This window comes from Carassius gibelio, chromosome B9, assembly GCF_023724105.1.
Source record: "Carassius gibelio isolate Cgi1373 ecotype wild population from Czech Republic chromosome B9, carGib1.2-hapl.c, whole genome shotgun sequence".
NCBI classification, from domain to species: domain Eukaryota; kingdom Metazoa; phylum Chordata; class Actinopteri; order Cypriniformes; family Cyprinidae; genus Carassius; species Carassius gibelio.
In genome coordinates, this window is record NC_068404.1 from 22,978,552 (window position 1) to 23,086,456 (window position 107,905).

At 36.3% G+C, this 107,905-nt stretch overlaps 4 protein-coding genes across 6 annotated transcripts in view; 1 reads left to right on the forward strand and 3 right to left on the reverse strand.

Moving 5' to 3' along the window:
* The window catches only part of LOC127965461 (von Willebrand factor C domain-containing protein 2-like), a 24,283-nt gene extending 19,892 nt beyond the window's left edge, over positions 1–4,391 (forward strand). Inside the window, exon 4 of the mRNA XM_052566273.1 lies at positions 3,774–4,391. Coding sequence (XP_052422233.1) covers positions 3,774–3,925 — 152 coding nt within the window. The 3' untranslated portion in view covers positions 3,926–4,391. The remainder of the gene's footprint in view (positions 1–3,773) is intronic.
* Positions 4,392–11,942: 7,551 nt separating this feature from the next.
* bard1 (BRCA1 associated RING domain 1) lies at positions 11,943–37,196 on the reverse strand. Of its 3 annotated transcripts, none has more exons than XM_052566458.1 (10): positions 37,129–37,196; positions 34,274–34,337; positions 31,397–32,421; positions 30,113–30,193; positions 28,613–28,785; positions 22,705–22,831; positions 22,409–22,541; positions 21,022–21,117; positions 14,454–14,551; positions 11,943–12,354 (listed from the first exon to the last, which is right to left on the reverse strand). In XM_052566458.1, the coding sequence occupies exons 3-10, from the start codon at positions 32,417–32,419 to the stop codon at positions 12,019–12,021; spliced, it is 2,067 nt and encodes a 688-aa protein (XP_052422418.1). In that variant the 5' UTR covers positions 32,420–32,421; positions 34,274–34,337; positions 37,129–37,196; the 3' UTR covers positions 11,943–12,018. The 3 variants fall into 3 exon arrangements, with proteins under 3 accessions (XP_052422418.1, XP_052422419.1, XP_052422420.1); XM_052566459.1 differs by lacking the exon at positions 37,129–37,196 and adding an exon at positions 32,922–33,019; XM_052566460.1 differs by lacking the exon at positions 34,274–34,337 and having other exon boundaries at positions 37,129–37,183.
* Positions 37,197–38,733: 1,537 nt separating this feature from the next.
* On the reverse strand, positions 38,734–79,034 carry LOC127965521 (glucosylceramide transporter ABCA12). Its single transcript, XM_052566350.1, has 51 exons — positions 78,971–79,034; positions 78,651–78,772; positions 77,840–77,970; positions 77,580–77,722; positions 76,205–76,372; positions 75,848–76,068; positions 72,519–74,900; positions 72,103–72,206; positions 70,783–70,889; positions 70,364–70,572; positions 69,812–69,888; positions 69,535–69,665; positions 69,050–69,217; positions 68,452–68,616; positions 68,077–68,272; positions 67,793–67,932; positions 67,088–67,207; positions 66,883–66,973; positions 66,068–66,247; positions 65,498–65,786; positions 64,405–64,519; positions 63,991–64,320; positions 62,993–63,062; positions 62,767–62,901; positions 62,489–62,644; positions 61,355–61,538; positions 61,022–61,240; positions 60,146–60,342; positions 59,562–59,719; positions 58,629–58,865; positions 57,555–57,702; positions 57,116–57,362; positions 56,248–56,337; positions 55,446–55,545; positions 54,460–54,587; positions 53,663–53,750; positions 53,105–53,210; positions 51,869–51,923; positions 48,988–49,165; positions 48,535–48,650; positions 47,481–47,640; positions 47,085–47,338; positions 46,756–46,960; positions 45,543–45,652; positions 45,248–45,398; positions 41,926–42,060; positions 41,461–41,564; positions 40,759–40,851; positions 40,481–40,586; positions 40,010–40,147; positions 38,734–39,646 (listed from the first exon to the last, which is right to left on the reverse strand). The coding sequence occupies exons 1-51, from the start codon at positions 79,025–79,027 to the stop codon at positions 39,545–39,547; spliced, it is 9,816 nt and encodes a 3,271-aa protein (XP_052422310.1). The 5' UTR covers positions 79,028–79,034; the 3' UTR covers positions 38,734–39,544.
* Positions 79,035–79,125: 91 nt separating this feature from the next.
* LOC127964495 (uncharacterized) lies at positions 79,126–101,285 on the reverse strand. The gene is made up of 23 exons (XM_052564712.1): positions 101,205–101,285; positions 100,538–100,631; positions 96,657–96,825; positions 93,868–93,992; positions 93,706–93,773; positions 92,865–93,038; positions 92,543–92,736; positions 92,051–92,169; positions 90,983–91,086; positions 90,476–90,607; positions 89,163–89,332; positions 88,426–88,556; positions 88,204–88,334; positions 87,950–88,114; positions 87,638–87,834; positions 87,320–87,450; positions 86,686–86,800; positions 84,310–86,499; positions 83,500–84,174; positions 82,663–83,337; positions 81,858–82,532; positions 81,031–81,705; positions 79,126–79,258 (listed from the first exon to the last, which is right to left on the reverse strand). Exons 1-23 carry the CDS (start codon positions 101,271–101,273, stop codon positions 79,126–79,128), a joined length of 7,311 nt encoding a protein of 2,436 aa, XP_052420672.1. The 5' UTR covers positions 101,274–101,285.
* Positions 101,286–107,905: the final 6,620 nt, after the last annotated feature.

A 107,905-nucleotide genomic window follows, 5' to 3' on the forward strand; every position in this document is an offset into this window, starting at 1 on the left:
CACATCAAACCAGAAGTACTTTTCAAGGACTTGCTTGTCCTCAAGAATGGCCTTTCACATACTCTATGCTGAAATGTTACTTCTGTAAATGTTGATTTTTAATGGGCCAGGTATGGTGGATACACTTCTTCAGAGCTGATGGTTAACTTATTCAGATCTTGTTCTCAAATAATCATAGTGCAACTACATTTGCAAAAAGGAAAAAAAAAATCTGTCTAGCGTATTTATGTAGACGAAATTTCTGTTTACAAAGAAATGCTTAACTGTGGCACTTTGAGATCCTCCAGGCTCCACAGAAAAGATATTTTGAAGTAGTGCTTCTTTCAAATCAAGCTTAAAATGTCCATACAGTGTGAGGGGCTTAAACAACCCATTTCCAAAGGATTCAATATGAAATATGGTCTCTTGCAGATCATTATTGATGACCAAGATCACAGTCATTATAGTAATCTTTTCTAATAAGACCTGATTGATCAGTGGCTGGTGTCCATATTTTATATTATTTAACAAAGGCATCACACAATCTATGATAGTAAATGTATAGCTAAACATAAAGAACTTAAATTAATAAGACAACCATAGAAGATCTAATACGACAAACAGGACCTTGCCTTGCCACAACCAATTTGCTAATGAACGGTTGCTAATGTTCCAAAAACATTATTTCTTAATTTTTTTTTGAATGTTCAAAACATCAATTATTTCTTTCTTTGTATCATTCCATGAGGACATTCTGAGGATATTATGATTCAAATAACTTTAAACAAAGGTTCTATTAACATTACTGAAAGAACATTTGTTCATAACATAACAAGGAAAACCTTGCTAGAGCATTTTGAGAATGTTCCCTGTTAGCCAGGTTACTAGCTTCCTGCAAAGCACTGTATATGTTAATAAAAAAACTTGCAATGCTAATGAAATATGTAATCTGGTACAATCTGAATCAGCTCTTATTAAGTTTGATAAGTGTCAAATAAGATTACTGATGTGGGCAATTAAAAACATTATATAATATTTAACAGATCATCAGAACCAAAACACTGCCCAGAGTCAGCCCTTATGAATTAATAATTCACCATAATTTGCAACTTGGAGATCAGCAAAGCAAGTGAATAAACACAGTACCTTGTATCTTGTTAAACAAAATCTAGCTTAAATCTCCAATCTGATCCCACCTACAAAAAATCTTGATGTAAAAATAAATAAATAAATGAAAGTCTGAACTGTGGTAATCATACGCCTACGTTTTTCACTGCAGGTATTCTGTTAAACCCCTTTTATTAGAGTAAATCCACAATAATCTTATTTATCACACTAGTACAATTATCTCTAAAGAACTCTGTATGCCCACAAGGTGTTGGGTTCAAGGTTTATGCTGATATGTAATTTGTTCATAAGATATGTATCTACTGTGTGAAAACATCTCATCCCAAAACTGAGACTAATAAGTACAACCATTGTAGCCTGAACGTACAGGCACAAGTTAATATTAATATTTAATGGAACTTAAACTGGACAATGCTAGACTAAACTACATTGATTGATGATGCTCTACACATACTTTGACTCTTGTTATAGATTTTATTTTATAGTAATCATTGATTGCAGCTTCTGTCCTCCTTGAGGTCACCAGAGGTCAAGTGCTATAACACAGACTGTAGGCTATAAAGACAAAGAAATGTACCACTCACAGAAATATAAATATTAGAAATTGCATTGTGCAGTTTAGTAGAAACAGAAGTCAAGCCTTTAAGAAATGCAAGGATGTGTTTTATTAATGTATAACTTAAGTTTTGTTAACATTTTATTTTAATGTCCATGTTACATGTACATTACTTATTTTAGTAATAACAAATTATACATGATAATATGCAACTCTAATCCAATAGTAAGTAGGGTTAACTGGGACATTTTTTCCTAGTCATCTCAATGGCAGGTGTCAAAATATACCTAAATTCCCCCTACATAATATGTTATTACTCCGTTATTAAATGTAACAAGGGCATGTTAAATAAAATGCAACCCTGTTTTTTTTGTAGATATATAATTTTATTCTGTAAAATAAAATACAAATTTGATGGCTTCATGTCAATTCCTTGCAAGGTATGTACATCAAATAATCATTAGAAACATTCAGACAATGGTGGCTGTGCTCAGCTTTTAATTTTATGGTTAAAAACTAAAAGCATTACTGCGTAAACTCATCACAGGAATTAATTCTACATATAGAGTCAGCCTATTCCACTTTTCATTTGCTATCGTTAAGAAATGATCATTGCTAATCTACATGGGTAAATATGGACATAAACGCACAGATATTTGCGAAGCAATTATACCAACCGCTTCGGGTTTAATCCACAGCAGGCCACTAATATCTGCTCATCGGGGGAAGGAAGTTAGGAATTGCATAAAAATTTAAGTGTTCGTGTAAATGATGATCATACTTGGTCAGTCACAGCATTATGTGGTCAAATATTGTTTAATGACTGCTAAACTGTATATTTGACCATCCCACCAAACCAGACCAAACAAAATCAGCTAAAGATGCAATTTTGCTAGATAGAGCACTTGATAGGGCACATTCCAAGGGTCATTAAGTCCATGGAACAGAATCATAATGGATAAAGATGCATATTTAAAATTTAATTGCTTTTACACAATTTTAGCACCCTGTCTTTAAAAAAATAAAATTAAAAATTATATATATATATATACACACACACACACACATTTATTTCCGGATTCTTTGATGAAACAAAAGGTCAAAGAAAAGGCATTTTGATCAATTTAATGCAGTCTTGCTAAATGTATCCTTTTCTTTAAAGAAAGAAAAAAAAATCTTACTAGACCTCACATTTCTGAATGGTTTCTGACTACAACTTGGCCTTAACATGCTTTGAATGAAAGAGTTGACCTTAAACCCTTAACTGTCACTCTCATTTCTGAACATAGATGTGAAAGTGCACTATCCAAACTTGAATTTTTATAATTCATGACCCAACACATTTTGTAACCATTTAAAGTACCATTTCCATGGAAATGCAATGTTTAAAATGGCTTTCAAAGGATGAATTTTGACATTTTAAGTTTTCAATTGATATGTAATTTCTTATGATTTCTAAAGCGTGATAGGGAAAAAGGCAACTAAGAAGACTCCCCGTGAAAAAGGTTAGAACTCCTGTTATGATGTAGATATTTTTTTTTAGGTGCACTCTTGCTATAACTCACAGAGTATAACTTTTCCTACATCATTTTTTAACAAAAAAATGGTAAAATTACTATTTAGAAGTCTTAGACCTTTCCAACAATATATAGTTTGTCATGATTAAATTAACTATATATGAGTGATTGATTGATTGATAAAAGTGATTCATTGGTTTATACCATGTAATACGTTTTTATGCACAGCTCATGGTCTACAGTGCTTGAAGGCCACAATAGAAGAGAATGAATGGAGCATGCTCAGATCACATATAGAGCCAGCGTGACTGTTCAGCAGCCCCTGCAGCCTGTGGCGCATTAGAATGCAAAGCATCCCAGTGAGAGGATGGGTGTGTGATGGGGAGAATTAGAGAGGAAGGAAAAGAGAGGAGCAAAAGAGCTTTAGTGTTACAAAAACAAGTCCACCGGTGCATGGCTGTGAAAAACATCCACGTCTGTTCTGTCTTCACAACTCCCGTGAGTCACTCCGGCATTCCCCCCCAAAAGAGGCTCCTGCGAGCTCTCGCTCATTCCTGCTTCCTTAAAATCTCCTCCTTTTCCCCATGTGACAGGTCCAAATTGCTTCGCTGGCACGACGATCATCCCAGCTGGCATTGAAGTGAAGGTGGACGACTGCACCATCTGTCGATGCCACAGCGGAGACTGGTGGAAGCCTGCGCAGTGCTTGCGCCGGGAGTGTCTCAACGGTCAGCCGTCATCATAGAAGCCCTCTGGAGCTGAAGGGAGGGACACTATGCGATGTGCAACACGGTTGGCGGCGGAGGGACGGCCCACCTTGTGACAACGAGGGACTGATTGGCAGGAGAACAATTCCTCTGGCAAACTGAGATGGCTGGACATGCTGAGATACATGGGGACATACTGTACACGCAGATATACACACACACACACGCACACACACATAAAAGTCCTTGGCAGAGTCATAATAAGTGTCTTTCACTGAGGACACATTTTTCTCTTGTGATTAGTTCATACTAGGGTGAACCTCATGAAAACTTTTCACTCCAAAATCAAGAGAATGAAATTAAAAATGATCCTTTTGCATAAATTCATTAGAATCTTTATCACATTTATTTTTTTTTTATAAAAATTTGTCAAAATTAGCATTTTAAATTTGCCTGAAAATTGTTTTATTTATTTTTGTAACTCCACATTATTCACAGGCTTCTTATCTTATTAGATTCTAGACTAATGAAGTGCAATATTTTTGCAGTATTAAATTTATATAGGAATATTAAATTATCAAATTATTAAAATATCAAATAATACAAATCATTAAAATAAACAAATGATATACTGAAAAAACAATAATTAAAAAAAAATCATCCAAAAGTACAACAAATACTACCGTAATATATAAATACTTTCCAACAAAAATATTTTACAATTTAATTTTGAAATGATTAGAAAATTAGAAATGATACTTTGCATAAAATAAAGTCTGTTTTCAGAATCACTGTACATTTTTTGCAATTCGCATTTAACATTTCTTTCAAAATAGTTTTTTTCTCATTATATTCTTACAAATTAAATACTATATTTTTATTGTATTAAATTAATATAAAATTATACTATTATTAAAATATTAAATTAATATGTTCAACTATTAAAATAAACAAATTATATATTTGTAAAAAAAAAATCATTATAACGTACAACAAATCCTATCAGAATAGACAAATACATTTTTAACTTTACATTAATGAGAGTTACATTAATCTTAAATTAATGATAATGAAGTATTTAGCTTTTTTTTAATGATAATTTAAGAGTGAATATGCTTAAGTGTCAAAATATCTTCAGTTTCATTGGGCAAAATACAATTTCTTATTTTCCATTTGATTTTGACATCTAGATGTTCTTGAAAGGTTTCATGAGATTCGCCACTAGTTTTATAAGTTGCTAATGCTGCTTAAACACAGTGTTTGTATATTTCACATGATTATGAGTGCTCAATGAGAACATTTAAAATACCACCTCAATCCTCTGAAGATAAAGTTGATCATTTTTGTCTGCGCTTACAGTGAGATATTTTAGCATAGCACACATTACATTACATAAACAAAACCACACCTCCACTAGTCCTGTACAAGCCCCTGTGTTCCCACTTTTATTAAGTAAGAGTTATATTTAGTTTTAGTATTACTAGGGGGTATGAACTTATTCATTAAGAAACATGATTAATGACAAGTTCGAATTGAATTATTTAATTAGCGGAACAAGAAGGAATAAGGTAGATCTACACCACGTAATTGGAAAATGGCCCAAGAGAAACACAGCTGAGAAATGAAGATTATTCAGTGTTTGTTCTGGGAAATTATTTCATTGCATCACTCATATAAGAAAACTCATATAAGAATGGATCTAGTATTTGAGGTGGCAAGCACTTTCCATGAATAGGGTACAGTACAAAAAAAAAAAATCATTTAGCAAGGATGCATTAGATTGATTCAATTTCAAATGAACACTATTCTTTAAATTTTCTACTCACAGAATCCTGAAAAAACTCTGATTTCCACAAAAATATTTAGTATCATAACTGTTTTTAATATTGCTAATAATACATATTTCTTGAGCACCAAGTCAGCCTATTATAATGTTTTCTGAAGCACATGTGACACAGAAAACTAGAGTATAATGGTTGTGGAAAATGTAGCCTTGCCATCACAAGAATAAATTAAATGTATATATATATATATATATATATATATATATATATATATAAAATGAATAATATTTTATCAGAAACAATATTAACGTTTTTTTATTAATTAAATGCAGCATTGGTCAGCATTTACTAGTAAATTTGGAGTGAACATTTTCTCAAAGAAATGTCAAGTAACACATTCAATTAAACATGAAATTTATAAGTTGAAAGACTGAAAAAATCTCTTATAAAATGTTCTTCAATAATCGTTGCTATATATTTACAACTTCAAAACACATTTTATAATGATCCCAAATGGCATAAATGCTAAATTTCATAGAAAATAAATAAATAAAAAAACAAACCACCCATCAATATTTGATCTGACCTCCTTTTATAGTATTGTTCTATATAGGCTGTATACTGTACCCTATTCGTGGAAAGTGTCACAGAACATTAAACCAGTGCATCCTATAAATCGCTACCGTACTGCAGAGTTTTCTGTTTGTAATAGCCTTGTTTTTCTCTCCCAAGCCCAAACAAACACGCTTTCCTCAAGTCTAGCAGCTTGAACTTGTTATCTAAGCAATTAGCTAGCCCACAGCAGCCTACTTTAATTTTCCTTAATCAGGCAATAGGCAGTGATAAATGATCCGCCTCTGCCCTCTGTGTACTGCCCGGCAGACACACAACCCGGCATGCAGACGGCTAAAACAAAGGAAGGAATCTGCATACAGTCTGGCGCTTCAAAGCGACATTCAAAACCACTTCTTTTGATCTTCAGCGCCTCTGTAACCTCGGCTCACGGCAATTTTGCTCGCAGCTTAGAAGGAAGATGTTGATCAACTGCACTTTGAGAAGCACTTAGACCAGTAAGAACCTCTAAACAGACTCTGAGCCGCTTTTAGCCCACATTTGCTGAAGATTTTCCGGTATCGCAACAATATCTGTATAGAGACCTATTACAGCACAACATTAGTAATGACCATCGTTCAGGTTTAAGTCATGCAGAGCTTATGTATCCTCTTTAAAACAGGCACCCAATTGCCTGATTTCCTGATTTATTTATTTTTTCAATGATGAATACCAGTCATTAATTCAATGGGAACTTTACCAAGCACCTGCGATTTATCATAGGTATTTTTTTCCTATCCAACAGCATTCATTCCCTTTAACCTTTTGGACTCGGTTTCTAAGCATTGATGGATGAGCTACTTAATAACAGATCTGCAGATTTGGTAATGAGATGACAATGAATGCAACAGCGTGACCCGCAAAGAAGGTGCTAGAATATATATTTCTAGATCTACACATTTGCTCACTGCCTTTACTTCATCTTCAGGGTCTCTTGTATCTCTATAGCTCGATGTAGAAGCTAAGGCTTGTCCAGTAAGTCAACAAATCATTAGATCTCGATTGAAATAATGATCTGGAAAAGTCCATAAATGAGATATAGCAGAAGACAAACGATTATTAAATTCTCCCTAGAGTCTTATTCACACTGGACATTTATAATAGCTCTGATCATATATATAAAAAAAATAAATTAAAAAAAAACAGATGTTGCCTAGCATTGTCTAACACAGTGTGATACTGAAGGAAGAGAGCATGCGGATGAGTACACAAGCAGGCGATCTTTTTGTTTCCATGGCTTCCTCTTTTTGTCCTAAGCCTGCCCATCCCAATGGGTTCGTTTCTGAACTAATCTCTCCTCTACTATAGATCTAAAATGATGCATATGTAGCACTGGAACATGAGATTCAAAGCCCTGCGAGAAATGCATTTATTTAATTACTATTCAAACTTAGTTTGATGATTTATGGCTGTAAAAACAAAACAACAAAATCACATTAGCAGGTAAATCTCACAAAAATATGTCCAATCACATTTCTACCTAAAAATTTAGGTAAATTTAATCAAAATTTTGAGATCAGTTCGTTTTTTATTTATTTATTTATTTATTTTTTGCATTGTTGCATTTTTTTTTATTTTTTTTTATTTTGGCAATTATCTTGATTTTGGAGTGAAATATGACCTATACATGCTCTTTTCACAACTCACAAGTATTCAAAGTCTCAGCCTATACAAAATGTGTCCTGGAATTGTTGTATGGGATAAACTGTTTGTTTTCATATAATAACCATAAATGTTCATTAAACTGGACAGCTGTTTATTGTTTTGGCAGCATATTGCACATCACTGGACATCATGAGAGATATCAGTGAATCGGTCATTTATTGATTATTTATTGACTGAATTCAGCCATGGCACTTAAAACTCCCATCTGTCCTCATACTATTCTCTTTTGACAATCACATGGAATTCACAATGGCCAGGCCTGATGACGTGGAATACATCTCATTTGTACTTTTTCGACAGTGTCCCGAGTCATAACAAGCTACAGTACGTCCACTGAGGAAAGTACCGACTTCATCAGTGAAGAACTTGTTTTGCATCATGCTTCTAAAAAGACCTGATTCTTTGTGCACATGGCCTTCAATGTCTGTCAATGTCTCCGCCATTCACTGTCAGTTTTGTAAAAGTGAACCATTGCTCTTTTTTTTGAGACACTGACTAACTGTAGCTGGAAGCTGTGAAGATTGTTCTTTTTCTAAACAAAACTGTTATATGAACTTGTGCCTGAAAACAAACAAACTGCATCCATAATGGAAGAGGAAAAAAATACTGTTAAACAATCAGCTTTTCTTACTGACGGGCACTGAGGGTCCTTACACTTAAAGAGACAGTTCACCCAACAAAAAAAAAAAGACAATTCTGGCATCATTTACTCAGCCTCATATTGTTGCACAGCCAAGTGACTTGTTTCTATAGACATAAATGGAGAAGTATTGAAGAATTGTATTCGTTCTGAAATTGTGAATTTCCATGCAATTACAATGAATGAGGAACTGGAGCTGTCAAGCTTCAAAAGGAACCCAACATATAATAAAACTGAGTCATGATTCCTGCATTACATTCCAAGTCTTTTGAAGCCATAAAATAACTAGTGAGAAACAGACCAAAATTTATACAAGAGGTTTTATGAGAGACGTAGACGTCCAATTCATGAATAAACAATTATTTTATGCTGGATCATTTAATTGACTTTTAATTAGTTGGTCACATTACCGAAATCTTTCTGAATGATTCATTCACAAATAAGACGGATATTTAGTTCAGCTCAGTCTCGATTCAGTTGCAGCAGGAAATCTCACTGAAAGAAAAGACAAGTTAACAAAAACAGAGGAAACTCCAAAAGTCCTACAGGTTTGACACAACATTAGGGTGAGTAAATGACAGATGACAGAATTTTCTTTTTTCTGTGAACTATTCAATTAAAACAAATTTTACTCACTGATATGTATCATTTAACAGTGCTATTATTTAAAATGAGAATTATTATTATTATCATTATAGTATGTGTATTTCATTTTTATGGGACTGTACAAAGCCCAGGTGCCCTTCCTAATGTATAAACCTGTAAATATCTCAAAGCGTTTAATGTGTATTCTGAATTCAGAGTTAGAAAGAGGATTAAAAATGTGTATTATTTATTAAGACAAAACTATTTTGTTAAATAGACTGAAAAAAATGTGTTATTCAGTAAAAAAGAAAGCCAGTGTGTGTATTATTTTTTATTTACATTCCTATCTTTTGTAAGCAAATCCAACCAGCTCATCTCCAGCCAGATGCACAGGGCATCTGATACTGCAGACATGAGCAGTTCCTGCTGACACATGCTGACAGAGCAGTATTTTAGAACCAGCCATTCATTTCCAGTGTGGAAAAATCACATTCCCTCTATCACATGGAGAGCCAAGCACATGTTCACTTTATTCTGCGATTGCTAAGAAAACAGTCACCACAGAGGTCGGAGAGCAGGAAAGAGAGGAACTCAGACCATTACTGTAACTCCAGCACAGGTTTACTCATCCATCATTGTCTAGGAGAGGATTAAAGTGCTGACTCAACAGGAGGAAGTGACCCAAACAAATCCTAGAGCTCCTTTAAAGCGACTGAAGAAGAGAGACTTTCATCATAAGTAGCAGAAACAGTACGTAGAAGTGAATTGCTTCCAGACCTACAAACCGACATACTCCAACATCCAAGGAAAGCACTGCTTAGATGTTTAGAGTTACAATCATTAACACCAGAAAAAAAAAAGAAAAGAAAAAAAGCTGTGCCCACAAGATTATATATAATTAAGGGAAAAATTTAATTAAGGCAAGGGTCGTACCTGATGCTACTATACACAGAGGATGTTGACTTCATAAAGTGCACTAGGTAGCAAATATGAAATTAAGTATCGTTTACAAAAAAAGGTGCTGTGACTAGAATAAATGCAAATGCACCTAATATTAAAATTCTACAAATCTAGTTTTGTTTAAATAAAAAAATTCAAAAATAATAAAAAAAAACGGTAAAACCAACTGTTTAAATGTTACAACTAATTTTAGGAAAAATGTATATTTTTTATTTTGTTTAATGGACATTATTTTTGAGTCTTGGGACTAAAAATTACATTAAACAGTTAAATTATAAGTGTTTTTTAAATGTTACATTTAAGGCAGAGTGAGGGCAAAGGTAATCTAATCTAAATAGCTAAAATATACTCTACTTATAAATAAATCAATATATAAATAAATATATAAAAAAAAATTTTTTAAGGATTTTTAAAAATTGGTTACGTGATGTGGTGTTTATATATCCCTAGCATCATTTGTCAGAGGATTTCTAAGCTGGTAAACAGTTGGTAATTTTTACCATGATATGCAAGATAAACAGGCAAGTCTTGTCTGAATAGGTCTCGAGACATTGCATTTTTAAAAACTGGAATTCATTTTAGAATCATTCGGTTCATGTAGGGAATAAAGTTTGTTTGGCAGCAGAGCTTTCCAAACATTCAAAAGAAAAGATAATTCTTCAGTACTTCTGAGATTTACAGTGTTATTTTTCATCAGTCTCTCTTGAGTAGTGGGTAGATTCTACTGTAGGTAAGAATCAGAAATATACTGTATCTACAGCCTTTTCCCTTAATATAAATTCTGGCGAAAAGATGATCTTGGATGAATAAAAAATTATCTTCACGTATACTATTTAACAAAAGCAACATACGAACTGCAAAAAACAATACATAATGAGAGTCATTGCCCTCAGGATTGTATCTGTCTGCACACATTGTTCAGCAAAAGTGCATTTGAAAGCTCTTAACTCTTAGTACAGAGATGATAAAGTTTGCAAAGTCAGGTGTTAAGACTTGGGTGCATGTTTCCCTCTACCCACAGGACCCTCAATTCCCTCTAATTAATCACCCCACCAAACCCCGTCCACACCACTAATTGCCTCCCTCCACGTCCCTGCAGGACGAGGGCGAAGCAATTTAATGCGGCTCACAGCAATCAATAGCAATTAGGAGCATCCCTGACTAATCCCATTGAAAGCCGCATCTTGGGAGATGGCCAAAGACGACCAGAAATCTTTAATTTTTTTAACCCTTGCAGAAACAACGAGCAAAGTAAACAAAAACAACTGCTTGTTTGAAAGGGCCGCCGTTTGAGAATTAATTGCTCTTATTTCCTTCATTCATCTCTTTGGGTATTTTTTATACCCATCTAATCTAAATGCCACCTCATCATCTGTAGCCAGAATCCCATTATCCTGTCCTAGACTTTATGAATACCATTTGGGTTTTAAAACAAAAGCGGTATAAGCAATTAGCATAGCATTTAAATATCTGATGAAGATGTAAGTTTTGTCTGGGGGAATATAAAACAAATTCCCACAAGATCTCTGAATGGTCTGCACACGAGTTGCGAAGCTGCTCAAAATAGGTCATGTATTCTAACAATGGGAAATGTTTTCATAATTTTCTAGCTTTCAGATGGCATAATTTGGCCCAGAAAGCGAGAACAAGCACAATAGACTCTAAACAGTGTGCAAATACTTTCTCCTGAGACTTGCCATGTGACTTGAATCTTCAGGGGACAGTCAGACCCTTTATTTCACCTCACATAAAGCTTGATGAAAAAAAGCAATTATGATGGCTCTATGTTCCGATGAGGACAAAAACTCATTTATCTAATGCAGGAAAAAAAAGGTTTTATTTGATGTTATGAAGCTGAAACATAATAATACACAAATAAGATGGTTTAGTGCTCCGGCACTGGCAGGAGTTGAAAGGCAGCTATGCAGTCCAGGAACCAAGTGGTTGGAGCCGACCAGACTTTACCTACCCGGACCTTCTGGGGTTTGTAGGAGCTCTGTGGATCATATAAAATATACTGGGTGCAGAGAACCTGGTCTGAACCAGGCTGGGCATGGTAGGCTGCTGTGCCAAGGGTTTGGGTGACGTCACTGTCAGGTTTGGGCTGGCGATTCAGAAGCTGTCCACCTCCTTCTTTCACTAACTGAATGAGTTCATGTTTTAGTGGCTTGCAGAAGGACCCCAGCATGTAGAAGAAACAGCCATCAAAGAGGGGAGGGAGCTAAAGATGTATGAGAAAATAAGAGAGATTCAGTACACAAAGCATCAAAGTACCTGAATGTATCAGTTATGGCATCCTATAATGGCCTGCTTTGTGATTATTGCCAGTTTGTTGAGTCTTTGCTATGTTGAAATTGGAAGTGACTGAAAATTATTGGGAAAAGAGGGAGAAAGCCGACAGGCCAGATTTGAACCCACAATTCCCACAAGAGCACTAAAACTCAATGTATCTGAATTGTGCTAACTGCTCAGGTCACAGTTAGGACAGTTAACTCTTTTTGATCTAAACATTTCCATCACTTTTCCAGTTCTTCATGATTACTTTATCAGGATTTTTTTAAACTTTTAGAGAGAAGCTATATCTATCTGATGAAATGATGAGCTACTGGGCACAAAAATATACTTTACTGTAATATTTTACTTATTTATATGACATTTCCAGGGAATTCCACTGAAATAATTATTCCAGGTTTTCCATGAATGCAGAAACGATTTAAATAGAGCCTCTCACAAATAAAAAAGTAACTATCAACCTGCCACAAAGAGATAAGAGATAAAAAAACGAGGTAAGATATGGTTCAATGGAAGTCTGAGTCACTTGTGTGGCATCTACGAAAGCAGCTGCAGGACATTTGGGGTTAAATTAACAGGCTTTTGCTCTGGTCTAGTTTGGATGGGTTTGTGACAGTACCAGCTCAGGGGAGCCGGAATATGCCCAAAGCAAAGACATGGGTCACTGGCGCACTCACTTGTGTGGAGGTCAACATGCTAGACTCTGGCCATTAAAGGACCCAGCTGCAATATCAAACAAATAAATGCAGAATTCAACTATGAAATGCGTCCTTTGCATTTTAATGCTATTTCAGAGGTAACCAGTGCACCATTTATAAGGCTCATGTTATCTTTGATAAATTTCAGCACAATATGTAATGCATATTGTGGAATGAGGCTAAAACAAATCCATACTTTTCAGTTCAACTCTCTGCATGTTTATGCACTGTTAACACAATTTAGATAAAAAAATGCTTCAGTTAAAAGTATTTTCAAATAATGAAAGCATGGTTTTAATTTATTTTTATTTTTTCACTAAAAAGCAATCAATAATAACACTAACCTATATAACAATATGCATCAACATAGACATGTAGGTTAAGCTTTATTTTAAGTTGTCCTTGTTACAGTGTAATTATACATTTAAGTACTGTGTAATATTAATTAACCATATGTACTTACTATATGATAAGGGTTAGGATTAAGGTTTGGTTTAGTGTTACTTTTAATGCCATTATGCATAATTTATTGTTATTATAATAGTAAGTACATGTAACGTGTAACAAGGGCACCTTAAACAATTCAACAATGATAAAAATAAGAAATGTTTCTTTAGCACCAAATCAGCATATCAGAATGATTTATTAAGGATCATGTGACACTGAAGACTGGAGTAATGGCAGCTGAAAATGTGTGTCTGATATATTTTTTGAATGAGAATGCAAATGACTCACCTAATCAGAGTTTTGAATTAATTCAATGAATCAGACCGTTTGAACTGAATCACAGAGCTGAATCACAAACAAACATATCATCTTGACGTTCACAATGTTGCTTAATTTTATACTGTTAAAACATTACCTAATCCTACCACGCATGCTAACCCTGCTGTTTTCACGTTAAAGAGCTGCAGTGGGGCTGCTATTAGACTGTGTCGCAAGGCTTCTTAGCAATCAGAGCAGAACACCAAGCTTGGCTTCGTCCCTGCAGAGCATTTGAGTCGTACACCATGGCCTAAGGAGATCACCACTGCCCTATATTGTCTCACAATGCACAGTCCTCTCATAAAATCACAAGTGTGCTCCCGCTCTTTGAATTCTCTGTCCTCAGGGAAGTGTGTGACTTTCGAATCAAGCCACAATCCATAGCACAGTCAGTAATAAAAGCCAAGCCAGCCTGAGGAGAGCAGATCAACATGGCAGATTGACAATGAGAGACCATTAAAGAGCAAGACCAGGAGAGGGTTTCACTCAGCCATTATTCCTCCTCTCTGGAGAGGAAAATGTGTCGATAACTGTTAGACCCTCCACATGTCGGCCTGTCACTCACCAGGCTGCCTCTGTTCACTCGGGCACGCAGGGGTCCGTCACCTGCCTCGTTCCCGCTCTCTCTGACCCAGCTGCCTGCCTGAAGGCTACAACTCACCCCTGGAAGAAAGATTAAGAGTAAGAAAACTAGGCATAACAGCCTTACCAGCTGTTTATCAGCATTTTAAACCTGTAAAGCCTGATATATGACAAAAAGTTTGTGTGTGTATTTTTTTTTAATAGGTTTTTTTTTATCATATTTGATAGATCTGGGTTTTATGGCCCATAATTTGACAGTCAGAATATTTCAGAATATTGAACTAACTTCCCAAAATACTGAGTCCCCTGTTGGTTACAGTGTTTACTTTCTTTTTAATATATATTTATTAAACATTTATTTATTTGTGAAAAATAAGGTCGTCTAAAGTATAAGCATGTTTCTTTGACACATTTATTTTTGAATCCATTGTCAAATTATAAAAAATTTCTTAAATATTAATAATAATAAAAAAAAATGTATAAACTGCTTTACATTGGCTATCAGCCCCCTGCTTTCCAAGATATCGGCATTGGCTGTCAAAAAACATTTATTGGATGATATATGATATCCCTTTTCAGTTGGTTATTCTCGACATCATAACAGTGTACCGGTGAATTGTGATATCGCTTTGATAGACCAATCTACTTCGAGTGTAAAATAAACAAGCCAATGCACATTGACATGCAATTATTGCATCCAGCTGCAGCTGATCAGAGCGTGAGTATAAGGTGGCAGCAGGTGCAATGCAACCAGCTTTTTTACTGGCGAAAGATGCAATAGAGCCGATCCCTCCAGCCAATATGGGGTTGGGGTTTTACAGCCCTTCCGTCATTGTACCCGGTGGGTTATGGCCAATCTTGGATCTGCAAGTTTTGAACTAAATATTCATCTTGAAAAAAAGTTTAACAATTACAAAAGGTATTGCATTTTTTTTTTATTTGTCCAAATGAAGTTCTAAAATCAAAAAATTAAGTTTTGATATATTTACAGTAGGACATTTACTAAATATATCCATGGCACATGAGCTTTTCTTAACGTTCTAACGATTTTTGGCATGAAAGGAAATTTTACCCATACAATGTACATACAACTATTGCTACAAATATTCCCCCGGCAACTTAAGACTGGTTTTGTTGACCAGGGTAACAAATGAACACCCTCACCCTCATTGCTTTGGAATATAAAAGGAAATAATTTTAAGAATATATTTCTACTTAGAGATATTGTCTAGATAAGACTCAAAATATCACTTTGGATAAAAGTGTCTGCTAAATTTATAAATGTAAATGTAAAATATAGCAGCTGATATATTTATAATAATTTTAATAGTATACCATAGTATTAGCAAGTAGAACTGCTACAAAAAAACAGCATACAGGATTTGGAACAAAAAAAACGGCATGAAAATAATGCCAATTTAAATTTTTCGGGGGATTTATTCTTTTAAGTGTAAAATAAATCTGCAGTTTTAAGGAAAATCAGTACAACAGCAGTGATGCAACGCACACTTAAATTCTGCAAGTCTTATACTTATATTTTACAACTTTCACTAGGGAAAAGTATCAGAGCTGGACAAGATTTTCAGGGCACAGAGATGCACAGCTGGAGGGGACTGAAGATCTCTCTCAAGTCTCAACAAGGGTGAAAACAATCTTGTTGTTCACTTCTGTCAGGTAAAATTCTACACAAAAGGTCTTCAGCGCAATATACTACAAGTGATCTCAAGGCTGTCTAAAAAAACAGCGGCTGCTTCACACACACACACACACACACACACACACACACACACACATATATAAAATCTTCCATCACAAACCTTCTTCGCCCGCTCAACTTGTTTACAACTATTTGATATCGTTCTGCTCGGTTTGTCCTAGTTGTACGTCTGGCTGAAATAGCCCTTTCTTGACTGAAGAGCTCTGGAAGAGCAGGCTGCTATTGTCTGTTGTTCCAATGAGAATGATGACAGAAAAAGGACAAGGGGAATAAATGGGCACCTTGTAGAGTGTCTAAAAATACATATGATGCAAGTTTAAGAGAAGAGTAAAAATCCTAGCTTGATCTCTTGTTGCCAACTGACAGACTGTCTTTTGTGCCTTTACATGGAGCAATTTGACATTTGCTTTTATTTTAATACTATTTCCAAATGTACTTGTAAACAAAGATAAACTGTATATACTGTATATAAATGACAAAATAAAATATATTTTCATGTAAATTTGCAATATGCAATAAATCTAAAATAATTTTTCTTCTCAAAATGCAATAAATCCATTGAATCAAAATGAAAGTTATTTTTCATATTGAAACTGATGAATGTTTACAACATAGTAAGTTGATCCGCATATGTCAGCATCTGAACTTGGTCAATACTAACCTTATATACAGGCACTGGACTAAAAATACACTCATCAGTCATCGCTTCCAAAATTAATTAGACGGGTCATCTGGTTAACGCTATAAATTAATTACAGCGATAAAATAACATTTCATCATGAACAACATCACGTTAGACCACAGAAATTCCAAAATGGCATTTCCCTTGCATTCATCTTCCAAAAGTGCATTCATCTTTGCCATGTTACATTCATTTAGTTGAATAGTGCTATGTGTTTTATTAACAAAAAAATAAATGGTATTAATAAAAACACTAACACTGACAAGCTACTCAATATTGCGTTCATAATCTAATGTGATTTATCTAATGAATATAGCGTAGCTTGTCGGTGATCTAAGGCTCCGTGTATTAAATACATCCTAATAATTTCCATCTGAAAGCACTTGATAGAGATTTACCAGTACTATTAAATCACAGAACCGGCTTTACTGACGAGATGTGCCAGACAATCACATGCAGTTTAGGGGTGCTCCGATCACGATCAGCCGATCGCTATGCGCATCTAGTCAGTAAAGCGGGTTCTCTAATCAGCGGTAAATTCCATCAGGTGCATGATTTCACATAGAGCAGCTGTTACTACACAGAGCCATTGTTAACTGAGAACCCGCTTTACTGACTAGATGCGCATAAACGATCTGCCGATCGTGATCGGAGCACCCCTACAATTTATTGTGCAGCCCTTGTTTGTTGATCACAAAGTACAAAGTAGAGAAAAACTAGGATGCTGGGTGTATTCAAAGCACAGTCATAACTGTTGCAATGTGAATGGTTGAGCCGATATATCGCATTCGGCAAAAAAAGACAGACTAGCGTTTTTCGAGGTTTGGAAAAAAAAAGGGAGAAAACATGACCTAATTACTCTGTGAATATCGCATTTTGTGTAAAATTAAAAATTGACTTTTCAATACCGACCAGATACAATACGATTTTGGTGGAAACTATTTTTTTTTAATGCCGTTTATCATGTATATATATATATATATATATATATATATATACACACACACACGCAACATATTGTTAATTATTAGACAGTTACAAACAAGATCAAACTATAATTAAAGGTCCCGTTTTTTTTTATGCTTTTTTGAAGCTTTGATTGTTTACAGTGTGCAATATAACATGTGTTCATGTTTCGTGTGTAAAAAAAAACAACAACAATTCACCTATCTGTATACAGTTTTTTTTTTGTCAATTTTTTTTTTTAATTGCTACCAGAGTTTGTAACAATTACAAAAAATCAAGCATTTGCTTTACTTTGTTTTTCAACCATTATCTTGACTTATTTTACTTCAGACTATCCAAATATTGTTTATTAAATTATTTTCACAAATAATTTTATTATACAATAATACTAATAGTATAAATTAATTATAATACCAAGTGTGAATAGGCCTGGAATCAAAATCAGTTTGTAGGAGTAACCAAACATTTCTGTCCACCTCCTTCATTATAAAGGAAAAACCCAATTTAGATTAAAGTTTTGCATTCTGTTGAGGCAGTGTGATGCTGAGCCATTAGCAGGTTGAGCATTCCTGCATTCAGAGTGTCACTGTGTAGCGCTATCTTTATATCCAGCCAAGCTAACAGAACACAGACACCACATACAGTATAGGAGCACATTCAGACACACGCACAGTCCTCCACAGTAATCATGATCTGTAATTGCACTTCCTCTGCCTCTTTAATTACAGTGTTCATTTCCCGGGACCCTGCGAGGGCGGTGGCTGTGAGGATGCTACATCCCAGGGTTAATCCGGCTCTCTCTCTGGAATATAGGGCCAGGTTGTTAGCCGACCAGCAAAGATCCATTAGCATATTAGCTAATTAGATTCACGATGATGGGAGCGGACAACGAAGCTCAGCGTGAGTGTATGTGTGTGTGTGGTAGCTGTGGATCGGTTGCGCTGGCAGCTCACACACTCACAGGCACTGAACCGTGATACACTTAGCCATGGAGACCCATACAGAAGAACAGAAAGCTGAGGCACAGCATCAACGGCTCATAAAGTGTGGCGTAGACAGATTGCTAAACTGAACCATTTGAGACATTTTTTTACCGCTGCACGATTTGGCCCAAAATCATGTTGCGATTAATCTGAAAAAACACAACTGCAATTTGAACAGTGACATAATTATAAAGAGTTTTACAATATATGACTGCTGCAAAAACTAAAAGAACAAAAAGCATGCTATAATAATTTAAGGCAGATGTAAACCACACTTTAAAGTGTTTTTTGGGAATGATGTCATTTTTTTGTCACACTCATTTTGATATACAGTCAAGTAGACTTGTGCCGGTATTCGGTAATGCGATATATTGTGGTGATTAATATGCACGATATTGTTATCGTGGGCACTTCTAAATACCATGAATAAATATGCATTACAAATTATTCAGAATTTGGAATGCATTTTAGGAATAGTATTCCCATCAGCTGCTTAAAATGCACGACATCGCTGTATGCTGCTTGAAAGAGCGCATGCGCTCTGATGTAAACAAGCACGCATGAGAAGCACATGGAGGAACACGTGAGAGACGCAGATGGCGCTAAATGCAGCCCTTACCCTGTAAACAGAGGGTAAGTTAATGCATTAACTAAGGTTAACTAATGAGGCCTTATTGTAAGGTGATACGTATTGGTCTTTATAGTTCTTTTGCACTTTAATGTGTAAAACATTAAACTTTTATATATTTTTCTGTATTGCTTTGTTTTAAATGTTTAGTTATTTTTGTTATAAGAAAAAAAAGTTATTTAACATGTTATACTGTATTATGACCACTTTTTTAAAACCAAAATTCAATACCGTGATAATACCGTATACCGTCATAAGCATTATCAATTAACCGCAACAGGAAAATTTGATACCGGCATATCCCTACAGTCAAGTTAAAAATACTGTATTATTATTAAAATTATTTATTAAATGAAAATTCAGTGCTACAAAACTGACCAAATAAGCTTATTTCTGGAATATATTACAATATTTTATTATTTTTATTCTAAATATTATTATTTTCATCAGTATTATATTAAATCATATTAATTCATATGTATAATTATTATATGAATAATCATCATAAAAACATTAGCAATTTGTAATTATAAAATAAACTCAAAATTAAAATATTATTTATTAATAATAATAACAAATCAAATTAAGGATAATTATATACCACTAATGATGAATATACTGTATACACTACTAATTATAAATACTGCCACTAATATTAATAATAATAATAGTGTAATTAGATGTGCATGATAACTAGAGGTGATTAAAAAATTATTTGAATTACCTAAATATTACATTTTAGTGAATATGGAGCACCGGAAACACCCTACTGATTTAAATCTGCATCCAGCATCTTGATTTAATGTTACATGCAGTTAAACATTTGAAATATCCAGCATGTAACATTGCTACTGCAAGACTTTTTGAAGAACACTTTTTTTTTTTTTTTAACTGATAAATGATTTAGTAAAACTGCCCTCCAAAAGGTGTTGTCTGCCGTAGGCTGGATATTAAAGATGGATAACAAATATGTTAACAATAACCAATATCAAAATAGATAGCTTGGAGAACAAACACCAGAACAACAAGGATTCCTTCAGGCTGCATTCGTGCACTTCTGATGTTGCTTGCTACTGCACTGACAGAAATGAACTCAGCACAGAAGGCAGACTTAAAAGAGCTAGAGACTTTCTTGAATTGGAGCTAAATGAATGGGCAGCACAGTCGGAGCCTACTGATTTACACTATGAAGCCGAAGCTGTGAAAAATCACACATATGGAAATACACAGCACTAAATAACTCACAGAACAAGGACCACATGCCAAGTTCATAACTGCGATCAAATGGAATAGAAAAAATAATTACCGTTTTCAAGTATATGAAAACCCACAGAGTCAAACAATAGTATTAATATTTCTCATAGGCTTACAGGTATTTTATATTGGTTTGCTCAACAGAAATAGCCATTACTCAAGAATAACACAGAGCAAATATTGCCTACCTTTGCACATACAGGTAACTGGTGTTTTTTAGACTATATTTCTATCATCCAGAAACCTCAGCATACAAAACAGATGTAAACTTATCTAAGCATAAACAAATGCAACAATTTAAAACTTTGACTCATTGCTTACAGCTGAAAGTGAGGATCCAGCAGCCGTTGAGGACACCCCGTAGTGTGGTCAGGGAAAAGGGCATGATGGGAGCATCTGGTACAACCACATGGGTGACTGGACAGACATTTAATCAAAGGGGGAAGCAGTTAATTACAATAAACAAACAAATAAATGAATAGTAATATAGCATAATATAGCAATGTATTCATATCTATTGAAAAATGTTAATATTTTCAGATTTTTTTTTTTGCTTTTATCATTTTTGGAAATGTTATATTATACTGATATTTTATTTCCACTTTATTTCATTTACTAACAACAATATTCTATTAGTTTTAGTTAACCATAACATTGCTAACAATGAATGTCAGAAAAACAAAGACGCAATATATAGAGGCTCCTAATACAGAAGTAGTATGCCACACTTCACCAATCCCTTGAGATTATTTACATTGAAAAAATCCAAAAGCTCTTCACTTTGTTGTGTGACAAACACACAACCTACATTCTTTGTGAAAAGTGTATTTTACCCTTGTTCAGCTATGTGCAGCGTATGAGACACTGCTTAAATTACTTTAATTCTACTCCGTTTCAACTTTGATTGCTTAGAAGATGAGACACTGCTCACTGTTTGTCTGTTGGTGTGATTTCTGAAGGAGTCAAAAGCTCTCTGCGAGAGCTACATTTGTCACTGAAAGTGCTGGTTTCATAATGTATGATTTCATAATATCCCTCTTGTGCTTCAGCTGAATGCCTCGTAATGCTCTTCTATGTGATAGAAGAAAGGCAAAGAAAGAAGAGACACTTCATTTCACTGCTCTGAAAATGTCTCATTGTTTTCTTGAGCTGTTTTGAGGCATCCACGTGGTGTTGAAATAATCTTATCCTCAGCAAAAAGTCATTATATGCCACATATTTCATAACAATATGAATTATATGAGTATGTGTATGAAAATTGGAAAAATAAAATCAAATAAAATCACATCAGCTTTCCTACTGTACACCTTTTCTAATATAAATACTCATAAATAAGCATATTCCACAATTGATTGGTTTAAAAAAAAATGATATTAGACTTCGCCGTATGTCAAATGTTAGAATAATAATATACACTGTATTTCCGACTTATTACATTGATTTAAAAGCATGGCACATTGCCCATTTTACAAGATATCCATTTTATTTATTTTTACTGCTTTAAGTATTTTGTTTGCAACTTTTTAAATTCTGTTCTTTACAAAAAAACAGGTTTCTTCAAAAATAGTAAATGACAAAAAGAAATGTTTCTTGAGCAGTAAAATCAGCATATTAGAATGATCCCAAACTCTTGAAGAGTGGTTCATACCTCAATACTATGATACACCGCCCATACATTTCTTTACACAAGAACTCAAAGGAGCTATACCTGCTCTAGAAAAGGAATGCACTTGTTTCCCTCCAAGAAGTTGAGCTGCTTTGGTGAGCTGCTTCTGCTGAGTCTGCGTCAGCTGACTGCCAATCACAACCACTGGACCTGTCTCTCGCACACAGCCTCCAGCCTGCGAGAATACAAATAAACTGTACCACACACTTCATTTGCATTCATGTTCTTGACAGATGAGGTCTCAAATCGACTTGAAATGATGTACAAAATACCAGCAATTTTTATCTGTTTGTTTTGAGTGTGTTTGTTTGTCTGTGATGCAGGTTCGGGTCATGTACCTTACTGAGGCTGGCGGTGGGGCTCAGGGTGGTTGTTATGTGATGTGGTGCCTCTGGGGCCATTCTTAGGACCTCCTGCATTTCTGGAGTCAGCGCATAATCTACCGGCCGCAGGCCAAAGATATTCCTGAAATCATGGTTATATGCATAGTTTATGCAAAATGCTCTTTATTGAAAACAAAAACATTTTCAAGGACATATTTGATAAACTGTGAATCCTCTAGATGTGTTCTGTTAAGCCTGCTAATGCCTGACTCAAAGAAAAGTTCAAACCAACTTAAACCTCACAGAAAGGTGTGGCCTTTATTTCTGCATCGCTATGAAGTTTAAAAGAATATAAGATGTCCCTTTTGTCTTTTTAGGGTTCAGAGGCATGCTAACAAGTCTTGTTTCAAACAATCATAGAGAATGGGAGTTTTGTGGCAGAGGGTAAAAAAAGATATAAATCTCAATGTAATATTGTGTAATTTAAAAAAAAGAGAGAGAGATATTACAGCTTCTTTTGATGGAATGTTTTTCAAAGGGAACTTCATATAATTTTTTGTCTTGTATATATATTTATAATAGAAAGTTTTTTATTAACAAAAGCTTCATTTTTAGTATTGTATCATATATTATATTATAATTAGTATTTATTATATCATAATTAGTATTTTGTTATGTATTTCCTAAGTATTTCATATGAGAATATTTGCTTGCAGACTGCTGTAGCTGACAAAAGTCCATATATTTGTTTAATATAATACATCCATATTTCTGTGGAAATCAATAAGATTTTGCCAGCTACAGCAGTAACACAGGACATTTCTCCTCATTATTGTATCGTATAGTATATATGAGTCCTATTTTTTGCAACCATAAAGGTATCTCAGTAAAAATTAAAATGCTAATTTAAAAAAAGAAAGAAAGTGAATACTTTATCTGGCAAGGATGCCATTCCACTGTTCAAAAGTGACATTAAATACATTAAAAACGTATTTCAATATAATAAATATAATAAATATAATATTTCAAATAAGTACCGGTTCTTTGAATGTTATATTCATATAAGAATCCTGAAAAAAATCAATCCCCACAAAAATTAAGCAGCACAACTGTTTGAAACTTTAGCAATAATAATAATTGCCCAGTGCCACATCGTTTAATTAGCAAATGCATTTGTGCTCATTTTTGCGCCCATGGGCGTGCTGGTCTAAAAAAGAGGTGTATTCAGGCCCATTGCTGTTGCATTGCTATTTTAAGGAGCTAAAAAATAGAGTGTGCCATAGATCAACTCAAACCTAGTCTAAAGTCTGGTGCAATGTTTTTTCTTTGTTATTTAAAGAGCGTGTTAGTATAGGCGGGTCCGCAACGCGCGTACATGCTGCTTATTAAACACAGGTTTAAAGAATGGCAATGCATAAGAATTTTTTGTAGGCTAATTAAATATAAAAATGCCTACATGTCATAATGGATAGTCATGTCATGTATCAGAATAAGGCTATCTATTTGCTCGGACAAGAGCAGCTCCGTTTCATCCCAGAGGCGCGTTTTGTCTTTGCGCTTGCCAATTCCGCAGTGTAAATAGCAAATCTTTTCGCTTTACACTTTGCGTTTAGATCATTAAAATAGGGCCCAAAGTCTCAGCTTTCAACTTTTTTTACTGAAACAATAAATACCATTTTGTGGCTCTTTAATGTGTCTTTACAGATCGCTGTAGTGCCTCAGTTCCAGTGGCAGTTAGTTATTGCACCAGATAAACATGAATGAACAACAGAATGTATCTTGTTTCAACTGCGGAAATATGTCAATACACACCATTTTTCAAGTTTACATTCACCGACATTGATCTCTCCTGTCTGGTTTGTTTGTCGAACAAAATGGCAGATATGGCATTATGGATGGTCAGATCGCCTGACAATCAAATGCCTGGTTAAGGGTCAATTGCATGTCCAAACTGATATAAAATCGCAATTGTGTTACAAATCTTGCAGTCAATTTCTGAACAAAAAGTCAGCTAACAATTCAGATTTTTCCTTACAATACCGAGTTTCTCTCACAACTCTGACTTTATAACTCACAATTGCATTTTATGACGTTAAAACTAGGAGACTTGCAATTGGGAGTTTATTTCATGCAGTTCTGACTTTTTGACTTAACTTAGAATTATGCATTTATATCAAACAAATTTAAGGAAAAAGTCAGAATTGGAAGATGTAAACTTGAAAAAAAAAAATCTAAATTGTGATATAAGTAATTATTAACTTTCATTATTTATTTTTTATTCAGTTGCAAAAACAAGCTTCCATTCGTTTGGGAAAAAGGACCTAAAAATAGCAGATTATGACCTCGTTTACACAGTGTAACTCACTTTGTATGCAAAACTATCAGATGAGCAATAGGTTAAGGCGTAGGACAAACCCAAAGAGGATCTGTTTGGCAAGCAGTATGTGACGGCCACTCGTCAGGTCATTCGTCCCTGTTGGCTGGTAGGGAGAAGAGAGGTGGAAATTAAATAAAGTGGAGAGGGATGTATGTTGAGGTTAAGCTTCAGCACAGATAACACCTGGGGGGCAATTAAGAGGTCCACTGGTCCATAAAATTTCATTTGGATTCATGAGCCACCCCCACCCCCAAACAAGCCCAAAGTCTCTTCACACTCCCATAGGATGTAAATGATTTTGTTTTGGTGCGGCGCACAGCTTCTAATCTCAAAAAGTGAAAATCCAATAATGCCAAAGTGTCTCATACGCAGACGCCACATACATGCGCGTGTGTGTTACCCATACTGATAAAGGGTAGGTGTGCATTCATCACCTCCAGCAAAATAAGACACTCCATGCGGTTAAAGAGTTATATTAGTAAGCTAAAACCTCTCAGCAACTACATTCATCTCGCAGTTGACAAATCAGACACAGATGCCAGCGGTAAAAGGGACCAATGAATCACAGATCGATGGAGATGTGAAAATTAGTCCTCAGAGGTGCTCCAGCTGTTCCTGTCCACATTACTGAAGCAATCAAGAATGGTGCCGCTAAGCACTAGAGCTAACCAGATCTCATCGATTGGATGAAAGCAGTGCGCTCCCTTGCTCAGATCACACCAACAAAACAAATCGAGCTTATGCAGGCCGAATCCATTTAAATTTTCCTACTAGTACACAGCTGTTCTGTTCTGAAGCCTAGTAAGCTGCCTTACTAGGTGTTGTGGCATCTTAATTATGCTGCCTCCTAGGACACTTTCTTCAGAGAGAAAGCAATGTCAGAATGCAAAGCAACAAGCTGAAAAAAGGCAAGATTAGTGGTTGCCAATATGGGTTTTTCAATGGGCTACTGCAGATACTGACGTTCAGCCAAGCAGGCATTACGGTTTCGAAATGGCCAAATTAGTGATTAGTGACGTGACATTCAGCCAAGAACTGTATGGTGACCCATACTCAGAATTTGTGCTCTGCATTTAACCCATCAAAAGTGCACACACACAGAGCAGTGAACACACACACACACACACACACACACTGTGAACACACACCCAGAGCAGTGGGCATCCATTTATGCTGCGGCACCCGGGGAGCAGTTGGGGGTTCAGTGCCTTGCTCAAGTGCATCCAAGTCATGGTATTGCCAGCCCGAGGCTTGAACCCACAACTCTAGGGTTAGGAGTCAAACTCTCTAACCACTAGGCCACGACTTCCCTGGCCCCGACTTCCCCAAATACTGGCCTGATCTACATATAAGCAAAATACCCTACCAATGAAAACTTTGGGGTCAATAAGGTTTTTTTTTAAATACAATTATTCAACAAGGATGCATTCAATTGATCAAAAATGACAGTAAAGATTATGGTTTCTAATAAATGTCGTTCATTTGAAAAAATTATCATGGTTTCGACAAAAATATTAAGCTTAACAAATGCTTTACAAAATAATAATAATAAGAAACATTTCTTGAGCATCAGGATGATTTCTGAAGGGCCATGTGACACTGAAGACTGGAGTAATGATGCTTAAAATTCAGCTTTGCCATCACAAGAATTATAGTTTTTCAGAATATATTAAAATAGAAAATAGATATTTTAAATTGTTATAATTTTTGACAATATTATGGTTTTTACTTAAATAAACAAAACCTTGGTGAGCATAAGAAACTTAACATCAGAAACTTAAAAACGAGCTCATACTTTTGAACGCTAGTAAATCAACATTTATTTTAAGAGCATATGATACTTCTTTCATTGTTGTTTTCAAACAACAATATTCATTCATTCATTCATTTATTGTAAAATTTGGAACCATTTAATATTAAAGTAATATATTATACTGTAATAGTATTTCAAAATATTCATTTGTTACTTTTTTATCAATTAATGTAATTTCTTTCATAATCTTTCTCAAAATATATTTATATTCTACATTTCAGACAATTCAGTAAATTATATTAAATAGTAATGATATTTCACAGTACTACTGCTTTTTACTATATTTTTGATCAAATGAATGCAGCCTTTGTGAGCACAAGACTCTAAAAACATTGAATATTTTACTGTCCCAAACTTTTGCATGCTAGTGAATAAACATTTCATTAAAAAAATAATAATAATTAAATATAAAAAAGTGCTGTTTGTGATGTGTATCTGTCCATGTAGAGCATTCCAAATCAGTCACTTATGAGGTTCTGTGACAGTTAGGATGCTGCTCATGTAGCTCACTAGAGCTGCCGGCTCTGTCTCGCTTGTAGTCGCTACCCTCACTGTCCCTCAAGAAGCGGCTTTTCAGATCTGAAAAGCATTAAAGATTACTGCTTGTACAGCAGGAATGTGCCAGTCAATTCATACAACACATTACAGCGAAGGCTGCCCACAGCAGATCCCCCTATAGCTCCACTGCTCCGATTCCAGACCACAAGGAGTGAAAGTGATTGATAATGTCTGACAGGAGTGGATTGCTTCTGTGCAGTGCCTCTATGACAGAGCTGATGCTTCACTTCACCATTGAGTAACGAAGCATAAATCTGCTGATGCTTTATGTGCTCCCAATGTATAGCACAGCACTAGTCAATCAATGTACAAAGGGCAGACAGACAAAAAGAGACGCAGAGACGCATGCAGAGAACTCTCAGGATGAGCATTCGCACATTTGGGTTCACTGCCAATCTTGTGGAAATAGATTTTAGGATAAAGAGCGTGTGGGAGGAAGCGAAGCAGAAGTTCCCAAACATCTCGACACCAGGTATACACCATGGCGCAGTTACAAGTTACAAAATGTGCACATTTAAAATTAACGAATAAAACACCATCACATAACTGGGCTGAGAAGTATATACTGTATGACGGTATACCATTCAACAAGAGAAATGTGTCAACCTGGAGAGATTTTGCAACATCTTTTTTTTTTTGTAGTGTTGAGGTGCAGTCACAAGCCTATATGTTGATTAATGAATATTAATTCATGACAAATTCTATTTTTTGGTTGGTGTTCATAAAATTAAGACCTTTTTACTTTACCTTTACTAGTTAAAAAAAATTTGTGAGTGTGTGTGTTTTTAAGATGTAAAAAAATGTATTAATACGTGTATTCAGCAAGGATATATATATATATATATATATATATATATATATATATATATATATACACACTGAATTTTTTATATGTGTATATATATTAAATTGTAATAATCAGTTTTACTGTTTTTACTGAATTTTTTATCAAATAAATGCTGCCTTGGTTAGCATAAGCAACTTTTTTCAAAAACATTAAAAAAAAAATCTAAACTTAAAATCTGTAGTAGTAGTCTGTAGGTAATGTTACAGATATGCTGTACCATCTGGCTTGATTGGGTTTATTTTCACACAATGTTGTTTAAAGCAATATAAATCTGATCTCCAACCAAACTTCAGGTGATTGGTGAGAGAGTGTAAGGTCAAGTACTCACAGGACACTTTGAGACGCGCCTCGTTCAACCAAAAGCTTGACCGTAGCTATTTGACCGTTCCTCACGGCGTCGTGCAGCGGAGAGTCGTTCTGATAACCCGGGGTGTTCAACAGCGCCCCCTGCTGGAGCAGTTCCTCCACCACTCCCAGGTGACCCAGATTACAAGCCTCATGCTGCAAAAACACAAACACAAATACAATCCATGATTGCCTTAGTAGCAGATAAAACAATGTTCTGTCATATCATAAAGGATTATAAGAGCAAAAGCATTATAATAGTAGTTTGGACCTAATAATTCCCCAGCATCAGCAGCTCAACTAAGGCCTTTAAGCTAGACCTGTGGAATTTATGACTGAGGGGAAATGCAGTTCTATATTCACAGAGATTTTTCTTTAAGAAACTAAGAACATGTTGTGGTTCATTATTATTCAGTTGTGAAAGGTTTTTCTTAGAAGATTTATGATTCAGCTGTTAAGAATCCCCATTCCTAATTCTCAATAGCATACTGTAATGTGAAATAAATAATGATACATTATTGAAACCGTCAGGTACATTTATAACATACAATTTCAAGCATAAGGAACCTGAACTAAGGTCACACTTGTAGGGGTCACTTAATATTTCTCAGTGTATGTTTTCTTATTAAAAGTACATTTTTGCAGCGGTACAGACCGTAGAGTCTTGGCTTAAAAAAAAAGCAAAAACACAGTACCAATACTGTTCAGGAAGGAAAAACACACTGACCTTTCATCTATATGGGGTAAGATGTCACTAAGCACACAGATCAAGCTTTCAGCATATATTGTGGTGTTCACCCAACAGTTTGAAAAAAAATGTGATCGTTTTCATTTTGATGATAGTTTAGAGGACAGAATTGCAAATATATACTTATGGTAATTAAATTAAACATAATAAAATATTACAAAAATCAAAAAATAAAATAAAATCTTATATATTTTGACTCAAAAACCTATAGTTCTGAGATATACAGTATCTTGTGCTCCATAATAATAGTGCTTGTTCTGAATATATTTTATGCTGATTTATTTTATACCTTTCTTTGGAATTTTGTCACTTATAAAATACTGCACTGACAGTAAATGTACAAGCTTATTCATGTGGCAAAAGATGCAAACTTTTGCACTACTAGTGTTCATATTTCATTTTACCATTTCCGGGTGCAAAGAGCTACATTGATCTTACACTTCATCAGCTAAATGGAAAACAAGACAGAGGATTTCAATAAATAAAAATGTACACGATAAAACATCTGAAAAACAACCACAAACACAGAAGGGTAATGGTAAAATCTATAATAACCATTCAGACAGTTCAACAGCTGAACGTACAGAATGCAGTTAGGAGAACATACATTACTATTACTGTACATACAAGGAAAAGCTTTCCGACCATTTTCAGCCCAGACAACCTCGAACAAGAGACAAGGCTTTTATGTGTAAAAGATTTATGTTGGATTGTGTGTGAATTGTCTTCTCTCACCAGTGGTGTCCAGCCTGCATTGTCCTTCAGGTTGGGGTCGGCTCCCTGAGCCAGGAGCTTACGGACCTCCTCCACATCACCCTGTACAGAAGACCAGGGTCAAAAGGTCTGTGGTAGCAGATATTGATCAACCAGACTCAAACACTGACCTAGCATCAATCATTTAGTGGTCACAGTGACTCGCTGCTGGAATATTAACGAACAACAGTCTCAGATACAAGCAAACCAGTACAGTAAAAAAAAATAATAATAATTGCTGTTTAGTGACATGTGGTCACAAGGCCAAGGAGGGACAAAAAATACAATGCAGCTATATAATGTGCATAGTTAAAACAGCAATACAAGAGCTTATAGACTTTCCGGAATATGTCACGTTTTTTTTTCCTTTTGGGTTTCAGTTCTTATATCTCCACCCATTCAACTTTTGCACAGTTTGTGCTTGTTAAGAATGCTAAATTTATTAATTTAGCACATTTCGGTAATTCAGTTTTGCTTTAAAAGTGGTCTATAATGAATGGCACTAGAATTTAGGTTTATTTTTTCATGTATACATTAAATTTTAAGGATTTCTGTGAAGTAAGCGAAACTAAAATATGTTGTAGTGTTTACAAAATTTGTTAAATATTATTTTACATAAACTTATTTATTTTACATTATTATTCTTTGTTGTAATACATTTTTTTACAATGATGTGACTTATTTTAGTTTTTTTTACTCTCAGCAATGTAATTGACCCAGTCGACTTTTTTTCCAGAAAATACGGTAAAATATGGATACACCGGTAATTATACTCTAATACCTGAGACAATAATTATTTTTTTAAGTCATGGACAAAAAGTGATACATAACAGGTATTAGAAATTATTGTAAAGAAAAAAAAAATTACTAAATTCAAACATTTAAAATGCTAATTAATCAATTGGTAAATTTAGGCAACATTATTACAATTTTCATTATGTAAAATGTATATTTATTTAGAAATGTGCTAATATTATATTTAACAGTTTTAGCACATTTTTATTTTAAGTGAGCATTAGATTACAGAAAAACAGCATAAACAAAGCATGCACAAAATATTAAATATTAGCCAATACAGACTGCCAGGTTAAAAAAAAATTTTTACCAATATGGAGCCAATATATATTGTGTATTCCTACTTTATTTATCTACTTTAAAATGGAGAATGAAACATCTTCCATGTGTTAACGTCTAAGGCTGTTTTGAAACAATTTTAGCACAAATGTATGTTATTTTGCCAACATGCAGATAAAAGTGACCACAAACCTTTATGGCAGCTAGATGCAGTGGTGTTTCTCCATTGCGGTTCCTCTTCATGTAAGCAGGATTTGCCCGTTTGTGTCTCACACTTGAAGACTTCTTCCTGAGGTCAGGGGTAGCTTGTGTGACTGGGTTCCTGTTTTGCTTCTCATTAGACTGTCTGGATGTTCGCAGACTCTGAGAGCAGTCTTCAGTTGAAGCAGCTCTTTCTCGTAATGATCTCTTCTTCAATCCTGAAGTTGTTCTGGGTTGTTTTGGCATTCTCTGTGGATCATCACTGTCCCGATCCTCTCTGTTTCTCTTACACACTCTGGCAAGGGAAGGCTGAAGAGGCCCTGGAGTGTTTTCATTGGATTCTTGTGGGATATCAGTGACTGACTCTACCTGTTGATCGTAACATGGTGAACTCAAAGCTGCAGAGCTTTGCTTCTCAATGCCTTCAACTTCCAAATTGTTCGGAATGCTTTTTTGAGGACTGGGAATTTGATTCTGTTCTTGATGGACAGCCATATGAGATTCCTCAGGCTGGCTGTGAGGAAAATGAAAAGAAACTTTCTTACTATATCTCCGGTTGTCATCTCCAGAGCTCACTTTCTCATCCTCTTCATTCTTGTTGTCTATAGAACCCTCTTTCTCTTTTTCAAAGGCCCACTGCTGATTGATAGCCTCCAGCTTTAGCCTCTTACATTCTTGCATAGTCTGAGTCCATGTTTTTGGCCTTTGACCAACACGGGTTTGTTTGCAAGCTTGGCTGATCCTTCTTTTCTTTATTTTCTTATTTACCTTTCCCCGTGGAGGGGAGGATGACCCAGACTCCTGGGAGGAAGAGGTGAAGTTGAAGACGGACAGGTCTTTGAAAGAAGGTGACATACCGGCATTCTTTTCCTGGACTTCATTTGATTTGTTTGAGTCAACAGGTTTCTCAATGCAACAGCGTACTTTACGACTCTTTGGGCTGAACCATATTTTGATGTTCTTCTTATTCTTAGGAGTAAAGCTCTCATCCGACTTTATTGTATCAGTGACCATGCCTAAACAAAGAGAATCACATTTGACCATCAAAAAAAAAGAAGTCATCTCAGAAAGCAAGACATAAAAGGACATAATAACTTAAAAACATCTCTTCAAAAAAATGTAAACGATTTATTTAAGTAGAATATATATAAACACATATAGGTTACTTAATGTATACTGTAAAACAATATTCTAGTTATATTATATTGCATATACTTTTATAAACATGGCATTACCGAATTCATTACTATTATTTTACATTACATAAACTTGGAAAATATTGTATTTACACTACGAGTTTAAGATAAAGATATTAATTGATATTAGATTGATACAGATTTAATTTTCTGAGATTTTTGATAAAACATTTTTTTCAAAAATGTATGGAACAACTAAAAAGCAAATTGGATGTTTTATTTTGAGCTTAAAAAAAATAGATTTTTCCCTTGCATCATCTCAGACATCCTTATTTATCATTGCTTTTTTTTGTAAAAAAAATTTAAATAAAAAAAAGCACCTTTAAAAGGACAGTAAGCTTTGACATCATTTTAAAGAGGTCATCGGATGGCCATTTTCCACAAGTTGATATGATCCTTTAGGGTCTCAATGAAAATTCTGTAACATAGTTTGATAAAAAAAATTCTCAATGGTAGTGTAAAAAAAAATATTTTACTATGTCATAAACAGTTATTTTCAGAGCAAGCCGTTTTGTAGCATTTTCCTTTAAATGTTAATGAGCTCTGCTGACCCCACCCCTCTCTTCCGAGCTAGTCTCAGAGAGACTGTTTACTTTAGCCGTATTCATGTGAAACTTGCTAATTAGCACATTATTAGGAATTGTGATTTAGGAGCTTAGGAGACATTCTTCTCTACATCTGGTCTGGCGTCAAAACAATGGCGGACTGATGACAGCTCACTCAGGGTGGGTCTAAGGTAAGACTACAGTCCAGTCTGTGCTGAAACACTACTGTCAATCAAACTATCGTGGGAGGCGCCTATCCGTGTGACATCACAAAGACATGCATCTGAGATCGGCTCGATTTGAGAAATGGGTAAAGATTTTAGTAGATTAAAAAAAAAAAAAAAAAAAAAAAATACTGGATCGATTTTTATCATTATAGGGTGGTTGTGTACACACACTGCCAACAAACATTTCAGTTCAAACAGCTTGTTAAATAGCATATAGCATCCGATGACCCCTGTAAGTAGTGGCTAAATGTCCCCTGCTGACATTAACCTTGTAATAATGACAGAGCCAAAGCAGAGTCTGGTGTGCAAATTGTTATGAGCACATTTATTCGGTGGTTTTATCTGCTTCTCCTGCCTAGCTGTCTTTGATGCTACAGCAGCTCTAGCATGAGTGAACCAGTGTGACCTCTCCACCAACTCAATCTCCTGTGCAGCGTTAAACGCCCTGACCCCTGGAGCACAGACCTGTCTGTCAGGCAGCACATCTCTCTGCCATCGGCAACAGCACCCCGAGCTCCGCTAAAGCTACTATGGAAAATTACATTGCATAATTATACTCATTATCGTCTCAAAGTTCAGTTGAGGATTTTGTGTTGAAAAATAGCATTCAGTTACATTAAGGAACGTAATAATATACATGTATTAAAGTTATAATCAGGGTCCATGCCAAAGGGGACATTCAATGGCCATGCCCCCCCAAAAATGAGTTACTGTGCCTCCTCCCCTCCCCTGAACATAAGCAAAATTTCAAAGTGAAAGTGAAAACAGAGTGCCATTGAAAGCAATTGCACACACTTTCAGCATGATTTCGGCAGCTGCAGGCCCACCCTAGAAATATAAATGTGCCAAATTTATGCTATAATTGGTACTTTATGTCATGATGCAAAAGACTTGTCTTACTTGAGGACTCTGAGGGGTTCAGGAGGGACTCCAGTTTGCACCAGCATGGGTTCCTGAACAAGATCTATGGGACAGACCACACACATACCATGTGTTTATAGCAACCCAGCTTCATCAAACTCTCTGTACATATAATTCCACTTCAAATGCTTTTTCGCTTTCCTCTTCAGCAGAGAGATGGATACTGATTTTATTTGAATGTTAACAGGCCACAGCTCTACATTTTATTATTATTCTAACTGAATTAACTGAAACAATGTAAAAATTTGATGTGAAAAATAAACATTTAACTAACATAGTTCGAAATGACATTTTGTTAAATGGAATGTAATATTTAATTTTTTTATTATGTAAATAATTTTGCCATTAAAAAGTAAAAAAATTGGTATCAGCAGGTCACACTTACAAAAAAATCAGAATTGGCCAAGAAAATTGCAATTGGTGCATCTCCAATATATATAGCGTGTATATATATATATATATATATATATATATATATATATATATATACACATACACACATGTCGGATTTGCTTGTCACTGTTGCACATAGAGGATCATTTGAAGAAAAGTAACTAAAATAAAGCAATATATATATTTAATCGCATTAGTTAATTTGACATATTCATGTCATAATCCAGAAAACGCTGCAATTTATAAATAAGATACGGATTAAGATAAGCATTATGCGAATCAACAAAATCAATGGGACTAAGATTTCTAATTTACCTTACTTGCAAAGTATATGTTCAAGACACACCGGCTCTCTCTTTCAGAAACGGGCTTGACTTACCCTACTTTCTCAGGTTTGACAATCCTCCCATTCTTAAACAGAAAACCCAGAGTTTCCCTCATTACAGGGTTAACATACTCAGAGTTTTCACTTAACCTCCTTTCTGAAACGGGCCCCAGTCCTAGTGTATAATTTGGATTATGTTTTGAGTCATATTTATGCAGATATTTATGTCATATTTATGCTCTCACTCCTGAAGCCAACAAGGAAGTGACATCGACTGGCCGCTTGAAGCTGGCTGCACAAGGGAGTCAGTCCCATAAACTCCCCATGTTTAAATGCCAAACTTTACAGCAGGAAAAACGTTTACAGCCTGGGTCAAAAAATGATTTTGGTCTATATAGCTAATTTTGCCCTTCATGACAATTTCTGAATTAATGTTCAGCAACTAGCTGCCTGCTTTTTGCCCATTTTCGATTGTCCGGGAGAGTTGCGCGGTGATGCACTGCCAAGATGGTGACGGCCCACTCTGCACACTTTAAGCTTTAAAAACACTCTTCAGGAGTCTACAGGTGAAGTTGCGGATACTATGTCCATGTTTTTTTACAGTCTATGATATAGACACTATATGGTTTTTAAAAGTGATACTTTTTTTAACCAAGGTACCCTATGAATGATCAAAATTAAAGTGCAACAATAATAAATGTGCAAAATATAACCGTTTGAAATCATTACTTTGTAAGTCAACCTGTATTTGTAAAGAAAAGACATATTTTGAACAACCAATAGTGCAAAACCGCATGATCATTCTTTAAAAAAAAAAAAAAAAAAATCCTTTAATGTATTATTTTATTACTATAAATTATCTCGGTGCAGTTGAAAAAGGTTGTGCTACTTAATGAAGTTTAGAAACTGCAACACAAAATCTTTCTTTTAAGTACTGAGCACACTCGCATTTGTGAAGTCGAATTGTGGTTTCAAAAGGGCTGTGAAGAAAAATCTTTCCCAAATGCTCATCAGTCCATTGTTCATTTGAGAGATAAAGGCTATCCCATGTACCACCTCCTTGAAAGAAGAAAGCAAACTGTATTTAACCAGGACGGATAGTGAAGTGGACAGCCCAGATGCACAACACTGCAGAAGACAAGAACTTCAGAGTCTCTAGCTTGAGAAGCTGACTCTTTACTGATGCTCAGCTGGCAGCTTCAATGAACAGCACACACCAAACACCAGTTTCATCTGCAACACTGAAGAGAAGACTCTGAGGCGCTGGCCTTTTAAGAAGAGTTTCAAAGATAAAACCACATCTGAAGCTGGCAAATAAGAAGAAAATGGTAAAATGGGGAAAATAACTTAAAAACTGGATGGTGACTGATTAGAAAAGATAATTATGGGAAGGTGAATGCGACTGCTAAGGTTGCCAGCTTTTCAAAACAAAACCCGCCCAATTGCTCCTCAAACTATTTTTAAAATCGCGTTGCGGGTGTAAAATACACGTTTTTTTGGCGGTGCTCGCCTGGTAAAATATCGCATAAATATTCTCCTTAAATTCAAGTTTTTACTACCCGCCGACATGAAAAACAAGTTAACAGTGTTTAAGTATCCTAATTCCGCGGGATAATGGCAAACCTGGCAACACTGTCGGATTTGCTCTCACTGTTGCAAAGAGGATACTTTAAAGAAAAGTAACTAACATAAAGCAATATATAGAATATACAGAGGTTAACTCGCATTACAGTTCACTTGACATATTCATGTCAAAATCCAGAAAACGCTTTTATATTATAAATAAGATACGTATTCAGATAAGCATTATGCGAATCAATGGGACTAACATTTCTAATTTACTTTACTTGCAAAGTATATGTTTACGGCACACATGCTCTCTCATAATGGATGAATTGCAAATTTAAAGCAAAATGACTTGGACTGGGCGTGTTCAGAAGTCAGAACTAGGATATCTGAACTGCTTTCATTATGAAACTAAAGCATAGCTGCCATAGAACATAGCAAAAAAAGCCATCTCTAGTCCTGGTTCGTGTCACAGGGTTTGACCGTGTGATAGAATTATCTTTCTTGATCCATAATAACAAAGCAAGCGAGCGATCATCACAGTACAGACCTGTTTTGAAGTTCACGCCAAGAATGCGGGAAGTGAAGGGGAGGAGCTTAGCCAACGTTCACTCTGATTGGTCAACTGGGGATTTGAAGTGCAACGCTTCACTTTTATTTACACAAATATAGAAGTTCAATATAAAGCATCCGAAACGTTTTAAAATAAAAACTTATATGATATATTTGATCCTATATGTACTGTATGTCAATACATAGTTTAAGATAAAATATTAGATTATCCATCAACTTTTAGATGGAAATCTTATAGATACAGTCGGCATCTAGTCATAGCTGGGGGCGTGGGGGAAAACAGTGTGTGTATCTGAATGGAAAAATGCACATATTGAGCACTCATTCCCAGAGACACGTAGCACAATTGTAGTCTCTTTTAACTTTAATATTCATATACACTAGTCCATATCGATATTTGAATCATTTTACAGCCCTAATATAGATGTATTCATTCAAAAATAGCCAAATCCCGTGACGTTCTGCTTTATACAACAAGTTCTTTTTTTTGACTGGATTCCGCGATTCAATCGGTTCGCAAACACAGACGGGGTGAATTTATGAATGAAAGTGTAAAAGTTCTGACACAAAACTAAGTTGTTACGTGTCCACACGCTTTTTTTTAAGTGGGTTTATGTTCGACACTAGGCTAACGTTACATAGTTTTGCTTCATGTAGAATGATAAGGCTAATTATATATGAATTCCACTTTCTGAAACAACCTTACACAGTTTTGATAACGTTAATAATGAACACGATGTTCACATATCCTGCCTGTGATGAAATGCCGACTGCACACACACACATGCTTAGTCTTGGGATTCCACAACTTCCCTTGATCATCTTGTAACGTTAATCCTTTCCGGCTCTGTATGTTTATTAGGAAGGTTGTAGAACTTAAATTCATAGTTTGTTAGTTTATTGGAGGTACAGAAAACGACACAGCGACTCTTCGGCGTGATTGTCCCGTTTATTTCAATTGTCGCCAATGTTTTCCCCCACGGGCTAAATTCACATCACGTGACGGGGCGTTCCCGGGGGCGTTCCCAGACCAACCGTCTGTATCTATTAGCTTGTTTTTCTTTTATCACAATATTGCAATGAAGTGAATATACTGTATGGGTTATTACATAGTTGCTTAATTTTTATTTACTACAATTAAAAAAATAATTGTTAACAAATAAAATAAAAATATTTTATTAAAATATGATATGTCTAGATAATTTTCAGTGTGTGTGATTGATTTATTTTACAGTTGTACAATAGTGATTTGAATCATTTCCATTTTAATTTACTTATTGTATAATTCAAGTACAGTTTCTAACCCTTTACCACTTTCAGTGCAGAAATTTGTCAAATTTGATTTTAAAATACGTCTGTAACATGTAGTGGAGATATTTAGCTTTAAAATGCTACTATGAGGGGTTAAAAATTTGGATGGATGGATGGATAGAGAAAAGACAGAACATGCCTGAAATGCAGTCTGGACATTGGATAGTTCATCATTTCCACAGTGCAAAATTTTCTATGCAAAAAAAAAAAAGATTTGCACACCTCAACTTGTGACATAAAAAACCAATTGCAGTACATTCAATAAGACAAACGCTTAACAACTGCATGTGAAAAATAGCATTAATGTAAAAATAAGCTTGGTACATTTTTAAAAGAGGAACCGTGCCTTGAAGCAGACAGAGGAAAGGGCCGATGAAATATTTAGTACATTCTTGAACAAGAGATGTGCCTTCCGAGAAAATATTAATGAGAGTGAAGATGTGCAGACATTGAAGAATCATTTATTTCTTGGAGCCAAAAAGGTCTTTGTGATTTATATCAACCCCAGACAAGAGCTGCAAGAGTGCTATTCACTCTAAATACATATTTAATTCTGTATTAAGGAACACATTGCTGGTTGTTTGTGTCAGTAATTCATGTTTTGATTAATGTATATGGAAGAGCTAATAAAATTTCAAACAATTTAGTTAATAAATGACTTGATTTTCTTTGATAAGCAGCAGAGTTGTTTGATGACAAACGAAAGACTAATGTATTGCACTGAACTATGTAAACTAATATAGACTTTCTGCATATTAACCCTTTTAAGGTGATACAAATAGCATCAAACTTCCATATGAAGTTCCTCCAAAGTTGAGCAAAATTTGAACCCATGTTTGGAAGAGCAGAAAGAGTTAATTAACACATAATCATTCATATAAATCCACAATAATTATCCGTAAGGTATTTGGCGACTTCATTATTCTATAAAAAAATATTTGTTTTTTGTCTTTCATTGAAATAATCACAACACCAACATATGATATAGCCTATAAAATATTTCCTATGTATTAAATTAACATCTTTTTTTTTTCTTTTCTTTTCTTTAGGTTATTTTAATGCTATAATGTCCAAGTATTCCATTAGTCCAACGCATTGTACGAGTCTAGACTGTCAGTGTCCATTCCTTGAGTGACTTCCTGTTCGTCTGTGTCCGTCTTCCCCATGGCAAAGTTAATGAAAACCTAAAGAGACAAGTCAAGACAATTGTTTAGTCACTACATCACCACCTGTGTCTCTTTTCATTTCTTTCCATTTCCACCTTTGTTTCCTGGCCACTAAACATTCAAGAGCTACTCTCTTGTTTACTCCTTAATTTGTATTTTGGTCTGTTGCCCACATGTTGACTTCAAAATGTAAACAATATAACCTAGTGTAAGGACTACTTTTATATGTCTGTTAAAGCTTGACAAATCACTGTGAACTGTAGTTGTATGGAAAAAAAGCTGTGTGAAAATTCTTCCAACAAACAGATCTACCTTTGCGTTCCACAGAACAACAGCATGAGGGTAAATAAATAATAACCAAAAACATTGTATGCATCTCACCTCATCCAGAGTGGTCTGGCTGACTGAGAAGTGTTTGATTTGCAGTACAGCCTTGTTGGACTCCAACAGACCAAAGATTGAACCCACACCACCAGGAGCAACAGGCACATGGTACTCCACCATATTTGAGTGATGATCCTTTATGAACAGAACATGGACAGTGTTAACTTTTAAAATACACTTTGAATGGTCACAACAGCCAATTTGTGTCATTTTCTTCCCCCTTGGGGCTCGTAATAATGTAAGTATCCCAAAAACAGGCATAATTCAATTTTTATGACCATTTCCACACCCTGACCCATGAACCTGCTGTTTTAATTTTGCTGCTGTGCCTTCTAAGACTAAGCAAACATCCTATTTCTATTTGAATTGAGATACGGCATATTGCCGTCAAGTCAATCTACCAAACTTTTCAATCACTTGAACTTTTCAATAAGTTTTAACTCCATTATGAAGTACTCTGTTTCTCACCTTCAGGCACATGCTGGGGAAATTCTGCTGCATGAAGTTACTGATCATATCTACATCGCAGGAGGCTCCAGCTAAGTGCATCTTCACCGTGAATCCTTTACCAAACCTGTCAGAATAACAGAGATTATTTTATCACCAGGGACAAAATTATGAAGTGTCTGCAGGAGATATCAGGCTCTAGAGCAACAATAAGAGTGGAAAACAAAAGGAGACGTGAGAGAACCATGGGAAATAATTGGTAGGAGGAAACACAGGATTCAGAAAGATAAACCACTGACCTGTTTTTGATGTGCTGTAAGGAACCGAGACATCTGAACTGTCCTTTTACCATTATAGCCAGACGGGTGCAAAGGGCCTCACACTCCTCCATGCTGTAGGACACAAATACATATTGTTGAAACTCTCCATTTATCTCTCTCCAAACCCATAAAAAAACTGTAGGAATTTAGATTTAAACATCATCATGTGAGGTTTGTTAGGGTAGGACAATATTTGGCTGAGATACTGTACAACTATTTGAAAACCTGGAATACACATACATATTTTAGAAAATCACCTTTAAAGTTGTCCAAATGAAGTTCTTAGCAATGCATATTACCAAAAAATAAGTTTTTATGTATTTATGGTAGTAATAGTTATAAATAATGTTTAATCTTCATACAGTTTAAATAGAAATGCATTTGAATAGATTTTGAAATATTTCTCTTCAATCTAAAATCTAATAGAGGGTTGCATAGTACAATGACAGTATAAAGGACAATTGCTGTCAATTATTTTTCTCAGTGCAAATAGGTCTTTATACAGAACATGAAATTATTTAGATGCCTTTATAAATTTACAAATTGTACCTCATATATGGATGTTCTTGGCATCAAAAAAGCTTCAAAACAACTGTTGACTCAATTTTGCCTTAATGTGTCATTACTACCAGCTGTTTGTTTGAAGGCACTGATGCAGTGTGAGTCAAGAGCGTTCATTACCTGTGTGATGTTAGGACAACAGCACATTTGCCCATCACTTGCTCAGAGATGATCTTCCAAAGGTGACGTTTGGAACGTGGGTCCATTCCAGAGCTGGGTTCATCCTGAGAGGTTAGACGAGACATGTTCAGTAAGAAACATGTGGGATGTTTCTCTGCGCTTACAGAACAAAAGACAAAGCCTAATGCCAAACCCACACATTCTCCAGGTAAATGCAATCGTGCAGTGCACAGAGCCAAAATTTTAAGTCAGAATAACTAATATGCTCTAAGACTTTGGCCAAACAGCACACCAACGCATTTCAGAGGTGTTTGTAACAAGTGTGCAACATTTTACCCATTCAAACCCCTCTGAGCAAACACTCAAGACAGCATGCAATACAGTGATTTATAGTGTAGCTGTATGATTTACTAAACAGCAACTAGTCTCAGCTTGGATAATGGATAATGTGCATTTTTTGCTCACCAGGAGAAGGATCTGAGGGTTTCCGATCAGGGCCAAGGCTGTCGACAGCTTCCGGCGTGTTCCACAACTGTAGCTCTCACTTGTGTTGTGTCTATGGTAATTCAACTCCAACTTTTTCAACAGATAGTTCACAACCTAGAGAGAACAGACCGAATGGTAATGAGAAAACAGATATTTTGATCTTTACATTTTCTAATTAGTATTATTATTATTATTATTATAAACAAGAATAGCAAACCAAATCACTGTAAATTGCTATTTTTATTCACAAAATCACATTTACATTCACCCCCCAAATGAAGCTGCCTTATTTTAAAGCGCATTCCACGAACTTATAGTTCGGTCATAATTTCCCTACAATTTATTTTTGATTTACAAAGCAATAATTGTCCCCAAAAAGGCTTAACAAGTTGTTCTAACACATTAACTGTGTGGTCTTAACATCATAATGAGTCACTTTGAATAATGTTTTGATTAAATGCCTGTTGACATTTGACCCCACGCAGAGCATGTCATGGTTTCTGCATTCATTTAACTAATTGGATTCATACATCAAAGGATCCAAGTAGACATTCAATGAATTTAAATAGCTTCTCATAAACCTACAAGAAACCATAAAGAACTCTCAGTTTAACAGGGGTTATATGCACCCACAGATCATCTTTTGGGTCGGCATTGTACTGCACGCTTCCCTCGGGACATCAAAATTTACCAGCCGTTTCCTCTAAATCCTCTAATCCAAGTTAATGGGCCAAACCGCAAAAGCCATTTCAAAGTTTCAGCAGCTTTTACACAAAGCCTTGGTAGCCAAAAGATGACTGATGGTATTCATAGATTGTTAAGTCAATTCCTTCCCTGCCCTTTTTATACAAGGGTAACATCATCATTACAAGCTGCTGGTTTTACTTCATTTTCGGCAAAGTTGCACTTTATATTAACTTTACTTTTAATATACAGACAGCCAGACATGGGTATTTCGCTATAATTTACTCATCCTTATGTAATTTCAAACCTGTGTGACTTTCGTTCTATTAACACAATCCAAAAGGATAAATTTTGTAGTATGTTCAAGCAGCTCTCTTACAATGAAAGAGGATTGTGTCTAGAGATTGTCAAGCTCCAGAAGGGGGAAAAAACAACACAAAAGTAGTCAAATATGACTTATATTATATTATAATATTCTTAAAGACTTCTGAATCCAAATTGTAGCTTTTTGTGAGAAAAAGAACAAATTACTCCATGACATTCTTTCCCTTTGTCACCATCCACTTTCACTGTATGAACAGCATGAGGTGGAGTAAACATTACTAATGTAATCAAATACTGTAGGCGGCAAGCTTCATAGAAAGCATCTTAATTGATAAACTTTTATCTACAAAGAGACACCGTTTTCACAATTTCTGTGAATGACTCACCTTTGAGGAGGTTCTAAGACTGTAAAAGAATATATACATTATTTGAGATTCTTTTTCTGCAGGCTAACCAAGTACCAGCAGAGACAACCCTGAATTGTGTTTGAGCCATGTGCTCATAACCTCATAAATGTGTCTGATCATAATGGAGCTGATATATTCAGTTCAAACAGAAGGCTTCTTGATCGAAATATTGCACGGATGCAATACAGAAAAATTAGTGATTTATCTTCTTAACAGTTCTCCTATGTATCTTCAGTGATTTAGCTGTGGAGAACAGCACAGCCGGTTCTGCATTACAAAAATGGATGTCTCTGACTCTAAAATTTGATTTAGAAGCTCATTTATTCCACACATTTACCTATTTATTGAACGTTGGTGTCTTTTCTCATATTGACATTGCTGCTGCTTTGTAAAAGCAATCAAACTATGATTCACTGTTACACATAGCATAAAACTGAACACATTCAAAAAATGTTTCGTTTAATCAGAAACACTATTCCAGCTTGAAATTAATATTCATAATCAGTTGCTAATATGACATTGCAACTCGCATATTCCCTCAGGTTTCAATCTTAAGGAAAACTGATAAAGAGTTCACATCTGCAGCCAAAGGCAAGTTTTACAGAAGTGCTTTTGACCAATAATCCTGAGAGAATGCAAGATTAATTAGCTTCCTCACTAATCAATATGGAGGAGAGCCAACAATTTCCTGTCAAATGCAATATTCAGATTATAGTAAACTAAGATCTATTCCTATCTTACTGGGAAGTCCAGCAGGGATTTCCGAGCTGGTCGAAGAATAACCAATGATGTTAGTTTCAGGTTTATAAAAGACTGGCCTGCAACAGCAGCATCTCAAACTAAATATATGCTGGTCTTTTCAAACTGTTAAAACCGATTTCCTGACATTTGTACGTGTGTGGAAAGACGTTTTCAGGCTAGAGTACCACTTGACGAAAAACAGATGCAAAATCTCTCTTAGAGTGTTCAAATATATCAGTGGATTGTGACATGATTTAACAGATAGCTGTCTGTTTCACCTCATCTCTTGCCTCTCATTTCAAATCATCAAACTCTATTAGCAGCATACATTTAATGTAGTTGCACATAACAAGGGATGTCAAAAGTACTAGAATTTCCAAATCAAGTTGATGTCAAAATTTAATATTCTCTGTCTCTCTGTATTATCGTAAAAGTACTGACTCAATAAGTTCTTAGCAAGTGCTTCCTAACTGACAGTTGACTGCTTTTAAACTTGTGCATGTATGACTTCTACTTTAGATTTAATTTGCTTATATATACACATAGCATACTATGTTAAAAATATTCTATAATACAGTGATACTTAAAAAATTACTGCGATATCAGTTTTTTTATTTCAATATATTTTAAAATGTAATTTATTTGTCACAAAACTGAATTTTTAGCATCCAATTAGTTAATAATTGTCACATGATCCTTCAGAAGTCATTCTAACATGCTGATTTAGTGCTCAGGAAACATTATTATTATTATCATCAATGTTTAATATTAATATTTGTTGTGGAAATCATGATAGATTTTTCATGATTTGCTGATAAATAGAGAGTTCAAAAGAAAAGCATTTATTTGCTATAGAAATCTTTTGTAACACTATAAATGCACTGACCACATTTGATCAGTTTAATTGTATTCTTGCTAAATAAAAGTATTAATTTATTTAAAAAAAGATTATTTACTGTCCCCAAACCTCTGAGCTCTTAAAACTGGCACTTTGACTAGTATCAAATAGTGAAATATAAGTACATTTTTGACATCCATACACAGAGGTACCATCACAACGGAAAACATGCACTTTTGTAGGTCACTTTGATAAGAAACTGGCCTTGGCCAGAATGAAACAGACACTGATATAGCTGTGACCTTACCCGGTCAGTCTCCCTCTTGGAGATGCCCCTGATGCGGGCGTAAAAATAGAGATGTTCTTCTCCAGTCAGGAGGTCATCCAGTGCGTCCACCTGGGGGCAGTAACCAATGTTTATGCCCTCTCTCCTGCAGTCTATGATGTCAACCATTCTCCTAAGGACACAGGCCAGGGAGATTTATGAACATGCAATGAAACCAAACACAAATGTCTAGTAAAAGAGTCTGAGTGCATTAGAAAAAGATGGTGTGCGACAGTAAAAGTAACCAATCAAGTTTTTAAAGGGGGGAAAAAGGTACCCGTCAATGTCACGAATCTTGGCCGAGCCGTCAGTAGGGCTAATGTCTCCTGTCAGCATCTTGAAGGTAGTGGTCTTTCCTGCACCATTGACTCCCAGCAATCCAAAGCACTAAGGAAGATATTGACCTTCCATTCATTTACATTGAATGTTTTGCTGTCATCGATTATTCTTAAGAGCTTAATAAATCTTCTATGAAAAACCATTCGGAACTGAAATATAATGAAGCACAGCATACGCCAAGTTCCTTAAACAAGACTTTCTGGGAATATAGCTGAATTTCCCCTCTGTGACCACATCAACATGCACAATTTCAGATAATTCATTTATTATGGTTCAATACTTATTTATTTGGCCATTTCATTTAATGTTTGAAATTACCGAAAGTACTTTCTTAGTATGCATTTATTTCATATTATAAATCCTAATATTAGTATGGAACACCAACTTTTCACAATCCAGTCAATTCTCATTGCACAAAATCAGATATCAGTTTATGTTAAAAATCGGAAACACTACAGAGAAAAAGTTTGGAGTTAAACAAGTCTCTTATGCTCACCAAGGATGTATTTATTTGATCAAAAATACAGTACAAAGAATACTATTACAAAGTTAAAGTCTAAATGTTTAATATTTTGATATATTTTAAAATGCAATTTATTCCTGTGATGGCAATGCAGTTTTCAACAGCCATAACTCCAGTCTTCAGTGTCACATGATCAATTGGTGCCCAGTTATTTATTTTTTTTGTACTTAATGTTCAGTTATTAATAATGTTACTTATAAAAACTGTTTTTGCTGCTTAATATTTTTGTGGAAACCATGATAAATTTTTTTCAGGATTTGTTGATGAATAAAAAGTTCAAAAGAACAGCATTTATTTTAAATAGAAATCTTTTATAACATTATAAATGTCATTACTGTCACTTTTAAACAATTTAATGCATCCCTGCTGAATAAAAGTACTAATTTATTTCCTTGCTTACCCCAAATTTTTGAAAGGTAATATATAGTTTCCTCCAAAATACTAAACAGACTTATTCTCAACAAGCAATAAAAAATTTGAACTAATAAACTTTTGACTGGTAGTGTGTACTTCATATTAAGAAAGTAAAATGGGTTGCGAATGGCAATGTATGTTTATTATAATACTTGAATTTTCTTGTGCATATAAATGCTCTCATTATAAATATTAATATGAAAATAGCACAGACCTCTCCAGCTGGGATGCCGACAGACAGCTTCTTCACCGCCTGGACCCTCTTGTTTAGGTTTTGATACACCTTAGTCAGATGCTTAACCTGCAGAATATCTGCATGTGCATCGCCACGGTCCATACGCAGACGTTCAGCCACCACATCTTCATCTTCATTGGGGCTATAGTTCTGAACAACGTTCTTCTTCCAGCAGAATAACCATCTACAACAATATACACAAATGCATAACTAATGTAAAAATTGTATACTGCACTACAAAGTCAAATTTCAAAAAGTAGTTCTGTGCCAGCCAGTTTGAATCCATATTGCCAGAGCCTAAGGTATACCTGACTTTGCGAATGAGCGTCTTGTTAAGTAGCAGGCGAAGTGTGAAGCAGATGAAGCCCTGCAGGAACATGGAGATGTACATCCAGCCCAGAACATCCATGCTGAACGGGTTCTTGTAGGCATCCACTCCGAAAGCACTCAGGATCTGCACCTGCATGTCAACCCTTGCCAACTCCATCAAACCATTGCCAAAGCTGAACTGAGGGAAGACTAGGAATATGTTGCTCATGGTATGGTACACATCCAGGATGCTCTGAAATGGACAATGAAAGCAAGTTAGAGAATGAAGAACGATGAGCAAAGCTTGCCTGGTAAAAAAATATATATACTACAATACAGAAAATTGTACAGTTAAATTTTTTATACATTTGGGGGTGAAATGACTCTACTCTCACCTGGTCATTCTGGTTGAGCTGACCCAGGAAGTAAATAATGGATGTGGAGATGATGGTGTTGACACTGATGAAGAGATTGATGCAAACATAACCGATAAAGGCCATTTCTGTATCCTTGAAAACCGCAGACAGAAGATACATCCAAGGGAAGGTGGAGAAGCTGGAAAGAAACCATGAAATCAATGTGGTAAGTGGCAAGCTTCAAAGACTCATCTAAAGAGAAGAATTACAACATGGAGGAAGACAAAAGAGCCATAGAAAGACTTCTACTATGAGCTTAGCAAAGAAAGGGAGACTATATTCCACAGTTGAGCTAAGAGGCCGGAAGATAAATGAGTTCATCTATTTCCTCTTCGTGAAGCATTCTCTCTCCTCTTCAGCACCACAGAATGATCTGCTTTTTTATTCATTACTCTTGGTGATTGGGGTGGCGGGGTCAAGGAAGAGGATGTGTTTAAACCAAGGGGTACTGTGTGTGTGTGTGTGTGTGTATGTGCACGTTCCCTGGCCTGTGTGAGTGTATTGTTAGTGTTAGCAAGTCCACACCGCTCAGCTAAACAAAAGCAATTAAGCAGGTTGAAGGGAAAGTGGTGGGATCGCTGTGATGTGTGGTTATTTATGGGCCGGGTGCCGTTGAGCTCACAGGCGGATGAATGCGGGCCAGACTGCTGACTTCACACAATGAAGGGCCTCACAAGCAGCCAATGGAGCTCTGAAGCCTAAAGACTGACTGTGAGTGGCCTCAATGCTCTCCACAATGCAATTAAATGGGTGACAGAGAGTGTGTGAAATCGCTTGTTCAGAGCCCAGGCCTTGCAGGAAAGCTTCGGGCAGCTCTCCTCTTTCTAGCAGAGAGCCCGGTGTTTACCTGAAGGATGACGCATTAACTAAAACTTCCTCTTTTGCCAAGGCTGCAACGTGTAGCATTTGCTGAATAATACATTCATGAAGCTCTAGTGCCTTGAGGACCTGTCAGCTCTGAGACGTTCTAATGAGACGTCTGTCTTATGACAGGAAAATCTCTGGTGGTAAAGGGACTCTAATGTATGCTGACCCAAATAGCACCAGTAGAAGTGTGACCGCGCCGAGGTTCTGCCTGTCTGTGAATGCTGAGAGCTGGAACGCTGCTATCATCGCCACCGAGAGGAGCACGGGAACCATATAAAGAGCCTGCAATGACAACACAAAGACCTTGTAAATACAAACAGTCTTATGCATTATGCAATTTTGTTATTTTACATCCATGCATTTGGCAGATGCTTTTATCCAAAGCAACTTGCATTGCATTCAAGGTATTAGTTCTTTTTCAAATCCATGGCGCTGATAAGATATACTGTTTCTGATATTACTAATATTAAATTAATTATGTAATGGTTATTGTTAGTCCAATTGAACCTGTATTTCATGTAGTCTAGCTTATCATTTCTTTTTCATGGGTTTTTGGATTTTTTACAGATCTATGCAATGGATCTCAAAGGCTGAAATCTATCAGTTAATCCTGAAGTACCATATCATAGAAGAAGTTGATGATCCAGTAGAAAGGTTCGCTGATGCCAGAGATCTGTTGGAGTCTTTTGGAGCCCGTGTGATGTTCCTGAACCTCATAGATGACAAAGCTGGCCGTCATGATGGAGTAGCCAGTGAGCACACAGAGAGCAACCAGGATGCTGACCAAACCGCTCACCCTTGAGGAGAAAAAAAAGAAAGATCTCAATCTTAAAGACATGGACTTGTGAGTTGAGAGCCTCTGACTTTGTGTATCCATTTGTATGTACTAGAAAATGTATTATTTATACATTCTGTATAGTTTGTTAAATTTTAAATATACCTACATTTGTTGAAAGTAGTCTTTTATGCTCACAAATTTATTTGACAAAAAATACAATGGAAACAGCAATATTGTGAATTATTATCATTATTATTATGAACTCTTCTCTGTTTCTATATATATATATATATATATATATATATATATATATATATATATATATATATATATAAATAGGTACATATCTGTAAACTTTATATAGATATTCTGTGGCATTTAGAGACAACTTTAATGCATGTCATGCTGCCTTAACCTTACAATACAAACTGCACTTCATATTTCCTACAGTCTCTCACATGAGCTTAACAGTGTTCTTCAGTCAAGCTCGGTGCATTTATCACGGCATCACACACAGTGAGGAGAAAAGATGAAAGCCGTAAGAATTAAGATCTCTCTATCAGTTGGAATTGTGTAAGACAGAGTCAGAGACGATCAAGAGTTCGGTCTCAGCAGGACACTTCTCCTTCTACCAGACACCAGCTGAGCTTTTGCCTTTAATGCTGCCCCTCTGCATCCCATCTCTGCTCTCAACAACTGTGCCTCCAAAAAAAATTCTGAGAATGGAGGACAAATAAGAACGAACTGATCTCAGGGAAAGACAGAAGACCTATACCACAGAGAGTTGAGTCTGAACGAAAAAGCGAAGATCACTTTATATTCAGATGAGAAGGACTCAGTTGGTTGATCAATGAAGAAACTAATTAGATTGTACTGGTTCTCTACAGCTTTAGACTTTTCTAGACTAGTGTTCCTCAGCTGGTGGCTTATTTAATTACATTCAGTCTCACTTAGAGAAAACTTTTCCAGGCAGTTGGTGGTGCAATAAAAATGACAAACCTCATGATAAAATAGCACTAAACTATGGTTAAAACACTTCAGATCATTTTGATTTTACCTAAGATAACAACATATGTATAATTCAAAATTATAGCTACCACCAAATAATCAGATTTCATCTGCTATGAGACAAGGTTAGCAATCACTCATTAAAATATGTAACTGAAACATAATCTTTAAGATTTTGAAGTTGATTCAATAGAGTGCTACAGGGATGACGCAATTTTGTAGAAAGGTTCCCTTGAAAAAAAACCAATTGGCTTCCAAAAGGGTAATACCTTTTGGATTAGTGCAGAAAATAAGCTCTGTGACCAACAAAAGTTTAGGATTCTTACACAGTTGGATAATTAGTATCATCTTCACAAATGAACAAAACTAAACTAAACACAATTGGTAGAAGTAAACGGTTACATGTCTTCACTATCACAAGCACAAAATTTTCAACACATCTTTATTTAAAATCTACAAGTTGGGAGAAGGTTTGAGAGTTTGCAAGAGCATGAGTAAAAATACAAGAAGCCAGTAAAAATAGACAAAAGTAGACAAAAGTAGACGGAAATTGTTCCTTTCTGCATGAGGATGAATAATGTCCCAAACAATCTCTGGTTAGCCACTTGTTAGCAACTGTCTTTTTGAAGACATGTATAAGCTTAAAAAATCATGAGTGGGGTTTTACTGATGTATACTGTACATCAGGGATAGGCAACTCCGGTCCTGGAGGGCCACTATCCTGCAGAGTTTAGCTCCAACCCTACACACCTGGACAAGCCTTTCAGTGTTTTCAGGATTACTAGATAGATACAGGAAGGTGAGTTTTTATGAGGGCTGAAGCTAAACTCTGCAGGATAGTGGCCCTCCAGGACCGGAGTTGCCTATCCCTGCTGTACATGTTGTAGAATAAAACATGAAAATATTTTGAGCTTGAGTTAACTTCAGACCTTATTTCAGCCATTTAACCCTGGAAATCTCAAACTGCGAACTCGATTCTGGGCTTCAGGATTCCTTCCTGCAGTACCATATTTATACTTCAAACAGCTGCCTGAGGCTGTTACCAATATGGCCACCAAGTGCTTGACTTGCCTTAAAGGGACTTTGCTTTTGATAGAAGTGTCTGGTATACAAATGCATTACTTTCTATTCTTCCAGCTACTCACAGAGGCTTTTCTGAGTAGCCAATCTATTCTTCTTCCTTTTCCTGCCTTCTCTGCATGTTGTCTTCCCTCTCAAGAAATCTCTTTCTCTGGCCTAAGTAGCAGGCGACAAGCCAGACTCATCCCAGCTGCGAGAATAAGACAATTGCGCTCATTTTACAGAGCGTGTCTTTTAAATTTAGGCACGGTTGAAATTGCTCACAGTGTTCAAAATACAAGCATGTTTGGGTGGCGACACTGAATCAATTAACCTCTGAACCACCTTCAGAGTAAACACACATTATATTGGGTTAGTAATCAATAAGCCAAGCTCAAGAAAAAAATCAAAGAGGAGTAAATACAGGAGTCAAATTACATTAGTTCAAGTGCTCCAACAGAATGCTTGTATATCTCATCTAAAGCCCATCATTTGGCTGATTGCTTTCCTTTCCCCACCACTGGGTCTGTGATTTTGTACCGGCCCCACTAATACACTCAGTCTGTATTTGGTCCAACACCAAAGTACTTTATCTGTTTTATCTGCCAGACAGAAGGACGTGCAAACATGCATGGATATGTGTGTGTACGCTTACATGACATCCTCGTCTTGCACTTGGCCAGGGTAAGGGTGGCTGGATATGGAGATGGCTGTAAAGAGAGATTTTAGCACATGAGTAAATATACATTTGCCCGGTAAACACGTGACCAGCGGTCTGCTCCTCCCATGAACCTTTTCTGAATTTATGCTCTGTTTTTCCCTGAATGACTTCACCGGCTACATTTGAATAAATGAATCCCCCCTTTCCATTACTGACTGGTGGGATAGCATTAATCTTGCCTGGAGGCGGACAGTGAATCTCAGCCACTGGGCCAGTCTGGCAGTGTTGAAATAAGACCAGCTCTATTCCTTCATTTTCAGTTCTCAGCACCTCTAATTAGAATTCAGACCGCTCTGCCTCATGGTGGGAGACAGAAAATACACACTGCCCTCTTTCTAAGGGTAGTGGAATTACATGATTGTCAGTCACAGAAGCAAGGATTATATTTAAAAGTAGTGCAAAAAACCATATTTTAAATAAACCTAGTAATTATTGATATGTGAATACAAGAAGAACCTAGCTGTGTTCTTTGCAGTCAGTTAGAAGGTCTCCTCCTGTCTAAGTGAGCGCTTTCGCTCAGAATAAGCTGCTGAGTGGATTAGACCTTACACAGTGAGTCAAAACTTTAGATATACAAGTCTAAGGGCACATTAACTCAAGTTAACCTAACACATTTAATCTGTAACACAACGTGGAAAATATTAGATATACAATATCCTACCATTCAAAAGTTTGGGGTTGGATATTTTTTTAAAGATATTTTAAAATGTTTTTGAAAGTCTTTTATGCACACCAATGCTGTATTTATTTGATCAACAATAAAGTAACAAACAGTAATATTTAGAAATAGTATTACAAATTAAAATATATTTTTAAATGTAATTTATTCCTGTAAAGGGAAAGCTGAATTTTTAGAAGCCATTACTCCAGTCTTCAGTCACATCATGATCCTCAGAAATCATTCCAAGATGCTGGTTTCGTGCTCAAAAACACTTCTCCTTACTATCATTGTTGAAAACTGTTGTGGTGCATAATATATTTATATTTAATACATGTATTTAATACTTTATATCAATATCAAATTAATGGATCTTTTTTGAATATATTATTTTTTTCAAAAAAATCACATTACTGACTCTTTTAAAACTTTTGAATGGCAGTGTACGTGAAGTTTTACAGATTCTAGAAACTGCAAAACTACACAGTATTAGAGAGAGAGATTTAACGAACCATATTGTTGCCGTTTCTCTTTTGGCAGATTGGATCTCAGAATAAAGTTGTTAAGGCTGTTGAGGTAGGCAGGCATGGTGTGGTGACCTTCTGGATTATACCAAACCTGTGAGAACACAAAAATCAATTCAATGCACAACAATATCTTAGGAATCACTCTGTAAATGCTCTGTTTCAAAAAGTATAAAAACTAACAACTCAGTATTCTAACAGGCTTAAAAATACACAGCTTGGTTATAATATTCGGTAGTGCATTTGTACTAAAATTTGGACTCAACAATTTTATATATATAAGTTTTTTTTGCACATTGCATTCTTCACAAAGAATGCATACACTATTGCCCAAAAAAAAAGCATTTTAGAGGGCAACATAATTATACTGCCTACCTTTTGGAACAGCTTTCACATCATGAGGGTGATTATGATGCATTAAAATGCTGCCTACGTGGCAGCTTACTGGGTTTGGAACATAGCCTGCTAGTGTCTACATAAACTGCCACGTTGGGACTATGAGCCACTTTGCCATTGTGGCAATGTAATATCACTCATCCAAATTACCTTACTAAGGGTTCTGTTCTCTGGCACATCTAACATGTCCATCTTAAGATCAAAGGGAAGAGGCTTTCCGAAGTCCCAGCCTCCATATCTGAAACAAAGCACAAAACAACTTACGTTAGTTATGTCCTGGCTGGTGTAACATTTTGTTCACTTGTTGTACACATTTAGTGGAACTTTTTTTTTTTTTTTTTTTTGGATGCCTTTTATACATTTGTGTATGTTTTATACTTCATGGTTTATAGGATTAAACAATTTTATATATATAACTGGACTGTGCATGCAAATTTATGCTCTTACCTACATTCTGTACACATTAAATCTCAATTAATTTAACAATAAATTTAGTGTTTTCAGACGCTAAGGGCATTTTCCTTGATATACTGTTAATTAATAGTTTTATGCCTTTGTTGGATTTCCACTCAATTTATTACAAGAGCTGTGATTTGCTTTTTTTTTATTACTATTTTCACCAGCTCACAGAGGCAGGACTCTGTATTATATTACATTTTTTTGGAAGAGCAATGTATGAATAATAAATGCTAGCCTTACTATTTTAGGTGTAATAAAGTATTTTCATGCCAGCAGCACGCCCCAGTGCTGTGTGCTATTTGACTAGGATGGAAAATGTCAGCTGGTCGGAAATGCCACGGTAAAGACGGGATAAACTGAAGTGCTTCCTCTTTAATTATTAATCAGCCTACCAGCGGTTCATAAATTCCTTAATATTCCACCTCGCCATATTTTGAACTTGTGAAATTAGTTTAATGCTGTGGAGTGCAATGTGTGATCAAATTCACCTGATCCTGATGAAGTCATTGGCAGTGGCCAGCAGGTAGTTCTCTGTGTTGATGCCTGTCAGGTTGTAAACAATCTGGGATGATGGATTTCTTTTGTGAGGTGGTTCGTAATCGGATGCAGGACATGACTGAAAGGGAGAAAAAAGTGAGTGATATTCTGAACAGAAACCATAATAGTAATTATCGATTTTATCCCTATCAAGGGTAGATTTGGCCACGCCCCACAGGAAGCTGAATTGCTATGACAGGAAGAAGAGCAGGCACAACATCAACACAAATTTGGTGACAAAACATTATTTATTACATCATTAACTTGACTAATTAGGCCTATTTAATTATTTCTAATATGTCATTATTTTTCCTTAGTTGACATATTTCCCTAAACTAAGTGAAATTCTCTTAAATAGGTTAAACGAAATTTTATACCTTGAAGAAAAAAAAAATAGCCAACAACTGATTTAATTTCATGGAGAACCACAACGTGAAAGCTTTTTTTAATTCATAACTGAGTTTGAAAGGACACCTATAAAACATATTCAATTTGAGTTATGATAACTCAAATTACATATGTTTTATAGGTGGCCTTTCAAACATAAATTATTAATAAAATATAATGTTTAAGTAAATAACATATGTTTTGTTCACAATGCCATTTATGTGTAATTGTGTGTAACTGTTTACATTATTTTTCATTATTATGATTTAAAATTATTAAACATTCCATGTTTCTACTTGCTTAAATTAGAATTTCCATTCTGCATTGTGTTTGTTTCCTCGTTGTTGCCTTAAAGTCAGGAATTTAATTTAAAAGGCATTCTGAAATCAATTCTGAAGGGCGCGCAACCCTGCTGTGATCAACAATCTCCTTCACGCTATCAAAACACTAATGATCTTTATCAATATTTAAATGCTGAGAGATGCTCATCATTGAGGATATGTGATAATGTTGTTTTTATGTTATGATGGTTATGCTCTGTTTGACCCACCTGCACTTGGTTGCTACACTTGCAGGTGGTATATGTAGCAGAGCTGTTGCCTCTGGAGATCCAGGTCTCACTTCCTGCGGTAGGTCTCTCTTTGCAAAGCCTGTAAAAAATAATAATAATGTTTTCTTGTAGCAAAAAGAAGAAAAATACAATATTATACTGTACGCGCAGGAACAGTGTGATGATTATTTGGAAGGTATCAGTGAAAAATCGATCCTATAAACAGGAAATGCATGAGAAATGCAAATGATGCCTGGGTGAATCTCACAAAAATATGTGCGGAGAGGTTCTTCTGTGAGATTTACGCCCATATACAAGAGCATTGTTATAAGCTCTTACAGTGGAATTACAAAAGGCAGCGCTTTCAGATGTGTGGGTGAAAGGGGAAAATAGAAAAACAGTGAGCAAGAAAGCAAGAGAGTGTTTGTGAGCGAGTTACAGAGTGAGGAAAAAAGTAAGATGAGCCAAGATGGGAAAATAGCATGATAAAAAACAGTGATAGAAAACTAAAAGTGGCACATTAGTGTGATGAAATTGACCAGGAACACAAGAAGACCCACTGAAACAAGCAGACAGTGTATCAGAGTCCCAGGGCTCAGCAAAAGAGACAGCGATCAGAGCTTAGGAACAGACCTGCGAAGATCAGAGGGGCTGAAATCATAGCCGGCAAAAATGAAAGCCATTTGCAGTGCCTAGGTGAGCTGATGCTGTGATATGTAATCACTCATGCCTTAGAGCGGCCTGCAGCCTGATTACTGAGCTCAGAGTTCTGGGTCACTAAGACATATGGATTATTACTTACGAATCTGTGGGGTCTCTCATGCAGACGTGGTCAATGCCTGGATAAGACATCATGGAATCTACAAGACTGCTGGCGGTGGGATTCTGATTGCTGTGAAGAGAACATGCAATGGCAATGTTTAAGACTGGGTGAAATTTCACTGTATTTGCTATTAGTTTGATGGATACCAATAAATAAACAACATTAGAAATATTGCAATGGTTCTATGTGCTTTTCTTTGGTCATTAGTTGCATCAGCAAAATGTGGCAATTAGCCAGTGACCTGTAATAATAAAAGGTATTTTAAAAGAGTCTCTGCTATAAACCTCATTAACAAAAAGGAATTCAAAATATTGTAGATAAGCAGTTATGTTGAATCTGTTTTTTGTTTCATTCAATGAACAATTAGTTAGCATCATTCACGCAAGTCTTGATGAGGCATTTCATATGCTTTGAAAAACTGCAGTAAAATATAAAGTATATGGAGGTAAATATTGTTGTTTATTGTGTATTTTGCATAAAAAAACTGATTACATGTCATTATTTCCTTGTGTTCATTTAGTAATAAAAAAACTCTAAAGAAAAATGGCCTGATAATCTGCCAGATGCTACATTTTACTGTATTTTACTTCTTGAATTTATAAAAATAAACTTTTTAGGCAAGATTAAATAAAATAAAATAAATTTAGGTATATTTTCAATAATTAACAGATGACAATGTATTAAGTGGTAACAACATTATCAACCTTCTTTTAAGTAGATCATCAAAACAGGAAACAAACAAGGTCACGGGTTGGATTTATGTAAGTCACTTTGGATAAAAGTGTCAGCAAAGTACCCATATTTCCTACATAATAACAGGCAAGTCACAGAAAAAAGGGAGTCTAACCTGAAGAAGCTATACTGTTCATCAACATGGTACAGAGCAGGAGAAAGCACAATCTTGGGAAAGTGCTGAAGATCATTCTTGATGGAGCCCAGGCCCATGGCAGCAATTACAAAGAGTACAGGCAACAACACCTGGGAGAACAGCCCCTTCCAGTCCCTCCTGGAGTGATGCACGCGTTTCAGCAGCATGGCCATCGCCCGCTGCGCAGTCAGAGTGAACCCACGCACAACTGAGGTCCCAGTGAGGCCTATAAGAGAGACGAAGTGAGTGTGCCACATGAGACAGAGGCAATTATTTCATCTCTTCAATCCAGTCAAATTCTAAAGATGAGCTTTCAAAGTTCAAAGCTTTCAAGGGGTGTTTGGGGAAGTACAGGTCATGGAACTAATATTCCACAAACTGCTGCAAGAATCTAAACTAGTCCTAAAAGCCAACTTACTGGCTTTCTCTCCAAGGTACGCGTTGTTGAGTTCGTCAGGAATGCTGTCTCTTGAGGCAAACATGTCATTGGCTATCACAGACTCTGATACAGACCAGGTGTCACTTTCTTTGGGCTCCAAGTCGTCTCGAGTCAACTGCAGGAACACCTGAGAAAACACAGCATTTTTATGAGTGCACCTGGACATGACTGTATCATGTTTTCCTATGTTTTTGTTAGGATAACATTATTGCAGTGGTTCTTAACATCCCTCCCCGCCCTGCTTTTTTTACTTCATGTTAACCATATTTTACTTGACATTTTCTACAATTCCCAATCCTTCATAAATAATACTTCATAATAATTTGTACATTTTTTTTAAATATATATTTTTTTGTAAATAGAAAACCCTACAGCTATTTTTCCCAGTGTAAAATGTGTAAATACTGGCGGCCATTTGTGAATTGGGAATGTTGAATCATGCAAATTCATCTTTAAAGGCAAAGGTCAAAAACTTTTTATTTTATTATTAAAGCCATTTTACACCAAGGATGATAAATGTAGCAATAACGATAATTTGTATAGTTTTCGTTCTAGGGTGTGAACAGAAATATTCCGAGAGAATATTTTTTTAATATTAAAAGATAAACGAACGTGAACTAAAGCCTTGGCCAGGTTGGGAAACCCTGCATTAGATTACTAAAATAAGAAGTTTTCATAAATGCCATTTCAATGGAGAAGTTGTAGCCTAATGGTTAGCGATTCGGACTCGTAATCCAAAGGTTGCGAGTTTGAGTCTCGGGCCGGCAGGAATTGTGGGTGGGGGGAGTGAATGTACAGCACTCTCTCCACCCTCAATACCATGACTGAGGTGCCTTTGAGCAAGGCACTGAGCCCCAACTGCTCCCTGGGCTTGCAGGCTTGCACTTTATGAGCCAAAGATCCCAGGGAACCTATTATGGTTCAGCTTCCTTTGGCAGTCTTGGGCTGCACAGCCTGAAGCTTTAAAGGTCGCTGGGCAGTCACTCTGAAGCCCAGTGGAACTGGCTGAGTCCATAATCCAGCCCTGCACCTGGGTCTTCATCTGATAATTACCTCTTCCAGGGTGGTGTCGGAAATGCCATAGCAGCCCAGCTGAAGCTTATCAAGATTCTGATCCAGACTGGTGAGCAGAGAGTGGTACGCAGCTGCATTCTGGGGGGTGTATGGTGGGAGGACATAGACCAAATCGCCCACCTCTCCCTCCTTCTGCCGAGCGTCAGGCAGGTACGACTGAATGAAAGCCCTTAGTTCTTCAATGTTAAACTTTTGGTTTGAATCAGGAGACTGAACCTGAACCAAAAACATAGAAATACATGTTTAAAAAAATATGACAAATTATAAAATATAAGTTCTGGAATACCACAATGACACATTTTACCACAATAATAGCATGGTACATGAATACAATAATCATTATATGCCATTAAAAATATACAACTATGACTAAAAATGTATGGTAGGTAAGTTTTTTTTTTTTTTTTTTTTTATTAATACAGGTAATTAGCAAAAGATAGTTTAAAATGATCAAGGGTGACAGTCAAGACATTTATAATGCTATAAAAGACTTCTATTTCAAATAAATGGTGCTCTTTTGAAAGTTATATTTATTAAATAATACTGAAAAAAGTGGATCAAAACTGCCACAAAAACAGATAAAATATAGCAAATAAATGAAATTTAAATAAAGCACCACAGACGTTTTCAACATCGATAATTATAAGAAATAAGCAGCACATCAGCTTTAGAATGATTTCTGAAGGACCATGTGACACTGGAGACTGAAGTGATGGCTGCTGAAAATTCAACTTTGCCAACACAACAATAAATTACATTTAAAAATGTTTAAATGGGAAAATACATATATATTTCATAGTATTACATTCTTGGTATTAATATTATACCAATGTACTACCCTGGTACTTTTTCTGAGATTTGAACTTAAGTGAGAGCTCAGTTGGAGTAACTGACACACTGAAATACGTGTACCTTTCTTGTGAGGGTGAGGTTGTAGCCCTTAGCCAGCTTGTCTTTGAGGTAGAAGGGCGAACCACAGCATTTAAGGCCTCCGCGCTCCAGGAAGGCGATGCGGTCACTGAGAACTTCAGCCTCATCCAGGTGATGGGTGGAAAGGATGATGGTACGCTCTGGACAGTTAAACAAAACCAACAGAGAGGCATGTCAAATCAAAGATCCACTGATACAGGCAGACAGAGAGAGACAGGCTCTGAACAAAGAGCTGATGTACAACGATAACACAGGAGAATCTGACATGACCCTCTTTTACGGTCTTAAATCCTTGCTCGAGATAAATTCGCTAACTGTCTCCACGGAAGATAATTAAACATCAGAGGAAGCATGACGGATAACAATCAGTCGTTACTACATCTGCGTCTGGATTCTTCCCTGTCTGGATTTGACTGCACGCACCTTGAGAAAATCCATTCAAGCCTAATTAAATTCTAAACCAAGTGTCGCATACTCGATAAGAACAAAGTCCTTTGGGGTAATTTGCTACAGGTACAAGCCAGGGAATTATTTTCAGCCTGGTCTGAATTGCAAGGGGATTTCACCTTGCTTGTGTTGAAGGACAATGTCCCAGATGCTGCGTCGGGAACAGGGATCCACCCCGGTGGTCGGCTCGTCTAGCACCACCAGCCGTGAGCCTCCAATGAAGGCAATGGAGATGGATAGCTTCCTCTTCATACCTCCTGACAGGGTGCCGACACGCTTGTGGCGATGGGCGTGCATGTCTGTTTCCATTAGGATTCTAAGACACGAAAAAGAGGGACCATGTTAATGCAAATTTCTCATTTAGCTGATGCTCTTTCAGTATCTACAGTGATCTGAGCCAATACACCTTGCTCTAGGGCACAGTGTGTTGGATCATCTATTGTGGGGTTTGAACCAACAAACTTCTACCAACCTGTTCAAAAACCTCTAAACCAGATCATTATCTCATATCGTTCCAAACCTATTTAAGTTTCTTTCTTATTTTGAACACAAAAGAAGTTATTTTGAAGAATTTTGAAGACCCAAACAGTTGTTAGTCACCATTGACTTCCATAGTAGGGAAAGAAATCCTATGGAAGTCCATTTAACTGTTTGATTACCAGCATTATTCAACATAAGGAAGAAACTCATACTCATAGTTTGGAATGGAATGAGGTTGAGAAAATTGGTGACAATATTTTGGGGTGAACTATCCCTTTAAATAGCGTCAATGTAGTTTAAGTTAGCAGATAAACTACTTTAAATTATGAGTAGGCTGTATTGTGGGAAGCTTCAGTTTTAAAGTAGTTTAAAGTAACTTACCCAACAATATTAAACTGGAAACTTACATGTAATATGAGTTTAGATAACTTATAGCTTCTGTAAATGTTAATTTCTCTAAGGGAGTGTTACAGAAGAACATAAAAACATACTGTAAGACGAGTACTGAAACTTACTTTTGTACTTGTTCGTTCACTTCCTGTTTGGTCAAGTGGGGAGCTTTGATCTGAGCGTATAGCAGCAGGTGTTCCTTTGTGGTAAGGTGGTCAAACAGGACATCATACTGCATGCACACGCCCATCTCCTTACGCACATCATCTATAGACGTCTGCATATCCATCCCATACACCTCAATGGTGCCGCTGGTCGGTGAAAACAGTCCTGTCAGGAGTGACCTGAAACAAAAAAAATACATTACAAAAAAAATGTTGTTATGCTTATTTAAACCAATAGCTTATAACTGATTTATTTTTTATTTTTGAAGATGCAATATACTGTTATGCTCTTACATAGTGGTGGTTTTTCCAGCTCCATTGTGACCCAGCAGAGATGTGACATGTCCCTCATAGAAAGAAAGGTTCAGATTGTCTACAGCATGCCGGTTGCTGTAGGTCTTCGTCAGGCCATAAAGTGAGACTCCAACAGGCAATCCTGAGAAGTCTTCTTCTCCATTACCCGCCAAGCTACTTTTACCTACAGGGGCATAGTTAAGGAAAAGCAAAGATGTTCAAATATCACATAGAAATTGAAAGGATTAAAATTGATCCTACGATTACAATCTGTGTCACCTTCAAAGAAGGCAGAGTGTGCAAATATATTTCAGCAAATAGATCTGAAGCAAATCCCTCAAATGCTCAAAAGTTTGATCAGAAATATTCTCTCTTGTTTTGAAAGAACATAATACTTTTATCCATAAAGGGACATTACATTGATCAAAAGAGACAGTAACAACATTTAAAGTTACAAAAATATTTTTCAAATAAATCCTGTTCTTTTGAACTTTCTGTTCAAAGAGAATCCTCAAAAGAAAATGTATCAAAAGGTATTTTCCACTATATTATATTATATTATATTATATTATATTATATTATATTATATTATATTATATTATATTATATTATATTATATTATATTATATTATATTATATTATATTATATTATATTATATTATATTATAACCTGCTTTTAACATTGATAGTAAGAAGAAATGTTTCTTGGTTACCAAATGAGCACATAATTCAGCTATCATCACATAAATATATTACATTTTAAAATATATTAAAGTATTTCAAATTGTACTGTTTCACAATTGTACAGTAAAAATATTACTGTTTTTACTGTATTTTTAATCAAATAAATGCAGCCTTGGTGAACCTCTGAGTGGCAGTGCAGGTAATCTACTGCAGTGTAATATTTAGCCACAATATAATCTATCGTTTCTACTTCCGTCTGTAATGGTTTCACCAACTAGTTATTCTAACTTGCACTGTTATTAAAAAGGTGTGAGAAACATGAAAATAGCATCAATGTATGTTTTTAAGTATATAGCTATGCACTCATGCAAACGTACTTTACTGCTCAATGCTGCTACAGACCAATCAGAATCATTTCAAAGTATTTCAAAGCACTCTGTAATAATGTACCTTTGCTCTTGTCAGTGTTTTTTTGTTCGTGCATCATGTTAGTAAAGAGCAACCCTCTGCCTATTTTCTTTGGCATTCTGCTACAGCAGCTGAACATATCTGTCCAGAAGGACCGACTCACTGGGAAGTACCACGGAACAGCAATGCCATACTTTCCTGATTAAGAGAAAAATAGATTAAACAATAATATTAACTACTAACTCCACTACTAAAAATGAAATCTGGTTATTTTTGCAAACAAATTTGATGAGCTTCTCAACTGAGCAACCCGCACATACCTGGGAAGACCATGCGGATGTAAATCCCAATGATAAAGTATACTACTGAGTCAATGAGGAGCAGCCAGCAGAGCCAACCGAAGGAGGAAGTGTCACCAGCCAGAGGAGAGATATAGATGTTGCTCCACTGGATGCCTGAGGTGTAAGTACACAATGCATTCAGTCAACGTAATTATCCCAAACATACACTAATTAGAGACAATCTGAGTGGTTTGTGTCAGCATACCTTCTTCCTGTTTTTCATAGCGGGAAATATACTGGCTGGCATAACTGAAGCATGTCGGAGAAAAGAGACTCTGTGGACCAAAAACAAACACTGTGAGATTTATACTACAGCAGTCGATCGATTAAATCATTTAAAAGACTAGTTCACCCAAAATCAAATTCTGTCATCATGTCACTTACATTACTTTCTTACAAAAGGTGAGTTGTTATAAGTAAGTCAAACTGGTTTGGATTGTGAATGTATAATTTGTATTTTTTGGTGTAAACTATTCCTTTATTCAAGAATAAACTGTAGTTAAAACCATAATGCATTTAAGATTAAATTGTTAACTAAATAATGTGTTCATAATGGGGTTTTTATATAGTAAAATATATGTCCATATGGATATAACAATACTGAGTTAAATTCCTGCAACAGCCCTGTTTGCACAAAAACAGATAAAAACCAAGAAAATGCCAACATGGATATGCAAGTCTGCAATAACTCAACAAAACAACATTATAACCCCACTCTTCATGGACATATTACATGTAAAGTTGTTTTGCCGCTACAACGGCCTGCGCATTAGTCCTCTGCTGGTGTTCGCATTAACATTTCTACGAATGATGCGGTTTCACATTTGTGGGTGATATTTCACTTGTGGAGCGGCTATGATAATTAAATTTCACCATACAAAGATTGCAAATGACTTTTGTTAAATGTCCCGCCTGGCTTTGATTTATAAATAAATTATCCGTAAAGAATTTCTTCCTGCATTTACTGAGAAAACATGCTGTTCTTGGGATTTTTGTGCATGTGTAAGAATACTTGGTTCCTGCAGTAATAGACATACTAAATAATGTCTAAATAAAAAACTGAAAATGCAAACAGGTCCCCACCATAACAGAACAGTGCTTCAGAAATCACAAAGAATAGAATAAAAGTTATAACATCAATCTGAATGTTTTTTTTTTTTGTACTGATGTTAAATTGCAAACTGATTTAAATGCAGTACAGACCAAAGCACTCTTCACACTGAAGGAAAGATTGTCCTCCAAGTGGATCAGCACGATGAAGGGGAAGAAACAGATGACATAGATAAGGCTGCCGCTCAGCCCGGCGATGTTGGTCTTATCGAAGAAGGAGCTGACCAGGAAGCTGATTGCAAGGACGCTGAAGCCATAGTCGCAAAGGTAGAGGAAGAGCACGAAGGCATTGCTGCGAGGAAGGATGCCGCCAGATTTCAAAATGATGGTGAGGATGATGACGGTCGCCAGCAGGAACACAGCACTTTCAATTAACCAGGCAAAGAAGTGGCTGATGGGATTGACCCCCATCATTTTCATGTACTGTGGGAAGAGAGAAAAGACTTTAGAAAGCTAATTAAAGTTGGTGGGAAAAGACTGAAGTAAAAGTATGCTTTGGTTCCAAACCTCGTGAAGTCGCAGCTCTCTCTCGTGGACGAGTTTTTTCACAAAGTGGGCGACAAACAGCACCCAGGAAATCATGAGAGCCATCGGGAAGGCAAAAGCGATGCTGTTGAGGTAGCTGGGGAGTAGAAAGATTTGAGATTAGCAGGTGGCGGGCACTTTTGTTATGCATATTACCCTATATAACTTCAAATGTTGAAGAGGAACCGATGAACTGACTAACTTAATCAAGTATCTGTTTGATTAACGTTGTAAATTAAAAATCTAAACTGATGACCCACATTACTGATCTTCTGCAATTACTGTAATTCAGACGTTAATTTGGTTGCAATCCATTTTCTTTGGAAAAACCTTGTCACTATATTGCATTTATTTTCTCATTCTAGCATCTGTTAGTGTTATTTTAGTATTATGAATATAGTGCTATAGGATTTATTATTTAGATTTATTTTATTTATTTTTTTCTCTTTTCATTTTAATTGTTAATTTCCCGTACTTTTATTTGATTTAGCCATTTTCATTGTTGGGTTTGTGTTATTTATTATTTATATGTATAAACGTTTATATCTTTTATAGTTTTAGTATTAGTCATTTTAACACTTTAACATGCAAAGGCAAGATTTCAAATTTTTTGATATTATTTATTTTAATGAGCTTATCACCTCATATTTATATTTTATTTCAGCTGTATTTAAAAGACCAAATTGTTTTTTTTAAATAACAACACTGGCTTCTATCTAAAAGCCACAATCTAAAACATCTAAAGCCACCTTAACATTCCGAAAGAAAAAAATATGCAAAGTAATTATGATGTTATTTAAGTTGATTTTCATACACAACCACTGGGAAATTCAGTGCCATGACAGCAGCTCTGATCCAGCACTTCATCTACACAGAACCAAAGCCAAACCTAAGCTTACAAAATGGTCTTGCTGCCTTGAAAATAGTGCTGTTTTATCAAACAAATGCAAATCTAGTATTTTTATGAAATACTAGACATTCATCCTACAAGAGATTTTTCGAATGAACAAACAACTGTTGTCTTCTAATGAGACGCTCAGTGTGTATGTAGGGTTTGTGCTTGTGAGACACTCACTCATCCTTGTAGTAGCAGGGATACGGGAACGCTTGCAACTGGACCGCGGGCCCATCAATGGCTTTACCCGTCTGCATTTCGATGATGGCTCTGTCGATGCTCTCCTGCAGATACACGAAGCCTCGGTTGTACCGCTGGGTCTTCGTTGTTGACACGAAGGCATCTTTCACCCAGAAGGGATTCCGTACTCGGTCTGTGCGCATGACATTCTCGATGTTCATTCGGATGGTGTAGTCGATGTTCTGGGGCAGGCTACTGGAGGTCTCCTCAGGAAGTTTGAAAATAATGCCTGTGAAGATGAGCAGAGTTCATGTGTATAAGAGGGAAGTGATCTGTTGTCATAGTAACCTCGAAGGGCCGCTGCTCCTTGATAACAGTGGAAATCTATATCTCAACAGAATTGAATCGAATTGCATTGAATTACAGGCTTTACAGCCCGATGGCTCTTCAGTGCCTGTGGTGTCCTCAACCAAGAGTATCACCAAACGAGTGGGGTAGTCAGTTGAAGAGGTATCTCCTGATGAGAATGTGTGTGTGTGTGTGTGTGTGTGTGTGTGTGTGTGTACTCACTGGCGTAGAGTTCACGGTTTTGAGCCAGTTTCTCCGCCTGCTCGTTGAGTTCATCAGTGGAGTTGAAGGCTCGGTAGCGGTCGAAGTTGACACAGGAGGAAAGGTTCATCATCAGCATGGAAAGCGTGGTGATCTGCTCCATGATAAACTTGTTTTCCTCTAAAAGGACTGTCATGTTTGCTGCAGAGAGAGTTAGAAAAACTGTTCAAGCCGCTGTAGATTTAGGATAAGACTCTTGTGTATAGGAGCAATGCATCTCTAGTTGTCAAATGCTCGGCTGTACAACTCCATTCGGACAGGGATAGTTTTCCCAGAGGTTGGGTAAATTTGTGTCTCGCAGACATAAGCTCTATTTTGAGAGTAATTATTTCTCAGCATTTACAGATGGTTGTCTGTGATTTAATTGCCATGTGAACCATTAATGTCTATTTTTTCTTCCCATTGGTAACAGTTTATAGCCAAACTCCAATTATCAGAATATAAATATATACATGGAAAATTAATGGAAATATTTTCAAAATATATACTGTATGTGTGTGTATTTATATATGCATAATAAATATACACAGTATATACACATATATTATGCAAAAACTTTTTGGGATGAATCGATTGACAGCACTAGAAAAAAACACATCATTATTATGACTTGGCATTTCATTAAAATGCAAAACTTTCTCATGATAATGACTTTGTTTCTCATAAATATTAGAAACGTTCTCGTTAAAATAAAAACTCATAATAATGAGAAACTTTTTTTTGTAATAATAATGCTGCATCCCCATGATGCAAGCATTGCCTGAACTTTTACTTACAGAACTGGTTGAGAGTTGTGCTCATTTGTGCAACATCAATGCCGGTCTGAGTCTTAATGAAGTTTTGGACGAAAGGATTGCGCAGAGAATTCTGTGAAGAGTATTTTGATAAAAGAGCAGTTAATGCAGTAGAGTTGGGGGGGGGGGGGGGGAGTGGTGTAAATCAAATAAAAAGTGTTTATTTGATTTTCTCTTGACTCAGTACCTGAAGTATTGGCAAGGTTTTTGTCAGGATGGTGGCAGACTGCATCACATATGACGATGACTCTATCCACTCGGACGCATAAAGCTTTAGATCACCAAACTGGTGCAGAGTAGAATTTGACTGCAGGAAAGAAGGAAATGTTTTGTAACCAGAAAAAAAAAAAACACAAAATGTTACGAGAAAACATAATAGTTTGCTTTGTGACCAGGCTACCCATCTATATCAATATGACTGTATAGATGTGGGTCAGAAGTCCAGATTTATGCTGCAGTATATCCCTATATACTTTATCTTTGCAAGTATCTTATTATCTGCAAATATGTCTCCTAGCAACTGTGGAGAATAAATTACATTGTACAATTTACAATTACCCACAGAGATGGTCATTTTCTATGTTTTACACACCTGTCTCTAAAGGAACTTTTGTTGATTCAAGTTAACTACACTTTTTCCCCTTGGTGTTGCCATGTTTAATTTCAGTTAAATCAGTAAATAAAATCAGGTTTTTTTTTTCAAGGCAGAAAACTGGAAATTGAAACTTTTGAAAAAGGACATAACACATGTATACAATTGGCCCAAATTGGATCCAATCACATATTTGCTTTTTACATGCATGCAAAAATGATCTCCTTGTCAAAAATCAGTCAAAGTGTAAACGGTGTCTACATGCTGAATCTTTATTCATAAGATGTTTTAAACCAGCACCTTTCTCATGATCTCTCTCGTCACTGGTGTGTCAGGTGAGTACAGGACCTGTCCTAACAGCATGGGTTTGAGGAAGGCCCAGGCCACCGCGCCGCCTGTAGTGTTCACCATATCCAAGTAGAGGTTCATACAGAAGGGACCTGGACATAAGCAGTATATTAATTAAGCCTGACCACAGCACTTCATCAAACTGAACTCAATATGCTGTAAGCAGATTTTTGACAGGTCATTATCATAATGCTTTAGTGCACATTTAGCAGTGTGCTGGGAATATGCATTCATACTAGCATCGGGTGGGATTTTGAACTTCTTAATCAGCTCTTCTTTTTTGTGATCCGTCTGGACAGAAGGATCAGTCTCGGTGATAATAGGAACTTTTCCAATGGCGAACAGCGTCAGGATGCCGTTTTTGCATAAGGCACGAGCAATGGTACTAAACGTGGCCCTGCTAGAAATGGTGGACCGCTTTCCCCTCACCAGCTGTGGGAAAGAAAATACATAGACATGAATTAAATTAAATTAAATTAAATTAAATTAAATTAAATTAAATTAAATTAAATTAAATTAAATTAAATTAAATTAAATTAAATTAAATTAAATTAAATTAAATTAAATTAAATTAAATTAAATTAAATTAAATTAAATTAAATTAAACTTACACTGTGGAACTCTTGGTTGGCCACCAGGTTTAGCTCTCCAATGTTTGTTAGGTATCCCTGTAGTTTGTTAATGGCAGGTACCAGTTTGTGCATCATGTCCGTCAAAAACTTGACCATCTCTAGCATGACTGCCACCAAATCCTGAATTTCTTTGGACAACACCAGCTGCAATAAAATTCCTCAAGGTTATATAAAATATCATATAAAAGGTTATATAAAATGGTTTCTAAAGATTAAAAATATAAAGTGGCAATGTCTGTGGCTCGATAATCCATTCAAGTACACACCTAAACACTTTTAAATTAATCATTAAAAAATATATATTATTTTCTCTCTTTACTTTAAACTTCAAAACTTGGAAGCAACTTTATACTTGGAAGCAAACCAAAGATTATAATAATTGTTTTTTTTTTTTCATTACAAACAAATGGAACAGCAATGAAAAATGGCTAACAGTGAACCCCAATCTAACCCTAATAGAAAAAAAAAATAAAATAAATGCATAAAAAGTGAGCATTACATATATATATATATATGCAAAACATTAAATTAATTGGATATACAATATATCCAAAACATTCTGTGCCCAGCTCTTTACCCTGAATAAAGCCGCCTTCATGTCCACATGGCGAAGAAAGAGGACCGTGATGCTGTACCAGTCATGTGACCGTTCACAGAAGGTGCTGAAGATCTCCTGCCCTGCAGGGTCCAGTTGCAGAGACGAGGGGTCCGAGCAATGCTGTAGGTTTGCCAGCCACACCAAGCTCTGCGAAGAGGAAAGAGACGACAAACAAAACACATCACAATAAATCTGCACTCTACAAGACTTCACACTGGTGAGGGACAGAGATGCTGTATTTGTTACCAAACTATTTTGCGCTTGGGACCTACAACCCTTTGGAAAGACAACAATGGCCATGAAAATGCTCAAAGTTGTTGAGGTAGAAAGGAGAAAAAATCCTTGGGAGGAACCAGGAGCCCATCTTCCTTCAATTTATTTTCATTTCTGTCTCACACTGTGAAGCCATGATTTTTGGACACATCTTTTGAGCCCCTCTGATGTGTGCATGAGTTGTGATGTACCTGCATGTTGCTGCTGGGTAGAGGGTAATCTAATAGAGCCTGAAGAATGTGAGGGGGGAAGCTGGTATACCGCTCGACATCCTGAACAAACAGAGTGGTGTTTTTCAGCAGCTCTGAAACTTTCACTCCAGCTGTCAGAACGCAAGACAAAAGACAAGTGAGAGAGCAGACATGCATGCATGACAAGGTTGAAAAAGACTGATTGGACCACCATCTGATAGCTAAGAAACACTTGTGTTTCCACAGTACTTTTGATAGAAGCGACAGCAGTATGTACCTGGAGATGACATATTGATATTAAGACTTTTCAGAGTTGAGATGTCGAAGCCCACAACTTGAGAGAGAGTTGATGTCCTTTATAAAAAAGAAAGAGTGAGTGAGAAGAGAGAGAATAAATCCATGAGTAGTATTCCTGGAAAAACTGTTTGTATATATTTACCTAAATATTTTTACTTTAAATTATATATTGTTATATTATATATATATAAACAATAGTATATAATAATAATAATACATTCGATGGAAAACAGTGATAACATTTAATGCCATTATTATATTTTGTAAATGTATTTTAATAAAAAAACAACAACAATGTAAACACCTGATTAATTTTTGTAAGATTATCTTTTGGGGTCTTAACTGATTCACTAGAATGAATCAGGTTTTCCAATGCTTTATATAAAGAAGTGGACAAAAAATGGATAGTATTTATCTACTTTCATTTAACTAAAAATATCAGCAACTTTTAGTTAGTTACTCCCCAACAGTGCTGAATATACATTGTACATGTTACAACAACAAGGTTGAAGGTCATTAAAGAAAAGAGTACCAGTCCACTCCAGTGTTGTAAGTGTTAGGGTCTCCAATGAAAGTCTGGAAAATCAGATCATTGATGTCGGTGCTTTGGTTCACCAGGTTGGTTGTGAGCATATAGAAGGCCTGAACTGCGGGAACAACAGTGTCGCATAGCACTCTGGGTCCCAGAGGCAGAACCTGGGTGATCAGCTGCACAGCAGCCATGTTTTCCAGAGCACACACCTACATTATCATAGAAGAAGTTGGTTTCAGAATACTTGAAATATAGGATATGAGTCATAAGGCCTAATGATTTGTAATTTTGTATTCTCTTTACAGTTCTTTATTCTCTTGTTATGGCATAAGCAGAGCAATAATAACAAGATGGTAATTTTTGCTGGCATATGCTTTTAAAAAGTCACTTTTTTTAATCTTAACCCTCAGAAATCTCACCTTAGTTAACAGGTGGTCCAGTGTCGTGCCCGAACTCTCATTTGTCCAGCCGGCTGAGCCTAATTCAAAGGCGGTGTTTAGCACTTGCTGTAGAAGATGCAGATTTTCTGCAGAGAGGCGAGAGAAATGGAAGAGGGAAAACAAAGATCAAGCTTTTGCAGAGCTGAAGTAACTTAAATTCCCTACAGGCATCATTACTTGCACCTAACTCCACTTTAAGGCTAACCTCACAGAGCAGCAAGCAGCAAATGATCTAGCTAAGAATCCCCCCTTAGAAAAGAGACATTGAAAGCTTTATGGTGCTGTGTGCTGATTTAGATCTGACAGCTCTTAGGTGTGCAACACCTTAAGCTAAAGAAAAGACAGTTAAGAGGGAAATTAAATGCTCAACAAGACATCAGCTTTATTAAAGAAAATATAAAGCAAGCTGAGAGGATTGAAAAGTAGTTTATCAATTTAAATGAGGGAGTGCTGCAGTCAAAGAAATTGGGGAATAAAAACTGTGGATCTCCAGAGGGGGAAAAAACGGTGCACTCTGGAGCACGGCATGATGATATGTTTTAAAGTTAACTCTTGGAAAGAATAGTATATCTAGAAATTAAAATGACTCACTCGAACTTAATCAGTACTTTTGTCTTATCTTCTTTTAGAAGAGAAAGTAATATTTGACACTTGTTTTCACACCAGTATCAGTATCTCTTAATTATTTTATCCAAATGTTAAATTTTTTTTGCTTAAAGCACAAACATCACTAAATTTAGTTAAATCTATGCCTAAAACAAAAACTATTTGAATAAATTTAAGGATTTACCTGTGTGTGCAGGTTTTTGAATGGCACAAGAAAGAGTAAATAATGTCCTTTATATTTTTATAAGAGAATATAAAAGATAAAAAGAAACATTTGCTATTTTAAAGAGCACAGGCACTGTAAAAGTCTCTTACGTACTCAGTCTGGCCACATGCCTCCTAGCTGTATATTGCAGAAAGCAGACTTCAAACCTGCCATTTACTACACCAAATCTTTGAAATGTCCCAAACATAAAGTAAAATACTTTGTTTAATGCCTGTGTGGATTATTAAGAGTCATTTATTCAGAGGGAGAACCTGGAGTCTGCGACATTTACTGTGCACATGCATCTTGTTATTGAGCTGAATACATTTTAATTATATGCAAAGAAATAATTATGTATTCACATGGCTGAATGCAAAATACTTATTATGCTATATGCTAAAATACTGTGGGAACATAAGATCGTGGAAATAAAACCCCTGAATGAACAGTGTTATAGGTCAGTAGATCTAGCAAGATGATTTATGTACCTTGGGATTCGTTGGCCAGGCTTCTTATGATGGACTTAATATGAGAAGAATATGGCAGGTCTTCTGGAAGGCTATTTTCGAGGTTTGTCAACAGCACAGGAAGTCTATATAAACAGAGAAAAGTTTCATTAACTAATAAAAAGTTGCTCTTTCTGCTGGGTTAGCTTAATCATAATGTACTACTATGGATTACGATCATTTATTTTCATGACCCCAAGACTGTGTTCTTTTCAGAGTCATAAACTATGTTTCTCTGAAGAAGTAAGCAATTATGCAGGGTAAATGCCATGGTGGCTGAAATTATAAGAGCAAAGTTATAGCCATGCATTGAACAAGAAAAACAAATAAAAGCTTTTCCTAGTCATGAGCTTATAACAAGGAACCAGCCTTGGGAGCACAACCTCAAAGAAACTCACTTGTCAGTCCAGTTAGTGTCATTCATCCCCACCAGATGGTCGATATTCATGCTAGAAGCCCCCAGCGCTATTTTGGCGAGTTCAGACTCCACATTGCTGCTATTGCCCAGCAAGATGAGATTTTGGATGGTGTGCAACAGCTGCTGGGTAATAACAGCTGTTTGGGTGAAAGGGTTTTGGTCTTCTTGGATGATCACTAGGATTGTCTTAAGGGTCTGCTCTAGGTCACTTATAATGGTGCTGGAGGAATTTGAGTTCATGTTGTGAAGTTTGTTGACAGAACTGGCTGCTTGAGATACAGCCCCACTGACATCCCTAAAGGTGCTGGTGCCATTAAGAACAAAAGACATTGTCTCCATTAGGTTGAGTGTGATATTGATGTATGGCCGTCCCTCAACAGGCATTATCGAGTATATGGAAGATGCAACCTCACTTAAAGAGTTCAATGCTTGTGAGATTTGGATAGGGGAACCGGATAACATAAGGCCCTCGTAGAGACTCATGGACACTTGATTAGACACGGTCATCAAGATGTAAACAAGGCCATCTGGAGTCATATGCATAGATGTCGGATCATAAGTAATGTTTAGAGAGTTAAGAAGAGACTGTGTAACCAGCTGGGAGATTTCTGGGAAGTGGGATGTGATTTCTGCAGTGTTGGATACTTTCGAGAGGGCACTGAATAGAGCCGATTTGATAGCAAAGAGGTACATGTGCGTTTCCTTGGGGAGAACAACAACCATGTGATTGAACGTCTGGGTCAAAAGCATCTCCGTCTCAGCAGCACTGCTTAGGCTATAGTTTGACATGGAGAGGTTGAATAGGATGTGGGTGGCCATGGCACTGCTAAGGATGACGGGATGGGTGACCTCTTGAACAGTCTGTCCATTCGGAAGAGCTGTGATATTTGAGAGGGCAAGGACATGGTTTAGGGAGTTTGAAATCATGCTGGTGGACATCATGACTTTTTCTATGTCTCCGGGATATGCCTCGAGCAATGCAAAGGCTTGCAGCATTTGTCCAGATATGTTAAAATATACAGCTATCTCTCCAGAGGGAAGTGAGTCGAAGGCTTCTGCGGTTTGATTTACAGCTGCTAAATAGGACTCTACGCTCATCGGCGACCCTGGACTGGAAAACGAGCCAATTATGTTTTGGAGAATGCCAGTGACCTGAGGGCTGATGTCCTTGAAGTTCTCGTTGAGCGCCATGAGGAATTGAATTGCAATGTCTGTCCCATTTCCACCCTGCAAGATGATATTTGACACCAAAGCTTGAAGTTGTTGGGCCATGTTCTCGACTCTTTGCGCAATGTTCAGAGGTGGCTGGTCGGATAACACCATGGCCACGTCAATTGTTCTTCCTATGCTCTCTGCAAATTTCTCTACTTTATCAAGGTCCTGCAAACTCCACCCATCACTACTGATGTCCATGAACATCTCCAGGAACTTCTGTCCATTGCTAGGGAGTGTCAAGTAGGACAGCACGTTCAGAGCTGTGTCAATGGTTTCCTCCTGACTTGTCATTTCACTCAAATAACCCTTCAGTAGGACACCCAAGTCTGGATTTGCAAAGAAAACATGAATAGTCTCCAGAATTTCAGTCGAGGTTGGTGGAATGGATAGAACTTCAAGCAGGGCTTGGTAGTCGATGTCAAGAAGGTCAAGGAAGTCATCCACTGGCTCTCTCTGTACATCGCTAGCAATTCTTCTGGCATTTTTTGTCTGGGACACAAGACTTGGTAGGTTCTGTCCCTGAGCAATTTGCATTTTGAGTGGACTTAGATATTGTTCCACAGGGTCGAAGAGGTCACTGGTTAGTTTGATCTGTTTCAGCATGGACAAAACATTCCCTGAAAGGTCGATAAAGGTTTTTGAGAGACACGGCAGTGGCATCTTGGTAAGGGCATCTCTTACTATATCGTACAGCTTGCGCAGGATCTCCAAGACAAAATTTAGTCCAGTATCTTGAGTAGTGTACAGCCAGTTGAAAAAATCAACAGTTTTCCATAGGGTGCCACTTGTATCTTCCAAATACAGAACTTGCTGCATTACTCCATAAAGGGTGGGCCAGTCGCCCAGCAATCCCGTACCAATGATTTGCTGGATAACCTCTTTTATTAAACTGTCAACTGTGCTTCCATTGGGGTTCATAAATATGTCTCCATTCAGGATGTAGTTAATGGTTTCCTCTGTAAAGTTCATTCCTGTAAGCATGACCTCCAGAGCTTGCATGATGATCTGAGGGCTTACAGTTGAGTCCTGGAGGAGATTGCCATTCTGTAGGATGACCTCTATTGTTTTTCCAAGTGCCTCGATGTATGGCGTCATCCAGGGAGCTTCTGTCTTAATTTGATCCAGAGCCATTTGAACTGAGGAGAGGCTGATGAATGAGAGACAAATTAGTTCACTTAGGATGTCCACAAAAAAGTTACAAAATAAAAATGGCTCTTTAAGGATCCATTAAAAGATGGATTAAATAATGTACCGTAATGCATATATGTGATAGATTATAAGCCATTACAGTCCAAGATACTTACATTTAGAGTTGATGTGACCATTTATGAATCAGCCATATGAACATAAGCCGTCTACATTTTTTTAAACTGGATTACTTGTACTTAAAGCAGCAAAACATTATTCCATATTTCATCTTGATTTGGCTCTCCATTTCAGCGGGCACTCATATTATATTAATAGAACTGTATAGTTATAATAGACTTAGAGACAATTTCCATCATGTTCAATGATCTACAGCCGGTTGCATAAATGTTCCTGCAGTCTTACGTGATTGATTTGCCCAGATATTCGTAAATGCATAATTTGATTCCTATCAGCAGTCAGTTCATTACAGGGATGAGCACAAAAAGCAGAATCAATTTAAGAGCAGGGAGATAGAGATAACAGAATAATAGAAACTACTTTATCTGCGCAAACCTGTTTGGAAGCAAAGGAGTCAAACTGAATAAATCAACCTTAATGCAGATTTAATTACTCTTACTTAGTTTGTTTGCATGATTCCAACCCCTGGTCCTTGTGGGTAATAACTGCAAATCTCTTGGCAAATTTGAGAAGGTATTTGGGTAATATAATCAGGCTCGTTATAGTGTCGAGGTATAATGGGCGTATGAGTGTGGGCAAAATTGCTACACGCTTTTGTTGTCGGCAATTTAGTCAAGATATACAGTTTGAAAAAAAAAATGGTGAAAAGCTCAATAGCGTTTATCTCTATAAAAGATCTTTCACTGTTATAAGACTGCCGCTTGTTTGCTGTCATGTAATATGACTTGGGTTAAGTATCACAGTGAGAACATATGCAAGCATTAATACCTTTGGCTCAGCTGCATCTGGAGGAGCTGGACATTCCAGTCAGCCTGGTTTGTTATTTCTAGCACAGAGAGGTTGTATAGCATTGAAGTGTAATGCAATAAGACCTCTGAAAGGTGACTGCTAGCAAAGGTACTGTTTAGGATCGCCCCATAGAAAGTCTCCAGTGACTCGGCCATCATTCCTGCAGTGGCATTTATCCATAGAGGGTTCATCTCCATTCCCTGTTTAAAAACACAGAGGGACAAAGTCTAAATCAGTCTTTAGTGCACACTACCATCTAGTGGTGGAATATGACAGTTGCATTTGAGAGCCATAAAAAAAAGGCTGTTATTATAAAACTGGAACTTATTGTCTCACCGTCGTATTAAAGGCTGGAGCTGGTTTATTGTAAGCTGCTATGACTGGCACTAGGCTGATGTTACACCACAAAGCAACAGTGTCTTCACTTATTCCAGTATCAGCTCTGACATCGTGCCATATCTGCTGTATGTAGCTGCAGTTCGGGCTCTGACCCTCCAAACCAGCCTGATGGGTGAGGATATAAAATAAAATAATTTTCACAAAAGCCTAACACACATGGTACTGAATTGTTTTTGTTTAAGTTTTTTTTACAATTCACTATTTAATTCTGGAGCCAAAAAGTCATCACATGCTTGTAAATGCAAAAAAAACAAAACACAGATCATTTGTCAGGGTGTGAATAAGTTTGGAGCATAGTTCATACGCTGGGCCCAGGGGAAGGGGAGGGGAGCCCATCCATGATCTCATTTTATACCTTGTGAATTGAAGTGATGTGATCTTTGATACTATCAGAGACAAAGCATTCACTGAACATGTAGCAGAGAAGCAGAGATATATGACTCCTACCAGGATTTAAGCATCTGTTGTGAAAGGAAACCAGATTCTCCCTAGGGATGAAAAGTAGCACCTAATGCTCTCAAGCTAATGACTAGCTGTTTATTTGTGATTTATACATTTTTTGGCACACTGAGTGGGCCTTTTGGGCCTTTTCATTTCAGAAAAAAAGATAGACCATTTGCCGAATACATTTATTAAAGATGCCTGTGGCTGTTTGGAAACACACAAAAAGCTAATTACCAACTAACACCAGGTTATGCAAGATACAGTCTCCTCAATGCCTAATCAAAAACATTGCGTTACTAGGATATCTTGTCCTTACTAATAAAAATAGATTTTCTTAAGTTGGTGCTAGAGTAACCTTTCAAATTCTTTCAAAATTTTCGTGGTTTCAGTTACTCTTTGGTTAGCATAACAAGTAACAATCAGATTACTCGGCAGCCAATTAAATTTTGGATTCAAGATCAAAATCAAGTCATTTGGCTAGCGGGATGCCCTCTTAAAGGGAACCACTGTAAAACAACCGATCTTACATACAACATACAAACACTGTCATGCCTTCATAATGTCACTCTTTCTTCTGCTGTCACTGAGGAGGAGTTCAGTTCTATTTTAAGCTGAAGCCACAACAAACCCATTGTAGGTGTTTGAGAACACTGTATCTTCCACATGACTTTGCAATTGATTGGGTATGTGTCAAAAATGGGAAGGTCAATCATTTCTCAACAAGGCTCGGTGGGATTATAAAGAAATTCCAGCTCACCACTCCTCTATTACATAAAGCAAAACCCTGCATTCTTTACATTGTTTCAGACAGGTTCGTATAAGTATCTTAACAGTCCAACACATCAGTAGATAGGAATGTTGTTCTAACCTGCAAAGCAGCTTCTACAGTTGACACAAGGGCCTGTGGCAATCCACCAATAAAGGACTGAGCAGTGAAACCACTTGTGTTCATAACATGAAAAATGTCTGACAACAGGTTGGACAATGGCTGCTGGAGGCCGTGGAGGAGCTCTGAGGAGAAGAAAGCACTTGCATTAGATGCATACAGTTCAGATCTGAAAGACATGAATGTCCTACACTGCAATTCTTTTGCAGCTGTATTGCAACAGTAATCTTTGCTTTTCTCACCTGTTTGTGCCTGCAAGTTGTTAGCACTGCTGACAACGGCTTGTTGAATTGTGGACACGACAGACGGCAAAGAATCCCACATAGGAGTACCTTTGAAGGTTGAAAACAGAGCAGCCAACATCTTCTCTAACCTGTTGTTCAACAAATACAGTCTTATTAACATTCAAAACTGAGAGACAATAAGAAATAAATCTATTTTTAATATGTATGCCCAATGGTTTTATTCCCAGGGCATGCATGCATTTAAAATGTATATATAGCTTAAATGCATTGTAAGTCGCTTTGGAAAAAGGCATTCTGCCAAATGCAAAAATGCAAATATATGTGTGCTTTTTAATATATTAATGCTCTGGGATTCTAAAGAACCTTCTCCATCCTGAAAATGTAACAGAATTTAATCAGCTGATTTAATTGGAATCCCATTTAAAGACTAAACAACTCAGTTTTGGCAAGGAGCATCACACCTACTAATCGTTTGTGCTGAAATCGTGAGGTGACAGACTAATCGACTGCCTCTGACATTTCTGCCACCGCTTTTTTAATTTAAAAGTCATTTAAGTGTAGAAAATCCACCCCACCCCCCAATGCTTGGTTATAGAATTATCACACATAATGATCAGCTTTTGTAATATGTTGCTTTTTACTGATAAAAAAAGATCAAAATGTGAAAAGAACAAAAGCTTGTCAGATCTTCCGAGTGAGAAAGAGACCAGCCCAACAATTACTGTATCAGTGTTCTTTTTAAAGTTGTCAAAGTTTTATGGCCACATGAACTCTCAATGATTCCCTTGACTATATAAATGAAGCTTACTTGTCAAAGGTCAGCTGGTCAGCACTCCCGGAAAGGATCTGGACCAGAACGCCTATGGATTCTGTGACAGTCTGGGTGGACTCATTCTTGAATGGTGACACAGAGCCCAGAAAGACTGCAAGCTGTGGCATCACAAAAAAGTTCAATGTTTGAATGTTTTAAGTACACATATACATAGCACACTTATATTTGTTTGTGTGAATTGTATTTATTTGCACAATAAGTCAACACATATCATAATATGGTAACATTTCCTTGTCAAGAGATTTGTTGTTTGTAATGGAGCCATCAATAACAGGCCAGAAATAAAATAAATTTACCTGTTCTGTTATTTCATTTAGGCTGCCAAGACTGAAGTTGCCTAGGTTGTGCCACATGTTTGTATATCCTAAGAAAAATATGTAGTACATATATCTATGACATCTTGATTGAATAAAATATAAATAAGTAAATAACGAATTTCGATTACCAACAATCACTGTACAGTGAACTTGCCTTCATTTGAGTTTAGAACATACTCCGTGACCTTGAGTATCACAGATATGATGGGCTGAGCTGTGTTGTTTGATGGCAGTGAATTCTGAAGCTCTCTCATCACATTCACAATGCTGAAAATGAAAAAGAAACACCAACTGTCATTACCTGTGCATACACAAATATATTTATTGCATTTACACTAAAATTCAAAAGATTTGGGTCCTTTTTTCAAAGTCTCACCAAAGCTGCATTTATTTAATCTAAAAGGCTAAGACAGTAATACTGTGACATATATATATATATATATAATGTATTTTTATATATTTGTGAAATATGTTTTGCCAAAGCTGAATACAGCAGCTGTTGTTCCAGTTTTCCATGTCACATGATCCTTCAGAAATCAAATGTAGATTTGGTGCTCAAAAACATTTCTTGCTATTATTAATATTGAAAACTGCTGTGCTGCTAAATATTTTTTTATAAAAAGTTATGCATTTCATACAATTTTGTCAGCATTTACCATGAATAGAAAATTCAAAAGATTTTAGACTCCTAAATAAATATTATGAATTACTTTAGTCTAAGTAATATTATAAATTACTTTACTGTAAATTGTATTAATTTAATGCATCCTGGGTAAGTACAAGTATTAATTTATATATATATATATATATATATATATATATATATATATATATATATATATATATATATATATATATATATATATATTGCCGACCCATAACTTTTTATTAAAAGTCTAGGCATGGATAGATGGATAAATGAATGGAAGGACAGATCTATTTGTTTTTCACTATCTGCTGTATATTTATAGATGTCCTTGTCTGTATACGTAATAAGCCTCTAAGTGCAGTTTGAAATTTTCTTTTAAAATTAGCATTTTCATTAGGCTCTATGGGTGGCACGGTTCGGTTCACCCCACACAGTTCGGGCAGGCGCTGGGACCGCGGTTCAACTTAAATCTGACAAAATATCTGTAATATGATTTGCTATAAATAGCACGTAAAACAACCTGGGTTCAACTATTATATGTTTCTGTTGATGGATGCACATTCTGGATTCCTAGACATTACAACAACAGCGATAAGAAAAAAAAAATCTGGACAAACCATTCACTCTTGTTCAATGTGAATGCTTTATGCTGGAATAAGAGAGCAGTCATTTATTCCGTCATCACCCGGGTGCTGATATAGCACGCTCACAGATGAGACCTGAACAGCACACGTTAATATGTATTTAAACTAAACTAATTTAAGCTTTGTCAGTTGAAACATTTAAGAGCCGAAGGATGCAAGCTAGCAGTGAGAAGATTTGTGCATACGCTCATCCGAAGCGCACAAACCCGCGCTTCAAAACACGCACCAATATAAACTCTCTCTGAAGTATTGTGTTTAAATTAGTGTGGACAAATTCACACAAAAATTACATCAAAATGCCCGTTTTGGTAAGTATCCTACAGCAGACATAGCCGGCTGAATGCAGGCCTACTAGATCAGTGCATTCTCTTAAAGTGACAGTCTTTATATTAATCGAACGGCAACAACAAACAAATCACTCACTGCTCTTAATTAAAAAGCTTTTATAACTTTAATAAAGAATTATATTTAATGTATATAGTTCAATATGCAATGCTGTTTTACATTTGATTACTTTATCCAATTCCTGTACCTAAAAACTTATGCTAGACCTGCCTAAAAAAATAAATAAACTTAAAATCACTGTTTATTCTTTGCATCTTTAGTCTATTGTATTTATTTGTGCTGTTGCTTGTTGTTGGATAGAATATTCTTTTTTTTATTAGAAAAAATAGTTTTTCCACTTTACTATACACACACACACACACATAGGTGTGTGCATACAAAAATATATAGTCTATACTTACACTTCATTCCATTTGTCTGGTCCTGCAGATTGGGAGATGGTTTGCAAATATGTTAAAATGCTGTTTTTCATGGGAACCAACACCTCAGCCACCTCTGCTGGCAAGAGGCCATGAATAGCTCCCTCTACCATCTGTATAGTCTCCTGTGTGAGATGGTTAGCTTGCATGTTGTACATATTGGGGTTCAGGATCAGCTGAAGTGAACCATTAAAAGCACCGAGAACATTGTTAATCACATCCTGAGGTAGAGCTCCAGTTTCATTTAAAATACTCTCCAGAACTACTCTGACAGTACTAATGATGGCTTCTGTGAAGTTTTCGCTTTGAAGACCACCATCAGTGCTAGACACCTGTAGAGCGTAGGTTAGTCTCTGAGACACCTGTTCAGCAACATCGAGGAAGGCTTTGTCTTCAGGGGAGAGTAGGGGGGCCATGGCTTGAAAGAGTTGGTCAAGATTCACCCCAGCTGCAGCAAGATCTACAGAGCTAGCATTCCCCTGGAAGATTACAGCAAGTGCCATTGTCAGTTGTTGGTTAATGATCCAGTCCTTGGTCAAGTTGCCTTCATTTGAGCTCAGAAGGTTTTCTGTGAGCTTGATTATCATTGATATGATGGGCTGAGCTGTGTTGTTTGATGGTAGGGAATTCTGAAGCTCTGTTGTCACATTTATAATGCTAAAAAAAAAGGAAAAGAACATCACTACATCTGTAGTTATTCCTACAAATATACATGCAGTCCATTTATATACAAACCAGTCATATTAGAAAATGTGAGTGAAACAGAGAGAAAGAACAATAAGCAACAAATAAATAGTATCTACACTTACAGTTCATTCCAAAGATCAAATCCAGCTGGCTGGTAGATGTTATTCAGATAGGATAAAATGCTGTTTTTAATGGGAACCAACACCTCAGCTGCCTCTGCTGGTAAAAGGGTATGAATCGCTTCCTCTACCATCTGGATAGTCTCCTGTGTTAGGGTGTTAGCTTGGGCATAGCTCATGTTGGGGTTCAGGATCAGCTGAAGTGAGCCATTAAAAGCATCAAGAACATTGTTAATCACATCCTGAGGTAGAGCTCCAGTTTCATTTGATATACTCTTCAGAACTACTCTGACAGTACTAATGATGGCTTCTGTGAAGTTTTCGCTTTGAAGACCACCATCAGTGCTAGACACCTGTAGAGCGTAGGTTAGTCTCTGAGACACCTGTTCAGCAACATCGAGGAAGGCTTTGTCTTCAGGGGAGAGTAGAGGGTCCATGGCTTGCAAAAGTTGGTCAAGATTCACCCCAGCTGCAGCAAGATCTACAGAGCTAGCATTCCCCTGGAAGATTACAGCAAGTGCCATTGTCAGTTGTTGGTTAATGATCCAGTCCTTGGTCAAATTGCCTTCATTTGAGCTCAGAAGGTTTTCTGTGAGCTTGATTATCATTGATATGATGGGCTGAGCTGTGTTGTTTGATGGCAGGGAATTCTGAAGCTCTGTCATCACATTTGCAATGCTGAAATTAGAGAAAAAAACATAATCTCTCTTACAAATATACATACAATACATATATTAAAATTTTATTGGAAAGCAACAATTAAACAGAGAAAAAGATCAATATGCAAATAAATAGTATCTACACTTACAGTTCATTCCAAAGATCAAATCCAGCTGGCTGGGAGATGTTATTCAGATAGGATAAAATGCTGTTTTTAATGGGAACCAACACCTCAGCTGCCTCTGCTGGTAAAAGGGTATGAATCGCTTCCTCTACCATCTGGATAGTATCCTGTGTTAGGGTGTTAGCTTGGGCATAGCTCATATTAGGGTTCAGGATCAGCTGAAGTGAACCATTAAAAGCACCAAGAACATTGTTAATCACATCCTGAGGTAGAGCTCCAGTTTCATTTAAAATACTCTCCAGAACTACTCTGACAGTACTAATGATGGCTTCTGTGAAGTTTTCGCTTTGGAGACCACCATCAGTGCTAGACACCTGTAGAGCGTAGGTTAGTCTCTGAGACACCTGTTCAGCAACAGTGAGGAAGGCTTTGTCTTCAGGGGAGAGTAGAGGGTCTATGGCTTGAAAGAGTTGGTCAAGATTCACCCCAGCTGCAGCAAGATCTACAGAGCTAGCATTCCCCTGGAAGACTGCATTCAGAACTATTGTCAGTTGTTGGTTAATGATCCAGTCCTTGGTCAAGTTGCCTTCATTTGAGCTCAGAAGGTTTTCTGTGAGCTTGATTATCATTGATATGATGGGCTGAGCTGTGTTGTTTGATGGTAGGGAATTCTGAAGCTCTGTCGTCACATTTATAATGCTAAAAAAAAAAGGAAAAGAACATCAGTACATCTGTAGTTATTCCTACAAATATACATGCAGTCCTATATATATTTAGACACACAAACCAGTCACATTAGAAAATGTGATTGAAACAGAGAGAAAGAACAATAAGCAACAAATAAATAGTATCTACACTTACAGTTCATTCCAAAGATCAAATCCAGCTGGCTGGTAGATGTTATTCAGATAGGATAAAATGCTGTTTTTAATGGGAACCAACACCTCAGCTGCCTCTGCTGGTAAAAGGGTATGAATCGCTTCCTCTATCATCTGGATAGTCTCCTGTATTAGGGTGTTAGCTTGGGCATAGCTCATATTAGGGTTCAGGATCAGCTGAAGTGAGCCATTAAAAGCATCAAGAACATTGTTAATCACATCCTGAGGTAGAGCTCCAGTTTCATTTGATATACTCTTCAGAACTACTCTGACAGTACTAATGATGGCTTCTGTGAAGTTTTCGCTTTGAAGACCACCATCAGTGCTAGACACCTGTAGAGCGTAGGTTAGTCTCTGAGACACCTGTTCAGCAACATCGAGGAAGGCTTTGTCTTCAGGGGAGAGTAGAGGGTCCATGGCTTGCAAAAGTTGGTCAAGATTCACCCCAGCTGCAGCAAGATCTACAGAGCTAGCATTCCCCTGGAAGATTACAGCAAGTGCCATTGTCAGTTGTTGGTTAATGATCCAGTCCTTGGTCAAATTGCCTTCATTTGAGCTCAGAAGGTTTTCTGTGAGCTTGATTATCATTGATATGATGGGCTGAGCTGTGTTGTTTGATGGCATGGAATTCTGAAGCTCTGTCATCACATTTGCAATGCTGAAATTAGAGAAAATAACATAATCTCTCTTCCAAATATAGATACAGTATAATACATATATTAAAATTTTATTGGAAAGCAACAATTAAACAGAGCGAAATAACAATATGCAAATATATAGTCTCTACACTTACAGTTCATTCCAAAGATCAAATCCAGCTGGCTGGGAGATGTTATTCAGATAGGATAAAATGATGTTTTTAATGGGAACCAACACCTCAGCTGCCTCTGCTGGTAAAAGGGTATGAATCGCTCCCTCTACCATCTGGATAGTCTCCTGTATTAGGGTGTTAGCTTGGGCATAGCTCATATTAGGGTTCAGGATCAGCTGAAGTGAGCCATTAAAAGCATCAAGAACATTGTTAATCACATCCTGAGGTAGAGCTCCAGTTTCATTTGATATACTCTTCAGAATCACTCTCACAGCACCGATGATGGCTTCTGTGAAGTTTTCACTTCGGACACCACCATCAGTGCTAGCCACCTGTAGAGCGTAGTTTACTGCCTGAGAGAACTGGTCAAGAAAAACAAGGGACTCTTTATCTTCAAGATGGAGTAGGGGAGTCAAGGCTTGGAGGAGCTGCTCAAGATCCTTCCCAGGTGTTGTAATATCTACAGAGCTAATTTCCCACTGGAAAATTCTAGCAAGTGCTGTCATCACATTTGGGTTAGTGATCCACTCCCTTGTCAAGTTGAGGTAGGTCATGATCTGAGCTTCAATTTCAGCAGGGATACTGTTGTTCATTGGGGAGCCTAGAGAATCATAGAACGCCTGCTGGATCTCAAGAGTTCCTTTAATCAGTGCCAGCTCATCCTGCAGCATGGTCATGGTTGTATTGGCAACTTGTACAAGATCCTCGCCTTCCAGAGGAAACCTCATATGACTCAAGCTCTGGATCTGATTCATTGCTAGCGTCACCATATCTGCTGCTGCATTGTTGAGTGCCACCTGCATTTCAGTTATGCGTTTCAGTTGATGGAGAATCTCAGCAAACATACTGCCACTGGTGGCATTTCCAAGCTTGTTTAAATACCACAGTGTGATTTCTCCATACACCATCTGTGCATACTGTCTCTGCACCATCAATGTCGAGTTAATGGTGTGGTATGGGTATTGTTCTCTGAATACATTTTTCAAGAGGTCTTCCAGAATGTTGAGCTCATTGGTAATATCAGTGATGTTCTCCACATCAAGACCCTGAAGGTTTTGTCTAATGGCTGACAGTGTTGTAATCAGCACCTCTTCTGTTAGTGCAAGTGGGTCAGATCCAGAAATGGATATGTTATTTAGTTTCTGATACTCTATTGAAATTATGTTAAGCCAATTATTAAGAGTCATTTGAACATTATCTGCCACAGGTATTACTCCAAGTAAACCAGAAGCAGTCTGGATTAGCTGAAAGATACATTCGGCTTGTCCATTAGCAGGAGGCTTTTGGGGAGACTGTGTAGTTTGAGTGTTCATGCATTGTGGGATTTGAAAGACCATATTCAGAGTCTTAAGTAAGGATGCTGACCAATTAGAATGAATTACTGAATTGACTTGTTCTAATTCCAAATTGGTGAGATTGGAGACTTGTAAAACTTGACTGATGTTCAGGGGAGATGCATAAGCCTGCTCAAGAAGATACTGAATCTTTCTTAAAATTTCCATTGAGGCTTCTGATGGCTGGGACATGTTCCATGGCAGGAGCAGAGTGAGAACATCAAGCACAACAGGGAGAGTCATGTTACCCAGAGGTGTGATTGGGATCGTCATATTATTTTCAAATGCAAGGATTGCTCCAAGATTATCGCAGGCATTCTGGACATCAGCAACACAGTCCTGGCCAAAAGCTGAACACATCTCCAGATCTCGAATGAGGGCATAAGTCTTATTTAGCACTGCTTCAAACTGATACTGTTGTGCTGGAGGCAAGATGGCTCCAAGTTGGCTCAAAATAGCTTGAAGAACTGCAAAACTATCCTCTACATTTAGCATCTGGATGGACCCATTGTTCAAGACCTGAAGGACGCCCATGATGACTGGGTGCATGCTCGATGTTTGGGAACCTCCTGACAACAGGTTCTCTATCTTCCCCAGTCCAAAAGCTTCCATGATGTCATTTAACAGAGTGAGCGAGAGCTGAGTATCAAACTGTTGTGTGGACTGAATGTTGGTGAGGAGCTGAATTTCTTTATCAACTGTATTAATGAGGTTCAGCAACAAGTCTCTAAGTCTCAAGTCACCAACAAGGAGCTGACCTGGTAGGCCATTGGCAATGACTTTCTGTAAAAGTTGCATGTAACTGTTTTGGAGGAGAGCTACTGTCCCCTGGAGAGGTCTAAAATCAAATGAAAAGGTGTAATTGAAAGTCATTGAATATAACAAAATAATCTATATTGTATCACCAATTTTACTTTTATGTAATCTGATACATTTTGAATATCAAGTAAGCACATAGTTGTACATAAGTTGAATATAAAATTACTTTGGTATCAATAAATTATTTGCAGTAAATAGTAACTACCTTAACAGACTGTCTGGTTCTCTTGACACTTCAGAGAACAAAGAATGAATCAGTGGAACAGCTGTTTCCCAGGTAAAGCCGGTCTGACAGGTGAAGGCAGATGGAAGAAGTGTGCCTGCAAAAAAAGTGTGCACAATTCACTGTATATTATTTATAGTATGGCTGAAATAAATAAAAAACTGATCAAGCAATATCATCAGTGATTCTGCTATGAACTAACAGATTGATTGGAAATGATAACACTTTGCTATACATTGTCAAATTTACACATATTTAATATCAATATATTGGCATTACTTTACAATAAGGTTTAACCTGTTCAATTTTTTTAATGCTATAGGTATCATTAACAATTATACTAATATTATATTTAAAACATTAAATGTTATACTGTCATTTTAAGTTCACTATTAGAACATAATTAAATGAATAAAAATAAATTAAATGTATTTATGAAAATAAATGTACAAAAAAAACAATAAAAATTGTCTTAAAAATGATTTTAAAATGTTATAAAAATCTCATTGGTATAAAATTAATAACGATATAAAAACATACAACTGCAAAACATAATCTTATATTAAGAAACAAACTGATCCAATTTATCCAATATTCATCATTTTTTTACACTTACAGTTTGGTGATGCAGTGGCATTGGGTTGGTAGGTCAAAATCCAATAAGCCATATGGAAATATGGTTCCATGGAGGGCCACAGATAGCTGTTCTCAAGCAGAGAACCCATGTTCTCAAATGTACCGGTAGCCCTGTTTCACCCAAAAATTTAAATGCAAATAAATATATAAAATGCATTTAATAAGTGATAAAGGTACTTAGCTAGGCAGTGCTCTGTTTCTACAGGGACTGCTTTAGTGTGGTTCAGCATTTGATACAATTATAAACAAGTAACATCCTAGTCGCATAGTAGTTATTGACAATTACTTGGTTTCTGACCTGGTCAAAAGAATCTGGGACAATCCGACTGAAATGTTCCCCGCAAAATAGTTCTCATTAACCACAGTTTGCAAGCTCTGGAGGGCAGTGACATACTGCAGGTAGGTTTTGTACAGGCTGTGCCACTCTGCCATAAGTATTGAGGGTGTGACATTGTACATTTCAGTTCCATGCACAGCACCAACCATCTGCTGGACCTATGAAAACACATTTAGTTTAGTCAGTAATATAATGGTTAATTTCCATTTTTTTGTCCAATAAAAACAAAGTTAGAAAATGTTCTGGCCATCACTTCTAAATACATCTCCTTACCTTCTCAGTTACTGGCGAAAGTGATTTTAACAGCATTTCCTCAAGACGTGTGTCATTTCCATCACAAACTAGAGTGCCCCACAACTCAAGGTCTATAGAGCTGTATGTTGACATCCAAGCCCAGGGAGCAGAAATGTTTTTGCAGCTAGTGTGACCCTCTAGAACCTGTTTGAAAATATTAAAGGACACCCAATATGACAAACGAAGACTAATGAAAACTACAAGAAACACACACTTAGACTTTTTTGACCTACATTAGCCACGGTTTGCACAATAGAGTCCATGGCATGGTCAGCCCAGGCCTTAGCAAAGGTCTCATTCTGCATTAGAGAAAGGAAGACCTCCTGGACATACTTGGCATCCCTCAGGACCATGTCAATGAATGCTGTGAAAAACATAATGATAATTTAGTCAATCAGTGTGTCAAGCATTTGAAGTTATTTGCATTGCATAATTCTCAACACGTTGATACATACGTATCTGTACTTCCATTGCCGCTCTCGCCACCTGCATGGATGAATGGCCAGCCATCATGAAAGTCTGAATGTATTCCCAGCCAGGCATGCCTTGTAGAAAATCAAATGCTGTATTGCTTAATCCGAAGACTCTGTATGGGGAAAAAAGTGAATAGGTTGGACATTCGGTTCCAGACCTTTAAAAACAGACTTGTTTTCCTCATTCAGATGTCAAAATTAAAAAAGAGATGTACAAGAACCTGTTTCTGTTTGTTATATAAAATCCATATTCATAAAAAAAAGTAGTGGACTAATACTAATACTTATTCACTTGTTAAACCAGCAGTTACAAGCAGTTGCACAATGTCAATGTAGGTAAAAACATCTGTACAGAAAGCATCTGTATAGTTTGACTGCAAACCTTAAAGTAAAAAAAAATTAAACTTCCTCCTAGAAGCAAACTGGTATTCAAGCACAAATTCATCTGTCACATAGCATAAACAAACTAGAATTTGCAGATGCCACGCCACCACAGATAGGGTGTGTGACATGCACTCTTTCTCAAAAACTAGCAACAAAAACTATGAGAGGTAAGAGAAAATACAACCCATAAAATACAATAAATATGGGTCAACCCCTTGATGTGAAATACTGATTCAAAAGGATAACTGTATTTGTTACAGAAAAACAGATCAGTTTAACATTTACTGCTATCTAATTCCATCTAAACACATGCAAAGTAGTCAGGGTTGACATACAATTGTTCCCCCAGGCTCTGCGGCTGAGCATCACTGCTGCGCTGGGACCTAGTGCGTTTGAGAACAGCATCCAGGCTCGATGGAGAGACTAAGCCCAGCAAGCTACTGAACACCTCCTGAGAGAAGGCCAAGTCTGCTGAGGCAGAGGTCTGACTCCATTTCAACAGCACCTGTAGGGATGAGGCATGAAGATGATATTAGTACAGATGTATTTAGTAACAGCATGCATAATTTAAATGATAGCCCTTCAAAAAGAGATTTTTGGGACCACACTTCAAACGAAGGGGTATAAATGATCACGGGAACATGGCTGCTACAGCGAACAAAGAGACACACAAATTTAAGCTTTTTTGGCATAAATAAATATTTTAATGAAACGTAATCATTTGTTTTATGTTACATTCAATTGTGAGTTCATATTAATGGTCAAGTTACTCAAAGAAATGTTATGATAATCAAAGGTAATGATAATTAAAGGCTCATTAGAGCACACAAGTATATGTGTGTATTGTAAGAGCTAGACGACAAATGATGACGTGTGATGGCATAGTAGTGGTGTCCCAGTCCTTAGGGGAAGGGGTATAAAATAGAATTGGGATTGGGGCTAAGTGTAATTTTTTCAAAATGGTGATTTAGACATAATCTGAAAGGTGAATAAATCACTTTCCAGTGATGTATGTTTTGGTAGGATCTGAAGATTTTTGGCCGAGATACTACTACTAAAATCCAAATACTGAGAAAATTATTTTATGAATTAAAATGAATTCTTAGCAACGCATATTACTACTCAAAAATTACGTTTTGATACATTAACAGTAGGAAATTTACAAAATATCTTCATATTCAGACTGGTTTTGTCCTCCAGTGTCACATTTAAATGTAATTTTAATTGTCACCGTGACAGTCCTACTAATTAATCTGCATGGTATTTGTCATATGCTGCATAACTTTTGAATTTAAAATCATGGTGATTGGATATTGTTGTGGAGTTCCCTCTGTGGTGAGGGGAATATCTAATTGGTGTTCCCTGAGGACTGCTGCATATACATGCTTTTTATGCAATCAGTCTCAGGGCTGTAAGCGTGTTGTTTTGTGTTTAGACTGAGCTGGTTTCCTGGGTAACAAGTGCAACTGATGTTTGTGTGTTTTCCCACAAGATAGCAGGTAGGGAAGAGGAACTGCAAATGAGTGTTTTTCAGCCTCTCCACTACAACACAGGTTAGTAAAGTCCAAGGAAAAAGTGTCATTTAATAAGGCTTATTTCTTAAAATAGAAAAACCGTATTAGTAAATATCTATATTTAATAAATGTACCTGTTCAACAACTTTCCACGTATTTATCGCTTCAAATATCTTGCCCACTTCCCAACTCCAACAATAGGATCCGGTGATGTTTTGGTCACACAAAAAGGTACGAAAGTCTGCCTCGTTGAACAGCACTTGAATCTGAGAAGATCAAAATATGTGTGAATTATTATAAAAACAGTTATCTCCTTTAAACAATATAAAACAGTTGAGCTGGTTCTCCCAAAACCTAGCCTATGTATGCAACATTAGAGCATCATATGTCAATCTCCATGTGTAAAAATGTTGCAATATATCTTTTGTAAATGGTATTTTTTTTTTGTGCATCATTGCTAATCAAGCTCTCATTTTGTCAATGAATGCCATTTTGTAAGTTAACACAAGTTAAAGTGTGAAAAAGTGTTTCAAAGGAATTTATTTTCGCATTGTCTATGGAGCCTTTGGCTTTGCACATAGTTGGATAAACACTCCTTTTCTGAACAAAGAACCAGTGCTAAGCAACCATGAAAAGCCTACCTTATCAAGAGGAATCTGGATTTGGTTGATAAGGTCTCTTATGTCGGAGCTAAGTAGAGGAATGTTGCTTGGGGTAACAACATCACTCAGTTTGACATACACACCTGTTTAAAACAAGAAAGATGTTACTGCACTTTTGACCAACATATGAGAGCTCTTGAGGCAGACAGCATTCTAAAACACTTGAAAGATGCATGTGAATCTACATTTTGGGGAACATGCTCAGAATACCTGAGTGTAAGTTAATTCTAAAATGTGTCATATCTGTGTCAGTAGCATGAGAAATGCTGTTTCTGGAACACTTCCCCTGCTTCCCAATAGTGCTTATATGATAAAATACCCTTAGCTTTCTTTTATGAGAACAGACTGTAATAGTCATGTGATGATAATTTTTCACTTTGCCAAGTAGACTGCTCACCGTTGTTAAAACAGGGTGTGGTACACATAGAACACGTATTCCAGACTGGTTTTGACAATAGACTCATTGGTCTCTAAATCCCCTTATAATCAACATCTCCCCTAAGATAGTAAGCAACCTGGCAGCCAGCAACCTGAGGTAACCTTACATGTTCTGTATAACAACCTTGCCTGTTTATCCTTCTCTAAAGAAAACATATTAAAAACTCTCATACACTAAATTCAACATGTCCATATGACAAACTAAAATGAACCCCTTTTTTGATACTTTAAAGGTGATTTTTCTGTCCTTTTTTAAACATGGCAGTAACTGTAAGCTTTTATTCAAATGGGTATAGATTCTTCTGTATTCTTCAAACCAGTTCTGGAATAAATACAGGTTTGGAACAACATGAGGGTCATCAGATAACCTGTTGCCCTGGCTGAAACTTTCCAAGCCCATAATTTCTTTAAAATGAGACATGTGCATCCCTAAGCAGCCTGTGAGTGCCAGTACAATATATATATGTGTGTGTGTGTGCGTGTGAAACTACTTTCAGCTTGAATTAATAGGCATTGTCTTGTAATAAAGGAAATGGCAGTGCTTTAAATAGGTTGCTACAAATGCCATGCAGCTCACAAAAGATGTCTAGCTTGTCGTCTTCAACATACCTCTCCCTTTCCAAGCACTCATGTAGTTGAGAAAACCAATGCCTTTTGTGATGACTGGGTTTGTGGCAGCAGTAGAGATGTTGGTCTGAGGGAAATTCCTCTGGATAAATGTCAAGGCACTGAATGCAAATAAGAGAGGTTAAGATTCTTTGAAACCAGTCAACAAACACAAACATGCAAGTCACACATAATTAGAATGTGTAGTGTTGTGGATAAACACTAAATTTAAGCTGGGCAACCACATACTAATATAGGTATAGAATTCCCAGAACCAAAAAATATACAACATACTTATTTTTGGATTATTTGATGGATAGAAAGAGAACAGCATATATTAAAAATAAAAATCATTTGTAGCACTATAAATGTCTTTACTTTACACTTTTGATCATTTTAATGCATCCTATCTGAATAAAAGCATTAATAAAAAAAAAAAGTATGATCCCAAACATTTGAATTGTACATGCGAGCAATTGTGAGATAAACACTGACCTTTTAAGATCTTCCAATTCCTCTGCTCCAGCGTTTAATATCTCTTCATCTGACGGCTTTAGGAAGAGATCAGGCAAGCCAAGTAGGAAGTCCCACACTGACGTCTCCTGTTGAAGCATATCTAAGACCACCACAGTCCCTCCAATTGATCCCAATACTTCTGTCGGGTTATTGAGCAGCATTTCAGTCAGCACCTGGCGATCCACACAAGTAAACAGATGAACATTAAAGTGATGTCTAATGGTTCATTGAATGACTCTTTTATTGGGCATATGTGGGCATCATGTGACTAGACTGAAGTGGAGGAGGTCTGACACCCCACCTGGTTCAGGGTGACCAAGGATGCTTCCAGAACAGTGTCGTTGGAGCTACAGAAGTTTATTAAGCCTTGTGTAAAGAGATGCTGGGTACTGTCTGATGTGTTGATGGCAGTCATGGAGAAGCTGCATAAGGATTTTTTCAAGATGCTCACAGATTCCCAAACGGACTCCATTGTCTACAAAAAAGACAAGTAAAATCAGTGATGTAAGCAACTGGACTTTGAAGAATGCTGATATTTTAAAGAATGTTGGTAACCAAACTGGAAGTTTCCGGAAGCCATTGAATTACTTAGTATGGAAACAAATACTGTGGAAGTCAATGGCTACCAGTAAATGTTTGGTTTCAACATTCTTTAGAATATCTTCTTTTGTGTTCAACAGGAGATAAAAAATCCATACAGGTTTGGAGCAACATACAGGTGAGTAAAAATAAACAACAAATTAATTTTAAGTGAACTATTTAATTATCCACATTGCATGATAAAGTATACAGTGAAATGGTAGCACTTTAATTCAATGTGTCCTTGTTACATTTACCTAATATTATAATAACAATGCATAATTACATGCAAGTAACCCCAAGACAAACCTAATTCTCACCTTAACCATATAGTAAGTACATGTAGTTTATTAATATTACTCACTACTGAAATGTACAATTACACTGTCAAAAGGACACTAAATTGAAGCATAACCATTGAAATCATAATGGACCAGTACACAAAATACACATTGATTACTATTAATATTACAACAACAACAATAACAATTTCTGCGTATATATTATGTATATATGTATATAAAAAAAAAAAAAAATTCAAACTGAAAAGATTCATCACTGACCTGATCAACAACAGTGTTGTTAAACGTTGGCATGACTGTCACATTGGGTATGTTTTGAAAGCTGGAATCTTAAAAAAAAAACACAGTTAAAAACACTGACACATTATCAGTTATTTAGCACCAAGTAGTTCTGCATTAAAATACAGACAAAAATGTACATACTGAGCATCCTATCCCACAGCCCTAGGAGCTCTGGATTTGATGTATCCCTTTTAAGGATTGAGTGAATCAGTCCTCCCTTCTGTAGATGGGCCAGTGGAGGTAGGTCATGGAATAGTGCTGATAGACTGAAATATAAAGAGAAGCATGGGTATATAATACAGTACAAGAACAATAATTAACTCACATTAAACTATAACTAAACTTTTGCACAGTTATGGCCAAAAATATCGGCAGCCTGGGTAAATTTAATCAAGGCGGTTGTGAAAATTAATCTGTGTTGTTAATCCTTTTGATCTTTTATAAAAAAAAATAACGTGTGCTTATATCGTTCAAATGCACGGTAAAGAGTTTAAGTGGCCAAAGACTCTCCAAGGACCATAGCTGGAGAACTGCAGAAAATAGTTGAGTCTCTGGATCAGGAAACCTTAAAAAAAAAATTGTCAAACGGCACCTACATGACCACATCATGTGTTTGGGGGGGGTTCAAGAAAGAAATATCCTTGCTCATCCAAAAACAAGCATATTCAGTTATCAGACATAACTGGAACTTCAAACAAGACTGGCTTCCATGGTCAGATGAAACTAAAAAAATTTGTTTTTTAGCAGCAAACAATCAATATGGGTTTGGTGAAAACATGAGTAAAAAGTACCCCATGTGTACAATGAAATATACTGCAGTATTTTTGATGTTGTGCGCCTATATTTCTGCTGGAGGTCCTGGACATCTTGTTTAGATACATGGCATCATGGTTTCTATCAAATACCAACAGATAAAAAATCAGTAAGTGACTGACTCTGTTAGAAATCTTATAATGGGTCATGTTTGGATCTTCCAACCATACAATAATCCAAACACAAACCTTAAAAACAATGCAAGAATAGCTATTCCAGACCTCTGACCTGAACCCTATAGACAAGGAGTGTGGAAAACTGAAGAGAAGAAGCACCAACATGGAAATGGGAATCTAAAGGGTCTGGAGTGATTCTGGATGAAGGAATGGTCTCTGATCTCTTGTCAGGTGTTCTCTAACCTCATCAGGCATTATGGGAGAACATTTAGAGCCGTTAAACTGGCAAATGGTTTCAAAAAGTATTGAATAAAAGGGTGCTGTTAATTGTGGCCAGTGTGTATTAGTGAAAAAAATATATATATTATGGTGATACTTTCCCCCATTTTAAATTCTCATTATGCAATGAAATGTTAGATTTTTGTGAATTTTTTAAAATAAAAGATCAAAAGGATTAATGCAGATACATTTTCACAGCCTTTTTTTGATCATATTTACCAAGGGTGCCGATATTTTTGGCCATGACTGTATATGTTTATAACATATTTAACAAGTTTATAACATAGACATGTATTGTTATGTAAATGCTGACGTCTTTGCATAAGCCTACACAAAAAAGAAACACGATAGACAAATTATTTAAAAGCACACGTCACAGTGAAAGATAAAGCATTATTTAACGTTAACTAGGTAAAGGATTACACAAACAAGTCCTGTGAATTTAAACCCTCCTACACATTATGAGCTGGTAGCGAGTTTGTTCAGAGTGCACAAAGAAATTGAATTAATAAAAGAAAGTAGAAAAGAAGGAATGCTGTGATGGGAGTCTCTGCCACCCCCTTATTTTGATATATACGTATTTTTTTTAAAAAAACTCAAAATCTTTTGTGGTGTATATTAAAGCAAAATAGTGTCTTAAAGCCTCTTCTATATTTTTTCAAACTTTCTTCAACTTAATTAACAAACTTTTAATCTAATATTTACTCTTTTACAGTTATAGACTTTTATCTATTTTATTTTGTTTTACTTTATTTTATAGAGCAATTCCACTGAAAATTTTAAGCAATAATCGTTAATTCTTAAATATAAATACTCTTTTTTTTTTTTTTTTTTTACTTTGTTCATTTACATCTTAGATGTCTCAAATGAATGTTCTTATCTGAAAGAAAGTGGACTGAATGTACTGAATGGTTTTGACATTTTCTTTCTCCCTTTGTGTTTCACAAGAAAGAAACTGCCTTACAAATTTTGAGCGATGATGGATAGATCATAACAGAGATCAATTGAAAGAACATTATCTTAATTATCTACTTTCAAACAATGTTAGATATGGAACTATACCACAGTGCTTTAGAAACTTGTACTTATAATCATGCACTTCACAATCAAAAATATACTTTTTAAGAAGTTGCACTTTTTAAGTAGTTATAATTACAGTGTGTCTTTTTGTTTTAAAGGAAAATAGCATTTCCATTTCACCCAACATTCTTCAGCAACAATGACCCAGCAAAGGTTTTGACTACAGAAGGTTTTATTGTTGACTCAACCTGGAGATGACACACAGCAATAAAAGAACCGTTGAACAAACAGGTTTAGTCAACATTTCTCTATACAGCAGCCAAAAGCTGATCAACAAATCAAATAAGAGAGTTCTTAGCTTTATGAATACTGACTAAGGCAAAGGGGACAGCGATGTCACAGGACGTGCAGTGTTTTGCCATGAGGTCTATTATCATCTCATTGTGACGCATCAACCTACGGGTGTGTGCATTGTCATTTTGAACTGAGACATCTTTATCAGACATCTACAGAGCATGGCTTTAGGGCGCTGGCTCATAAATGTATCACCATTAAAGTTCACATCTGAAGTTCATCATAATACTGAAATCAAAATTAAAAAAAAGTCCACACCTCAGGTTTTCTGAGAATCTGGTTCAACGTGAAACAACTGAAAGGTTAAGATAATATTTCTGGAAATGTGTTATTTTGCACGTGCATTACCTGTGAGATTCAGCATCCCTGCGGTGGCGACGAGCTGTGTTCCAGTACGATTTGGACTGTCCTTCTGTTAGGTAGGATTTGCTGGTGCATATACTGTCGGTGCTACACATGAGTGTCTGCAGGAAAGGAAAGAACCCAGCGCTCGGAAGATTTCTAGGTGCCACATAGCCTGAAAGAAACACCATAGAGTTGAACTTTTGTTGCTGAGAGGGATAGGGTTAAAAAAAAAATTTAATGGGAAAATTATGTAGAATGTAAGATGCGCGCATGAATTTGAGACTTGGGGAAATGTATCATTTCACCACATGCTCTTCAGTGAATGAGAATCTAAACAGGTGATAAAAACATCACAATAACCCCCAAGTAATTCACACGACTCCAGTCCATCAGTTAACATTTTGTGAAGTAAAATGTAGAGTTTTTGTGCAAACAGATCCATCGAATCATTTTACTTCAAGCTGTCACTCACTTCTGGCCAAAATATGCAACTATAATCCTTAATATTGCTTCATACAGTGCTTGATCTTTGAACTTTTCTTTCCTGATTCAAACAAAATGACTTTTCCACTGTAGACAGCAATATTATAGATAAACCATTTTACCTGGAAGCAAGGGAAGGCAAGGCAAGTTTATTTATATAGCACATTTCGTACACAATGCTAATTCAAAGTGCTTAACATAAAATAAAGTAAAATAGTCATGAAGAAATAATAAAACAAAAATGAAAACAAGCAATTTTAAAACTTTGGAAATGAAAAATGGACTTATGTAAAATGAATTTGAAACAGTTAAAAATAGAAAAATGATTTTAATTTTAGTTGTAGATTTAAATGTGACTAGTGTTTTAGCACATCTGATCTCTTCTGGAAGCTGATTCCAGTAACTAAAGGAGGACTCCCCTTGTTTTGTGTGAACCCTTGGTATTTCTAACTGACTCGATCCTAATGATCTGAGTTATCTGTTAGGCTTATATTCAGTGAGCATATCTGCAATATATTTCGGTCCTACTTTAGGTCAATGAGTGATTTATTCACGAGTAAAAGCACTTTAAAATCAATCCTAAATATAACTGGAAGCCAGTGTAAGGACCTTCGGACTGGTGTGATATGCTCAGATTTTCTGGTTCTAGTCAGAATCCTGGCAGCAGTTTTCTGGATGAGCTGCAGCTGTCTAATGGTCTTTTTGGGAAGGCCGGTGAGGAGCCCATTACAATAGTCCACCCTGCTGGTGATAAAGGCATGAACAAGTTTCTCCAAGTCTTGACTGGAAACAAAACATCTAATATATAACATTTATAGGCAGGAGTTGTGTGGATTTCTTGTAGTATATGATAATGTTCTTATCAGCTGTCTGGACTCTCATTCTGACGGCACCCATTCACTGCAGAGGATCTATTGGTGAGCAAGTGATGTAATGCTAAATTTATCCAAATCTGTTCAATTGGTGAAATGAACTCATCTACTTTTATGATGGCCTGAGCATGGATTATTGACCACAGTTATTGTGTTGACATGTTCTACTGAAATGGGACATCAGACAGAACATATCCAAATTATGATTTGCCTTTGCTTTTCAATACAATGTATATAACCATGTGAGCAAAATGAGTTATCTCTACTTTGCTCTGTTTTCTAGGGAAAAAAGACTCCACATTTACATGCATATGCATTTGCTAAAAGTTTATTTAGTCAACTTGTCTATATGTAGATATCTAATTGCAGACTATGGTCTCTTGGCAAACCTGAGCAGACTTTGTGGCACTGTTTGTTCTCCACGAAAGGAAGTATTAAGACTGTAGATACTTTTTCTCAAGAGAAAAATCTTAGAATCAGACCAGAAAAATGTCTGTTCTCCACTTAATCACATTGCTTTCTGGGGGAAAAAAAACTATAAAGATCTCAATCATGTTTTCTCAACTTGGGTTGGTATCCTCTCCCCGGAGTTTGATTTTCCTGTCTGGTTTTATGGTATAGGACTTTCATAGAAACAAACACAAAAGGAGTCAAAAGAAACATTAGTATAGACTGAGAGTGACCACTTAAAAGGTTTCATACTGTACAATTATTGACCTTATGCAATGTTTGTCCAGCAAACAATGTCTGAATAACCCAAAACCATAGAGAAAGATATCAAATAAACATGACATAATCGAATCCTACCTAGGGTGTGATAAGTACGCAGTACAAATGATTTGAACACAGCAACTACATATTAAGACAAAGTTCTGAGAATGCTCCTTGTTAGCTGGGAAGCTTTAGCACTTGTTTTTTCACATTATCAAATGAGTTTTGAGTTTCTATGGATGGAGATACAATTAGACTAACAGTGAGTCTGCCTGTACAGAATAGTACAAGGCATAAGGGAGCTAGACCAGGCTTAACAACCCAATCCTCAAGAGAAAAATATGAAATAACAGAAAACTCCCAAAGGTCCTCCAGCTTAAGGGGGTCATATGATGCTTTTTTAAAGATCATTATTTGGTGTATTTGGTGTAACAGAATATGTTGACATGCTTTAATGTAAAAAAAACACATTATTTTTCAAATACTGTACATTATTGTCTCTCTCAAATGCGTCATTTTCAAGTCCCTACTTCTGACAAGCGCAATCTGCTCTTATTGGCCGGCTGACCCAGTGCATTGTTATTGGCTGAAAACCATAAGCACTCATCTGAAATGTAATGCTCAATTCCATAATTGCAAGATTCTTCTTTCAAAATAAATGTAAAGACAGTTAATAATGTCAATAGTATTACCATCAGTTCAAGCCCAAAGGGGAACAGAGTTACGTGACCGACAGTGATGAAGCTCATATGTGTTTACAGCACATAAGCCACGGACAGTTAACAGCTGACTCCACTGTCTCTCTCTCTCTCTCTTTCTCTCTCTCTCTCTCTCTCTCTCTCTCTCACACACACACACACGATGTGCAAAACTCTGTATTTGAACATTCAGCAGCAAATACTTAAACTGATAACAAAACATACTTACAGTAGCTGATTCACAAGCACCAATTTGTCGTGAACATTTCGGTGGCATTACACCAATATTTCCACGTAGTAATATAGATATGTGGGGGGCGTGTTTGAATGAGCCGTTTTAGAGGGGTGTTTCAATTTCTTAACTTTGATAAAGAATATCTCTTTTATTTTGAGACTTCAGTCTTCAGACTTCAGGGATCTTATCTAAGCACAATCAGCTTGTAACACTCCAAATAGAAAAGAAAACTTGAAATTGCATCATATGACCCATTTAAAAAGAAAGATTACATAAATGCACAGAATACATCTTTAAACCAGTTAATCCCAAATCATATTTAAAGAAACCTGGAGGCATACTAATAATTAAACATTTAACACGAATAATGGAGATTGGGAGATTAGCAGTTGGCCATCCATTATGTACTGTAGAAATAAAACACTAGTCTAGAACATTCCCAAGTACGACATGGTGGTTAACATCAAATGTTCTCAAGAGATGACATCAGCCTACTTAAGATTAATAAAGCAAGGAAAATGAAGTAAAATACATATAAGCTACATATTTCCATTAAGCTATGAATCAAACCAGCTTTGTAACTATTCTTTGCAGACAAGTGCGATGACAGTCCTTATGGGATAACCTGAGAATAAGTGTTTTGCTCAAGGGCATAATTGTAATAATGCAGGATTGTGAACTCATTAACTCCACAGCTTCTGACTCAGACCTTCTCAGGACTGAACCCGCAACTCTTTTGTCAGAAGCACAGAACCCTAAACATGACCTTACACCATCTCTAACCAACTGAGAATGCCTTCAGTCACTGTCACGCCACTGAGATCACAACAAACTTAGACAGATGGCTTCCTTTTGCAGTCTAAATAAAGGATGATGTGTACGTACATGTGTCTTTGAGTTTTGGTGGAAACTGTGAACGGGTGACCGCCAAGATAATAAATATCACAAGTGGCCAGACAAGGAGAGCCACCGACCAGGTCTGAAAAAATCAACAAACAAATATGCAGTCAGATTTTACTGTTGGCTATATTGTTCATGGTTATTAATCTCAGAATAAAATAAAATCAAAACCAATAACTGGACTATTAAGGATTACTACTATGCTTACATATATAGCTCACCTTTTTTAGATATTACTGTCTGTACTTATGTACAATCATCTAAACATATCATAGGATATGCATACTGTATGTATAGAATAACTTAAAATGAGAGTAACTGAATAAGGTTTTAAGGACACAGAGAATATTAAAGGGATAAAGCACAGCTTATCCAATTATAAAGCAAAGATAAAGAGTTTAGAAATAATGACCAGGAGGGTTAATTTATTTTTATTACAGCAAATCAGCTTGGTGTGCACTGTACAGTCTTTTCTTTTACATTTTAACATTCAATATGAAAATATATTTTGTGCTGTCTTTATGGTTACATCTAAGCACAAAACCTGAACCCAGAGCTCCACAGAATGAATGCTAACATTATGATTTGACTCTGGACATCAGGTTTTTGTTGTTGTTGTTGTTTAAATGTACAGGTGTGCAGGTTTACTCACGGGCTGCCGGATGACGCTGAGGCCATTTTTCCAGAGAAGTAGTCTTAACTGTTGTAAGAAGGAGGCCATCAGAGGAGATGTGCTGCTAGAAATGAAAGACGAGTAAAATTCAGTTTTAAAAAGTAGAAATAAAAATCACTAATTCCAGCATGGATTCAGACCTAGAAAATAAGTATATATTCAGCAAAATTTATATTATATTATATTATATTATATTATGTTATGTTATGTTATGTTATGTTATGTTATGTTATGTTATGTTATGTTATGTTATGTTTAGCAGAAGTGGGACCCCAGGTAACAATTAGATAATAAAATTTCATAATCAGTTGCACTTTAATATCAAGAAGCATTTAAACATAAAGGGCATTAATAATTAACTACCAAAAATGTATGTATCATTCTGAAAAATGTTTTAGTTGAAAACTGTACTGCATAAAGTCAACAGCAGGTAAAGTAGGGCACACGTTATGATAATTAATCATTGTACTATTAAAAGCTAACCATGCTTACCATGGATTGAACATGAATATATATATATATATATATATATATATATATATATATATATATATATATATATATATATATATATATACATAATACAAATATTCCATCACCGTTTAATGGTAATGACGGAGTACAAATTCCTTCACTGATAAAATAGATAACATCAGAAATATAATAACAAATGTAGATTCTACATCATCTAACACTTCAGTTTCATCCATCACACCCAAAGATAAACTGCAGTGCTTTACAACTATAGGATAGGAAGAGATAAATAAACTTATCACTGAAAATAAACCAATAACATGATTTATTATATCCTTTACCCACTAAACTACTGAAAGAGTTGTTACCTGTAGAAGAAGAACTGCTTCTCAATCATTAACTCGTTGTTATCTTTAGGTCACGTCCCAAAACCAAAACCCCAAATCACAAAACCATTCAAGCTGGTGGTAATTAAGCCACTTATTAAGAAACCACAACTAGATCCAAGTGAACTGGCAAATTATAGCCCCCTTTCAAATCTTCCATTTAGGTCTAACGTTTTTGAAAAAGTTGTGTGTCCTTCCTGCAAAATAAATTATCTGTATGAAGAATTTCAGTCAGGTTTCAGGCCACACCATAGCACAGAAACTGCAAATGTTAAAATTACAAATTACTTGCTTCCTGCGTCAGACCAAGGCTGCATCTCATTGCTAGTTTTACTTGATCTTATACGGCATTCGACAGCATAGATCATGACATACTCATAGATCGATTACAAAACTATACAGGTATTCAAGGACAGGCTCTAAGATGGTTTAGATCCTACCTGTCCGATCACTACCATTTTGTTTATTTAAATGGGGAGTCATCTCATTTATCACCAGTAAAACATGGAGTGACACAAGGATCTGTCCTAGGTCCCCTTCTATTTTCAATATACATGTTGCCCCTTTCTTATATTATTAGAAAATACAGGATTAGTTTCCACTGTTATACTAATGAATCTCAGCTATATATATCAATGAGACCAGATGAAACTTATAAATTATCTAAACTAAAGGAATGTGTTGAAAATGTAAAAGATTGCATGACCAATAATTTCTCCCTATTAAATTTGGTTAAGACAGAGGTATTACTTATTGAACCAAAAAACAGTACACAGAATCCAGTAGACTACAGTTTGAAACTAGATGGATGTACTGTTATTTCCTCTACAGTCAAAAATCTGGGTGTTATACTAGACAGCAACTTGTCTTTTGAAAACCACATTTCCCATTTTACTAAAACAGCATTTTTCCATCTTATAAACATTGTCAAGCTACGAAATATGCTACCTGTTTCTGATGCAGAAAAGCTTATTCATTCATGACCTCTAGACTGAGCTATTGTAATGCAATTCTAGGTGGTTGTCCTGCTTCGTCAATAAACAAGCTACAGGTAGTCCAAAATGCAGCAGCTACAGTTCTTACCAGGTCAAGAAAATATGATCATATTACCCTAATTTTACAGTCTCTGCACTGGCTACCTATTAAGTTCTGTATCACTTACAAATGATTATTACTTACCTATAAGGCCTTAAATGGATTAGCTAGCCTATAACACACTATAGTCCATCACGCTCCCTAAGGTCACAAAACGCTGGACTTTGGGTATCTCCTAGGATAGCAAAGTCCACTAAAGGAGGTAGAACTTTTTCACATTTGGCTCCCAAACTCTGGAATAGCCTTCCTGATAATGTTCATGGTTCAGACACACACATTTGTATCTGATCAAATGCACAGCTTTTAGCTTGGGTTAAACTAATTAATTTTACTTTGCTGGAACAGCAGCTATGCTAATTATGTCTGTATTTGTTTCTCTTTCCGTGGTAACTAGGATTCATACAAGAGATGATGGCAACTATAATTTTGCCTCAAATAAACTCCCAATTTGCTGCTTATTTTTTTTGGCCACATTTCTGACATTATTTCCAGAAAGTCAAGTGATTTCAATAACTTTACACCCCTGCTTGAATTCAACACCAATCTTGTTCAGTTTAATGTTGTAAAAGAAGAGATAAATGCACTGAAGATTTGTTGTCCCACATTGTCTAATCCACCCTAAATGCCACTTTTTATAATAATAATAATAGTAACAGATTTAATAAAATAAACCAAACTTATAACAATAACAACACATACAAATAATAAAAGGCTGATCATTTAAAGTTGCTTCCTCACTGCTTGTGTATAGTGCGCTTATTTGTCTAAAAATGCTCAAAATAATTTAATGTAAGCTTTTTTAATTGCCTTTTTTTGTACCTCATATAGGTATTTCACAACTGACGTAACTGAATCTCAAATATTCACTTTTTTCGCACCTACAAAAGTAATAAACACGCAAACGTCAGAACTCCAAACGTTCCATACCTCAAAAACAATATCAACTGATCAAGTTATATATTTACCTTGTTTAGTCTGGATTGGATTAGGTGTATCGTTATAAAGTCCGATGCGTTTGATATAATGAAGACATTTTGCCAGGTTATTCCTAGCAAAGAGCACTTTCCATGTGATACTGTATTCCACCAACAGACGAAAAATTTATACCAAAAGAAAATAATTAGAAACAAGTATGTAGTGAGTCTAATAAGGAGAAAATTCTAAATTTTTTCTCGTCAGGTGTACACGCCGATGTCAGTGAAATCCAGTCTGCTGTGCTCTGTTCTCCGTTCTGAAGGCTCATACAGGTGAGAGGCGGGAGTTTACCACAGGTTGCATGACCGGTTTGGGGATTTTGTGCGTTTCGTGTATGAGTGACATGACAAAATCAATCGCTAGAAATTATTATTGTGCTTCATATTTGATAGGTAGCTATGCCGAGATTCAAGATGTATAAATGGATACCCAAACCTGGGTAAATGCGTAGCCTACTAAAATATCGAAGCTATAATGTAAAATGTCTATTGGCAAGGTAGTAGCGTCCTAGTTTTATTTTATGTAATTCTACCGTAGTTACTGTTTAGTTTCACTGTATTTCGCATCGACAATATGCGGTGGTGGCGTTGCTATTTTTTCCCCAGTAACGAAAACATTACTTTTTCAGAGATTCTATTTGCGAGGCATCAGGACACTCTCTCTTTTTTTTTTTTTTTTTTGTAATAAATAAGTACATTTCTTGGTAGCGTTTTGGTGTGGCTAGTTTTTAAATCATGTGACATTTTAGCAGCGAATCAATTGGGTTGAGCTACATTTCTTTAGCTTTTAAATCATAACGTTTTAGCAGCTTCTTTGACTATTGTTTGTTTAATAACTTCCTAGTTAAAGGGGTCATATGATGCGATTTTTCATTTTTCCTTTCTCTTTGGAGTGTTACAAGCTCTTGGTGCATGAAGAAGATCTGTTAAATTGCAAAGACTAAAGTCTCAAATCCAAAGAGATATTCTTTATCAAAATTAAGACTCTGCCATACCGCCCAAATGTCCACACAATGAAAGAAGGCATGGTTTCAGTAACCGCAGTTAGTGTTCAAGGAGATGTGTCAGGGAGATGCTGTGTGTAACTACGCAAAAGTAAAAACACTTTATTTGGCCTTCCGAATCTTTAAGATTACTTACAACAGAACAGCAATGCATTTAATGGATGACCGTTTCATGAACCTAGGAGAGGAGTTGAGTCTGCTATGACATTCTGGCGCTTCTGAGTCAGCTACTGTAAGTATGTTTTGTTATTAGTTTAAGTATGACCCATTGTGTGCACACGCGCACGTGTGTGTGTGTGTGAGAGAGAGAGAGACAGGGTCATACAGTGGAGTCAGCTGTCTTAACCGTCAGTGATTTGTGTACTGCAAACACATACAAGCTTCATCACTGTGTCTGTCACATGACTTTGTTTTTCTTTCAGGATTGAACTGATGGTAAAACTAAGTACACTATTAAAGGTACAGGATGTAGGACCTGCCACTAGAGGGCGCACTACCAAAACAATAACAATCGCATGGTTTGATGATGCTAAGGAGCGTGGAATGATGGGATTTGTTGTCTTCTACCCAACCGCTGCTGGCCATCAATCAGACGGAAAGATAAATCATGGCTTTAATGGATTTCAACGATTTGCGCGAGCAGATTACATACAAAGTAAATGCAAAGACGCGATCAGACTATGGATCAGACGCGATCTCGCGCGGGTCTAGAGACGCAATACCCTAGGTTTGGCATGTATGCTCCATAATACTAATTTTGTTTATCGTTATAATAGCATAAGTTTTCTGTAAAGATAAGAATCAAACAACTCACCTGTCAAGTTAAACACAAGCGAGATCGGCATCTCTTTCTAGTTGAAGATTGTCGCAAAGCTACTTCCGCATTTGTCCACGACACTGTTGTCATGTGGTTTCTATGTCAGTAAAAGAGGTAACAAAGGGTAACTAACATCATTGACAGGAGACTGCACTGCCCCGTGTCACTGTTTAGAAGGGGAATTTTCTGATTTAACATTAGCCTAGTTGTTTTTGGATATTTTACTGCAAATAGCTTACAAATTGTACCTTTAACTGTCTTTACATTTATTTTGAAAGATGAAGCTTGCGATTATGGAAAGGGGTGTTACAATTCCGACGAGTGCTTGCGTTGTTCGTCCAATCACAATGCAATTGGTCAGCTGGGCAATCAGAGCAGACTGGATTGTTGGAAGGAAGGACTTTGTAGAAAACAATGCAAGAGACGAGGCATAGAGGACCTACAATCATGTACAGCATTTGAAAAATAATGTGTTTTTTGAACAGTAAAGCATCAACATGTTCTGTTACACCAAATACACAAAATAATTATCTTAAAAAAAAAAAAACATCATATGACCCCTTTAATTTAGTAAAGGATCTTAAACGGACTGAATCAGTTGAAGTCGTTTCTCTGTCACTTCAATAATTACAGGAGCTGAGAACAAAACCTTAGCTGGATGATGTGAAAAATTATTTACAGTAAATTGAAAGGAGAACCGCAAATCATATCTGTCGTTTACTAGCAGTTTAATTCGCTTTTTATTTAAAGTTCAACACCTTTATACAGCTAGGAAATGTGTAGGCCTACTCGGGTCAAGACATTTCCAAAACTAAGGGGATCAATACACAATACAGTAAAGTCCCATGCTTCTATCTTCTAGTATAACAAGCTACTTCCTCTAAGATTTCAGCTCTGTGCTTAACTTGTACCTAGTTTAACACAGACTAAAAATAAGACCCAATGTTGGTCTCAAATACAGACCTGTCTTATAAGGCTACTCATGCGCTATTCAATCAGATATTGTTATTGAGGAAATAAATATTTATGTCAGGTTGGGAAGGTTTCAAGAGTGAAATTTAAAATTCCAGTATCATATTTACTGTATGCTATATCTGAGTAAGGCAGATTTTTTTTACAGAGGTTAAAGGGTTAGTTCACCCGAGAATGAAAATTAAACGTCCGTCACATGGCTGGCTCTGGGTGGTGAATAAAGTCCCCCTTTTGTGAATCCATGCATTTTTGTATGATAAATATCCAGATTTTTTTTTTTTCTCACGTCTGCTAATCGCGAAGAAACAGAAAATGTGCAGGCAGATGCTTTAGTTTGTCAGCGCTGAGTGGTTAGTGACAAGCACAGAGAAAGAACAAAACAAATGATGGTCACAAATTAGAAGCACAAAATGAGTATTTGTAAAGAAAAACATAGTTGGATTTAGAAATGAACCAGTAGGAGACTAGTTTTCCTTTGCTAAAGTAAGGAAACTTTGCACAATGCATACCATCTTCCACCTACAAGTACAGGAAAAAAGTTTGTTACATTTGAAATCACATGGAATCGCTACAGGGGGCTTTTATTGAAATTTAAAGGGATAACCCCCCCATACATGATAAAGGTGCGATCAACTAAAATTCTTTCAATATTTTGGCCAAAAAAAGGTTTTGTATGTTACCAACTGAACAGGTTATTCACGTTTTCTTCTCAGCCTTTTCATGATTACATTCAACTGTGGTTAAAAGACTGGTTGAAAAAAAATGTATCTGACCTAGAGATCAATCACATTCAGTGTTTTTGTTAAGTCATTGTGGTTGTATAGGTTGTGAAGTTCATAAAATGTTCATAAAACTTCCATTTGTCTTTAGGTTACATTTTAAAAAGAAAAAGACAATAAAAGTACATGCATTACTCTGGAATTGATCAACTAACATATGTTAATCAGTTGTAAAGCTG

Bases quoted from the DNA above. Each gene is read 5' to 3' on its own strand.
- bard1 (XM_052566458.1), bottom strand. From the start codon at position 32,419: ATGGTCACTGATACAATAAAGTCGGATGAGAGCTTTACTCCTAAGAAT. The intron at 21,118-22,408 runs GTATAGCTCCTT...ATGTCTGTCCAG, and splicing joins GCATTCCTTTTCTAGAGCAG to TCACCCATGTGGTTGTACCA. The intron at 14,552-21,021 runs GTAAGCAATGAG...TCTTTCTTCCAG, and splicing joins CTGGATCCTCACTTTCAGCT to GGGTGAGTTGTAGCCTTCAG.
- LOC127965521 (XM_052566350.1), bottom strand. From the start codon at position 79,027: ATGTGGCACAACCTAGGCAACTTCAGTCTTGGCAGCCTAAATGAAATA. The intron at 64,321-64,404 runs GTTTGGAACCAA...CTCTTCCCACAG, and splicing joins GAGAGCTGCGACTTCACGAG to TACATGAAAATGATGGGGGT. The intron at 56,338-57,115 runs GTTAGACTCCCT...TTCTCTTCACAG, and splicing joins GAACAGTATAGCTTCTTCAG to CAATCAGAATCCCACCGCCA.
- LOC127964495 (XM_052564712.1), bottom strand. From the start codon at position 101,273: ATGGCCTCCTTCTTACAACAGTTAAGACTACTTCTCTGGAAAAATGGC. The intron at 92,170-92,542 runs GTCAGTGTTTAT...ATTTGCATTCAG, and splicing joins GAATTGGAAGATCTTAAAAG to TGCCTTGACATTTATCCAGA. The intron at 86,801-87,319 runs GTAAGTGTAAAA...CTTTTTTTGCAG, and splicing joins TGCCACTGCATCACCAAACT to GCACACTTCTTCCATCTGCC.